This window comes from Ceratosolen solmsi, unplaced genomic scaffold (genome assembly GCF_000503995.2).
Source record: "Ceratosolen solmsi marchali unplaced genomic scaffold, CerSol_1.0 scaffold93, whole genome shotgun sequence".
Taxonomy (NCBI): Eukaryota; Metazoa; Arthropoda; class Insecta; order Hymenoptera; family Agaonidae; genus Ceratosolen; species Ceratosolen solmsi.
Window position 1 is genome coordinate 434,798 of NW_011948453.1, and position 144,179 is coordinate 578,976.

Here is a 144,179-nt window from a genome sequence, read left to right on the forward strand (position 1 = left end):
ACAGTAAATATTAGATTACAATAAAACAAGAAATAATTTTAAATCAACAGACTCAATAATAATAATTGGGCGATCTACGTATCATTTATATATATTTGAAGCTGGTAAATAAATTTCAAATCATTATAGAATAAATGATATTTATAAAAAAAAACTTTCTGATCTATTTCCTTTATATATTAATATCAACATATATAAATTGACAAGATAATTATTCGGAAATAATGACAATTAATAAATATACTTTTATAAATTTAAGTATTGCTAACAAATTTTTGATACCTTGTTTATAATCATAGGATACATACATGATATTATAATTTCTACGTTTTGTAAAACTTTTAAATGTTGTCTGTAATGAAATTATGAAGTTGTAATGATTTTTGTAATTATGTAAAATTTAGCTATGTATTATTTAAAAAATCCTAACTAATAATATTGTTCATAAATATGAATTTCAATAATACTTAGAAATATTAAAAAATAAATCTTATAAATTTTAGAAAATAAATCTAATTACAAATTTTTTATTTTAATATTTTATTGTAACTTTTGGTATTAATTATATATATTTAAATCATGTAATAACATGTTAAATAAATAAATGCAAGTATAATCATATTAAAAGTTTTAATTTAAATATATATTCAATACTTTATTAATGTGTTTTATGTATTAAAAAATTTTACTCTTAATATGTGTATATATCTATAATTTATATAATCTAATAATATAATATAAATTATATTAACTAAATAGGTATATTAATAAAAAAATAAGGCTTTTAATGATATAATCGATGATAATTATAATTTATTCAAATCATATCACTTCCTTACCAGGTCATAACACGTTGTTTTATGTACTCGGCTGAAGGAAAAGTAAGAGATTGCTGTGGTGAAACAAAAAGAATCATTTTATCATCCACACTACGCTCTTCAATTATGAGCGCAGGTCGCGCTGTATCATATAAAATCATCAGTATATTTGTTATAATACCAATGATCATGCCGATTTCTAAACCAAATGACAAGCAGCTTAGTAAAGTCGCTAATAGCACTAATAGATCAAATTCTGTGACGTAATAAATATAAAATATTACTTTATAATTTTGAAATAATTAAGATCTTATTAATTTATTTATAGGGTTTTTTTATTTAATTTTATTATCATTCATTTTATTTATAAAAAAACGCTTTGTACATTATTATTCATAAAAACTTATATTTATTAATTATTTTCAATTATGATATATATAATCAATTTCATCATCTTTTTAAATAATATATTATAAAATATTCATTTACTGTATTTATAATAATTTTCTTAAGATTTTCTAAATACATTAAAAGCAAGATTTATACTTAATATATTTTTTAAGGAATTTGGATATGTAGAACAAGATATAGATTATCAAATATAATTTTACACGAATAATTATATTTCAAATATAAAAATTACAATTAGTTTAATACAATAATCCAATAAGATAATATTTACACACATTGATTTATAGAATTAGAATTTTGCTTGAAATTTTTTTTATTTATGTTAGAAAAATAGAAATAATATATATATATATAACAAGGAGAAATAATGTAAAAAATATTATAAAATGGTTCCATTTTTTCGTAGTGTATTATATGTGTGTGCTGCAATCATCGATAAACTGATAATAAACTAACAAATCTTTTTTTAATGCAAACTTAATTTGTAATACTGGTAGTAAGAACTTCAATAGATTAATTCAGAATGCAAAATTTAATTACATCTTATTTATTAATTTAATTCTTTATTACTCAATAATTAATGAGAATAGATATAATGTACATATTAAGTATATAGATATTAAGAATGCCTATTATACTTTTTATATACCTTAGTATACAGATATATACATACATACGAAAGTTAAAATTTATTTAAAAATTATTACATTCATACATTTACCTCATATTTTATAAATATGGAAATTTAAAAATGTGTATATTATAAAAGAATCAAATCTCTATTTATGATGTTTAAAAATAAATGTAATAAGTTGTTAAACATAACATTGTTATAGTTTATTTTAATACAAATATTTTATTACATAAAAGTAATTGAAATTTATTTATATATGTAGTATTATATAATAAAATACTAATAAAGTTAGTTGAATAAAATGGAATCAACTTATATATAGTTTATTTACATAGTTTTAACTTACTCTTATTTTGCCAAAGTAATCGAAGAATCCTTATTTCAAGCATATAGTACATTGCAACAATTATAACAGAAGCTAAAGTAGCTTTAGGAATAAAATTAAAGGCTTTAGTTAGAAAACTGCATACAAAAAGTACAAAACATCCAGTTATAAGCCCACCCATTGGAGTTTGAACACCTGATATATTGTTTATGGCTGAACGAGTAAAACTTCCTGCAATAGGCATGGAGCGTACAAAACTACTAAACAAATTGCATAGACCAACAGCTATCATCTCTTGATTTGCATCAACTGTTTTACCTTTTGCTATACACAAAGTCTTATGTTTTATATTACATTTGAATATAAACAAATATAAAAGAATTCAAACATTTTTAAAACTTCTATTGAGCTTGAATTACATATATAGAATAATTTCCCCGTATTTTATACAAAGTATAAAAAATAGATTATCAAATATAATATTAAGATAAAAATATATTTAAAAAGAACATGTTTTGTTATTAAGAATTTTTTATATCTATAATTAAGTCATTAAAAATAAAATAATTAAAAATTAAGTTATTTCAGTATTCTGAATAAGCCGTTTTATTTCTAAGAGTTATGTAATTTCATAAATAATTAAAATAAAAATATTATGTTGAGGCATACTCATAAAATTTACAACTCTAAATTCATTGATTTATTGATAAATCTACATTTCTTAATTCTTAAAAATATTCTTTTTGTATTTTAATGTATGTTAATATTAAAAGTTAATTAAATAACAGTAAAATTATAATTACTGAGCAATATTAAAAAATAGTCATTTTTTTATTGATAATATTATTAAACCAAATATAAGAAACATTCATTAACATTATCATATATGTTGATTATAAGAATTTCAACAAAGCATATTTAAATTAATTTAAAGACAATAATAAATTATAAATTATTAATTTTATTTACCTACTACTATATTAATTTCTAAAATTAACTGTATAAATAAAATTTACATTTATCACTTTTTACTATTAAGAACAAATTTTTAATGTTAATCATACTATCTTTAATTGTTTTATTTATATATAATACAAAAAAGATTATTGTTGTACACAATTTTATTAATTTTATATATACATATATACAATAATTATATACAAGATTAATAATACAATAAATATATCTATTTATATTATATACTGAAAAATAATAATAAAAAAAATTATATTTACCAAATGCTTTAGCAATGACAATGCTTTCAAGAAAAGCAATCAACGGTGCAGATATAATACTACTTCCGAGTATATTGATTATATCTAGCAAATTATATGTATCATTGTAATATCTGGTAAAAATTGGTGGTAATGCAAGTATAGGCAAACCTTCTTTTACCATCCCTATAAATTTAAACGGCTTAAATCCGTATAATGAAAGGCAGTACGTCAGAAACATACCGATTATTACAACGATTGCATTTTGCGCTAAGCATAGAAGCCACATACATTTTTGTAAACAATTACCAAGTCTATTTCCTGGAAAATTCTATATATATAACAATTTATTAATCAATTATTTAGTCAAAATATCAGTGAAATTAATAACAAGCAATAGATAATAAAAATTTTAATAAGACATTAATTATATAAGAATAACACCGGCATATAAAATTAGATTAACGATTCGTGTACCTTACTTATGGAAGGAAAAGATTTAATTAATTAGGAATAACAAAACTGAATTCTAAAATTAGTTAATGTTTCATTATTCTTCTTGTAAATAAAATGATCGATTTTCATAATTATAAACAAAATATATATATATATAAATTACAAAGCGTAAAATATTCAATTGTAAAATTGTTTTGAATAATAATGACCCGAATATGAAAGTTACTGGTCAATATGTTGGTTTGACCTTGTAATATTATTCAATCAATGAGGTATTGAAACAGATGATTTATCTAATAACTATTTAATAATTTAATAATATCACAAAATGTATAAGTAATTCAATAATTTAGCATATTATTTAACTTTAAAAATATAAAAATTTAAAATTCATACTTTTAAAACTATAAGAATTATAATCGAGAAAGTTCCCAACAAAGCATCATAAAGTCGAATTTCATTAAAATTTTTAACAAATGTCTTGATAGTCTTAATAAAGGATTCATTATGTCCACTTATGCCTAACAAGTCGTTAATCTGAGATGTTCCTATTATAATAGCCGCAGCATTGGTAAAGCCGCAAATTACAGGCATACTTATAAAATTCACTAAAAAACCAAGGTGTAATAGACCCATCGTAGTTATCAAGCATCCGGTAAAAAATGTTAGTAATACCTGTATATTAATTAACATAATGTATCTAATAATATATGATATTTAATAACTGATATCGATTGGTTTAAAGTAATGAAAATAATGTAGTAATATATACTTACTGCAAAATCATCACCATACTTTAAAACAAAAATCCGTGTGAGCAAACCCATTATTGCTGTTGGACCTACTGTTACATAACTTGTACTACCAAAAATTAAGTATACAAAACATCCCATAAAGCTACTATATAATCCATGCTGCAAACATTTATATTAAAATTACAAACAATAGAATATTTAAATAACTTTGCATTATTATAATATACAAATAAATAATCTATAATATATTTAATTTATAAAAATAAAGGTCTAATAATTAAATTCGAGATAAAATAGCAATTCTGCACTGTACTTAGATCAACCTCTTTACAAGTAATTGTAAGCTTTATAATTTAAAATGCAGTATTGTTAAATATTATTTAAACTTGAAGTAATGTTTTTTTTTGACATGGACATTAAAGTAATTTTCTTTAAAAATAATAAAACGAAAAAAATTACTAATGGGAAAATATAAAAAAGAAAAAAATGTTGATGAAATAATAGTGGCATTCTAATAAATACTAAACAAAGAATATAATTATAATGATTGAGGAAAGTTTTTTCGAATTATAATTTACATAATGTCTAAAGACAGTCTTGAAACAAACAAATAATAATATTCAGATAGTCAACTACAAAAGTAATAAATTTAAAATTAAGCATAAAAATAAGTTGAACATAGATAAATTAACTACATCATTGTGATCATTAATTAAACATTGGTAATTAAAAGTAAATAATTAGTAAATGTACATGTAGTACATGTAATTAAAAACTGTGTTTTAAGTTTTTATAATTCGACGCTTCACTTTATTGAAAGACGGTAGTTCGGAGTAGCATATGTAACCCTAAGTATCTTGAATAAAATTTTACGATATGTCAGCAAGTACAATGTAAAAACTTTTTTAAACAAACGTCATAAAAAAATTATAAATATTTATTATTCATATTACATTTTTTCATTACACAAGAATAATTTATTAACGTGAAAAAAATAAATTAGATTTTATTTGATACTGTTACGGATTGAAAAGTTGAAAAGCGGAATACAAATGTGGGAGAGGTATGAGCGCGCGATTGAGTTGTATAAAAAAAAAAAAACAATAGCCAACGAACTTTCCAGGCTATGCCCTATTGACATCACGACCAATATCGTCATAGCAACAAGCACCGGCGCTTAAGGACTAGCGCGATAATTTTTAAGGGCTGCGCTTCACGCGCAGCAGTCATTGTCTCAGTCTAATCTAGTAACAATTACGCAATCATTATAACGAGCGCACTATTCAATCTTCAAGCTTTTCTATACAGTCATCGCTCATTATAGCAGTACACATACGTAATGCTCAACTAGTAAGCAATCTAACAAGCCAATAGTGACGCCACATTATCAAAATCCTAGTGCTAACATAAATCAAGAGTGAAAATATCAAAATCATACTACACATATTAACGGATCACACCGACGACTAAGGCAGCAGAAAAACGGTCCCCTTAAAAAGTTTCGATACGACAGAAGCAGCTCTTACGCATTTACACTAAAGCAGCAGCGACCCACTTTCGCTTAGACGACTTCGGTACAACAGCGGCGGCTCTCACGCATACTACGACTACATCGACTCCTCACACCACGGAAAGGATACACCCTTCAGCACGTAACACAATTGAAGAAACTTCCCCTATTTTATTCACTCACACCTTCATTCATACACTTCATGATCATTAATTATTTATTATATTAAATAAAAGGAAAGACAAGAAACATTATAAGAAGTATTGAATTAATTGCATTGCCCCTTCCATTTGCCAGCAACACCTCCACCCACCATCAAAGGGAGGTTTTTAGTCTGATCCCAGACAGATACATTCTATTATTTTTATAAGCAATATATTTCATTAAATTATTTTTTATTAAGTATACTTATAAATATTATTTTTAGGACTTTTTTAAATAATAAAACATTTTGTTTCGAACGGTTAGGTAAATTAAAGAAACTAAACACCGAAATATTAAATAGTTTCATTTTATATTATTTGTTTTAAATTACCAGCCATGTAAATAATTACTGAAATAAAAATCTTTTATTTATTTTAAATTTTTTGTATTAAAGAGAAAGTACATTATTAAAATTATCTAAATATGTAATAAATAATGTTGAAACGTTATAAATTAGCTATGTGTACTTAACACATTAATACTGAAATAAAAATACCTAATATAATAAAATTAATACTTGGTAATAATCTGTATATTTATACAGAAGCATCAATTTCTTAGTAGTATATATATTAGTTTTCATAAAATATTTAACAACGTGCTTATATAGAGTTGTCAAGTATTTCAAAATATTAATCATTATCCCATGAAATAAAACAATTTTTATAGCACTTACATCGTTATTTGTATTTTAATTATTTAAATTTAATACATACATGTGGTGGTAATCCAGCAACAACAGCGTAGGCGATTCCTTGCGGTACAACAGTAAGACCAACTGTTATTCCTGCAAGAGTATCTTGCAGAAATTTAATCCACGAATATTGAGGAAGCCAAATCGTTATGGGAATCCTGTGATACAGGAATTCTTTGATACCTCGATACTTTAATCGGTATCTCATTTTACTTTCCATTTTATACATATAATTACATAAATACATATAATTAGACAATACATATTTACATAAAAAAATAAAAATTGAAAATATAAAAGTAAAATAACAAAATATATTACCAATGAATTGAATAATAATAAAATAATTTCTTATAAATTTCCTATTTTTCTGTATTATATTATGTATTATTTTTCTATAATTTTTAGGAGAAGCTATAAGATTAATTATAATATCAATTTCTAATAATTACATTGAAACAAAATTACCATTATTGAATTATATTAATATCGTATTTCTTGTAAATTTAATTATATTACAAACTAAATTTAATCAAGTATAAATTTTTATTTACGATAAATTTATATTAACGTAATATTAAAATCGGTAATTTTATTGAAAAGCAATGATTTAGCATTAATGTTTAAATCTATTTCATCACTTTTACAAATGAAAAAAATTAACAAATTAATACATTCTATGAAATAAAATTAAAAAATATTACTATAATTTATTGTAGTTATGTAATGGAGCAGGGCAGTCCATACTAAACCTAATGAATTGATCAATTTAAGCTACTAAACTATTTTTGGAGTATAAATCTGTATATGTACATATAATTGGTTTTGTTATGTTCTATATTATTTAGTACAAAAATTTTAGTTTTAATTGACAATATGTTTATCAAATCTTGTTTCCTTTGAAAAAAAATATTTTTTCCTTTCATTTACTGATAAGATAGTTCACAATTTTTTTACGTATCTAATGCCTTTTAATTAAAAATGATGTTTAGAATACATTCAGCTTTTATTAAAATACCGTCGGAGATTAATTGCTACGTATTATTCGAACATAGACATTTTCATAACTATATCAATTCCTGATTTTGTTGACAGTCTTACAGATAGTATAATAGTATTGTTCGTCCGTATCTTATAATTCATCAACTTACAAAATGTACTTATTTTTTATAAATGCTTATATATTTTACAATGACTATTTTTGACATTAATATCCATTCTTGTAATTTTATTGGGAACAATGAAAAGTAGTCAATAATATAAAATCTAAATAAATTATTACGATCAACACTTCACTATACATCGCAAATTATTAGTAAGTAATAACTTGTTCCTAAGATTATAAAAGCAATCATATTCACCATGATTTACTAATAACTTTGTTAATTGTTATCAATTTTATTACAAGATTGTAATTTCCTGTTGATTTTTTTGATCTTCCTAATCTCTATTAATTGATGATTGAAAATATCTTGGATGATATTCGTTACATTAATCATTGTATGTATTTATATAAGCTACTATTATCATATTAACATTAATAAATTAATCTAACATAATGGAAATATTTTATTTATACAATATTTATAAATATTTATACAATTTGTATCATTTAAAAATTCTCATATAACCTAACATTTATATTATACATACTAACCTAAATGAATAACAAGTACCTGCTTGCTATGTATAATAACGTTACACTTTATAATTTTACATAATTGATGATATAAATCTTTATAGCTAACAATGAAAATAGCTAAAAATAATTATTTTCTTAATCTTTGAGGATATATGTACTAAATAACGATATTGTTAAACGAAATTAAGTATGCTTGTATATTTTTTAAAAGTATATATTATATATATTATATACTATAATAGATATTAATGATAATCCTGCAATTAGATCATTTTAGATTGATAAAATAACTATTATTATTTTTTAAAAAAAAGATTTTTTACAAAGTTAATAAATATAAAATAAGATAATAAGTAATGCTAAACTATGAATAAATCGAAGTTATTATTAGAATATAAAGATGTTTCCTATATACCGTGTAACACATTTTGCAAAGAAATTTCTTGGTCTACTCTTCAATACATCTTCCTGCTAATAAAATATTTCATAATTTTAATTATATAAATCTATTTTAATATAAAAATTATGTAAAAGAATTTAGAGCGGGAAGAAGTTACATTTCCATTTATTCATCTTAAACTTTATTTCATTAGAAAATTAATTTAGATAGATATAATTAAATATATTATATTATGACATATTTATAACTTACTATATTTTGATTAATAACTTTTAATTTAATATTTTAAATATTAATTTATTGACTTAAATTACACCAGTATATACTATATTTCACACAGTAATAATAATTTCATTATATAAGTATTACTTTCATGTGATTCTTTATTTTTCAAAGTTTGAAGTTAAAATACATGAAATCCATTTAGTAACATTCATATTTATTCAAATTAGTAGCAATAAATAAGATAAAGAAAGATAAAATATAGATAACATTAAAATTTGAACGTAATAATTTTAATTATATCAAAATGTTATCTAAACATGCTTAAACAAAATAATATCTTATTTTTAAAGCTGAATAAAAAGTAATAAATAATAAATAATTTAATAAATAATAAATTGTCAACTCACTGAACAAAACTCGGTTCTTTTTGAAGTACTTTAGAATTAATGAATATTATAATCATAAATTAAATTTAAATAAGAAGGCGCGTATTAAATTGTTGTCTTTACTTAGAATACAATCTTAACTAAAGTGGGAGTTCGCGTATTTTTTTTCAGAATATAGTTACTTCTGGCACACACTACTATTTAGTAATAGTGCTATAATCCAAATTCAAACTTCTGTTACATAAAATATTAAGAATTGTAATAGAAAGATTCACTTATTCAAAATGAGTTAATCTAAAATGAGAACAAGCATAGTTAAATATATTCATTTAATCCGCTTATACTACAGTAATTTATATAATTACATGATTATTAAACTTAAAATAAGTTCAAAATTAAAATTTTTTTTTATAAAAATATGAAATATCATATATTATTTAATAAGAAAAATTACTGGGTTATGAAGAATAATCTGTGAATGTAAAAATTGTTTAATTTTGATTATATTAATGACTAATTTATTAATTGAATACAAAATGTTATTAAAACAAAAAATATTTATACAATTCATTTTAATTATATTATCTAATTTAGAATATAATCAATATATTAAAATTAATTATATATAATTAAAAAATATTAAAATTAATGATATTTAACTAAAAAATAATAAAATTAATAATAGTTAATTGAAAAATATTGAAATACTAAAAATATTTAATAACATAATAAATTTAATTTAGATATATTTATTTATACAAACTAATTGAATATGTATGCATATATTTCTGTTAAATTCACCATAATAAAATATTTTCGCTAAACCAAATTTAAAATATTATATTATTTTATTAAATAACAATTTTCATAAATAATAAAAAAAAATTTAATATATTGATCTTTATTTATATTAATACCTAAAACTAGACAAGTCTTGATATCTTAATTATACACTCTTGTATACTATCTGAACTGTATTTGTCTTAATTTTCATTGAAATTAAAGGTAATATCATATATTAAATAACGTTTTAGATTACATCATTTTTCATAGATATTTATTTTAACGAATAAAAAATAACAATTGTTATTCAATTCCTAAATTTTAATATTTATTAATTCATATTCTAATTATTATTTATGAATATTTTGATAAATCTATTCGCATACAATCTTGTATATATTCCTGTAAATATAAATATATCTATTAACACTTCATTCTAACATTAAAAATTCTAATATTAAAATAATGATTAATCTTGTAATATGTAAAAGTATTATATTACTTTATGGTGGACATAAATAGTATTTATGATAATTTAAAAAACACACTACAAAAATAAGTAAACCATGATGGTTAATAAGAAAATGTTTGAAAAAATGCTTGAATTTCTTATATAAAATATGAAGATAGGTTTATTTATACTATAAGTTTTTCTAAGAAGTAATTAATACTCTAATTTTAAAAACTAAAATTAACTATTTTTATGTTTAATATTCTACCGAGTTTCCCATTTCTGTATATAGACTATTAATTTAAACAATAACAATTGTATATAATTAATAGCAGGCGAAATGATAATTGCATTAATTAAAAAAAAATTATTTATTATAACCATATCTACTTAAAACTACAATTTAAATGGTCATGAAAAACTGACGATTATATTAATATTTCTATATTTTTAATTTCTATTATGGCATAAATTTATTAATGTTTATAAATATTTTTAATTAATTATATATATTTTATGTTATTACATTTATTAATGCAGAACATTAAAAGAATGAATTAATTTCATAAGTATATGCAAAAGTTAAAAATATATTTATAAATAAAATAATTAATATATAATTAGATATAAGAAAAAATTAATATTTCATTTATTTCCGATACAAATAGAATTTTAATGACAAAAAGAAAATTTATAATGAATTAAAAATTATTAACTTTTTGTTAATTTGGTGAAATAATGAATATGAAATGGGAATAAATTAATGAAGAGAGAAAAAAAATTTAATTCTCTATACCCTGGAAAAATCAAATTAAAATACCTAAGTAAAATAGTAATTATTACTCGGGTAATTATAAATTGTAAGCAATTGATATTATTATAATAAAAAACTTCACATATTTATTTGTTATCCAATTATATGTCCATTTATTTATTAAAATAACAAAAGTATCAAAATTAATTTATTAAGTTATAAAATTTAGTAGAAATGAATTATCAATGTTAATATTATTATTGTATTTAAATAGATCTAATCATAAATCTGTAGATGTGTATTTAAGCTAATGTTATGATTTAAAACAACGATTAGATATAAATGAATAAATTGATAACATTTACATACTCGATAAATTTAATTATAAATCGAATGAATCTGAAGCTTTACTATGCAGATTACTATTATATATTTGTAATAAAAATCAAACACATTTATATACGAGAAAGTTAAATAAATTGATTATTAAATATAATTAAATAAGTATATTGCAGAGAATTAATTTATAGCAAATCAACAGAAATTATAAGAAAATATTTCTATAATTCTTCTGTTACTCCGATAATATTATCAACTAAAAATTTTTAAACAAAAAATTATGTTATTGTTAATATGATAATAAAATATAATTTCATTTTAAATCTGATATTTTGTTTAAAATGTTTCAATTTATTCAGAATGTATGAATCACTTGATCTTTCAATTCCTAAATCGCCGAAAAGTGTTTTTAAGGATTATATATGTATTAGTTAAAATATATTAAATATTTTAGCATTTTATTTTATTAAGAGGCAAGTAAGCTATTATCATGGTAGATCAAAATATTGTTTGAATAAATTTTTGAACAAATGAAATGTAGGTAAAATTTTAAATAAAGTATCTTTAACCTCTCAACCTTTTTGCAATAACTGTAATTGTTTTTAATCACAATTTAATATTTTTATTTCTTATTAAATTATTAAATTAATTATTCATAATTTCAAAATGAGGTAATAGATATGGACACTGTATACAAAACATAAAGTAAATTTTTAAATTAAAAAAACCTATGGCACTATATTGTATTTACATCTTTTTGCATTTAAAGGGTTCAAAATTATTATATAAAAATAAAAATGGAAGGAAATAATAAAATATTTTCTGAATATTCATTTTTTCTAATTTAACTAAAGTTTTGAATTATTATTAAATTTTAATATTAAATATTAAACGACGAAAATATTTGTAATTATACACATAATATTTCTGTATTGTAATATAGATTATTTTATATTTGTAATTTCATCTATTTGAATTGTTAAAATGAATGAATAAAATCTTACTTTTTTTTTAATATAAAGCTCCTATTTCTTATATCTTGAGCAAAATACTCTTGAATTTATAGTTAAATTACCACATCAATAAGTCCACATAATCTTTGAATAGAATATTAAAGTGTAAGTAAATCAAACAATAACTGAAACATAAAAATGAAAAGTTTTATTTATAACGAGGTATTGTCTAGAATTACTACCTCATCTCAGTGTTAAGAAGTCACAATACAAGTTCTACTAACATTTATGAATATATAATATTTTCGTATCATTTCGTTATCTGCTTTACTTAATTGAAATTTTCGCTTATGACTGTACAAAGATAATATTCTTAAGAACAATGTCTATTAGATTTATTACTTGACAAATAAATTAAGTTAATGATACATTTCTTATTGGTATCAACTATGCGAATGATTGTTCAATCTTCTATTAGATCTTAAAAATAAATAATTATTTCATATTAATCCAGAACATAATGTTTCTCAATATAGAAAATATTTTCAGTAGCCATATTCGATATTTTTTATGTTTCAAGAAGTTTTAATGAAATTCATAATTAAGCAATATATTAATTTTTGTATTAATAAATGAAGGATGTTGAATATTTATGAATTTCTCAGTTTATAATTATTGTTTATACATGTTATAAATCAATATAAAATTATAATGAACATTTTTTATAAATATTATTTACGCTTAATTTTATATACATCCAATTTTTAATATTTAATTAGTACAGTTCCATGTACTACAAATATTTCATTTTATAATTAATTATATTTAAAAATATGAAAGTATTTTAAATTGGAAACTGTTCATAAATATATTAGAATGCTACAAATTATTCATAATTCTAAATAGTCTAATTTTTCAGTTTAACAATTTAAATATTAAAAAAATGAGATAATTGTATAAATATTACTATAAATTCGTATTTCATAATGCAAAATTATCACTAATTTTACATTTGATACTAAATCATTATTAATGGCAAGAACATTAGTGTAATTATTATATAAATAATTTGATTTAACAATAGAAATAATATTAATTCTAAAATCTGAATAAAATAATTTTATTTCGATAATTATTTAAATATTCGATATACACACAATTGATTATAAATATTACTATAAACTTATTATGCATTTAGATTGTGAAATGTATTATTATAATATTTTCATTTCTTATGTATATTTCACTGTGAAAAATACTGTACTTATATACTTTGTTATTCAAATAACATAATATAAAAATAATGAAGCTATAATATATAGACTACTTAATATATACATAAATAGATTATTTGATACATGTGTAAATAAGTAATATTAATAAAATTAACAAAAATTTTTCTTAATTTATTTAAAAATTTATAGTATGTAAATTTTACATGATAATGTTTTTTTGTAAATTATTCATAATTAAAGTATAAATATTAAATTTCCATTTTTGCGTATTGTCAATATTTTTAAAGGAATTGAACTTTAGTTTTAAGTATTTTAACCTCTACATTACCATTGAACATAAAAATATGAATGGAATGAAATCAAAAAGACACCTATGTTACAAACACAAATTTTATAAAATTTTATTATAAAAATTATGGATAGTACGTATCGATATTATCGATAGTTGTATTTCATCTACCCTGAAAATAAATAGTGCTTAAAATATCTGTCTAAAATTTCTAGTAGAATTTCATTCCTGTATTTATGCGTTATATCTACGTATGATAGAAAGTTAATAAAAAAATTTTTTTAAGGAAAGCAAAAAAAATTAATGTTATATCAACCTGTATATTTATATATATCTATATATATATATATATACATTTTAATTTGTCATCTAACCATCTAACCTAAAACGTAAATAGTAAATCCTATTGTTCTAAATTACTTCCTGCTCAAAATATTAATTAATTTTAAATTATTGCAATTAAAGATCTAATATTTTGTATAGTATGTCATAAATAAATATCTCAAAATTACATTATTTTAAAATTGTAACTTTCACGATAATGGTAATAAAAATTAAATTATCAAATTAATGCTTTAAAAAAATTTGTAGTCTATTAATCTTAGCAATTATTGTTTATAATAAATATTTACCTAATAACTAAATTGTTTAACAATAATAATATCACTACATTAAGACTAACTTTTAATTTTACAGATTTCATTCAGTTAACAAACATAAATTTTTGTTTATGCTATAATTATTTAAATAAAATAAAATATAAACGATAATTTTGTATTAATTATTCATAAAATTAATTTCATATATACCTAATACAATTTTAATTAATCTCATCATAATCTGTATATGTTGTTACTTTATTAGTTAGATCATTAATTTCTATATATTTCGTTGTTCAATCAATCTTATGCAATAGTAATTTTCACAACTGTATAAATAATTTATAATATGTAAAAAACTTATCATTAAAAAAATTGTTTTACACAATAATTTTTAAATTAAATCATAAATTCTGTATAACATATTTGATTTATATTAAGATTTAGAGTTGTTTCATATTGAAATTTGCAATCATACATTATTTATAGCATACAGTATAATTTAATAATATTTTAAACAAGAAATTTGAATTAATTTTATATTTGTATATTAATTAGATAAAAATAACAAATTTTTGTTCAATTTTCTCATACTTTTTCAATTATAGTAATAAATAAAATTACAAGTGGAAATTGTTCATACGGTATTTTATGTTATTTAGCAGAAAAAAATTATATGATCATAATTTAAAATATTTTAAATAATATTTTATGTAAAATGTTACAATGTCCCATATTTATTATAAAATCTTAACTAATAAATTTTAATATTAGTTTCGAAATATTTTAAGCTTTATTTTTGTTTTCTGAACTTGCAAAATCTACTGTACGTTATGGCTGTTACAATTTTTAAGTGAAACAAAAAATACGAAAAAAATCCGACGAGGATGGGATTCGAACCCACGCGTGCAGAGCACATTGGATTAGCAGTCCAACGCCTTAACCACTCGGCCACCTCGTCAACCTAATACTTGAAGTTGTTAATTCAAGTTTTGGATGTATAAATATGAACTATATAGTTAATAAAATTAATTTTCTAATATAATACATCAAAATTCGTTATGTCACTGTAAACAAATTATAAAAAGACTAATAGTTCAAATGAATATACATCAATACTTTTCAGTATCATATATAACACTAATTGTAACTAACATATTTTATAAAAAAATTTCTAGAAACTATTCTTAAATTTAAACAATTAAAAACAGATTTATAAATGTATTTTTTAAAAATAATAATTTCAAAATTATTTAAGAAATCTATTATTATTTAATTGTAAAGGATATTTTATTAAAATTATATTTTATATGTTATATTTATTATATGTGTAGTGATATAAAACAATTTTTATGAAAAAATAATTGAATTTACTATGGATTTCTTCTAATTATTAATAGCAATAATTGAATTAAATAATCTTACATAAATAAAAGAAAATTGCAATAAAATTGTAAATTGTTCAAAACAAGATTATTTGATATGCTACTTTATAAATACTTTTTTGTACTGAAAATACATTTATTTATAAATTATAAATTTATTTAATAAGCTATTTAAATTATAAGTGCCATTTAGAATTTAACATAAATCGTTATCACTTGCATAATTTATTAATAACTTTAATAGTAGTATATCTTACTATATTTTTGTATAATGGCATATAATATTGTTTTTTATCGTAAGTTCAAATTATTATCAATATTATCATTAAAACAAGCGTCCTTTTCAATTGATTAGAGATATATTATATAAATATAGTAATTACTTCTTATACTTAGGTATTATGTTAATTAGGATAAATGAAAAAAGCTTGCATGTTTAGATTAATTGATATAAGTTATGTACTTGCAATGACGTACTTTTATTTTTATATATAGTTGCTGTCTATGGATTTTGCATGTTTTTCTTTAAATATTATTAGCTGTTGCATATTATAATAGAAGTATTGTATTTTTATAAAATTTGATATCATTATTGAGATAACATATTATACGATTGCTAATTTAATTACAATTATGAATATTATTAATAAGTTAACTATTAGTAGTATTATAAATAGTAATATAATAAATATTTAGTAATATAATTAATTTAAATTAGTAATATAATAAATAATTAGTAATATAATAAATACTGTAAAGGAAGTTTTTATAATCTGCTTTAATATCTCTAGTATTTAAATGTATTATTTACATATGAAGCAATGATCTATATTCTATAATATTTAGGATAAATAGTAGTGCACATCATTTACGGCTACATTTAAATTTCACAATAGTAAAATTAAATATTGTTTAAATAAATTCATATTTGAATCTTATCGCTGTCATTAATTGCTATTCTTTCTTTATTCAAAAAATAAGATTGCAATAGTAAACTCCTCGAAAGCAATTGTAACAAAAGTAAAATTTGATATCACTTAATCACTCGAAGACATTGTTTCACCAAAATAAACAAAGGGTGTATTTAAAGCCAAATATTTGTGAACATCAATAAATATTTTATATTTTCTAAAATCCTTATTTAAACTTTTACAGTTAATTAAGTTCCTAATTATTCAACGAAACAGAAATTTTTAAATTGGAACTCAAATATATTCTTTTCAAAGATCTTAATATGCAAACAGTGAATTAAATTCTATTATAGTACAATTAAAGATTCGTATGAAATAGGTAAATCATACCTTTTCAATTTATTTTGATAGTAAAAGGACTTTTAATAAGTAAATATTAAATATAAGTAATACACGTAAAACAGAATTTTTAATTTAATATTTGCAGTAAATTGAAGGTCACATAATTTAATTATTTTTAATCATTTTGTTTGAAATAGTAGGACTATGGAAAACCCAAGTCGTTTCGAAATTATGAAAAAGAAGTCATAAAGATATAAGGAAAACCCACATCGTTTGATATCTGGAAAAAGGGTATCACAGGCAATCATTGCAAATACGGCATACAACGTATACGCTGTCAAATCTAACTACAATGTAGCTCGGATAGTGAAGCAAGAACGCGTCAACAAGTCCCCCCCCCCCTGGTGGGGATGCAAGTAAGATCGTTTCTGCTTACAAAGAACGACAAATATCAAGGATGAAAACATAAATAGTAAAGACCAAGAATTAAGAGGCAAAGGCATGTCGTATCCAACTCATAAGTGCAAATTACACACTTAGCAGTGCCAAGAAAAGGAAAAGGGAACAAGGAAACAGTGGTGCACAGAGCACAACACAAAGTAAAGCCTATAAGCTGCCGCACGAGGCAAAGCCTGCAGACTAAAAGTTCCATTCCTTAATAATAATTATTATATACAATACGTTTTACCAGGCAAAGAACTTTAGAGCGACAAACGCACACAATTTTCAGAAGTACAAGGGATAAGTTTAGTTCCCACAAGACAGACCTACAAGGCGCCGTACGCGGCAATTGCTGCAAACCAAGATGAAATGCCACAAAGAGCACACCTGCAGAGCCTACAAGGTAAGCAATAAACTAATAACTAAGCAACACTCAAGCTGCCACTGCGTGCCACTACACAAAGAAGCGCTGGAATTTATGACCTCGCACTGCTTCGTGTACAGTTATACCACCACGCGCACCACATAAAGAGGACCAGGGGATTTACAACCTTCTACCTATACACCTATACCTATACACCACGTGGCAGCCATAGAAGAACAGCATGATAGAAAAGATTCCATCAGCAGCTTAGAATCATTATATTTATTCCATTTAAACGTTAAAGCCTTTACCTAAGAAAGCCTTACAATTTATCCGCATAGCAACTAAAGAAGATTCTCAAACTGACTAAAGCTCATTTCCCGAGAATTTGACAGAATTTCCCAGAATTATAAACTCTAAATGTACGAAATCATATATAAGGAACAACACACGACGAAGCAAACCAGTCTTGTTGAGTAAGTCAAAGTGAAATAGTGCAAGTCACATAGTAAAGTTCTATACGTCTGGCTACGGGAATCTGTGAAAGGTATATTCATTTGTTTATATTATTATTTGCTGGTTAACTAGCAGTGCGGCTTCCGCAACTTGACTATTTTCAGAACGCATTGAGGGCGTCGGTATAATCTGGCATCAACAGCAAAGTATTTATACCATTTAACATTATTGCGGCACAGCGTCGACATTATCGGTCAGGCCTCTGCAACTTGATTCTTATCAGAATGCGGAAGACGGCGCCGATATTGACTAAATAGTCCACACAATTCGTATCGCCAATGAGAGCGCCCATGGCCACGCGTCTCTCGCGATTTTTCCTCCGGTAATTACTGTTAAGTTTCGCTAGTAAAATAAGGCGCATACAGTATAAATAGACCAGTCTTACCTTGTATACCCGGACGACGCCCTGAAGTTTTTCTGCCAATTATCAGAATCCCGACAAACTTAACAATTCTTACACCGACCAGTAACACTAATGATCTATTGTAACATTACCTTAAATAAACATCTTTAAAAACCAATTGCGGTATACTGAATTGATACATTAACCTCCCCCCCTTGCCAAGCAATTTACATTTAATAACAATATTTTAAATGTTTATTCGAAACATTTTAGTAGTAATTATTCAAGTAGCAATTATGCAAGTAGTAATTATGCAAGATACACATAGAACGTTATTCTACTTATTTTAATATAAATTTATAAAAATAATTTGAAGATTTCTTAATATATATTTTATAAATCAAATTAATTTATACAAACATATATTTTATTCGTTACATAAATATTATTTTATTAATTAATTATATTAATAACATAATGTGCCATTGTATAAAACCAATTACATAAATTATGAAAGTAAGAAATTGTATTTAGTATATATATTAAGTATGAATATTATAAAAAAGCATTATAAACAATTACAAAAAAATTAATAATAAATATTTACAATATTTATAAAAGCTACCTTTTTAAATATTAATAATATTATTTATATATTTCTTTAAATGTAAGTACATTAATGTAGTATAATGTAATAATTTGTTCGTACTAATTTAAAATAATTATTAAAGTAATTCTTTTATTATGATGTAATTTCTGAAAATTTTTATTTATATATATAGAACCATACACTTGTATAAATTAATTTTTTAATATTTTTTACTTATTTTTATGTCTGTATAATCATTTTTGCGTTTAGAAGCATGTGAGTATATATATAATTTCATTGAGTCCATTCGTCATAGCATCGTTTTTTGCGAATATTACACTTTAAACTCGAAAATGAACAATTCCTGTGGTCTATACACATACAATAAAATGAATTTGATATAATAGCTTTGCATCACAGTAAATTAAATTTATGTAGTAGATCAATCGTATTACTTATACATAATATTCATACATTAATGAACTATTACATATTTATTTTTATTTAATATCGAGAAATAGAATATAATTACACCTGCGAACACAAAGCATAATATTATATTTATATATAGAAGCTTAACTTTTTATTTTTACACATAAAGTATAATACACTCAAATATTTTTACAATTAATTTATTTTCAATACAATGTTTACATAAAATTATTTACAATATAAATATCATTTTTAAAATATATAATTTAAGATACCTTTATAATTCTATATGTATGTAGGTATATCAGAACAATTTATATCATGTTTTCCAAAAAATTTCTGGAATTTATACAATTATATATTTTGTTGATTATTAAAAAAGAAACTGAAAACATATTTCTATGATGTTTTATCACATTGTACAAAATAAATTGCGTTATAATTTTATTTAATCTATTGATTGTTACAACTAACATAAAGTAATTTTGCTATGGAAGACAGGCCATTTTCATATATATGAATAATATTTTTCTTTAATGCAGTTATAGATCCATTCATATAGAATATGTCATTAACCTACAATGAATATGATTCTTATGAGTTGATAAAAAATACTAAGAAATATTTTAAGTATGTTGTTAACAGACTCATTTATTTTCTTTGGAATAAAATCAAGTGCTTTATATAAATATACTAATAAGAAAATATACGAGTAATACGATTCAATTTAAACTTCTATAATTAAAGTATTAATTGTTTAAATATAAATAAAATAAGCAATAACTGTTCCTTACTTAAAAGATTTCTTTATATTATGTTCGAAAGCGTTTGACTTCTTGGCTTGAACCGCCAATGTTTCGATAGCTTTAATTTACTATAATTTTATATTTAGAATTCTAGGAAAGCAAGCTTTAGAAGGTTGAAGAATTCCAACCGGCACTGCTATGCAGAGACTAGATAAACATTACAGGACGTTCGCAAGCAAAGGCTTTAGAATAATCAAGAAATTTCGGAATCAACGTTTAAGATTTCGCGAGCTAGTTCGATTATAATTTTCCGAGAATTGAAATTCTTGGAAAGTGTTCCAATTCTGAACAAGATTTTTATATTAAAAAAATTCTGTTTAAAACTATTTTTGTGATAACTACACAAATTATGATAATGCTTTTGATAAGATTTTAACTATTTATTCAGGATTGGAGCACTTCACAAGAAATTTAAGTTTCCTAAATTTATAATCGTTATAGCTTGCAAGATCGTAAACATTGGCTCCGAAATTTCTCGATGATTTTAAAGCCTTTGCTTGCGAACATCCTGTAATGTTTATCTAGTTCCCGCACAGCAATGTCGTTTGAATTCTACAAAATTTGTAGAACCTTGTTTTCCTACAATTCTGGAACATTCTAGAGGTTGGATCCTGGCTACATGCAAGACTTTCGGCATAGCAACACCTTTGTATTGTTGCCAGCTAAGTAATCTGCCGTGCGCATATTTAAAGGACGCACGCGACAATGCTAGCTCATTCTTAGTGAAATTCTCTCAGTCTCGCCTGGCACGGACCACGGTTTACCTTAGCAGCACCACTATGGAATAGTCTATATATCTCAACAGAGCCGCCACGAAACGACTAAGACTTCAGTTTCCTTTTGTAGGCTCACTGTAAGTTTCGCAATCAATCAGTTATCAATTATTACTCTACACAGCAACTAAACGCCGCCTTATACCAGTCAGTCAGTTTTATAATGTATACGCACATAATTCTACCAGACTTTGTAGTAATAAGCCAGTAAGCCAACAGTGAAACCATTATCGTTCATAATCATTTATGTACGCCATAGCTAAGCAGTCAAAAGTGCTAATTATATTTCAAGAGTGAATATTAAATAAGCGCACCACCAACGCAATCACCACAGAATTAGGTAAGAAAATGAATTTCTGTGAATTTAATCGAAAGAGAAACCAAATATTGAAAGCACGTATACGCCAGCCTCGTACGGTACTGAATATGAGAATCCACCAGCCGCAATATGTATTATATGATGGCAAAGCATCAGCGAACGGCTGAAGATGTATGAACTGAGAAACCACGCTATACTACAAGGTGCCTTACACTCTTCCCATTCTGATCTCCGGACGAGGCGCTACGCCTTCTGCATGCGTCTCCTGCAAGACTACAGTTTTCCCATTCTGATCTACGGCGCTCTGCGCCTTCTGCATGCGAATTCTGCAAGTGCCAACTGCAAGGGATCCGCTGCGGTATTAATTCAATATACTATCATCAAGAGGTGACTCGTACCTAAAGCACCATGCGTGGCTTTATACAAGAAGTGCCAAGGTTTTACGCCATTGCGTTTCTCAGTGTAGCAATTCCACCAAGAAGACCTGGAGATCTACGACTCAAACCTTGACTTGCAGTATACACTAATTATAAGTGGTACAAAATCCATGGCTTTATCTTGCGCTATTACTGATCATTTTTGTTCAGTTTTCATTTCAAATCGTTTGCAAAGTCATAAATCGAATCCTGTATGACAAATTCTTTATAATCATATTTTTTCTTGTATTTCACAGATGTAATGTACTTTGTAATAATCATGTAAAAATATTATCAACGTTTTGCTTATAATTACTTTTACGAATGTTAAAATTAGCTCTATTTTTTCACATTGAGAAAAGCGTAACAAATCAATCATATATACATAAAAAAAATTTGGTCGATTTATATTACATTAAATTGTATTTAATTTTTCTTTAAATTTTTATTTTATTTTGGTTAATATTAAAAATTCGAAAAAAATCATTATATATTATAATATATTATATTCATAAATCTTTAACCTCTAACAACAGTTTTCCAAATGTTTATTGAACATTAGTCAAATAAATATCTATATAAGGTGTTAATCGAAGTTTGTAGGTTACTATTTTCAATTTTCTTTTTTATATTTTTTTTTCAGTAATTACATTAAGATCGTATATTCAATCACACATTCAGAAATTATAGATACTCAAATGTTTAAATAATAAGATGGTTTTGTGTTTATAAAAAACAAATTAAAAAAACAAGCTTCTTTAGTGATAATATTAATAAAAAGCTTTTCATTAAAGATACAAAAAAGCAACAGCATTATTAAACAAATTTAACATGCGATGGCTTAATGAAGAAGTTATTATATATATATTATTGAAGATTGAAGTACCCAGCAATGAGAATTTATTACTTTGTTTAATATATGATTCCATAAAATTTAAATTAATTGTAATTCGCAATATTGAATATTGAATTTGCTACGAAAATTCTCGGTGAACCGTATCCGCATAGCGACAAAGGAAAATTCTCGAACCTACTAAAGCTGGCTTTCCGAGAATTTGACAGAATTTCCAAGAATTATAAACTCTAAATGTACGAAATCATATATAAGGAGCAACACACGACGAAGCAAATAAGTCTTATTGAGTAAATCACAGTGAAATAGTGCAAGTCACATAGTAAAGTTCTATACGTCTGTCTACGGGAATCCGTGCAAGGTATACTTATTTGTTTACATTATTTATTATTAATTGCTGACTAGCTATCGGTGCGTCCTTCACAACTTAATTCTTGTCAGACCCCATTGAGGGCGACGGTATAATCTGGCATCACCAGCAAACTATTTATATCGTTTATCATTTCTGTGGCACAGCGCCGACACTATCGATCAGACCTCTGCAACTTGATTCTTATCAGACCGCGCAAGAGGGCACCGATACTGTTAGATAATCTTCTCACTAATCATCGACGATGAGAGCGCTTATGGCTTCGAGACTCTTGCGATTCTCTCCCCCATAAAAAACAATTAAGCATGCCCAGTAAACCAGCCCAATTGTTGCCTTTCAATCCCGGAAGACGTTCTATAGTTTATGGCCAACTGCTGGAATCACGACGAACTCAACGATTCTCACAACGACTGGTAAAAACAATCATTCTGGTGGCTAGAATTCCAAACACACACACACACACACACACACACATATATATATATATATATATTTATTTATTTATTTATTTATCGATTTCTTTCATATACCATAATAGCGAATTCAAAATTATTTGAGTTATCAATTTAATTTAAAAATGTCTAAATTACTATAAGATAAATCTCTGTAATTTAATATGCAATCTAATACAAAAGATGAATTCTGTAATTATTTATTTTTTATTCTTAGATAGTTAAAAAAATATTTTTAAAGAATACTTAAGCAAGCTTTCCGATATGCTTTGCATGTAGCATGTAATGAGTAATATATTTATTCTGTACATAATTTATGTCTATCTGTTGTATATTTATTTTATGAAGTTTTTATCATATAATATTAAAATATATATTCTTTCACTTTCATTTAGTAATGAATGAGTTAATTAATATTTTATCTATAATTTATAATTGAGCAAATTCAGTACCCATACATTTTTTTATAATTTTATAATGAGACTTGAATATAAAATTTTAGTCTTTATGTACATTATTATTTGTATACTTTTCTTATTTTAGTTTAACTATTTTTGTCCATTTCTGTTATTTATAATAAATAATTTTTTCAGCTAAATCAATTTCTCATGGAAAATTAATTTCAAATACTTAATACCAAAATTAAATCAATTAATGAACGCTAAAGAGTTTATGATAAATTTTAAGATGATAATATTAAACAGTTACTTTGAGTTTTTAATCAAAATAAATATTCTTTCAACTACTAATAAAGGGAAGTAATACAAATTTCGATGATCAATTTTTTTTTTAAATATTAAAATAATAATTACACCTAAAAATGATAAAATTAATAAAATTTGTTATTTTAATTATTATATTTATTATTAAATTATAAAAATCGTTGAAAATTTACATCACCATTTTATTAAATGAATTATATTTTATAATATAGTTACAGATGTAATTGTCGAGCGCCATTGGAAGGTTTTGCTACATAGAAACTGGGGATTCCTGAATATCTGAAAGAAAATAATTCGTTTTATGAAATGAATTATAAAAAATTATAAAAAATGAATTCGTAGATTTGATCTACAATATTGTTAATCATTTTTATTTAGGATGTTTACATTAAAAAATAAAAATTTTAACATAATACTTTAATAATTTATAATAAGGAGTTTTACATAATAAAATTTAATACAAGTATTAATAAATGTTTTAGATTGTAAAAAACTGCATAAATTTTCAAATCTCTAAATCACTATAAATTTATAATTCATAAATTGGAGGACGCAACGTTTATATTGATATTATTTATAAAATGATGAAGGAACATAGTTTTAATGCTCTCTCAATTTTCCAATCGAAAAACTATTTCATCATTTTCTTTTCATTTGACGATGTTTTAATGTATCTTCACAAATTGTGATGACTTTATGTATTACACGTTTTTGGCATGTTATTTAATGTATCCTATATAGCTAGTGATAATTTTTTATGTATTTTCTTGCATTTGTCAGAGTAGAATTTGGGTAACTGTAATTCTATATAATGTATTTTCTATATTCGAACAAATTTGCAATTACCTCAGGTAAATGATGTTCTATTTAATCATAGCTGTTGCGGCCACTTTCAAGCTCATTGATTCTTTAATAACTTTAGAAGTATATTGATTTCATTTATTTATTGATATCAGAATAATTTTCGCCATCATTTTTTAAATTATTTACATTTACGTTGTAATCTTACTAATTTAAACAAGATCATTTACTGACTAACGTGAATTAAAAAGCTAATTATTAATTTGCTTCGCGAAAAAAAATTATGAAATACAATGTAACGTTAACTTTTATAAAAATTTGGATTTTCTATATAGATATTTATATCTCAGACTTGTTCAATTTAAACAATTTAACGTTGTTTAATCATTTAAACGAATTGATTACTTATGAGCACACATTTTAGAAAAATATAAAACTTTATCTAAATAATATCGGTTTACAGGCCTTTTTTAATGAACAAATAAAAAAATTATATTTAAATAAAATTAAAATTAAAAAAAAATTAAAAAATTAAAAAATAAAAATAAAAACAAATAAAAAACTATTTACCCCATAAATTGAATAAATAATGTAGAAATGCATTCGAGATCGATCGTTTAATTGTAAATTGTAATCCTTTAATCACTCTCAATATAGATACATAAACTATTAATTTAAGTATACTAAGCATCATATATAAATATCATAATTAAAGTGATTAATATTTCATTGTTAAAATTAACTATATTTGCTAATATTATATCCATTAATTATTTCATATAAAAGACATGTTACCTATATTTACATATAGACACTATCGGTCAGACCTCTGCAACTTGATTCTTATCAGACCGCTAAAGAAGGCACCGACACTAACCAGTGGTCTCCGCCAAATTCTCATTACATTCGCGGCCCCATCTACACTATCGGTTAGGCTCTTGCAACTTGATTCTTATCAGACCGCTAAAGAGGGCGCCGATACTGACTGGTGGTCCCCGCAAAATTATTACTGTGGCACAGCGATAATATTATCGTTCACACCGCAACGAGTTGGTTCTGATCAAACTACAAAAGAGGGCGTCGATAATCCGTAATAATCCCCACTACCTTCACGAGCCGAATCACGCTCCGTAAAATCTATCGCCGAACAACGTGCCGTAAATTTTATTGCCGAATTAGTCGTCAAGAAAGTCGCAGGCCGACAGGGCTCTCTGGAAAACTAATGCCGAATCAATTATCTAATGATTCTCGAACCGGACAGATTCCTTTAAACTTAGAGACTAAAGCACGTGCCCAGTACTCCCAATTCACCCTTTAGACTTGCACTCCCGGACGACGTTCTACAGTTCATTGTCAACTGCCTAATCACTAGGAACTCAACAATTCTCATTATAATCAGTAACACCAACACCACTGTAACAACTGCTTAAATAAAGGTCACTAAAACCAATTGTGTTTACTCTGAATTGATGCATTAACCTCCCCATTTTTAAACCGGTGATACGGTCTAATCCACCCACCGTGATCTGTGATCATACTAGTGGTTGGAATTCCAAACATTTGAAATATGCAATACGTAAAAATGTAATTATGAAATATTTTAGCAACCAAATAAATAATGATATACGTGTTCACTATTATTAAACACCAATATAACATTATATATATGAATATTGTATTAAAAATTTTTTACTTCTTTGAAAGAAAAATATTAGAATTTTATATAAATAAATAATTAATATACTTTTATATAATTATATAATTAATAATAAAATAAATAATATAAATAAATAAATATTTAAGTAATATAAATAAATACTTTTTGTACCTACTTATAACTGCATTTTTCTTTATTTACCTTTCCTAAAAAAATTAACATTACTAGAACTTCTAGAATTCAATTTTATATTTACTTAAATAATAAAAATTTAAAGAACAATTCTGAAATATAGAAACATTTAAAATACTAGAAAAATTCATTAAAAATTTGAAAAGTGTAATAAGTACAAACTTTTTCTGTATCGTAGCAATTAAGTTATCGACCGCATTCTTTTTTACCAAAGTTATTGTACATCCACCAAAGCCTGCACCAGTTAAGCGACTACCCAATACACCGTCCACACTACGGGATATCATCACTAGATTATCAAGCTCTTTTGAGGAGACTTCATACTCCTCGCGCAGAGAGTCGTGGCTTTCATTCATTAACTCGCCGAATCTAATGAAGTTATTATTTTCAAGGCAAGTTGCAGCTTCGATTGTTCTCTGAATTTCCGTAATCACGTGTCGTGCTCTTTTTATCATAATGTCGGATACATTTTTGTTCTTCAATGCTAAGCATAAAAACCACTGATTGCATTGTGCTTAAGAAATTTATTATGTATTAATTCATATAAAAACTAAAATTTTTAAAATTATTTGTATATTGATTCAATTTTTTTTTTAAATTATTTGTATGTACATTAAAGTTTTTAATTACTTCAAATTAAATTAACGAATTATAAATATGTTTTCATTTCATGTAAATGCGTTAAAAACCATAGAATTATTGTTTTGAATTTAACATTATAGTTTATTAATACTGTTAAAATTTAGTTTAAAGAAACATTATTATAAATTCATTTTTAGAATAACCATATAAAAATTAGATTTTTTAATAACTTTATTCATTCAATTATTTCTAATTAATTTTTTTTTTGTATATTATAAAAATTATATATTTGTATTATGCACAATCATTATTACTAAAATATTACTTGTTTAAATACATAAAAATATAAATTTATAAAAAATAAAAAAATATAAAATTAGAAATAAAATGAAATATTAACAAAATAAATTTTTATTCCAACTCGATCTTTCCTAAAAAATAGCAACTAAATATTTATATTTATTTCTAAGTTAATTTTAATTTTTATTGTTAAAATGTATTTAATTTATGTATAAAAGAAATAATACATTTTCCGCAAAATATTATTCAGATATTTTAAACCTACTTTCAATGTCCCTGATATTAGCCTCTCTAAGGCTTGTTTTATTCAAGACCTTAGCTGCTGCATAACAACTAGTACGGCGCTCGTGGTATGCGCTTAATGTAAGTTTATGCGATGTATTGGAATTGGTGATAATAAAAATGTAATTATCCATTTGACTCATGGGAATTTGCTTAGTTATAAAATCACGACAATCTAATAAAAGTGCGTGCCCCTCTAGACCCATTATAGAAATAAATTGATCCATAATTCCACATGGTACCCCTGCAAATTCATGTTCAGCTCGTTGGCATGCTAAAACCTGTAATTATATGTATATCTGAATGTATTTTATTAAAAAATATAATGTACTATCTTATTTTATGACTATAAATAATAAGTCGATGTATATATTATATTTAAAAAAAAAAGAATTATTTTTTACCCAAAATAAGTTAAAAATAAGGGCTAAATTATTCAAATAAATATGTATACAGATAGGTACATGTACATATTTTTATAGAATCACTGAAATATTATAAGGCAAGAACTACCTTTAAACATTTTCAAACAACGAATCAAGTTCGTTCACAATTCAAGTTAAATTTTATTCTCTTTGTGATTCCGAGAATATCTCGAATATTATAATTTCTGGGAAATCCCTAACTGTTATAATTTCTGGGAAAACCACAACCATTATAATTTTATAAAAATCCATCTATCGTTGGACATCCGGAAAAAAGCCATTGCATCCGAAAAAAGTGCACAATCGCTTCCATTATAGTCAGCACAAACTAGGCTATCGCATAGATATTTAAGCAAACACGACGAGAATCTCTCCCTGTCTTAGCAAGGCTGCAATGGAACAAGCTCTCTCTCTTAGTGAGGACGCAAAGAAAGAAGCAGGCTTTCTTAGCAGGGATACCACAGAAGGAACACACTTTCAGTTTCGTGTGCGTATTGAACAAGATAACCGGCAGTGAAAAGGTGTTGGAAGAATAAATCAACGGCGCAGTGATAACGTATAATTCAGTTCTAGAAATATTCAAGCGAGATGGTAGCAACTTTCACGACTAAAGGATGACTCTGACCCTCGTGGTAGCAGGGAGAGATCAGCAAGTTTCACTTCCACGAGTCGGTGCAAGAAAACATTACTAAATGCAACACCAAGGTATCGGACAAATTCTTTGAACTTACACATAACATGACATCAAGGAGGAGACCAGCAATCGGGTAACCACCACGTAGCACTACACTAAAAGGTGTCCAGATATTTACGACCTCTCACTTCTCCGTGTAGTAATCCAGCACAAAGTGCACCACGTCAAGAGGATCCGGAGATTTATGACCTCCTACCTCTATATGTATTGCATGCTAACACCACGTGACAACAACCAAGGAACGGCAAGATCTCAACGATTCTCATAGTCACCATAGAATCATTATAGTGTAGTTGTAAATAAAACGCAATAAACAAGCACGAAAAGCAGATGTGTTGAATTGAATTGATGTGCTACCCCTTCCACTTATTCACACTTTTTCCCACCAGGAAACTGGTGGACATTGTCTAATTTCTAAACATATTCAAATAGTAGTAATATAGGCTTAAGTTCATTAGAAAAACGTTGTGATGATAAATGAATTTATGAAAACATACTTTGATAAATTTCTAATCTGCAACCACGTTGTGTACATTACGTAATACGTATTAAATTATCACATAACCAAAGGTCCTAAATAATTAAATTTATTCAAAGAATCTATAGTATATTCATTTAGATTATGGTTTTCTTGCGTAAGATACAATTTGGTATACATTTTTATCATTGCTAATAGCATTAAGATATAATGCGGTTGCTTTCAAAACTCCTATTGAAGATGACAAAAATTATGGTATACAATATACTCTTCAAGATTTATAATCACCTTTCGTTTATTGAGAAATACTTAATTTATCTTGGAAGAAAGTATTTTCTGTTCTATCACCTCTTTTTTCATGAAGAACACTGTCATCCATTGTTAATTGAATGCTAATGTTCATATAAATTGTTTTATAGTGTAAATATTGTAGCGTATATATTCAATATTTGATAATTATTTTCATTAAAATTTATTTTAAGAGAGACATTAGTACATTCGATCATTATTATTGGCTGCGTTAAATATTATAATAAAATAGTAAATTTATATATTAAAAAAAAATCTAGAAAAAACATGGTTAATATATATATATATATATATATATATATATATATATTACATATGTATAAAATGCAAGTTAATGTTTATATATGTATATACACATTTTAGTATAACATTATAATAATTAATAGTTACATATACTTAAATTACTATATAATTTTCTTAATTTTAAATTATTTATAAAGCAATTTTATGATTAATTTACATATTATATGATCAATATTAAATATCGACTGTTTCATTTAGATTGTTAAGTAGAATTTAATATATATATATATATACGCATGCACTTTACTTATATTATTAACTACATACTTTATCTTTTGGTTTAATCGAAATGTCCTTAGTTATAGATTCCAAAAATGTATACGTTGCAACCTCAAGTGCAGCGGAACTACTAAGTCCAGCACCAATCGGGATCGTAGATACAATTACAGCATTAAATCCTATTAGAGGGGCTATAAAATATAAAACTTTATAATATGAAATCATAGTTCTTAATGTAACCTATTAATTTAACCGAACATGATTTATAATTAATTTATTTATAATTAACTAGTACAGAAAAAGTATCACTACCATAGAACTAAGTTTAAAAAATTAGTGATAAATAATCAAAATATTCGAGAATAAAATTAAGTATTTAAAATCATTATATTACAAATTTTCTTATAACAGCAATTACAAAAAAGCTACAAATTTAAAGGACTAATGATAACTAATCGTAGGTGTTTAATGTTTATTCAATCAATAATTGATAAACCATAATTTTTAAATGAATTTAATAATACAAATATTAACATAAACGAAATATTCAAAGATATAAATCTTTATTAATATAAATGATATAGCGACATAATGAATAAAATAAAATATACATATTACGTTTAAAATTCGCTAAGCATCCTTTAACATAATTGGACCATTTTGGATCTCCTGCTTTTAATGCTGCATGGTTACTGCAATCAAATTCACATATTTTTTCATCTCCAATAGCTTCACTCATTGAAATAATCTTGCACCTTTTCATATTATTTGGTTTTCCAACAATCATTGTGATTAATGGTAACGCCTATGACAATAATTGACTTACGGATTAAACTTGTAATTTTAAAATAAAGAGAAATCTATTAAGCTATGTATACAATTAAAAAATATTTGAACGCCGAGTGAAAGCTATAAAGGATTGAGTATAACAAATTAATTGTATTACCTTTTTTTTTAATTAAATAAATATGTGACAAAATTATTAATACATTTTAATTTCTTTTTTGTATGAAAAAGTGTGTTGTCAAATTATAATTCTATTCATTTCACAGATAATTAATTATCCCAAAAAAATATTGTGTCAAATAATATTTATTTTTTTCAGAGAATCAATTATTTCTTTTTTCATTTCAGGATCAAAGTTTAATGAAATAAATGAAGACTTGAAATAAAAAGCAATAAAGAATAATCTTTTCCAGTATAAAAATAGTGGGACAGTAGGTATTATTTTTTATAATACTTTTCATTTTAAACTACTCAATTTGTAATTTAAGCAGAAGCAGATTTCTATTTATATCAAATTAAACTGTAATAATTAGTTAAATCGTTTTCTACGTTAAAATTCGTAGTTACTTTTCCAGCTTTACATATCATATTATTAAAGTTTGTAAACTATATTAATATCTTTATTTCTTCTACTATAAATATCGAAGAGATTAATATGTAGAATTTATAAATATTTACGGATATTATTCCACATTTATAAACCAATAATATTAATAATACTCATAAAAACGGTATGTTCTACTTGTTGTTATTTTATTTTAAGCCCATTTCTATAGTATAATCGTGATATTCACTACTTTTTAATGCAGTTCGGTTTGTCAATATGCAAATTACTTCCTAAGGAAAACATAAATTTACACAATTGACTAAATCATTACGTTTTAAACGATTAGGATTCCTCATAGAATATGCTCTCTGTTATTTTGAGATATGCCAAGAATAATATGAATATCTTAATGAATCAGATAGCTAAATACAAGTATATATCAAATTACATCACTTCATTATCTTCTATTACTATGTTATTTGACGTATAAATTTGCTGAGTTTAAAGTATCATTATAGATACATAATTTGCACAAGATAACAAATATAGATTACAAAGATAAACTAAAATTATTCCAATCACTAAAGCAAGATGATTAACACCATATAAAACTATAACTTCTATGTCTTATAATTTGTATGTTTCAAATATTAATTCTCCTTCACTTAAAATATTATATACTAGCTCAATCTCGCAATTACATCACCAATTTATATCTCTCTTACAACGAATAATATTAATTTCAATGTCATGGATTCCAATGTTTCAACTGAAATATTTGAAATAAATGTTTTACTTTTAATAATTAAAGGTTTGCTAAAGAAAAAGGATGTTGCGAAGATTCCATATTCAGGGTAGATTATAATGTCCAAATAACTAAGTTGATGATAAGGGGCGTAATATTTTAAGATAACAGTCTTAAGTGAGAAATTTAACTTTAACGACTATTATAAATAACAAGTCTTAACATCCAACGGCCAGAAAATCATTTCTTAAAGTCATTCATTGATTTTGTATACTATTTTAATCATTCAGCTTATACTTAGTAATATTTACCAAATTATTATTTTTTATACTAATTTAAGAATCATTACAGTCTTTTATAAGTATAAGTACAAAGAACCTCATTTCTTATACCTCATGAATCAGTATATATAATAACCAAGAATAGAAAATTTTCAATTTCTATAATAATTCAGTGATCTGCTCATTACTTTTCTATCTTCATTAAAAGTATCTTTATATAATCAAGTTTATCTACAGTTTCCCAGAGTGATTTCCATTAGCCGTAAATAAAATGGTTAAACTTATTTTATTTACTGAAAATACATTTGTATTATATTTACCAATTTAATAGTATTTAATTGGAGAATTTATGAATAAAGCAATAATTAACATATATTATTTTTTATCTTTTCTCATTTTATTTTTCTGATTATATTCTTCAATATATCTACATTCTATTAAAGAATACTCTTTGTTCGAGATTGCGAGACCTTTTTCAATGCAATAAAACATCTGGCAAAACAACATCATTAAATTTTCGTTAGTCTCTGAAAAATTCATGTTCGTTTCATATCAAGCTAGAGTGTCATTAAACTTATTACACTCGATCATAAAATTTGAAAAAAACTCTCTCACGGGCGTCGGTGACACGAAAAGGTCGGTACATCTAGAAAACCCCTTAAATTAGTCGTGCTATTTATTTCGCATTACCAATGCGTTCATTGTTTGGCGCATTAATGACCTGGCTGTTTACTGGCACGAACGCGTCGAGTCTGTTTATGCTAGAACAATTGAAAGTGCCAGATGTACGCAAACTATTGACCATAAAAACATTTCCTAAAATTCACTATAACCCAAAACCCCGCACGTGCGACACCGGGAAATCGGTGTACGTGCGCATACGGCACCTTAAGACAATGCGTAGATTGTTCTCATGTACGCCGAATCTTGCCTATCGCACTAGCCAATCGACAGCGCTCCCAGACGACCTCCCAAATCGTTAATTCCCAGAGAAGAGAGACACGACCAATAGTAGACCCCCCCTTTTAGACACTTTCCCAATATTAGCATTTTCAAGCCTAAACCCGGAAGGAAGTGGAAATAAAGGCGTGCATGATCAATCATGCTGCCCAGAAGTCGTGCTCTAATTGGACACAAGAAAAGGAAAGGGATCTCTAGCAGAACCTCGTTCAGTGGGTTATTTAAGAAAGACAAGTACAATATTCAAACACTTATTCTCATGAAAAATCAAGACTTATTCTCACTCTCGCCCCATGATGTTCTCATGAAGAAGAAGAATCATTACGCAGACAAGAACTGTAGTATTCGTTTCAGAGCACGAAGCAGTCATAAATTCTCAAGTGGCAATATTCAAGAAGTGACGATAGCTTTATAACCTATCCCATTTCTCAGTGTAATTTACCATCAAGGCCATTACGTCTCGAGGATCAGAACTTCGCAACCTTCTGGTTCTCCAACGGCAGTGCACCTCAACGCCACATTCATTATTGAGAATAGTAAAGGTTCATTTATAACCTCTCCAAGAATAATAATCCCTATATTGGAAAGTAAATGGAATAAGAAATAAGAAATACACGTGCATTTAGTGAATCAGTGCATTAACCATCCCACTTGCCCACGCATTCTCCCACACAACATCTAGTGGTTTTTTTAGTTAATTCTAAACACCCTTTTTTCGAGTAGAAGTATTACTAAACAGTTTAAGACATATTCTCTTAAACCAATACATAAAATTAAAGAAATTACAAAAAAACTTTTACAAATTTTATTTCTATAAATACCTTTGGAACAGTAATAATTAAATATAAGTATTATTTGCATATTATATAAGGATTTATTCATAAGAATACTTTTGCAAAATTCAATACATTTTAAATTACGAAATTATTAGGGTTTAAATACGACTTTACTTTTTAATTATTTAATATATGTTATTAACATTGTTTATTCATTTAATTATTATATGTATAAATATATTCCTTATATCTTTGAAATGTAAGAAAAATATTAATAGAAGATTTTTCAAAAATTAAAACTTCAATAAAAAAAACATTGGATAAAGTTAATAATGATAATTTAAATTTTTCAGAACTATTGTTATATAATTAAAAACTATTTTTATATAATTGTAATAGCTATAATAATTCTATTTATGTTTTTATTTTACATTTACCTAAACAATCATTTATTTCAATCCAAAGGTAACTTATGACATTAATTACCATATAATTATCAAATTATTATTCATTGTTGCAGTAGTTTGATATTGTGGGATCATAAAATATATTAGATTTTTGAGCATTCAAAATTGAAATTAATTCATTATAAAAATTTAATATCCAAATTTATTTAGTTTAATAATTCCTAATTTTATAAATATTACTTTTGGAAAATTAATATATAATAAAATAATCAATATAATATAAAATTACAAATGATTTACTTACTAAATATACTATGATGTAGTTAATTAAATATATTAATATGTACATTTAAATATATCATAAATTTTAATATTTCCATCATTTGATATATTATTTTGAGTATTAAAAATAAATTAACTTTTTTTTAAATATTATCAAAAAGAATCAAAACATAATATAAACTTATAAGTACAATATATTTATGAATAAGAATATCTAATAACAAATATTTTATTGTATGCTCTAAAAAAAGTGGTCATTTTCATTATAATATTTACCATAGGTAACACAAAACCATCGTTGTAATCAGTGTGTTCACCGATTAAATTCACACGTCCTGGAGCATAAACACATACAGTTGCATTTTCACTGAATTGTTCCATAAAATTTAGTAATGCTGTGTGTTTTAATTCATTTACATCAGGATAATTCATAGCCATTTTATGAGTTTTTTTATACAGCCTTAAAAAAAATTTAATTAAAATTAAACATTAATATAGTTTATACATATATTTTTAATTAAGTATATATATTAATATACTATATAAAATGATTGATTAAAAATTTAATCTTTTAATTTATTAATAAATTGCATTAAAAATAATATTTTACTTAAATTGAATATATTCCAAATTAATAACAATATGACTTTCAAAGTGATATGTATTGTGATTTATAAAATAATAAGAACACCCTTCTTTTCAAATACAAAATATAGAGATTATATAAAATAATAAATATTTAACTAATTATTCAAATTATATATTAATTATAAATGTTTTTTTATTTCAGGTTTGGTAGAATTCGAAAAAAACTATTAAAGATATTAGAATATTACATACAATATTAGAATTTATATCAATTTTATTTCCGTACACAAAAAATTGTAGTAATTATTATTCCAAATAATTGAATATTGATGTTACTTGTAGAAAAAAAGAATAAATTTTCAATCATATAACAATTTGTCACACTACGTTCATAACTATCATTTATTACACTACCAAGGTTTCTGTATGTACGTACATAAGCATTTCAGTTACTTTCAATAGTATAGTATATTATAGATAAGTCTTTTCTCTATTATCAGTTAGAAATATGTTCTCAAAAATTTGTGTCAATAATTTTATATATACTTATACCATTTTAATAATTATTTTAATTTTTATTTTATAAAATTTGTATATTTTATCCAAGAGTATTTAGGTTAGGATATATTTACGAAAATGTTGCTATTATAAACTCATTAAAATCTACCATTTATTTAGAATTTCAAATGTCAATTACTCGATTCAATATTCAATTTATAGCTTTGGGTATTCAAATGTTTGATAACATGGTATACGTTATAAAATGGGAAATGATAAAAACATTTATCAAATATGTTTTAATTAGCCTTCATTCATTTGAACATTCTTATATTTTTGTAGCCTTGTTAATAATGGAATATTTATAAAAAAAAGTTACGTTGATAGTAAATTTAAAAAATAACTGGTTACTCCTTTATGTTTTTATAAGTCTTGATTGTTTAATTTGATAATTATTACTATTGATAATTATTAAAAATTGTTTTTATTTTTGTCACAAATATCTGTTTTCTAATTTATTTACAATGTATATTAGAGAATGTAATAATTTATTATATTGATGTAATAATGTATCAAAGAATTATATAATTTTTATTAGATACTCTTCGAAAATTTATATAATATGGTAGGGATTTTACTAATGATAATGAAGAACTTTTTTTATGTTGATGTTGAAATGTCTTCAAAAGTATTTTCAGAAATGTTTTATTATATATAAATAATATTGATATATCAAACCTTTCAGAACTATGAAAATACATGGAAAACAAAATATTTAAATTTAATAATAAATTTAGATATTAATTAAAGTAATTTCTAAAAATAATTTATTTTAGCTCATTAGCTTTTTATACATTTGTAGTAAAAAATAAATAAGCAAATTAGAAAGTTTCAAATACATGTGGTAAATTAAGGTTTTCAATAAAAACATGTTTAAATTGGATTTATCTATATAGTCTTATTGGTTATAAATATTATATCAACAAATCATTCAAAGTTCAATCAATTGTAAATTTTTATATATTCTGTTTATGAATCAATATATTTAATGATAAATGATACTGTTTTAACAATATTCGTTTTATTTTTTTTTCTATATTCAATATATCAAACTATACACTTTAAAAATGTTTATTTTTATTAAATTTTAGTTAAGAAGTTATTTTACTAATATATAAAACAGATTATATAATTATGACATCAATCACATAATTCAAAGCATTTATAATAATCAATATAATTTGAAACTATTGTAATATTTATAATTATTTTTTCTTAAATAAAATATATATTTTTAACATATTTTTGGTAAAATTAATTAATTAGAAATCATAATTATTAATTTAATAATATTTTTATTTTACAATTTATAATTACTTGAAATAGGAAAGAACATTTGTACCATTTGATTATTACAGAATAGGGAGTTTTCTTGGGAATCAAATTTGTGGAGAAATATTGTACACTATTTTATTATAAATTAAAATTTTTAATTTTAAATTATATTTAAGAAATTTTAATTTCATGGACAATACTCCAACAAAAGTCCAATTATGGCATTTGTAACTTTTAGATTACTCGCCATATCTTGAATGCTAAGAATTTAATTTTTAATAATTTATAATTTATTCTTTCTGAATAAAATGATTAAATTTTTACATAAAATGATTCATTGTATAATATACAAGAGGTTAAATGTTAATTATAAAAATTAAAAAAATTTTATAGTTATAGATATATTTATGTAATAGCACTAGCAAACTAATATATTTGCATGTTTTATTATAATTAAATGTAATATTTTTAATTTGAAATTTTATTAATAAAGAATAATTTAAAAGAAACTATTATCTATTAGTTTAATTATTTAGAATTAATTGTTAGATAACAAATCATAGTCGTTTATAAAATAATAGAAATTGTAATAATGTAAACATATAAATTGTAATTGATCATTAATTTTGAAGTACCTATGATACACAATGATAGTAAAATGCAAATAATTCTACTAAGCCTTGATCAAGATTTTTATTGCATTCACTTTGAAGTTTAGAATTTCATGGCATTATAAATTACTATAACAATCATTAATTAATTATTAATTAGTAATAAATCCAAATATTAGAAATATATATTTATATGTTAATAAGAGTTTTATTTGATTTAATATTTTAAAGTATTCTATTTGAAATTACGAAGTAAAAAATGATCTATATTGTTATTAAAAAAAATTATATTTATTCATTTAAATTCAACTTTATTCATGTAAATATTGATTTCGTAATTGACATACAAAATAAATAGAAAATGCATAAATGTATCTCGCTATATATATATATATATATATATAAATTTATGCATTTTTTATTAATTTTTTTATCATTGGTATAAAATTATATTTGAAATAAAAGGTGGAAATGACATTTTTTGAATTACAAACATTTTTAGTTAAATATTTAAAAAAGTAATACAATAATATTATGTAGACATTATTTATATATATTCATTATTTATCGGTCATTGTTTATATTAAAATTTGTATATACATTATTATATTTTTTATATTTTATTGTTAAATTTATTGTTATACTTGGTTATTTATTAATATTACGCCATGAATTTATTTTGTATAGTAATAATTAAAAAGGCAATTTCATTGTAATTAAGACAATTATAAAAAATCATTTATGTGTAAATAGAAGTATCAATAGATAGTTGTCAATCATGAAAAATTAAATTTATACAATATATTCATTCAGTTTTAAAAGCATATATGTTATTTTTACACATATTAAACTACTTTCTAAATAAATAATTTTGAGAAAACGAATCTAATTTTTTGTTTTTTATAAAAAATACGATATAATTACTATTTAGTATAGTTAAATTACATATTTTGCGTACAAATTATTTATATAATCTTTTATGCATTATTTAAATAAAATTGTTAATTTTGTTAGGTTTAATTCAATCATTAACAATTTGTATTAAGCATATTTAATGAAAAATACTTTAAGTCCACAATTTAAATAGTTTAATCAAATTCTTTTATATAATTTTAAATATATTTACAAATAAAATAAAATTAAGAATTTTTAATACGATATTTTTTATTATAAATTATATGTATTCATACGCGCATGCATGCGTGTACGCGCGCGTGCGTGCAGTTTATAGAAAAAGGAATTGTATTTACATTTGTGATTTGTATTTTCAAACTGTACAAAGTATGCTGTGATATTATTATAAACATGATGTATAGTTATTCAATAACATAAATTTATAGGAATAATTGTATATAGTACTATATTTGTGTTACGATTATGCAAATAAATTTACGTGGAATTGTGAGAGAATCATAGGGAAAACTAATCAAATTAGAATAGTATACGAATAACCACGAGATGGCTACACCTGTACGCTATATATTAAGTTTGCTGCAAAGAACGAGAGAATTATGATATTGGATACATATTTGATACACATATTAAAAATAGATACATACTCTCTCTAAATTTAAAAGGCCAGGAGTGTTATGTTAACCTTATCATCTTCTGATTATACTGTTTTCGTAACATCCCGCATTATACATATTGGTTATGAAAGATTATAATTGTTATAATTAAAAAAATTTTAATTTATAATTATATAAAATATTTCCAATTTTAAATTATGATTAGTATAGTTTTAATAATAATCCAATGGTATTTAATAGTTATTCCATTAATTACAAATTTTACTGTTACATTATAGGAATCATATAAAATAAATAATAATTATAAACAGATTAAAATAATACTAACTATAAAAAACTAAATAATTTATGTAAATATTGAAAAAATACATCTGCATAATAATAACATATTTAAAATAAACTTTTAAGTGTATTTTTCATCTTTTAGTTGATAAATATTATTAGTCAAAGTTGCTCAAGGTCAACAAGAAACGCTTGAATCTTACATTTTATAAATCTGTGTGCCGATTACACTTTGCAATATATTCGATCTTCTTATGTTGTGTATCGTCATAGTCCTCACCCACCGTTAAATAGTTAACTTAATCTGTTTATTTGTGATTGCTTTCTCATTCTCTTTATTTATGCATGTTCTCTTTGATCTTTTATCTTCCATGCTTCCGTAATATTTATCAATTTGTATATGTACTAAAAGTATGGCTTACATTTTACTTCATTCTCATTATCTCCTTTATTATTTTTATCGTTAAATCATTTGATTTATTTTTTTTTCACACTATGTTACAATTATCTCCATAAATTCAATTTTTTTATTATATTTTTCTTGATTTGTGTTATGCTTTTTTCATTCTTTTTTTATCTTATTTTTTCTCTTTGTAAAATAAAATCATCACGAATTGAGTGAGTGTCGCCACTGGCCATCGCGGCAAGAGAAAGATAGAAAGAGCGTGACTGTGTCACTCTTTGGCCGCTGGCGGACTTCCGCAGGCCTCTTCGACGACGACGTCGAAGACGGGGTTGACGGGGAAAAAGGTAAACAGATAAGGTGAGGGCAGCGTGCATATATACGTTTATAAAAGAATAGTATTGTGAAAGTAGAACAAGAAATAGATGGTAAGCAAAAGTGAAGACGAGCCCTAAGTTCGTAGATAAGGGCCGGCGAAATATTTCCATCTCGATATATTTTTATCGAAAAGAAAGAATAAAATAGTATATTCATATATTACTATTCGGGATTAAGCTATGTTTCTAATAAATAATAATAATTATTATTAGTATTATTATGGCCGCTAACGGAACAACGATCATTAATACAAATACGACTACGAGTACCACGGCAACATCGATGTTGATGCCGATGACAACTATTAATAATTCAGGCACTAGCTCAGAGAAGCAGTACTTTTACGAGGATGTTGTTTATCGAGTCGACAAGCGTGGTAATGTTGAGTTCGGTATCGTCATGGAAAACGATGATCAAGAGTTATCCGATGAAAGTAGCAGCAATGAAGACAGCCCTAAGCGAAAGAAGGGTGAAATCCGTGTCGTGTGGCATCCATCCGGAGTTGAGGAGCTTGTCAATTCAAAGAAGGCAAATTTTTAAAACATATATATATATATATATATTTTTTTATTTCTATCACTTTTCTATCTTTATTTAAATTAACTTAACATTTTTATTATAATATGTTTTTGATAGGATATTTAGTTGATTCAGTAGGCAAACAAATGGTCTAACCTTTAAAGGTTCTGTTGTGACCTAATGTATACAGTAGTATAATTGTATACATAGATTGTCATTATTTAATATTATTGAAAGGTTGATTGGTTTGTTTTGAAATTTTATTGATATCCATTTTATTTCTATTTATATAAAATATTTGAATGTATTTTAAATTTATTAAATTTATTGATGCTTTTAATTAATTGTATAATATTTTTATATAAGTATTTTTAATTTGATATGCTATTTAATATTGTTTTATATTCTGATTTATTTTTTTTTACTATATTAGTTTATTTTTTTATTTATTAAATATATAGATTATTGATAGATAATTTTTAATTTATAAATATATTTTAATTTTATCTTTGTATTATTAATTTTTTTTTAATTATCATTAAATATGATTCTATAACAAATCAGTGAGTAATTCAATAAATTATTTATAAGAATACACGTTTTCTTATTGTAGATTCATCTAGCTGATAGAACTTTGATGCCAGGCGATGTTGTTAGACGCATGATCAAAGGTAAAGATACACAAAGAGGTTATTGTCGAGATATTGAGTTAACTGCTTGTGTTCAAGTTATTGGTACTAAACAAGTATTAACGAATATTAAAAGTGAAAATCTTGTACCACTTGAGGTAAATTCAGACATTTATTAAATTAATTCTTAATGTATGCAACTATTTATATGATGAATAAGGATAAATTTTTTTTAGGAATTTGCTTCAGATATAGCGGTCTGCATGGATTCTTGGGTGGGTGGAATCAGAATGGTTCATTTTAAATTGTGGCTGGCCACTCCTGATGGTTCTAGATGTGTTATTAATGAAATAGATGCTAGAGGCTTAGAACATTTTGAAGAAAAACGAGAAACAGTAAGAAAATGTTATAATTAATTTATTGAGATATAATAACTACATATTGATTAAAATTAAATAATTTTCAAGTAGTTATACGATTATTGTTGTACACAATATCAATTTAATAAATTTTGTAGGATAATGATTTTCCTCATTCATCTGAATTCTATCCTGGTCAGAGTTTATGGGGTCCTGTACATTGTCTTGAAGAAGCACAGTGGATACAATGTACAAAAGAGATGAAAGCTAAACGAAAATCTAAACCACAGCGAATAACAAAAGTGATTGTTGAAAAAGTTGAAACTGATTGGGTAGGTGTACATTGGCAATGTAAAACGTATTCTAGAGATGGTGCTTGGATAGACCAAGCACACCCTAAATTTGTTGTAGAGGGTGAAGATTTAAAAAAACTGAAATTGCTTAATGTTTTTGAGCCATCAACACTACAAGTAGGTGATAGAAATTTTTATGTAATCAAAGGTGATGAGAGTGTTATAACACGTGAACAATGGCGGAAACAACAAAGAGAAAATTTTCAAGTTCCTAAACATAGCCCAAGAAAAACACGCAACATTAATATGTCAAAAATAGCTGTTGAAGCGAAAATAAAGAAAGATAGGGGAATTGATAAATTGCGTGAAAATTCGAAAGAAGAACGTAAAATCAGTATTGAGAATAAAACATATTGTGGAAAAGATGTAATAAGCAACAATTTATTGCTTCCTATTCAAAATCAAAATATTGAAAGCTCAGATGATTGGGATACTGAAAACACGGATTCTCAAAGTGATTCTGCATCGGTAAAATAAGACGTATATTCAATAAGTAAATCTTGATTTCGAATTTGATTACTAAGCTAAATCTTGCATTTTATAGGTATCAAGTGGTTGTTCTAGTTTATCATCAATGGGAAAGAAGAAAAAAGGTCCAGCACTAATGACAAAAGTTCTTAAAAAACGCAAACTGTGTAAAGCTCGAAAAAGAATTCCTCCTCCTCCATTAGTACCTGGAACAAAAATTGTTGTAGAAACTCTTTCTACAAATACCAAAGCAAATGTTGTTTGGCAAGATGGTTCTGTCGAATTTGGTATATAAAATATTCATTTTTACTTAAAAATTTGTATTTCATTTTTCTAGTTTATAGATGAAATTTCATTCTTGAATACATTTCTGTTTTATTATATTTTATTTCTATATTTTTTGAGCTAGTTATATTAAATGATTATTATTAAATAATATTGTATAATATATAGTATAAAATTTTAATTTTAGGTATACCATCCATTCAGCTGTATCCAATTCACCATTTAGATGATAAAGAGTTTTTTCCCGGTGATTTTGTTATTGATCAAAATGAAGAATCAAGAATGTATGGAGTAGTGCAAAGTGTTGATCATCAAGGAAGAACTGCTACAATAAAGTGGTTTAAAACTTACACATCTAGTCAAAGTCCTCAGTAAGTGTAATTTTTATCTATGAATAACATTTAATAAAGAAGTTATAAATAAACAAGTTATTTTGTGCATCTACAATTTTTATTTTTTAATTTTATTATTTCATATGTAAAAATATAATCATTCTTTATACATTCATTACCCTAAAATTTCTCTTTTGTTAATTATAATTAAATTTAAAGTTTTTTCAAGTATAGAGTATGTATAAATATATTTATATTTAATACAAATTAAGATATTTTTAATACTAAAGTTTAAGAAAAATTAAATAAAAACAAATATTCTTAATATTTGAAAATGATTATAAGAAGAGTAAATTAAATAACACAATTGTAAATAATAATTTATTTGAAAAATGGAAATTTAAACAAATTGTAATTGGAAAAATTTATAAATATAAATTATAATTAATAATTGAAAACGCTTGTAACATATAATAATATTTTTACTTAATTTTATATTAAATATAAAACAAAGTTAATATATATTAGTTAGAAAGCAACTTAAAGTTGTTTTTGCTCATTTAAATTCAAAGAATTGAAGCATTAATTATAGTTACTAATATTTACAGACCGACATTTTTAGAAGAGCGCGAAGTAAGCGTTTATGATCTGAAAGACCATCCAGACTTTCAGTATAGGCCAGGCACTCTAGTCATTCGTATAGCAAATTTTGAAGGTGAGGATGCGAGATGTACTGCTGGTCAAGTTCTTGATAACTATCCAGAGGGTCATGTTAAAGTCTGGTGGGTTGATGGTCACGTGAGTATGTGTTGGCCGCAAGATTTATATAAGGTAGGCGAGTATGATAGCGACGAAGGTGAATTATGGGACGATGTTTCTTCGGATGCTTCTTGGGAGACAGAACTTGAAGACTGTTTCATCGCAGATAATGATGGAAATACTGAGCAGACTGAAAATATAAAACCAAAGCTAGCCGCACATATTGAAAAGGCAAGAATTGCTATGTCAAGATTAGAAGAGATTTTTACACAGAATCCAGCATTACAAACAACTGAAGTTATGAGAAGACTACTAGAGGTTTATAAAGATTGTCGGTACATGGATAGGCTGATGGGTACTTCTTTTTTTCACGAAAGTCATTTTCAAGGACTTTTGGAAAGAGTTAGGGAGCGAGGAAGGGCTAATGTGGCCCAGAGAATGGTTGATCAGGTATGTTTTGTGCAATATAAGATTTTTTTTAACATTTAATTATTATATACTTACAACTTGTAATTTGGTAAATTAAATATTAACATTTCAATAAATGGCTGGTCTATGATAATAAAAACAATTATAGAATATTAGTTAAATTATTAATCTATAATATTTTTTTTTTATTATATTTTTAAATTGTATAAAAAAATTAAGAAATATTGTACTATAAAAATAACTATATTATTTTTCAATAGGTACGAAATTTACTATTTTATTGTAAAAATAAAATGTACTTAAAAAATTTGTTAGCTCACTTATTTACTTTGCATTATAATATTTAAAAAAAAAGTTTGGATTTTTTTCAAAATATAAGTAGGAAGAGAATTAAATATTTATTTTGTAGGTAAATAGACTCTTTACTCATACTGAAAATGGACTGGAAAGAAATTCAGAACACATTGAATCCAAAAGTCAAGATGTCCAAATAAATAGTGTTAGCAACTCTTTAGATAAATCGATATCTGAAAAAATAAGTCTAATATTTACAGAGGAAGTTGTATTAGATGGCGAAGAAAATAAAAAAGATTTGAAAACCAGTGAACTAAACAAGGAAAATCAATTTTTTATCCACTTAAATCTAAATCCTGAAGATTCTGGATCATTTTCTGCTGAACACTCAAAAAAAGAATCTGGATCAAGTGAATCAAGTGGAGAATTTCTGCTAAGTGAGGATGTTAATAATGGAGAAAAATCTGCTCTAGATATTCAACAGACTCCATCTCTTTCTGAAAATATAGATAACATTCACATCAGATCGTCACATGTATGTGTTAAACTTTGCAATCTCATCAAAGCACAATTGGGTAATAAAAGAAATTTTTATTCTTAACATGTTTACTAACATATTTTAAAATATATTTAAACTTTAATTGAATATTAAATAGGACATTTTTGTTGACTTTCAAAAATTGTTGGTACAGTAAAGAAATAAATATTTATTTTTAAATTCATTTATATATATTATGCAATTTTATACCTTCCTAGTTTAATTTTCATTGGAGGAAAATCTTAAGAAAAAGTAAGGATTTAGTATCTTTCTCATGAAAACAAATATCCTATATATACTAACAAATATTGTATTTACTACCAATATAATTTAAATATTATTTTATTTTTTAAAATAATGATAGTAAATTTTATTTTATACTATAAATTATAAGCGCTTATAATTTTTGCAAAACATAAAATTTCTCTATTTTTAATATTACCATCATATTAATTTGAAAATACATTATATAAAATAAATAATTAAAAAATTAAAAATTTGTATGTAATTACTTATTATGTAAATAAAAGGCTTGTTTTTAGTATTCCATTATTTCCAAAATATAATATAATTAGTTTATTCATAACTTTTAACGAGATAAATTTTTCGCTGTTTGTTAGAATTAACTTAAAATGTACATGTAAAAGAAACTAAACTTCTAAAAATTGTAGAACATTAAATTTTAAATTCTACTGTTTATGATTAAACAATATTCAGAAATAAAAATCAAATTATTGTATATATTAGAATATAATTTTCTTTGGCGTTTATGTATTGTAATTAATAATAAATATTTCTATTATATAAGTATTAAGAAATTGCATTTAATGATATAAAATTTTTGAAGCAATATTTTGAAATTTATTTTTTAATAAATTGAATATACTGAATCAATTGGAAATATTTCCTACTTTATTTATTCAATTGATATTCATTTTATTTAACAATCAACTTGTATATATTTCTATATATTTTTCTTCCAATTTTTAAATACTATTATAATTTACTAAATACAGAATAGTAAATTGAGAATTTTTCAAGAAGTTTGTTACCATATATTTATAAATGCAAAAAATTATTTTCTAATAAATATTAGGAAGAATCTTACTTTTAAAGTATATCTTATTTTCAAATGTTTTTTAAAAATTATTAAAACAATTACAGTGTTAGCACATGCTGAAGTATCTAAAAGATTTGGACTTTCAAAAATGTCCTTATCCGATGCAGCTAAAACTTCATCTCCTAATAAAAAACTGAAAAAAGAGGATGATAAAAAGATTGATTTACTATCTGACTCAGAACCATTAATAGAGATTCCACCACCAGTATATACCGAAGGTGAAGGTTTTTCAATAGAAGAGACAGCTCCAGATAGTCACAAATTCAAGCTCACTATGTTTCAACCAACTGATCGTGTTAATTTTTTTCGTACTGTTTCAAAGGAATTAAAATTACTAAGAAGTTCTCTACCGTCTGGTATATGGGTTAAAGGATTCGAGGATCGAATGGATTTATACTCTGTCATGCTTCGTGGTCCTGAAAAAACACCCTATGAAGATGGACTCTTTCTTTTTGATTTTCAATTGTCGGCTGATTATCCAGCAGCTCCTCCTTTATGCCATTACATTTCATATTGTAGCGATAGATTAAATCCGAATCTTTATGAAGATGGCAAAGTGTGTGTAAGTTTATTAGGAACATGGGCAGGGCGAGGAACAGAAGTATGGACAAATGCATCAACGCTACTTCAAGTCATAGTTTCTATTCAGGTATATTAAAAAATAAAATTAAAGAAGAATTATTTAAATTTAAATATAACATTTAAATATTCATAAAATAATAAAACACGTCTTTTAATCTAAATTTACTGTTTTTTATATTATTTTTACATATATATTATATATCTATTATTATAAGAAATCTTTGTATTATTTCAATAAATTTGTATTATAAATACAAATGAATGCAATATAAAAAATGCTTTCATCTTCAGGGTTTGATTCTTGTAGCAGAGCCATATTTTAATGAGGCTGGCTTTGAGAAACAAAAAGGATCCCAACAAGGCTGTGAAAATTCAAGAATGTACAATGAAATGGTTGTTTTAAAACTTGTACAGTCCCAATCGAAACTGCTACAATATCCACCACCAGTTTTTAAAGATATAATTATAGAACATTTCAATAGACATTTTGAGAAATTATTACAAAGATTAGAGCTATGGATGGAGATTTCTGAACAACATAATAATCATCATCCACTATCGCCAGTGAATCCAACTATGTTTAAAGAAATTGCTTCACGTGGTAAATGTTTTAATTACAATTAATATATTTTTTTTCTATTTAGATTCAGAATTATTTTATAATTTGATATTGTAACTTGATCTTAAAGTTTGATATAAAGGAAAAATATAATTTAAAATACAAAATAAAATGTTATACATTTTATATTATACAAAATATTGATAAAGTATAATTATTAAGTAAAGATGTAATTTAATTCATGTTAACAAATTATTGAAGATTAGCAGTTTTCGTTATTGTTAAATTAGACAAATTATCAATAAGAGAATATTTTGGTCCTTTTATATGCTTATCTATTATTAATATAAGAAATCTATATATATATTGTAAAAATATACAATAATAAAATTTAAAGAAACAAAATTAAGTCTTATCAAAATAATAGTTCAACAAATCTTTAGTAATTCTAATAAGAAATGTTTATTATGTATAATATATAATATAATACTTATATAATACTCAAACAGATCTACAGAAAATTTTAAAACTGGTTAATTGGGAAAAATTATCTATTTATAAAAATAACTGTTATAATTACAGATAACCAGATTTTACCAGAGTTTCCTTTGATACCAGCATCTAAGGGGTTCTGCATTACATTAAAAAATACCATGGTGAACTTTAAGCGAACTCTTGTACATGAAGGAATTATCAAATGTCCACAAGGAACGCTAATATCTTCTGGTGCTTCTCAAGAATTGATTAATCGAACAAAGGTTTTAATTGATGAAAATGTTTCAACAATAACAAATTCACTATCTCAAAAGAACTTTGAGAGTGAATCGACTTCGGAAACAACAATATTAGAATCCTCTGCGAATTTTAATGCTCTCCACCCAAATGAAACGAAGAGAGATAGTCTGGATCATAATATCAGCTAGCCACAAGGTAAACTTAAATGTTTAGTTTACAAGAATAATTACATTTCGTAATACATAAGTATTTAATCTTATTAAAATGTCATATATCAAAATATATAAATAATTAAGATAACATTTACGAAATTAAATAAAAAGCACATTTATAGTATCTATTTATTTAGCATTAAAATTAAAATTAAAAGGCATACTATATTATAATACTCAATTGTATTGATGAATGCCATGCTGTCATAGACGACTTTCAACAAATTGAAGCAGTAAAGCGATCTATCATTATTGTATGTTTAGAAAACATTAAATCGGTTATAAATGTATAAATATCTGCCTCAAAGTTTAGTTTCTTTAAAAATAGTTGAAGATTTATATTCATTAATGTTTTATGTATCAATATTTAACGAATGATATGCAACATATTACAGATATTGATTTTCTAAAAACTTAATATTTTTAAGAGTATTCTAGTTAATTTTTATCTTAACAGATTGTTTTCAAATTTCTTTTAATTTTTTTTATTTTGAAATTTTGAAATTTTCTTTATTTTGAAAATTATTTCAATATATGCATGTAGTTTTATTGAAATTATTTTTTAACCTATTTATTATTATACTTCAGCACTGTATTACTATATATAATATTCTATTATTATTCTGCTAAAAAAGAAATATCTTTAAAAAATTTTATTCAAAGAAGTTGTGTATCTCATATTTTAAATATATGATTAATATATAATATTAATATTCAAAAATACAATTGATTTTTGTGCAAAATTTATTTGAAAATCTGTAAAATAAAAAATATGTTAATTGAAATTTTAACAATCCTATTATGAAATAAATTAGCTCGAATATTTCTTTCCAATTTTTTATCAATTTGGAGAAGATATAGAAAGTAAAATTTTTATTTGTTTCTTTTGTCTTGATATACTACATAACAATGGGAGACTGCTATAAATTAATTCGCTCTTAGTGACTAAAAAACAGCAACTTTTGAATAATTACTTCTTTCATGTACTTAACTTGCCATTTATTTTATTTACATAACCTACTTTCATATAAATATTGAATCAACAAATAATATTCATATAGTACTTATAGTAAATTCCTTATTTCTGTTATGGATAAGGTCATTTGGGTTAGTTATTCATATTATGTGGAGATAAATGCTTAAATATCAGAAAAAATGAAAGCTAATTAAAACAGAAATATTTAAACAAATATAAATATAAGAAATTACAAATAAAGAAATAAAATTTTTCATAATAATTTACTTTGAGATGCCTTTATTATTATTTACTTATTTATCTAAAAGTAAGTTTTATATTACAACCACTCGTAATTGTAAAGTAATATACAAGTGAATTTAGAGTTCCTATAAAATTAAAATTAAAAAACCTTGGTGTCCAATTTCTACAAAATATGGTAAGAAAAATTGATATTATCAGATAAGGTTCTAAAATTCTAAATTAAAAAGTTACTATAAAGATTTAATCATCATATATTAGCCAAAAATTATACAATTATTTCCAAAACGCCATCAAAATTGAAATGTTTATTTTGAATATAATAATATCATTGTTCTTCAAAATCAGCTAAAGCTGTTCTTGAATATTATTAATTTTTTCTATGGGTACAGATATTATATCTAATTAGATTTTATATTTGATCAAAAACATTTTGCATATCGACCTTCATTGCGGATGTATGAAATCAAAAGTATAAATCGAAATGAGTTTTTGTATAGCAGTGTGTTGACACTGTCAAATTATTATCAAATATAGTAATTAAACAATTCAGATAATAGTGTAATATTTAGTTTCAGCTTCTATTTGTTGTTTTATAAACATATATTTTGTTTATTATGAGAATTTTTAAAAAGAAACAATTATTTCAGGTCAACTAACAATTAATAACTATTCAGGATAAACATTTCTATTTAGAGATAAAATAATCTCTAAGCTTTACATACAAGGATAAAAAGAATACATTAATAACTTCTAGAAACTTTTGAGGCAGATTTTTAATAATATATCATTTTTGTAATTGCGATTTAAAGAATTAAATTTTTAATATAAATAAATAAAAATAAATTCAAATGTTAAAACGGAAAATGTAAAGCGATTTGAGTGATAAAATTTTTTTTGATAATATATATTTAATATAACACTAATAATTACATAGTGATTGAAAAAAAAATTATTGTAGCTGAGAATTTTGGTTTTAAATGTTATGCAATTTTATTTTATAATTTGAATATTTTTTCAAACTTATTAATTAAGTGTACAATTTTTTATATTTAAGTTTGAATAAGCTATCTCAAATAAATGTTCTGAATTTCAAAACTAACATTTTTATTTATAAAACAACGTTAAATATTAATTATCCAACTTTATGTAATTCAATGTACTTAATTATTTATATTAGAAAAGTAGTAAAAGTACTGAATACTTCGAATTTTTTTTTAATGTATCACTCAAAGTCAAAGACTGTCACGTTCAAGAAACTATTGATGTTAAAGTTCGTAGAATAGTAAGGAAAACATTATTATTATATTATTACAAACTAAAGTGCATTTTAAAATGACTATAAATTCTTTTAAATAACAAATCTTGAGTTATTCCAGATAATTATTAGACAAGTTCATTTCAAGTCAAAGTTTCTGTGCATTAACATAAAAAATACCAAAAAATTCAACATATATTTATTTATTATAATAGTATCAGAAAGTATTATAATAATAATACTAATAATCAATCAGATATTGAAGATTGTTGAAAGTTTAACTATTGCTAGAATTATTCGTTGAAGATTGAATAAAATTACATTGAAAACAATAAATTATAATGAATTGTTAAATATTTTTTTATTTAATTATCTATTACTAAGATTAATAATTGTTCATAAAAGAAGAAAAATATTGGCTTTAATAATTTTACCAAGTATAAAGAATATCTACTTATAACGAAAAAAATATGTATGATAAATAGTAATATCATGTGTTTTAGATTGTACATCAATTAAGTTTTATTTACTAATTCTTTATTTCTTTGAGATATTATATTGCAAATTATTAGTTTGCAAACTGTAATTTGAGTTTGAGTAACTATGGAATACTTGTCTTATAACAAAATATATATTATAGCTTCTTCGAAACTAATTTAACTGTTTTTTATCTATAACATATTTAGATATATTAGTAGTTTATATTAATTATTTAAGTAATAAAATCATTAGATTATATAATATAGTTTTTCTAACAATCCTATTTTTTTACATTTTTATTCTTAATTAATGGTTTTATTTTGTTGGTTAAAATTTTTTTTATAATATAAAATTTATCCTAAATTAATTTCTTTATTTATTAATTTTTTAATCAACTTTATAGAATTATATTTTTGAACCATTGCTTATCATCTTAAATCCTTCGAAAAAACATTAATTATATTAAATGTTTTTAAATTCCTCATTTCTATACAAATAATTATACACTTTGAAAGTAATTTTTTCGATTTTAAGTTTTTTTTATAAAATATATTTTGTAGACTTTCATTTCTTTCATTCATTAGTTTTTGTAATCGTAAAACGAAAAACACGATGATCAATTATAAAATTAGTAGGAATTTCTAATTATATACATTTGGTTGTGTAAAAACAAGTAAGTACATATAGTCAGATTATTTATACGTTATAATCGGTAGTATTAATAAACAAAATTGTATTCAAACCAATCGATAATCATTGAATATTTTTAAATTACGTGTTATTACTTAAATGTTGATTTTTGTCGTATGATTGCATGTGTCAATAAAAGCAATAATTGTTAAATTGTAAGATTTCTTTTTTTTAAATTGTCAATAAGTTTTAAAAATAGATAATAAAAAATATGTTAGAAGAGTATTAAATTAATATTTAATTGTATAAGAATAAAAGTAATAATGTTCAATTTATTTAGTTTATAAGCTATCCAATTGAAAATTTATTTTCAGTATATAGAGGAATTAGTAACTCAATTCACAATCTATAAGTACTTCTATTTATATAAATATATAAATATAATATTAATGTAGTCGAGAATAGGCTTCTACTGGTAGATATAAGCTAGAAGGAAAAATATACAGAACAATATATAGATAATACAGAATACTAAACAGCAAAATATAAAGAATTATATCTTTATTATAATAGTTTAGTAATTAAGTATTTTAGTAATTACAATATTTATGTGCTAATGATATCAACTCACACTAATTATGCTAAGGTTATATAAATTAAATACTTATTTTTGCTTAAATTATAATTACAATGATTAATTAAAGACATGTTTCAATATGTGTATATTTATAAGTATATTTTGTTTCTCTTTGATTTTTCCTTCTTTTTGACTCAACTTCAATCAGAAGCTAATTAATTGTAAAAACATTCTGGTTATTATGATTCATTGTAGAATTACTTGAAGATAGTATTTTTAAAAAACTAACTATAAACCTAGTTAATAAAATTGACAGAAGAAATTTAATATAATTGAATATTAAAAGTGTTTGGAGCTTGTTATAAAGCCAAAAGAAATATTAAAATTTTCTAATAGTTTTTATCATTACTGAAGAAAATTACTCTAATATTATCACACAATCATGTAAATTTTCATTACACAAAATTAGTAAAATATAAATGTTATATAACGAATGAATTAATGAAGTAATATTTTATTTAAAAAACAGAACGCTTAAATAAAAATCTTGATAGTTACTGTTACTGAAGTATTCTTAGTAAATGAGTGGGAAAACTTTATTTTTAAAATAGTACAGTTGAATTCATTTTGAATTCAATTCTATTATTTCTATTATATAATGATTTATGTCTAGAAAGCAAACAATATTTGTAAATGATCAACCGCGCTTTGAGAGCTCAATGACTTTTGTAGATTAGCTGAAAGTTTCAACGTAAAAAATTTAATTACTACATGTTACGATAAATACTTTATTATTTATTTTATTCTTAGGTATTTGTATTATATGAAAAAATATTCATAATAAATGCTATTACTTCGCGATAAGCTATTATTAAGTTTGTATCATGAGTGAATTAGCGAAAACGGTAATTTAAATTCATTAATACTTCAATTGTAATTTGTGGTAATATTTTAAAGGGAAATATATAAATAATTATCTCAGTGATTATGGAGATATATTTTTGAATTTATTTTCCATATGATCAAATTAAATTTTTTTTTAATTAGAAATTATTTAATTATTTATTAATTATATAAACTCATTAAAATTCTTTATTAAAGCATAATCTAAAACAAATTAAACTCCTTAAATTATTTTGTAATTCCCTAAAGTATATAATTATACTTCTAAAAAAAGTAGTATAATTATTTTAACACTTATTTTAATATGTATTAGCATTAAAACTTATTTTAATTCATATTAGGACAAAAAATGTATTTTTACATCTGTTCTTAATTAAGTGGTCAATCGTATCAGTTGCAAGATGACATATTAAAAAAAACCATACTTAATAACATCGATTTATCAATAAATAAACATGTTAATGTTTAGTAGTATGTTGGTAACAAATTTGTTCATGAAATAGATATTAATATTAAGTTTAGAAACTTTTTCCTAAAAGTTGACCTTTTTATTGGTTTAAATGTTTCTATAAATCATTATACATTATTATAAAAAAAAGGAATTGGAGTGAATGATATTGATAAAGTAAAGGAAAGGGGAGAGAGAATATAAAGTACCAGATAACTAAAAAAATACACAAAAACATGATTATAAGGGTGTGAATGAAAAAAAAACTTAGAAAAGACAAAAGGACAAAATGCTGTTATATTTAAAATATTTGTACATATATTAGCTTTTTATATTTATCTTACTATTGCATTTTATCTTTGGTAATAATTGCAACATAAAATATAAGAATAAATAAGTGATAGTTATATCAAATAAATTTTTGTATCATTCGACTACATTGATATTAAATATTATATGATTAACTGTTATTTTATTTTATTGTTTTTATTATTAGTTTTTATAAATAAAAATTTTTATGTTCAAATATATAATTTTATTTTTTTTTGTACAGGTATCCTACTTCCCCTGAAACCCCAGTCCACTGAACTACTCGTCATTGAAAATTGTTTGTAATATATTAACGTATATTCTAAATTTCTGAACTTTATTTTAATTTAGATTAAAATAACAATATATGGAATCTTTTTTATTTAAAATACAAAATTGTATATTATTTGTTGCACGTTAAGAAGATACAATAAAGAATATTTTTTTAAATATATTAATTTGAATTATTAATCTACCATACTAAAAGATAATTAATATGTAATAACAATCAGAAATTTATTATAAATTTTGAATTCTCATTTATTTCACACATAAAGTTATTATAATTTATTTAATTAAAATTTAAAGACAATATAAAAATACTATAATTATTTTTTAAATGTGGAGTAAATGAATTAGTAATCAAGTAAAAATAAAAGGATCGAGTGTTAGTGACTTCAAAATGATTTTATTTTATAGACACAATAATTTTATAAACTATGGAATTTGTCAGTATTATTAAAAAATTAATAATCTTAAATGTTAATATTTGATGCGAATATGCCTGTACTATATTTTTAAGAATATGCACTTTGCAAAATAAACATTATTATTTATCGTTAACTATTTCAATCTAATACGAATTTTTAAGATGAATTCAAGAAATATTTTCTAAATATATACTTGAAAGAATATATTATTTTTATATTTTAAATAGTTCGATAATTATTTTAATTTTACCTTTTTAAAAAATTAACATTTTGATATTTCACTACAATAATTCATTACAGATTTTTTACCATATAAAGCTTTTTCATATTATAAAAAACTAAAATTAACTTTTTAATATGTAATTATGAAGTACTATAGGCAATTTAGTAAAAAATAAATTGCTATAACGATCTTTTACTATGTAGCAACGTCAAAGAAAATATCTAGATGTGTCATATGAGATAAGATTTGTAATATAATACCTGTTATCTTAAAGAAGCCTTATCTGTTGGTTGTGGAATCACAAAACACTTGGGCAAGATAAGACTCGCCCAGTTCAGTTATACCAGTGATTACCAGGTGTTTAGCCTAGCTTGTAAGTGAACTTAAAAATTAAAAATGAGTTCTAGAAATATTCTATATTATTTAGCCATTGGATTTTGTAAGTATTTTTATAATAGAATCTGTTTAAAATTCCATTTTTAATTTGATATTTTACGTGTTTTTCGAATCAATTCAATTTTGGAGATTAAAATGTAAGCACTATAGAAATTTTTATATAAACAATCATGTAAATACTATTTATTCATATTATAAATATTAGGGTCTTGAAGGAGTACAAAAAATTAATATTAACACTACTAAAACATGAATTTTGTTTAAATAAAATTGTTTCTGTAATAAAATATAGTACTTTGAATTTATATAATTACCAATTTATTAAAAATTTAATTGCATATATTTTATCAATAAATTTATCTAATAAAATAATAAAATATATTTTTATAGTAATTATTGGAATTTTCTTAAATGAAAGCGAAGCTAGACGAAAAATTTTACGAGGACGTAAAAATATAACGCGAAGATATTATAGTGAGTAACATTTGATAAAAGAATAAATTTACATAAAAATATAATTAGAAATATTATGTAAACTATTCTTTTTTTAGACGGTACAGCAATTCCAGCATGGTCTATTGCTATGATTTCAGGCTTGAGTATGTTAATAATAGGTGGTGGACTATATCTTATTCTTAAGAAATTAATGATTGACTCAATTGAAATAAATGAAGCATCTTCATATCAGCCTGCAATGCAAGATGACGTATAAATGATTTTTTAAATTAAAAATAATAGGCTTAAATAATATATATTTTATAATTAGAATTGTAAATTATTTATTTCTGAATTCATTCAAATTGATAACAAAATATAATGTATTTTTTATGTATACAAACATATTTGTTGCATTTATTATTTTTCAATTTTAATAGATATTAATTCATATTAAATAGCGATTTCAGTTATACAGATACAGGCAATTAATAACATAATCACATCCATTTTATTTTATTTTTATTTGATGATAAAATAAATTTTTAATTCGTAAGCGACAGGGTATGTAAAAATTAACAGTATTCAGTTACGTTACAATAGAACTGTTTAATGTCATATTATGAAGAAGAAAATGTCCCTTTACATTTATGCAAATCAATAAAAAATGAATTTAAAATTTGTAGTATTAAAATTCTCTACGATGATACTTGTCTGAATCGAAATATGATGTAACTACAACACGATTATTAAACTTTCGACCCGTTAAAGTTTGCTGAGCTTTTTGACAGTCGAGAACACTATTAAATTCCACAAATACCTAAAAAAAAATTTCGTCACATTATAAAAATACAATTAATATTTCATTAAATTATATTTTTTAATACATTTTTTCAGTAATTCACTGCAGTCACAATAAAAATTATACTAACCTTTCCGCATCCTGGCACATCGACACCTTCAATAGGTCTTGGTATTTCTACAGATCGGACAACTCCATACTTATTGCATTCTTCTTTAATATCTTCAAGAATATCCTCATATTCTTCTTCTTCCATTAATTCTTCTGGTGTAACCATATTTAATAAACATAATACCTAAAAAATATATATTTTTAATATTAGCCAATACATTTATAAAGTCAGTACTTATTTAAAGCCCTTTAAATTATATTAATACTATCACAAATTAGATATCAAATTTAAAAATTCTAATATTTATTAAAGCTTTCAAATTGCTATTATTTATTTATATAAGATTTTTAGAGTAATTACATATATGTTATTTATTTTTACAAACAAATAACGAAAATTATCGTTAATTAAGAAAAACGTTTAATTTTGTCAATATTAAATATACTACTCTCTTTTAAAAAAAAACTAATAAATAAGCATCAATAAAATGATTTAATTACTTCAGTCGCAGGCCCACTTGTTCCCACCATGGATAATCCTGGCACTTGGATTTGCACAGGTGCTTGTGTACCAATCATTGGATTCTTTGCTCCAACACTTGCACGTTGAACAATTAATTTCTTATCTCCAAGTTGCATACCATTGAGACCAGCAATCGCTTGATCAGTCATAGATACATCGACATACTCGCAGAATGCATAACCTTTGGACAAACCTGTTGCAGAGTCCTTAACAAGATTGAATGCACGAAGTTGTCCAAAGCTCATCAATAGCTCCTTTACCTGTACATTATATTTGATCAATTTTAATACTAAATTTATATTAAATAGCGTAATTACACCGAGATGAGAGTTTACTTAAAATCAAGTATACGTGAGATATCTATTTAATTGGTATTTTAAAAAATTTATAAACATTTACTATTTTATAATAATTATATTTTTTAAAGTTTCACATCATAAAACATTTCATTGTATTTATTTTATATATTATTTATTTATAAATGTAAATATTTAAGTGCTATAAATATAACTGGAATACAAAACTTAATATCTTATAAGGTATGTTTTAGTTAATATTATATTTCTTAAGAAGATAAATTTAACATTAAGTATCAATGATATTTCACATATCCTTTACAAGATTAATTATATAATCAATTATTAATAAATATGTATGTATATATAGTGAAATAAAAAGTTTGGTTTTATTAAGTTATTCCAATAATCTTAATTAGTTATTTTTATAGTTGCATAAATACATCTAGCAATTTGAAAATAACTACAAGTTTTTAATTGAATAATAATTTTTTTATACGCGTTGAGGGATGTATTTGAGTTATTTGATAAATCCATTAAATTAATATCAATTCTACAATAATAAGTAATAATTTTGAAACAAATTAAAAACTTATTTATAACTTAATTTATATGTACAGTTTCATTAGGCTTTTTTATCTCTTCTGTTGTATTTAATAATAATATATAATCAATTATTAATAATATTTTAATTTAATATACCATATTTCCTATAAGTAAAAAATTTAAATATTTTATTTTATTTTTAAGCAATAAAGCATTTTATGTTTATATTTTGTATATATGCTTATCGATAAAAATTTTTTTGACTATGAATTCAATTAAGTTAATAACAAACACTTTTCTTAAATTTTTTTACCTATTTTTTACTTAACAATTATTAAACATGAATATTGTTTATATGCAAAGAATTATATACTACCATGAAAAAATCTTTTATCACAAAGTCATGATTTTTTAAAATTATATGTTAAAACTATTCATTAATCTTATAAAATCAAGTTATCTATATTAATTTTTTAACTTTTGTAATATTAAAATAATTTATCATTTATCTTTTGAATATAACCTTTCATATTTTTATTTCAATATTTAATAAAATAGTGATTAAAACATTTAATTGATAAAAGAACGTAATTTTTTTACTCTAATTAGTTTTTACTTTAACTTTAAAATACGATTTATTGATAAAGTTTATAATTGAATAGTTATAAATTTAAATTTATCAAACAATCCGTACATACATATATGTATACACACACACACACACATATATATATATATATATATATATATACAAGACGATTATGTATATACATTTATCTATACAATTCATTATCAATGAAATAAAAATTAAATACTGAATTTCACGCTTTATACTCCATATATTTATTAACTGTATAAATAAATTCTTTTCTCAGTGTGACTGCGTCACTGCCTTGGACCGGAAATCAAAATGAAACCAAGTTTAACATCATGTTATATATAAAAGCTGTATAAAATATTGAAACAGGTTTAAATTACTGTAAGTTTTTCCTAGCTTATTTTTCGTCAGTATCCTATTTTCATTATATAATTTTCTTAAATTCGCGTTTTAATAATTATCCAAGTAAATAAGAAATTTAAACATGAGTTTAATATTTTCCTCTATTATCAAGCTGTATATACTCATTTCGCTATGTACAAATGTACTAAGTTCCCTTTATTAGAAGTCACAAAATTATCACTTAATAATACTTACGAACCCACTATGATAGTCTTAGATCCTGAAAACTCTTTCATACGATAAGTAATAGCAGGTTGCTTAAAAATAATATATAAAAAAAAATTTTTTAATATATTTTAGCAACTTGCCCTTATCGATGAATTAATCATATATACATATATGTACCGCTCTAACGCTATAATAAACGTCTTAACTCACGCAAATCTGAAGATCTCGTCTCCCAAAACGAAAGAGCTGCAAAATCGGTACATTTGTCTTTTTCGTTTTTAATTTCTTCCCCAAGCGAGGAAAGGTGAGAGAATGAGTTTAAGTACTTGCCTCGAGGGACTGCATAAGCCTCTCTCCAGGCAGTGTGGATTTTTGTCATGTTCAGTAGTAGTAGTGGTAGTAGTGGTAGAAGTAGTGGTAAGCAAATGCTTTTGATCGGCGCGACCCTAAGCTAAGAAATTGGGAGAAAGGGAATACTGATACATAATTTATTTATTTGTTTCAAACAAAACAAACGATTTAACGCGAAACTTTTCTTTGTCTTTTACTTGTTTATAATTTATCACTGATAATTCGTTTATCTTGAAAATAGTTTTCTCTTGGAAACACTTTCTCTCTGTGAATTTATTGAAACCGGACTTTTTGTTTGTTTGATTTCTCATTCGCGTAACCCTGTAAAGGTGAATGATAAGAAGGTAATCTCGAAAACGGAGCCTGAAAAAGTAAGCCTGGAAAGAAAACAGCTGCAAAAAGGGAAATACATTCTGTCTCTCTCGGTGTTCCTAGAAATTTCTTTTTTTAATTTAAAAACCTGAAACAGACTGTCGTGTCTCGCAGTTTTACCTAAATAAAAATACATTGTTGTATGCATTCTCTCGGTTTCCCTTGTTTGCTCTCCAGCAGCAGGTACGACATTTCCAAAAACAGTGCGGAGTTCCATTCAACTCGCTCAACTTTTTATGAAATTGTAGAGGAGGAGAGGAAAACTCGCGCTGTCCGAGAATGAATCATACTTTTTGCCTGTAAAACACAAACCCGCTCTCCCGTTTCATACGTGTTTCGGTTTGTACCATTTCCTCTTTTTATCCTAAAAAAGCGTGTAACTAATTTATAGAAGAGATCAGAACAACTTGGATCGAATTATTTTGTATGAATGTTACTTTCATATTGTTTCTTATTAAGGATAACTAATTTAAAATATGCACAAATAGTAACATAATATCTTTAGTCAATTACAAATAAGTACACTATGAAATTCGAAGCTAAGTTAATAAATAATAAATATTAAAAAAATTTGATAATAAATGAACTAAACTTAACCCTCGTGTTGAATGAAAAAATGTGTTATATTGCTTCAATAACGTTTTTAAATTTAATTTAAAAATATTCATTTTAAAGTGGTAATAAAAAATTATAATATATTTAATTTTTCAATTTTCATTGAAAAGTTATTATAAATTATTAAACTAAAAACTATTTAGTATAAATTTATGAATTCGTAATTATATTTTATGGATTATATTAATTATATAAAATTTACTATCCAAATTTATACTAATCTCTTCTATATTCATCGTAAGATTTTTATATGTATTTTTCACGATGTCGGTCGAATCCACGATGAGCCTAGAAAAGGCTGAAAAAGAACTTTCTCTTCATTGTCAATGCTCCGCGTCGTATATTAAAGCTGTAACGTCTCTAAACCGTGTTCATGGTGTTAATGACACAATAAATTTTTTTTTTATTAATAAGAATCATAACAAAATTTTTATCTTTTAATTTATTTAAAAGTATAAATTAATATAAATTTATGTCTATCTGATTAATTTATCAAAAGTTAATACTATATATAAATGTTATTAATATTATATTTACTGAAATTGAAAATATTTTTATTTAATTATAAAAAATCAATGATTTTACAAATTTTATTTTAAAGCGTGTGTATATTGCAATGTTCGAATAAAATTTTTTTATTAAAAATATAAATTAGCTATAAAATTAGTCTAAACCGATATTATAGTTACAAAAATAACTAAAAAAATAATATATCTTATTTCAAAATGATTTTAATAACAAAAACTGGAATTTACATTTTTTTATAATATACAAAATATTAATACGAGCGCGTATTTGATATATTAAATAATTGAATAAATTAAAATGTATTCAAAAGAACACCATGAATATCGTTTGTAGCAACTACGTCCCTGTATTAGTACCTTCCGTAATCGATTAATAATCGCGAAATTAGAATTTCAGAATATAAACGTTTCGATTCTTTAATCTAGCTGAGCTGTGTCCTATTCGACGCTGGAATCTGATGAAAACTGATACATACCTCCATGAACATTGAGCTTTAGCAGCTTCGTGGATGAAAGTCAGCGAGCTAAATAGCTAAATACTTATGGGTTTTTTTGTGGTAGAAAGGTCATATTTTTGGTTTAGAAAATGGTCTAAGCCATAAAAGTATTGTAGCAAGTCAATTGCTGATGAGCACTACCATAATTGTAATTTTTATGTTACAAAAACGCTATTCTCTCATATTTTGATGCAGCTTCGCTCGCAACATTTGAAGGGCACTCATAAAGCGAGCGAAATGCGCGTCAATGAACAAAAATTGCGTTCAAAGAAGTACCATAAAAGAAAATAAAAATAATAAATATTGCATACATACCTGCTCTTCATTCAAGTAGTTTGGTAAACCACCAATAAAGATCTTGTGGGGTGAATCTGGAAACAAAATCGAAATTTTAATTAGAAACGTAAAACAAATTTCATTGTCACAAAGTATGATACAAATAAAATTTTCACTGAAATTGCACTATAAAAGAAATATTTAAAATTTCATGTAATATTGATTTCAATCTAAATTTTGTGTAAAAAATATATTTATGTTATTTTAATAAATGGATTTACATTTATAATTTATTTCACCTTAATTGTAAGTTTTAAAAGAAAAATATTTAAAAATATTTGAATAGAATAAATTACAATTCTTTTTGTAATTAACAAAAAAATAGAATAAGAATTTGAATTTAATACACTATTTTTTGTTATACTGTTTCTTATTTAAATGTTAATTGTAGAAAAAATATAAAAAAGGAAAAATTTAATAACCAAATATTTTTTTAAAGTATGTTTTACACATACCAGGAACCGTACCTGGAACATTCATACTAGGATTATCTGTCATTCCAGGCATTGGTTGATAATCATGTGGTCTTCTAATTTTCAAATTTTGTCCTTTGAAATTAATACCATCAAATGCCATTGCTTGTGTTGTTTCATCTATTGATCGAAACTGAAGAAAATACATTTTTTTTAGTTCATTTAGTTTACATTAGTATTAATAAATTCTAGTATGATAAGTTACCTCTAGAAAAGCAAAATTTTTATCAAGATTTATTTGACATGCTAGTACTGGATTTCCAGCTGCTTGAGCTAAACCAGAGAGATGCATTTGTTGATTAAAAAATTCCATCATTTCCTCTTCAGTTATTCCAAAAGGTATATTCCCAACGTATAATCTCCTTGCTTGACGTGTAATTGTACTCCCTACAACAGGTACTGCAGCTTGTGGTGTGTCAGCTACAATATTAGCAGGAATTTGACCAGCAGCTTGCATAGCTTTATACTAAAATAATTATAATTATACATCACAGTATTAAGATTATGTGCGAAAAAGATTTTTAATCATATACCTGTAAGGGAGTAATATGCTCAAATCCTGGTGGTGGTACATCCCAATAGAGAGAAGGTTTTCGTCTTCTTGAATTACGACTTCTTTTAGGTGAACCACTTCTCTTGCGATCTCTAGATCTACGTTCCTTACTTCGTGATCGTGAGCGTTTTCTACGTTCTCTACTTCGTGATCTGTGCCTTCTGTCTCGATCTCTGTCCCCACGATCCCTATCCCTATCTCTATCTCCACGATCTCTATCTCTATCTCTATCTCTATCTTTATCACGATCTCTATCTCTATCTCCACGTTCTTGTCGCTCACGATCTATGAAAGACAGCGTTTAATAAATGTAATTAATACCTTAAAAATATATTTCTTTATGCATAAATAAATTTTAAATAAATTTTTAATCATTACTAGATAAGTAATCATTATACCAAAGAAACATTACCTTATTTTATAAGGTATATTAAAATTTCAAATACTTTTCATATTTATTTATTTAAAGTCTAATAAAATTAGGTCATAAGGTATTAATTAGGTATTTAATTTTTTATTTAGAATTTTGACTAGATAAAAAAAAAACTTATTTGGAAATGAATGTTTTATTTTTACTGAAACAGTAAATATAATGAAATAACACAAGATTTTGTATAAATACAGATACTTAAAATATAAAATATTAATTAATAAATTAATATTAGCATTGATATAACAGAGATTTAAATGAATTAATTTTATAAAAGATTAACAAAATATTGAACACAAATTTTATAATCACAGAAAAAATTGTATATTTTTTAAAAATTTACATGTTTTAAATCCAATATAATCAAATGGTATAAAGTAAATAAATATATTAAAATTTTTTTTTGCTCAATAATTTTTAGTATTTTTACATATGCTTATGTTAAATTTATTTGTATAAATATTGTTATATTTTCTATAATGCACATACATATATACATATTTAAAAAATCAATGTAATATACAAAGTTTCGTTTATTTAGTTTTATTTAAGAAATATAAACCATACCAATTGCTAGTCTAAAATAAAAATCATAATTATATTATTGTTTATAATAATCATACATGTAACAATAAAAAAATTATTAAAATAAAAATTGAATCTATTACTCCATGAAGAAATTTATGTAATTTTGTAAAGAATAGGAAATAATAAAAGATATAAATTTTATAAATATTTAATATATCTGCAAATGATACACGTTTATAACAAATTAAATATTAAAAAGAATATATTAAATTAGAATATATTATAATTAAATATAAAAATAGTTTGAAACACAACTAAAAATATTTTAAGTTAGAAATATCTATTTCCCATTATATAGAAAAACTAATCAACGAGAAAAGTCAATTCATTGAATTATGAAAATTAAGAGATTAAAATTATTTTTTATACGGAATATATTAAATTATAAATTTATAATAGGACATTCTACATGCAAAAAATTAAAATATGCAGATAGAAAAAAGTATAAATTAAAAATATATTTAGAACAATAAAATTAGATATTAATTCATCATAAAAATATAGAAAGTCGATAGTTTATAAAAATTATTAATAATAAATTAATGCAGCACAATAGTTTAAAATGCAATCTTATTTTACATATACTAATATTAATGTTCAAATACCAGGTAAGTTAGAAAACAAAATAATAACTCAATTATTATTATAGCTATATAAGATTCTAAAAATAAAACGGGATCAAAGATTAATATAAAATCATATAATACCAAATTATATTTGTCTTTAAGGTTATTGTTCAGTGTAAAATGAAATCAAACTAAATATGAAAAATGAAAAATAGTCTATTTATTTTATATCAGGAATATATTACAAATTAATTGTAATATATAAACGAGAGAACGCGGCCATCATTGTTAAAAATTTATTCTTGCGGTGTATGCATGTCGAAAAAATAGGAGACGCAACGGAATATTTATCCAAGATTCAGTCTTTCAATCTGCTTACCTCCATTAAAGTCTTCTCCCATTTTCAACGTGCTAGAATTTACAGTTATTCTAAATAAAAAATTATTTTTTAATATTTAAATATAATTTAAAAGAAAAAATTATTATACTATAAAATATTCTTTGAAAGTTTTCAAGTGCAAATATAAACGAACGTCAATATAGAAATGACGCACAATCGCGAAATGGAAAATTTCAGGAAAGCAAATTATGCACAAGTTAACGTACAAATAGAAGAAATAGAATTACAAACGCTAACCATGCAAGACCAGGTTGAACAACTTAACGTTTGAATAAAATGGCGATACAATATAGCTTTTCAAATTATTGACCATAAATTTTTTAATAATAAAGTAACACTCATAAAATAAAATTTATAATTAGATATATAATACTATAATATAAATAGGAAAATGAAATATATTATATCAAATTATTGTATAAAAATGAAATCTTAATTCAATTTAAATTTAATTAAATTAAATTTTTAAAGAAATTAAATTTAATCGACTATTTTCCAGGCGTTAAATATATAAGTTATAGTTTCTTAATAGATTAAAATAAAAAATTTAATAAAACAAATGAAATTAAATTGCAATTTATTATAATTGACAATCAAAGCAACGATTAAACTTTCTATTCTATACAAAAATATATTATCTTCGATTTATTGATTAATATATAATGATAAATTATGATGAAGCATACATTTTCGAAAAATTTGTCAATATTTTTATTGATAAATTCTGAAATTTAAATATATTTTTATTTTGTATTTTAAGACATTACATATGACAAAATAATTATAAGTAAATTGTTACGGTAGTGAATTACAATTATTATTTACAATGAATTGTATTTTCAAGATTTCTATTATTTCCTTATTCCTACAAAATTCGGCTCTTCTATTATCCCAAATAATATAAACTTATTTTTCTATAAATAAAATACTATATTAATTATTTTACTTTCAAAAACTCTATTTTATAAAGTTTTATTAAAAGTTGTATTCTAATGTATTTTATGGTTCTGAAGAATTTTTAAGTTCAGTTCTAAAGTATCTATTTCTCTATTGCATGGTCTTCCTATTTGTAACTAATTATATATAATTGAAAGAATTATTTATTATTTAACACATAAAAATTCCAATTATTAATAATAAAATAGTTATACCACAATTTTATAAAAATTAATTTGAGATACAAAAGAAAATTTATAGATATTTATATATATATAGAATAAATTTTTCCAGAATATCCCAACAATTATTAACAATAATACAATATTACTGAATATATGATTAATTAAAATATTCATGTAAAATTTATTTGAAACAAAAACTAATATGATACAAATGTTAAAAATGCTTTTAAAAATAATTAGTTTTCTTTAAAAGCTTCAAGAAAGATTTAAAAATATGTTTAATTTAACAGAAAGAATTATAATCCATTATAAAATACTAAAAAAAAAGAAATGCATCATATTAAACACAATCTCCTTAAGAAAAAAATAAAGATATTTATTTTTAAAAAATTTTTTAGTAAACTAAAAATTTTTCTCAGAAAATATGTTGTATTATAATGAATTAAAGTAAACTTAAAACAATATACATACTATTATAATTTTATAATTTAAAAATTTATGATATAAAATATGTTTATTATTAAAATGTGAAATAATATATATTTATAAATAAGGTAAGGAAATATAATGAATAAATTTATCTAAATGAAAGGAATTTATGTGAAATAAAATGGTACATAACCAAGACAATTTTATATGCTATGAAAAATGATGGAATATAGTGATTGCATTGACAAATTATTACTGACAGTAACAATTATATGAATAATATGAATCATATGAATAATAATTAATTTATATATTTCATTATGTATATATAGAAGAAAAAATTGTTTTATATTTTTTGTAAAATCTATACAAACCAAGTTGAATATGCTATGCAGAAATGAAATTTTTTATAGTGGATATGATCTTTAAAATACAAATTTTTATTATATATATATTTAATTATTCTAAAAATTTATTTCGTAGTAATATTTTGTATTTTTGCAAAGGCGTATATTTTATTGTCAAAATATATTAAACAATTTTTCTTTTTTTTTCATTAAAAAAAAATTTTGTAAAATAAATATATTTTGAATATTCTTCTCATTTATTAATTTGCTTGTTTTACCAAGTGTAATGTAACCTTTAGCAAAGTCAGCCTTTATTTATGAAATCTTCATTTTGTTATCTAACTTGTGGATATACCTGAGAAAACCCCAGTTTTTTCTATTGATAAGTATTCCTTATACCGAAATACAGAAACGGAAAGTAACTCTTTCTAATCAATAGCGTTACTTTGTCATTGGTGGCCAAACTACATGATGACTGAATATTATGAATGGATCTGATATTTATTTAAAATTTTGTATTATAATAATATATTTAACTAGTTTTTTTTATATACAATTTTTTTTAGCTTATTTATTTATTTCAAGCATAACTTTAAAGTTTCAAAAATTTAAATAATATATTATAGGTATCTTTTAATTTGTTTAATGTCAATATATTAAATAAAATTAATGTTTTCAAACTTTATACAGTTCTTTATTGACTATATTATTAATATTAAATTTAATTTAGACTCTTTAATCAATACAATATTTATTATAGTATTTTTATAAATGGAGCTGTATGAGAAGGAATAATATAAGAAATGTTTAATTTTATAAAGAATCATGGTTATATTTAAATTTAGTTACTATATATTTGAAAATTGAAGAGGATTCTTATGATGCTTAATAATTATATTTAGAAAATAGACAAAGGTAAATAAATATAATAATTTTATATTTTATAAAATTATTATAAATACTTAAATTATAATGTTATTACTAATATATATATCTTAGATGCTAATATATATTATATTGCTATATTATTTTAATTCTATAATTTTATAATAATTACTTATCAATATTCAACTATTTATTTCACAAAACAAAAAATGATGTATTTTTTATAATGATTCGGATTATATAATTACAATGAATAGGATATGAAAAGAAAATTCTATTAATAAAATTGCCAGTTAATATTGAGATATATATATTTTAACAATTACAGGAATTTTATAAAATGTTAATTGTTTTAATTATATTTGAATGCATTTAAGAAACTACAATTAATTTTTAGTGTTATGATAATTCTTTGAAATCTTATAAAATCTGATTTCAATTTAGTCTGAAATACTATATATTATGTTCTCTGTATCTTAAAATTAGAAAATTCATTTTTCTAATTAAATAAATTAAATATATTTGTAGAGAATTATACGTTTGTTTGTATATTATATAATTTATTTATATTTTAATTATGTGAAGAAATATGTGCGTATTATATTTAACAAACCAAATTTATACATCTCCAAAAACAAATATTGTTGAAAAATATAAAGTTAATGACTTTTTCTTAAGATAAAATTCACAAAAGACTATCTAAATTTGAAGAATTGTCAAAATGGTTATTATAACAAAAGAATAAAAATGAATTAAATTGTCTTTTAATATGTTTGAAAGATAATTGATAGCTTAAAGATTACAAATTAAATTTTGTATATTTAAAACTATTTTGTATATGTATATTATTTATCATTTTTATGTAATAAAGTACAGACATAGATATATTTTGATATATTTATTGATTGGTATGTCTAATGCTAGTTTAGAAAATTTATATGTTGAGATTGGTATTATTTTAGATAGTGAATATTTGGTGAGGCAATAAAAGCTTCTTCATTAAGCTTATTTTATCAGAAATAAATTTTATTTATCATAACTATGGACTAAAATTTATTTGATTCAAGTTTTAAATTATTATAAAAAGATGTAAAAGAAGATATTGATACAGTACTGTATTAATAACTTCTGTATGTATCAATTAAAAAAAAATTACAGTTTAATATTTTACATTAATTATTAAATTTAATATTAAATTTATTTTCTATATTAAAAATATACAATTGCCTTCCTAAAAATATTTTTTAATTATTTGCTTTTATACATTTAATATACAATGATAATTTAATTATTTAATGATATTTAATAATATTTAAAGATGGTATATATTCATTATAAATTTTATTTCTTATTAATAAATTAACATTGTAATACGATTGCTTATTTAGTTCTACTATATTTTTGTTATAAAATGAGTTTTAACAAATACATTAAATTTATGTCTTAATAAATTTATATTTATAGATGATAATTAATTCTTTCAAGGTATGAAGTATAGTAAATTATTAACAACTCCTTTATACCAAAAGTCTTAAATATTCAATTAAATAATAATTGGATCAAATGGATATTTATAGTAGTACAAAATGGTTGATTGATTTTAAGGTTTTATTAGGTATTATGAAGTGGTACTATAAGTATTAATGGGCATAAATATGAAACATAAGATTTGTATTAATTAAATTTATTTATTAATTACATTTATATATTAAATTATGATCCAATTGTTACACAGATATTTTTTAAGATTTCTGCTGTATAATATGAAATATCTATCGTAGTTATATTTGTCCTTATTATAATATCAAGTAATATAATACATTTCTTCGTTTAAAATAAAGATTTTATACTTTTTCTAAATACATTTAATTTTTTTATTTATACACACATATACATACATATATTATTCAACTGAATTGACACAGTAGCTCAATTTAAGATATGTAATATATTTGTATTTATATAATAATAACAATATATTTTAAAAAAATAATATTGATACATAATTAAGAAATTTAATTTAATTTTATTTTAATTTAACCAGAAATTTTTATGTTAATTAATAATTGCTTGTTCAATTCTTAACAAGAATAAGATTCAGGTAAGTAATTTACTATATGTATAAACGTTGAATTTGTAACAAATGTTATTAGTCTAGTGGATAACGAAAATATATAATTGATTTTACATGTATTGTAAAATGTATGTAAAATCAATAATGACTAAATGAAGTAAAATTGAATATCGTAGTATAAGAATTGCATATAATTATTTTTCATAATTATACGAAAATATATTACAATTATTGTGGAAATTAAATTTTCGGAAGATTAAAAAAATATTAAGTGTATTTCATATTCTTATAGAACATCGTAATCAATTTTAAATTATTCAAATCATATTAATAATAATAATCGTATGTAAGTGAATTAAAAAGATTATTTAAATATTTTTTGGTTATGTTTACAAAACTTTTTAAATAAAACTAATAGTTAATATTATCCTGTCTGTATTTTATAACAAAAATAGACAATTAGTTATTCTTTTAATATAAATATAAGATATATAATTGCATTTCATTTTCTAACGTTTAACTCAATGATAATACGGATATTTCTTTATATATTAATGGTCTAGTAGCTATAACTACACTCGAAATTTGGCAGTTTGATGGGGCTGTATGGTGATGAAAATAATGATTAAATAATATAGGATAAATAAAAAAATCAGAGTAGATGTAAATTATTAAATGTTACTTATTATTTTTAAACTGACCATTTTGAATGTAAAATATTGTGATAGCCAATAGTATTTAGAATTTATATATATAATTTTATATTTAATTTTTTTTGTCTATGGTTTATAAATCATGGGAAAAGATTTTTTTTTAATTTTGTTTTGCATACGACTAAATTTGACTTGTTACTTTGGTATATAAGTAATTGTAGGCATATAAAGATTCACTGGAAGTTAATTATACAAAATATTGATTTATACATTATACATAATATGTTTAATAAAAATTATACACGAAAATTGTAGTGTAAAATTACATTAATTCACTATTAATATTCAAAAATTAATATAAGAATATTTTTATCTTTTTAAGTCTTAAATATGCGGTAATAAGATTTAAATTTTTTTTTATTATACATAAAATGTAACTTTATATTTTAAATTGTAAAATAACGTTAAATAAAATATTGGTAATTAAACATTATCCATCAGAGCCCTTAGTTATTAAATAAATGTTGTTAGATAAAAAATTTAATTGAATAAGACGTCAGAACTGGTAATTATTATAGTTGTTTAGTTCTAAGCTGAATTATTTTTTATTATTAATATATCTAATATTAATGTATGTTAATATTATAGATTTATGAAAAAAATGATTATTTTTCCATCTGCTAAAAATAGATGGTGATATTCAAAATTTATTAAAATTATAAATTTGAAATATAATGTTTTTTGTTAAAATTAAAATAAGTATGAATATTCTAGAAATTAATTTTTAAAGTAATATTGAAATATCAAATATCAAAATAATTAACCATAATAATTTAGAGAAAAACGTTGTACTGTATTTAGTTAGGAAAGAATAGTGTAATATAGTAGTTATGTAATATAATATAGTAGTTATGTAATTTGAAATCGTATATGCTTACGAATATCAAAAATTTGTTTATTCAATACACTTAAATTCTTAAACATAATTGTTATGATAATATTAAAGCTGCAATAAAAAAAAGATACATAAAAAGTTGATAAAAAATGAACAATATAGAAATTAAATATTAAAATTTTATCATAAAGTTAGGATATAATACATTGTTAATAATAAAACTTATTTGTAGTTGATAATAATTTTTGATAAAAAAATGTTGCACGATAATCTATTAAAAAAATCTGCAGTGTATTTTGAAATTAAATCTATATAATTTATGTACATATAATGGAATCTATTAAATTTAAAATGAAATCGGTTTTCATATACACAATATATCATACGATAAAGTAATTAAAATGCAATAACTAAAATATCGAAGTAGACCATTGAAGATATTTTTTGATAAAATAAAAGCTGAAAACCCGAATAATATATTATACAATTCATTAAATATTAAAAATTTAATATTTGATAGAGCAGCACTGATTTTTTATTGAATTATTCAAGTATTTTCATATTTATATATATATATATTAAAAAAAATGTAAAAGCCTGAAAATGAATATTTTAATATTTGATTAAATGTTATTCTTTTTAAATATTATATAATTTATAATGAATTATAAATAAATTGTATTAAACTAATTAATTATAAATTTTTTTTACAATCTTCATAAAAAAGGTTTAAATAATGTTTTCTACCACTTATATTTAACGTTTATAAAAATCTCATAAAATAAATAATACTTTGTGTAAAAAATTTTGTCTAAAATAATAATTTGTGAAATATTAAGTATTTCATGTATTTCAATTATACAAAGGTTTTTTATGAGCTGTAAATATAATTATAAAAAGTAAACGTCATCATGGATAGCGATTAAGTCATTAACATGATTTATTCGAAAAATTTCAGAAAGATTAGTTCTTTCGAAATTCTTTTATAATTTCTTAAATCGTTAGTAATAGAAGTTAAGTATTAAAGATTATTGAGTAAAAAGTTTTAAAGAATTAATGAAAGGTGTTATTTTATTATTATTTTTATACATTTTTACAACTTTTTACTGATAATTTGTGAAAGTTATAAATAGCTTTTTTGTTATAATAAAGTAATAAATATTTATATTTAATACATATTTTTTATTTTAATGTTCATTTAGTAGTTATTGTATTTTTTCTTAAGAAAAACAGAACTAAAAATTATTTTATTAAGTAATTTATGTAAATTATTAAACTATTTTGATTATGTATTATTATGTAAATTATATAAATTATTTTGATAATATTTTTCATTTATGTAATTGAACATAAAATAAGTAAAAAAAAAGTGCGTCTGCAAATCTCCAATTTCTGTAAGTGATACCTAGGGTTCAATGTGTTGCGATAGGACTTCACAGTCAAGTCCCTTACCTTTGTACGATATTTCTTTTCATTCTGGATTTGACTTGCCATTTCATGCTGGTGTCTTATTTCTTTCGTAAATTTTAAGCTGCATCATGGAAGCCCCATCATAGCCGCTGTCACACGCACAAGAGTCTTATGTCTAATCTTGTGCAGTGGCCAGCAGCTGCACTGAGGTCCATTACTTTTTGTAATTTTTTTACATATATTATACAATGACTTTTATTCATAATGATTTTGCATTTGAATAATGATTGTATTATAAACATATTATTGTATTATTGTAAATATCCAGAATTAATTTATTATAATATTAATATTTTAAATATAAAAACTAAATTGAACTCTATTTTTATTTATCTTAATCAATATAATAAAAAATGTATTTAGTAAAACCAGTGTTTCATAATTATATACACTTTATTTTTAGAAATGTGTAGAGTATAAATTTATTGATGTTAAAATAGAATAAGCTGAAATGCGTATTTAATATTACTTCAATATTAGAAGAATAGTATTAGTAAATATAATTAGTTAAAATATATTTGAGAATATTAAATTTGTAAAAAATGTAAGAGTTTGTTTAATTGCATAATATATAAAACATATAATATGCATATAAAATAAATTAATTTTTAAAATAAATGTTATACTATTCTTAATTTAAAAAAATATATAAATATATTATATAAAATATAAATATATAAAATGGCCTTATATATTGAAAAGTAAGTTGAAATAAATCAGTATAGATTTTTTTTTCTGCTGTTTTTTTAGAGTTTATGAATATTTTACTTATATCAAATTTTTTGAAAGAAAAATAAAAGTAAAATAAAGTTCTATACGTTTTATTCTCCCGAGGCATTTTAATTTATTTTATATATTTTATTGAATTAAGATGAAATATATTGGTTATTCTAATAATTTGTTATTGAATTTAGCTTGTGATGCAATGGTTATTTGTAATATTTATGTTTTTCTTTATTCTATAAAGAAAATTATTATTCTAATTATAATAAAGAAATTTTATAAATTCTGTAAAACTGTAAAAGAAATTTCATTATATAATATAATATATTTATAACCATGATCATTTGTAAACATTTCTATCTGGAAAGTATAACAAATATTTCAAATATACTTAAAAATATGAAAATAAAATTTGTTTCTACATTAACATTTATTTATTTACTTTTTCTCTATCAGCAAATATATATAGCTTATTATAGAGCTTGTAATGATACTTTAGGCACAATGTGGAGCACATCTGTGGCAGCTTCTACCTTTGTTACTACTTCCTTGATACAGCAATCGAAAAACTTTCTTGAATGAACATTCCGCTCTATGCAATTTATATGTAGTCGCCACCTAACGTATGTTCAATAGGTGAATGTATTCATTGGTATTGATTTTTTGCGCCACTAATAAAAATCTTCGGTTCGCGAGTTTAAATTTTCAAATCGTATATATTGACAAATTTTTTTAATATTTTTCAAACCAATCCATTATTTCTGGTTAAAAAATATTTTATCTACTATTATCATAATGATTACACTTATGATCTGAATTGAAAGATATAGGTATTATAAATTAGGTTTACCCTTTTATTTATCTTTACGTTGATATTGAAATTAATGAACTTCGTAGGAAGATGATGAAATAAATACTTTAAATATGTATTTTAATTAAAAAAATCATAATTTATTAACTTTTGCATGATGAATAAAACTGATTAAAATTCAATGTAAATCGACGGCAACGTTAAATATATATATATTATGTAATTCTGTAATCTTTTTTAGTAAATTACTGATATTTTAAATAGACAGTTTTAACAAACCTAAGTATAAATAATAAACTATTAAGATTTTTGTTCGATATGATTATTTGTAAAATATATATGCTTTTAAAATACAAAGTTCATTTCTGGATGAGATTTATTATTTTTAGCTGAAATGTCAAAATATAATATTATAGACTAATAGATTTTTATATTTATACATATGATACAATCTTTTAAAAATATATTCTAAAAATTGTAAATATTAGTCTTTTAATATTTTATAATCATAAATTATATTTATTATTTTTAAAATTAATAAATAATTGTATTCATAGAATTATATATTAAATAATTTTGTGTTGAAATTCAAACGTAAATAAAGTAAAATTAATAAGATGTTAAAATCCCACTTGTTTTGCAATCCTTTTACTGTGCATCAAAATACATTCGAAAATACGCATTTGTAAAAGGTCTAATATAAATTGTTATATAACTATATGTATTTCATTATCCATAAATACAATTATATTTAATTTCTATTCATAAAACTTTTTAACGAAAAGCTTTCTAATTTATTATCTAAATAATGATTACCTAGGACAATGAAATTGTATATTATTTGAATAAAACTGTAAAAATTAATAAAAAAATATATAAACATTTCAAATATTCAATTTTTTAAAATAAATTGTAACTATTCCTGTATCAAATTATTATTGTATTAATATTTTCATAGAGCATCAAAATAGACGTTAGTGTTTTATCTATTTAAAATTATATTAAAAACACTTATGTACTATTTACAGGTGTATAAATAAATTTTATTAAGAATCTTAGCTTTCTAATAATCATGAATATAAATAATATAAAAATAAAATTTTTGCAATAAATAAATAATAGTATATTGTAAATTATTAATAGTTCTCTGTCAATATCTGGTTAGTTTTCTAAACTTTAAATAAATTAAAGTAACCAAACAAGAATTTTAAATATAGTTGATATAGAATTTAATGTAAAATATAAAGAACAATGAAATAAAAAATCCATAGAGTAAATATCGAATTTCATTATTCCATTTTATTAAATATAACAATTTATGTGAAACATGAAGGTATATTTTTGATTTGATTATAATTGTATGATTATAATTATAATTATATAATTAACTATAATTGTATGATTATGATTATAATTATAATGAATGCTTACTATTTAAATTAAAGTATTTTAAATGTAAGTTATAGATTACATATTTTAATTTTAGTTTGAAATGTATTAGTTCTAATAAAAATAATATTTTTTATACGATCTAATATAAAATTTAATTAATTTGAATTTATGACATTATATTGATGTCTACGTGTATAAATAAATAAAATGTTTTGATATATGTAATTTTATATGCATAAAAATTATAAAATTTCAAATTTTTTAATAAATAATATAATGTATTGAAAATTATTAAAATAGCAAATGATTAAGTGAAATAGTAGCATTTTTCTAGACTAATATATTGAAGATCGTATCAGTCTATTAAATATAAGTTTATATGACTTACCAAAATAAAAAATTAATATTTAATTTTGCAATAATACTTTTATTTCCTATTAATAGGTAATTGTCATATTTTTTTAAAATAAAATAGATTCAAATTCAATTTTTAACATTTTAAATACTTTGATTTAAGATCCAGATATTTCTACACTTACGATACAAATTCTTGTGAGCCGTGCAATCTAAATTTGAGACAACTGAATTATTTCGATATAATTGATTGTTTCAATGTTTCGCACAATATATTAATAGAAGACACACACCCACTATTTAATCGGTATTTGATCGCGACTCACCTGTAGCTGAAGATATCTACTTTTTTTATTTATATGTTTTATTGTTAAACATTATTTTGAATAATTATTCGTATATTATTGTAGTTAATTTTTAACAAATTTTTGTTCAACTAATGAATTCTTATACATTATATTTAAATTTATACAGTTATACATGTTTTGTTTTAAAACAAAAAATCATGTTTATTACAATGTTAAATTATCATAATAGATACGTATTTTAATAAACGAATTTGAATGATTTAATATATATCATACATATGAATTTATTAAGTAAAGTTACCTGTGAAATTGCATTTAATATAATTCGACTTAGCTTCACAGTAAATTTTTTGACTATGCGCTTTATATCAATTACATAATATATTTTTAATAATTTATAGATTTATGTAATGTAAATACTACTTAAATAATATTCGAAAGAAGAATTTTTAATTAATAACGAAATGTTATTTATTCAGCATATTAAACGTATTAATAAAATTAAATGTAATTGTAAAACAATACAATCTTTTAATCTTTAATATATTATAAAAATATATAGATTGTATAAAGTTATAATCAATCCCCATTTTTTAATTATAATATATGATTGAAAGTAAAAATTTATAAAGCATTATTATAATAAACACTTTATAAATCATTCCTTCACTTTGTTATCCTGAAATGATATGAAGTTTTATTTTTTGGCAGATAAAAAATTAAGTGTGTATTTTTAAAGTAATTAACATTATTGAGATACTTTGCGTTAACTAATATAACTAATAATACTTTGTATTCTAATGATTATATATCTAATGATAGAAAAGTGCGATCACGAACCTCTTATTTCAAATAATAATTTAGTTTATTTAATTATGTCACTGACTGAACAAGAATTACATGAGTTTTTATAATTTTATTAACCTCTACACAATACTCTTACATTTGTACACTTAAAAATAATCTTCATGAATCCATTTTTAAGATAACTTAAAACTGAAAAATGAAACATGTATGCTTATATATTCGGTTGTTAAATGAAAAGAACACATATCAAACAGACTCTGTAGTAAAACTACCGGCTCTGTAACGCAACTGTACCGTCTTATATACTGGTGCTAACCCACGTGGTTAGCGTTAATCCGCCAGCCAATGGTGCGGTGTCATGAGAAACGACACAGCGCAATCCAATCACTGTAAATGACTGTTATACGAACGCCTACAGAGGCATGTGTAGATTTATAATGCGAAGTATAAATTCAAGATTTTCTTCCTGTTTTTGTGTGTTACAGATTCGTTTCTTAATTATTTAAAAGTAGTGGTAAATTTTTATTATGTTACTACTAATTTTTTTATGTTTCTGTTAATTTTATTAGGTAAATTGCTGGGTAATAATATTTATTGTATTATATAATAATATATATAAAAGATGATTGTATTATTAGTTGAGCTATAATTCTTTTTATCCATATTAATTGTAAGGTGAAAAATCAATATATAGATTATAACTGTATTTTCTTTACATTTATAATCTAGCTAGATATTTATTTAAAAAGTAAATCTATTTATATTCATTATTAATAATGATTGCATTAAAGTATATAAATATTATATAATGATTATATTCATGAATATTAAAATGAGAATATCATAGTATATATTAATATTAGTTTTTTTACAAATATTGAGAATATCAATAACATTAATTTTAAAAATAATATTTTTTCAATTAATAAAAGTAAATTAAACATATTTAATTATCTTTTTATACGTATGCACGTATAAAACTTTTATATTAACTTTTTTTTTTGTACCAAAAACGAATTGTTTAAAATTAAAATTTCTTAAAATCAGTACTAATATTTAATCATTTTAATTCAATATGTAAGTATTAATATTTATTTTAATTCGAGAAAATATAAAAGTTTTTTTATTTTTATTTAAAAATTACAATTAATTTAACATTAGATTATTGGATTGAAATATTGAATAAATCAACTAGGAAGTTTTTTTAAACAATAAAACAACCAATGTACGTATATTCTTAATAGTTGGACGTAATAAATTAAAATATGCAAAGTATCGATTAACATAATTATGTAAGAAGTATATATTAATACATATGTAGAAAAAATGAAAAATAATTTTATAAATATTAAGTCTTAATTCGTTTTTTCAAAAAGACTAATTATTTTAATATATATTTCTTAAGCGTGTATATAACAATTTTTTTCTTGAAATTCTATTAATAAAGTATTTATATTTGACACTTGTTTAAATAACTTGACAAATTATTTGTATATTTTATATAAAAATAAGAAAAAATTTGATTCTGTAGATTAAGAAGTTCTTTTTATTATACCAATGTTTACATATATAATTGTGGATTAATTGATTTAATACTGTATAAAATATTTATTTATTTACTTTATTTTATTTATTAAACTATATATTTATCTATTAATTAATTAAATTTTTTAATTACTTTAATGTATCAAAAAAATTCAGTCAAAAAAGTTTGAATATAAAGAGATAATATTCATACTTTTAAAAGATATGTATAGATATGAAAGTCTATAAAGATTTTTACACATTTACAATAACATAGCAGTTCTTATTAAGGTGGGGGTGTAAGTAATAGACTAGAATAAGTCTTAGTATTTCAGTAGGGCAACTAACGTTCCAGTTAAATTATTTTAATCCTTTAAAATACAAAATCTGCTTAAAATTACTTAAATATTTTTACATATTGAATATAATTACGAGTAGATAAGAATATAATTATCGAATATAACTCTTTACATTAATATTTCAATAAATCGAATATTTTCATATTTCTCCACTTATGTACTCTATATACTTTTCCATAAATGTTTCCACATCAACAAATATATATTGTAGGTTTTATTCCTCATACTTTTTTTAACTTTTCAATTTTTATACAGTAGTTTCAATAATAATATAAATATATGAATATTATTTTATAATCAATTTAAATATTAAATATTACTTTTTAAATATGATAACAGTATTTATCAAAAATAATTTAAAGTCGTTGGAATTAAGAATTTTATTAGATTGGAATGGTTGAAACTCAAAAGCCAGTGAAATAGTTATTGTAATAATATATTTTTTTGAACATTATGAACTAATAAAATACTTAGATAAAAATTATTAATTTGAAAAAATGGCAATGACAAAAATTATAATAAAATAAGTTCAAGTAGTAGATATTATGTACATATATTAAAGGATACATATCATGATTTATGGATAAAATTTATTGTAATTGACTTATTATACATCTTTGAATATTTTCTGATTTATTAATATTTAAATTTGTTATTATATGTCAATATATTATGTTACTTTTAAATTCTCCTATAAATTATCTTCAAAGCGTCTATAAAGATATAAATTTATATTTATATTTATATTTATAAAAATATAAGCAAGTTTATAAAATTATTTGTAACATAAAAATATACAATGTAGTGGAGTGTTTAATTTTAATTTAGCAACTAAAGAGCAGCTTTGACTTCATAAAAAGAAATATATTTTATAGTAATATTATAGCTGGTCGATATATATTTATAATAGGTACGTTGGTGCAGATTAACCTATAATATCTAGCTAAACATAATGCAGTTAACCTGCTATGGATTCCCGAATATAGGGAATCCGGAGCAATGAAAAGATAGACAGGCGAGTTAAAATAAAGTCTAAGTGACTGCAAGAAAAATATGACACAATAAAAATCCTCTTTCAAAAATAAAGCTATGTGGGAGCAATTCTCAAATAATTCATTAAATAAATAATTACAGGGGAAAGAACTGCATAAATCAAATATTACGAGGAAAGCAATTATTCTTTTAATTTAAAACAACAATAAAATATATAAACGAGATAAATTTAATATTGCTGATAAACTGGTTAACAGGATACCATTTAATCAATTATTAAGAAATTAAGAAACATAATAAGTAAAAAAAGCAAATGCTATGGATTGAATATCCGATAAGCGGAATACTTCTTTGCTGATGATTAATTATCGGCAATCTTTATTTGAATTCGCAAAGAATTAAAAAGAGAATTATATTTTGGTTCTTTTGATATAATTTAATTTCATCTATCATATTATTGAAGTTTTCAATAAATAATTGTGATACTAGTAAGTGATGTAAAGCTATTAACAAAAAGAACGTTAGTTCAGGTGTTTCATAAGAAATTTATATAAATTGCAATAATTATTGTTTATAGATTATTTAATATTTGTTAGTTTTAATGGAAATATAAAATAAAATTATTTCATTAAATTTTGAATACAATCTTAAAAATAATAAATTGTACTTAGATAATTAAGGATCGATATGCAATACTTTTTAGTATCCTGTGTTTATTTAATATTAGTAATTAAGTTTTCTGAAAAACTTGCGTACAAAATAAACTTAAATTGTGACTTGTTGATAAAAAATATTATATATTAAAATCAATTTTTGTTTTTAATTTATCTGCTTCCTTAGGAGAAGATATGAGAAATAAAAAATTAAGGCTTTCATTTATACATAATATATTTTTATAAATTTGAATTTTTTAGTTACATGATTTTTCGTAAATTTATGAATTATATCATAATAGATATTATTAAATTTGGTAATAAAACTTAGTTTTATAAAAAAATACAAATTTTCATTTGTATGAACATTTTTCAATGTTATTAAATTAAAAACATTTTTTTCAATTTCTTCAACTTATTAAAATAAACACTAATGTTAGACTATTTTTTTTTCAATCATACAGTTTATCATCTTATTTAATGATATTCATGAAAGAGATGAGTCTTCGAAACTGCCAAACAGCGAACTGGACGAATATTACTTATCTAATTCGTGAAAGAAAGGAACTATATGTTTTCTTAAATATTATGATTCTGCACGAGAATGACTCAAATATCAGGAATAGAAACAAGTACTATACTCTAATTTCGATTTTCTGTTACTCACTGCATTAAATTATGTGTATTATACAATGTAGTTTAAGAGATTAGTTTTTACTCTTATGTTTTATTTATGTTCTAAAATATTTTTTTCATGCATTCAATTGGAATATATAGCACTGGGAATTGCGATATTTATAACGATAAATGTGCTTTCAATTATGTTGGTAAATTTTTGGACATGGAAATATGCGAGTGGAAGTTATCGTAATTGAATGCAAAAATATTATTTCACAAATACTTTTCCATCAAGTATAGTTTCAAAAGTCATACTTTCGTTAAATATTGTAATTCAATTTTGAATATAAACAAAACTAAATAAAAAAATTTTAATCTCCTGTTTTTTCTTTTTCTAAATAATTATTTACATGCACTGACAAAACATCCACTTTATATATATATATATATATATATAGCAATGCATTTAATAAATAATTAAGAATTATAAAGTAAATTTTATAATACTTATGATTCCTAATTTTATATAAATATGTATTTAAATAAATATGTTGAAGACCTCAATAGAATGATGTAAGTTAAATACATAACATTTTTATAATAATTCGTAACTACTTTATTAACAGTTTACAAATTGAGAATTCGACAACAATTGCAGAAAAATAAAAATTTATAGTTATATACTATGAAGAGTATAACAATGTTAAGTTAGAAATTAAAAAAAATTATGACATGCGAAGAAGAACATATTGCAATATCAAAATATAATATCATTGTTATTTCAATAAATCCTACGAATAAAAATAGCAAAATAAAGAATTGAGGTTAACTGTAAAATTTATAGGCAAAGTCTCTCAAAGTGTATACATACGTAAAATTTAACAATGTGATGTAAAAATAATTGCATATGTATAATTCTTATATCATTTATGTAAATAAAATCATAAAATAGATCAAAATACTATTGAAATGTGTAAAAAAATTAACTCTAAAAAAAATAGATGGTATTGAGGTGATATAATAAATTGTAGTGAATAAAATTGTAATGTAAGCATTTGTTTAATTTTCTGATGAAAAGTTTAAGAAAATGGATATGTCCTCAATGGATCTCAGACTCAAAATGTTTTTTATTTATTTGTCCCTGCTTTATCCGGTAGAGTAATATTAGTCAAGTAAGCTCTTCGGCGGCACTTAACAGGATTCAGCTTAGTCTTTTCTATCCGAGGCTTCTCCCCTATCATCATAGTCTGTCTGCCTGCAACTGTGTATTTACTACTGCACTGGTCCGACTTAATTGTATCTGTCACTACTTATAATTTATTTAATGACATAAGTAAATAAAACGTCTTTATAATTTCATATTTATCTTTAAACTATTTAGATTCTGAAGATTATGCTATAGTGTGAAATTAATTTTATAATGACAACAAATTTAGATATTTTTAAAATTAACTACAATAACATATTAAAATAATTATTATCTTAAATTTTTTCGTTTTCGGTTTATTCTAAGTCTGGAAAAAATGAAAAAACCTATTACTATGTCGATACATACATTACAATTTCTGCTTTAAAATATAAATAAATCGTGATATTATGAAAATACAAACGCTTTAAAATTATTAATCTTTTAAGAATTAAGTGAAATAATTTTATTTGTAATATAATTAAATAAGTTTACTTTCCTTATATATATATATATATTATATTTAGATAGAAAATAATAAAAATTTATAATTATATATATATTTACATTTATTTATAATTAATAATAAGTAATACCTAACATTTAATTGACTTTATTTGAGACTCTAATTATATGATTTTACGAAAATTGAACGTTTTATCTATATTATAACTTATAAAATAAATACATATTTTGTTTTTGGTTCTAAATATAATTACTTATTTACAAGACAAATTTTATTAAATACAAAATGGAAAATATCAAAATTTTAATATATATATAAATGTAATTAACAAACTGTATTTTTTAAAAATATAATTTATAATAATGTTTGACATAAATTACTAATATATGAATGAACTATTGTTGCATAAATTTTTTTGAAATTTCTTTTATAAAAGCTAGTAAATGCTGCTCTTCAAGATGAATAAATTTTAGTAATAGTTAATAGTCAAATAAAAAAAATGATTTCATTAAATAATAAAAAAATCAATTTAAATATTACTTAATCAGAAAAAATATATAAATTTATTTTAATTCACTCAATAGATTAATTTTTATAATCAATAATATTTAAAAAATTGACTTATATACAAATTTTACACTTTTAGCTTGTTCTCATTTCTTTTAAATAATATATTAAATTAATCATTCCTGTGATATATTTAAATTGCAGAATGTATTTAAAATATTTTCATAAAAATACTTAGAAAATACAATTAACAAAAAATAAATTTATCAATTTACATTAGTACTAATTATAATAATAATTAGTAATAATAAATATTTTAATAGAATTTTTAGAATATTTATATAAATGATATAAATTTATGAATAAACAATGTAGTAACTATACTTACGAAGTAGGTAAATTTCATATTGTGCTGCATATTTAAGATGAGAAGTTTTTTTTAAGGAATCCAGTGCATGAGAAATCTTTGATAGATAATATTGAATCATTGGTTATACAGACAACCAGCTTAAGTTTTTGTCATATTTCATATCGCAAATCTGTAGTGAAATAAGACAGAAACATAAGACGGCTTGCCTATTTCAATTTTTCTTCTGTCTTGTTTTTCCGTATCTTAGATTGTTGAACAATGATAATAGTATATATATTTGTGCGTGTACAAGTTATGTTGTTGATTCTTCTCTCTTCTTTTCATTATCTAATTTTTCTTGAAAGTGATAAAAAATTTCTGATATTATATAAATAAGAATTTTGTAACATTCTGAAATTTTATATGAAAATAAAAATATTTTATCTTTGTATTAAATAGTATTAATTGTAAATACATTATACAATATTATATTATGTACATTATATTATATTATCATTTATTGTAATCAGTATATTTCACATCTTTATATGAAATAGTAGTTCTTATTAGTATGATAGGTAAGTGTACCGGTCGTTACATATTTTTTGTCGATCGTGTACCGACAAAGAGGGGAGGGAAGGTGCATAAGAAGCCCTTGTACTGCCTTTGGTAAACTGGATTAATCACAACCGGCCTCAGAGAAGCCAAGTAGAACGCATTGGCGTGGGTATAACACTACCTAGCCTAGATTATAATAATATCATGTTATAAATTGATTTTTGCTCAATTATTATTATCTATTAAACTGTAACACATTTTGGTATTTTATGGATTAATTTCATATTTTATTTTGTAATGTATGGACTGTAAATTGATTACATTTGGTAAAATGTAACCGATAAATATATAATAAATGAAATAAACGCAAATTATTGAAATGAGTTTTAAAGAATACGAGAATACTAATATTAGTAGGTTGAATTAATTTTATAAAGTGGTTATTAATGAAAAATGGTATGATATGCAATTATATATATACTAAATTGGATTTAATAATGGCATTTTATCACCCTTTTTCATATTTGCCATGTAAATACTTTTCTTTTATTCTTTTTGTCTTTTTTCTGATTAGTTATTCTTATTAAGTAACACTTATTAATTATAGTGATATGTAATTAGGTAACAATCAACTCATAAATACTATTTTTGACATAAAATATCCGGAAAATAAAATATACAAATCACTTGCTCGTTTAGAAATGTTAATTTATTGTGTTATTCACCTATATGAGTATTATAACGTTTAAATTGCACATGATAATATATTATATAAAAACAATTTTCTTATTAAGAGAAAAATTTGAATATATTTTTAGTTTTTATCTTAATTTATATTTAATTATAACTTAATCTATATTTAATATATTTTTACCAAGTTAATTACAACATTTTGATATAACAAGTATACATTTTAAGATTTTACTTCTTATATATGTATAAATTATTATATTATTTTAATATAAAACATATGATTATATCTATAAATTATTTATTACATAAATAAATTTTATAAATTTAAACATATTCAAATTAAAAAGAAATTTGTGTAATTTTTTTTCATAATCTATAGAATTTGTAAATTAAAAATTCCCTTAATATCTAAAAATTCACTAATTCAATTATTTATAAATTGGAGAAATTATATAATTTTTTGTAAATTAATTAATTATATTTTTTTTTATAAACTGTTTGTTTAAACTAAATTTCTATAGTGATAAAACTTTCGTGCTTATATGTAATTTTGATTACAATATTACTGCTAGAAATTGGCTTATAGTCTTAAATCTATATTTATGATAAAACACCAATTTATACACTTTTAAATACGGCTAAGATATCAAAAGTTACGTATATTTATTAAAAGCTAAAATATTTCTTAATGTCTTCTTTAGTTTTCATTTATACAATTTATATTATTATTTGTATGCGTAAATATAACATAATTACGCATTAAATAAAAATGTACATTTTTAGATATTAAACGAAAAGATTAACAAGATAAGATAAATATAAGAAACTATGGAATGAAATACGTTCTAAAGTTATTTACATTCATTCGTGTTTGAGATTTTTTTAAAAATAGTGCTGCACTAATGTATCAGTAATGATAATGAACTTATTAAGATTAAGAATTCATCCAATTTTGTGACGTTTAAACTCTCATAGTGAGATACTACACTCATCTCTCTCTCTCTCCCCTCCCCCCTCTTTATATATTTGTACTTATTACCACCAACACATCCGCTAAAAGAAATATAAATATTGCTTTTTATGAAGAAACTATAACTCACGCGTACTTCTGTCTACAAATATCTTTATATATGTGAGTATATCTTTTATTATTTGATATTTTTTAATGATCTATATATAATATATGATCATTTTGGTAATATAAAAAATTATATTTTCAAAGATGAAATATTAATGTTTTACAATGCATTTAATATTGACTTTAACTTGATATCAATAACAGCAAAAGAACAAATATAATATCATTTGATATTTTCTATCAATACATCTTTTTTTATAGGAAAAAAAATTTATATTGAGTTTTTAAATCAATTATTTAGAAATACTCTTATTTTTAGGATTCTTGTATTTTACAAATAAGGTGCCTAGATTAATGTACATCTTCATTAGTACGAACGCATTATAATAAATTAAATTTCATTTTTGAAAGCGAAAAAAAAATTAAAGCTATAACAAAAAATTATTCTCCATTATGCATTTTATTTTTTATATGCAAAATATGAATTCCAAATTTCAATGTATATCTTTACTAAATATTAAAGTATTTAAATTCTCATACATGTAAAGAAATAATACTAATATTGAAATATTATTTATATTTTAAAACTTGTTTAATTTAAAAAACCTGAATATTACTTTTAATTCAAAAGTATATCCAAAGTATATTTTTATTGAATATGCATACATATTTTACAATATATTATTTACAATTTCTTAATTTTTTGATATTAGAAGAATTTTTGTTATTTGCATAGTTATAATATAACCTTCGAAAAAAAATTTTTATTAAATACTGCAAAAGTTTTATACGGCAAGATACATACACAAAAATTATAACTATATAATATACATAATATAATAACGGACTTTATTGCAATTATGGTAAGCACATCTCGGTTTATAGACAATCAAGTAAATAGGGGGTTTCGACATTCGACATTCGTGCAAGCAAGCATCTTAAGTTTTGATTTCTTATAGCAGAAAATGTTTTATTAACAGATATTTCATTAAAAAATGTCAAAACAACGAAAAATATCATTGACGAATTCTATATGTACTAATTAAAGATTTTTTAGAATTTAAATCCTAATTTTTTATTCATATTTACTCTTTAATATATTCCTATTATATATTTGCTACTAATAAACATTTTTCTTGCTTAATAATGATATGAATCATATTTTTATTTTATTTTAATAAATAAACAAGAAATAGAAAAAATTCTATATATAATATTTAACGGTTTTTATCTTACTCCTAAGTGAACCGAATATATAGTATTTTATAGTATATTTCTTTCAGATACTTAATGTATTCAATTATAATAATTCTAAAAACCAGTGTTTAAAAAGTAATTATATATGTTTGAAATATTAATATTATCAATCTAAATTTTACTACTATTTTTATTAAATTTTTAAAATAATTATAATTGATTTACTAATTTTATAATTCTTTATATCTAGGAGACCAATTAATTCGCTTTGTATAAAATACATTTATTTAAAAATAATTTTACAAGAGAACAAGACAATACATAAACAAATAAATAAAAGTATTATAGTTGTACAATAAAATATGTTTTAAGCCTACTTTTAAATATTCAAAATACACATTGTAAAAGAATACGAATAAATAAAAATCATAAATAGTTCATCACAAAGCTCAGCATTCAAAATTTGTATTTTATTCAAGGCTGATGTCAATAACCAATATATATATATATATATATATATATATATATATATATAGTCTATGATTTGTAATATTAATAAGATATAATAGATAAATAGAAATGTAAACAAGTGAATATCATATATAATATAATATTATTTATTTAATATGCATATAAGTATTTAATTATATTACTCATTAGAAATGAGAATTTATTTCGTCATAAAAATACCAATTTATACTAAATCAGGAATTATTTTATTGTTTTAATCAAATCATTATGAAATAGGTAATATTGTTTTAAATTACTGGCTAATTAATTAAATTTTCTGAATAATATCTCATTTTTTATATGATACTGCTATTATTATAATTTATACTGAAAATGGTTATTAACAAAAATTTTTTTTATAAACTTAGTATAATATCTATTATTATATTTCCTAGTATTAATTAATTTTTTATTATTGATATTTATTATATTTTATGAAAAAATTAATCAAAACTATAAAAATGTAACATTTTATGCCTGATAATAAGTGTTTTAAAAATAATTTCATAACATTATAAATTTAAATACAAGATTTCAAAAGTATAAAAAAATAAAATTATTTTACATAATTTATTAATAAATAATCATTTTGAATGAGAAATAATATGTCGATGGTAATAAATGTATTCTATTTTTGAGAGAAAATAAAACATCGTAGAAATATATTATTATAAAAAATTATTTCCTGTTTGCATATAATAGAATATGAAATTATAATGGTTGGATTACTTTATAATATTAAAAGGAAGATATTTTCAAAGTAAGATAATAATAATTTGTTCGAACTGTATGAAATGTAATTTAGGAAAGAAATATTGTATTTTTATTTAACTCTTTGTATACATTATTAGAAATATAAAATTTGTCTATTTTTTAAATTTCTTGAAGTGAATTTTAAAAATTGTTATTTTAAAAGTATAAAAGATTTTTACTAATAAGAAGATGATAAACCATGAAGTAGAGATAAATTAAGAAGTTATTAATATTATATTAAACTAGATAAAGAAATACAAAATTTTAAATAAATTTAAAAATTGCACGAGACAAATGTGGGGTTATGTATGGTAGTAGGAGAAAAGGTTGTAAAAATTAAGAAATTATCAGTGCCGGTAATGAAGATATTCTGTTCATGCGAAAAATATGAATGATATTTCTTAATATATATATATTATATAAAAAATAGTACAACGGAATAATAACATTAGAAATTTAGGACAAAATTTAGAATACCAAACAAGAGAAATTAATAATAATTAAGAACTATAAAAATAAGAGTCAACAAAAAGGTCTTTCTACTCGTTCTAACCTAGATTTCATTTTCGAATTTTATGTTTTTATCATTGCATATTTTTTTTCTATCTGTTATTATTTTTAAATATCATATATCTTACATATTATAATTAATTGTATCACTAACTTAATATACTAAATGTGTCCATAAATTTATAATAAGAATAATGGATAAGAATAATAAGAATAATATATGGATATTTATTACCAACAAAAATAATTGAAAAGTTCAGTCAAGTAAGTAGAATTTATTAAAAGTAAAAGATAGTATACAAACCAACAATGAAATTAACAGATATTTTTAAAAGATTAGAGTTTTTTTATAAAAATGTATGTAAGTTTAGTATGGAAGTTTATGAAAAGTATTTAAAATGAAAGGTAACGTTATGATATGTTTAATAATAGTTTAAAATATTAAATTCACAAAATTGGGAGAAGAAGAAACAGCATTCAAAGCGAATTAAAACTAAAACAAACACAGATTTATAGTAGGTAAAAGAGTGGCGATAAAAAGAAGACGTTTATAGATAAATTTATATATCAAATTTTTAAACAAAAATATTTATCACTGAGAACATAAATCCATAAAAATCCCAGGGTAATATGTATTCATATCGTAACAAAAATCATTGATGATTATTGCTTTTAATGTAATATATGTAAAATCAAATCCTAATGAATTATATATTATTTTACTTTGTAATCTATTCTACAAATAATTAATGTATTTCTTACTTTCTAAAAGTTTTTATTTTTGTTTTTTTATCGATTAAGCACTACATATTGATTGATAAGACATAAATGGATGTAATCTTTACATGATATTAAAACTGTATCTGTTTTAATATTATTGATATATATTTAGTTTTTTTTAACTGTAATCAATATTACTTATTTAGAAACTTTAATATTGGTATAATTATAGTTTTAAAATAGCAAAGAGGAAATCTGAATATTTAGCCAATAATATATTTATAAAATAAATAAATTTATAAACTTTATAATATAAAAATAAAATCATAAATTATCTTATATAAAAATTGATCAATATTTAGTAAATAATAATAGTAAATACATAATGGTTAAAAAATGATCATTTATAATAATCTTTAATTCATTGATTTTCATTTTTTAAAATAGCACACACACTATTATTAAATAGTATTAAATAGTGTTTTTTAAAAAATAATTAATAATTTTTAATTATCTTTAAATTAGTTTAGTATTTGATAACTTATGTAGAAACTTATAATAAATTGTAGAATCATTAAATTTATGGTCAAAATGTCATTAATAACTGTGTTAATTCCTCGAATTACTGTAGAAATATTAACCATATGTAATTCATATTTAATTAAAAATCTGTTTAAATTGATTATCATAGAAATATAATTAATCTTATCTCTAGAAATGTGAATATATTGTTTTTTAAAAAAAAGTTATTAAATATTGATTTTTTATGTTTTGACATATTATAAATTTATTTATATAATTTATAATACACTTTTATACTTTAATGCCACGTAATTTAACGTAGAACAAAGACTCTTAATGATTTTTTAAAAATATCTTTAAATTATAAAGATAAGTTTCTAAATAGTTACAAAGTAATATATCGCAATAAGTACCATAAATTTTTAAGTATCATTTAATAAGTACCATAAACTTTTAATAATGAATTTGTAGCATAAAAATAAATTTACTTGCATACTTATTTGTTCGTTCAAATATTAATTTATGTAGTTTTTATATTTATGAAGGCAAATAATTATTTATACGTTGCATTATAGTAGTATTATACAAAAACTGATTTTTTAATATAAAAGATAATACAAAAAATTACTATTTTTTAATATTAAATTTTTTAATATTGATGGTATACTTGAGCTAGAAAATGTTTGTATAGATTGTTTTATTGACTTTAAATATTATTTAAATTGCAACAGTAAAAATATTAGTGTATGTAAATAAAATTATTTCGTATTATTATTTGGACTTTTATTTTTTTTTTTTTGTTGAATAGTTGGTAATGTCAGGATGAGTAATGAAAAGAATATAAATCATGCATTGTAAATAATATTATTATTTTTTTTAAGTAACAAAATTATTCTTCTAACGTTTTAAAGATCATTTTATACAAAATATTTTTCATTTATCATATTAAATTATCATAATAAAGTGAATATAGTACTTAATATGAAATTTAAGTAAAATTACATGTTATTTTAAATATATGTAACATAGTTTTATATAATTTGAAAAATTCAATTAACAAATATGTCTATAATTATTACTATAAGTTATATTTCAAGACCTTTACATAAAATTACGTTTAATGGAATAAATTATATTTTAAAACTAAATTATGTCAAAATGAATTTAACTTACCATAGTTATTGTTGATTTGGTTTCATGTATATAGTATTTAATAAAAACTTGGAATATTATCAAATTCTTTGTAATAATTACTAGACAACAATTAATTACAAAAACGATTAAATATATATAAGTATTTAGATTAAAAATGAATCAACGAACAAACTTAATGCTTATTTTTTAAATAATTTACATTTAAAAATATACAGGTTCTGATCTTAATTAGACACTTGTATTTCATACTTTGATTACGCGTTTTAGAAAGTTAGATGTATTACTAATAAACTGTATATATGGCGATGGGGGTATGCTTTCTATTTTTATTTAGTGCAATAACGAACTTTAGTTTCATTTTACTTACACATGAATATTATAAATAAATAAAATTAATTTTTCAACAATAATTTACTTAATTTGAAGACAGATTTATAGTTTTATTAAAATATCATAAAAACAATTTTATACTTTTGTTTAATGTTCTAATAAAAAATAACATTAAATTATTTACCGAAATAAAACCTTGTTTTCTATGTAGCAGTTTAAAATAGATATGTTTAAATAAGATTATTGAAATCATATTGTATTGTATTTAAATTTTGTTATTTATCATAAATTGAGATAAAATGAATTTTTAATTTTGAAATAATAATTGAAAAAATATAAATATTTTTAAATACTTGTGGCTGAAAAATATTAAGCCGAATGTTTTGTATATATCATAAACTGTAAATTGAGAAATTTAATATTTGCACTTGGGACATAGTTTTGTAATATATATATAATTAAGTTATAAACGAAAAAATTCATTTTATACAAAAAATGTATATAAAGAAGGAATAGATACTAGATAAACAATTAATGATGGAAGAGTGATAATTGTTGAACTAGCGTCGCGTGTCCTCAGTAGTCGAGGACGAACTGGAGTCAGGCAAAAGGCTGACAGAACTCGAGGAGTTTCTACTGTGCTTCGCGGGAGACCGAGGTTAGAGTTAGTGAATGGAACGGAACTGTCAGCCGATTGGCCCGTCGACCGATGGCGTCATCGGACTGCATATTTGATATATCCTACACCACGTGTCCATTTCATGAGAGGTGGTACTTTGCCTAATACTCTCTACAAATATACATGTATTTATAAATGCATGCACCCAATTGTTATTAAAAATAACTAATTTCTATTATTGGATTTACATGTCCTTTTCGTGTATTTTTATAGTTTACCGATTATTTATATTGGTTATAAATTGCGCATTATTGATAAATGGATTATTATTTGATAATTCTTGAAAGATTGTATTCTATTTTCATGTGTAGATATTTATTAATTTATTGAATAAATATAATTTTAAATTAAAAAAAAGGTTTTATAATTTAAATATAGAAGCAAGGTAATATTTTATAATATTCGGTTGTTAAACTTTAATAACCAAGTTGAAGTATATAAATAATACGTATATTGTCAATAAATTTGGATAATTCATTCCTAGCGATTATTTAATCAATTTGAATGAGTATTAGAAAAAGCTACATTATAAAAGACTATAATTTTATTTAAAAGTAAGGGATTAGAACAAAAACATTGATAGTTTATACACAAATAATTTAATAGTAGTTTATACGTTTGGTTATGGCTGTAAAATTAAAATATATATTGAGTTCGAAATTTATTTATTGTCTTTAACTCTTCTCCTCTTCACCTGTTTTTTAATGTCTCAGGCACATAGTTTTAAGTGACCTTAGAAAGCTATACTATATGTAGATCGGGCGCGTTAAGAAAGTTAACGACCTTCTTGTAAATGAAATACTCATCATCTACTGCATTTTAGTGAATGAAAAAATCAAATATATGATCTTTCATTTCAATAATATTTTGTAGTTTCTGCAACGTTTTTCATTTTTTTCCTTTTCCAGTCAAGAAACTATTTGCGGAACCTTTTATTTTTAATATTTAGAATAATATAAAATTAAGGTTGAATTAATGGTTGTAGCATTGCTTATTAACATTATTTTGTTTATTTACTATACTATTATTATCTGTATTATATTATCTATATTATTAGCTATATTAACATTCATCGAAAGCATTGAATATCATAAAAATCTGTTTCTGGCATAATTTATGAAAATTTGTAGTTTATTAACATTTAATTTCATTCATTTTATTAGAACAATATAAGACATTTTTAAAGTACAGATTAATACATTTGAACATATTTTTACTAGTCCAATTTAGATTAAAACAGTCTATATAAATTATTTGATATAAATTTTGCAAGCATTTTAGTTAAATATTTAATATTCATATTTATGTTAAAGCAATAATTAATATAATATTTATCGAATAAAAGTTTCTTAAATATTGTTGAATATTTTATTATGTCACTGAATATCATAAATTATATTTTCCAATAATTTAATACATATTGTAAGTACAATATTAAATGGTAGTATATTTATTAAGTGTTTAAATTTTGCCATTCTTTGAAAAAATATAAATATATATTTTTCTGAATACGTGATAATAAATTGATTAATCACCTTGAATTATAAATATATACTTTAAGTAATCGATTCTTTTATTTTAAAATATTAGGATTAAAGATTTCGATTTGATGAATTAAAATTACTTTGTTATAATATTACTTTTTATTATTATATTAATTTTATTATTAATATATTAAGTACAATTATGGTTTATTATAGTTATTATTATTTCAAATAAAAAATTTATATAAATATAAATAACTACTGTCACAATTGATATCGACAGTAATTTTTAAATTTTTATATGTGCAACTTTTAATAAGATTGCTGATATAATCTTAAGAACATAACAAAATTGTAAGTGATTGGTATAGAAATATTTAAATATATGCCAGAGAAAAATTTTATTATGAATGCCTCTCAAATTATAGATGATTGATTTTTTCAACAAAAATATCTGATCAGAGTACAAAAGAGATTATCAATATATTAATATAATTATCTTATTAATTAATAACATTAATTTGGTTCGTTCAAAAGATAAAATTTCTCCACGATATCTGGAAGTTCACTTAATCGTAATATGAAGGTTAAAATATTCGAACTATTTAATAACTATTTAACAAATAGTCGCACCATAATCCAAATTAATTTACGATTTTCCCACACAGAAAAATGTAAAGATCCAACAACTTCTTATTGGCTTAGTTTACGTCTACTTGATCAATAATAGAGTAAAATATGTCATTAGATTATTAACAAAAATATGTATACATTTATAAAACTACCAAAGCTATAAATATTGTAATTGTATAAATGGGCGATGCTTTTTTTAATCACTGTACTACATCAATTATACTTGTACATAGATTAGTAATTCGATTTTTAAGTTATCAATTATAACTTTGATCTCTTGATATATGTGCTATAATTTCACTTAGACTTATAACTTGTAAAGTAGTTTATAATTCAGAAATCACAATCTCAGATGATGTCTACTTTTTATATAATAATTTATCGCAATGATTAATATATAATATTATTAATATACAAAATTATTCAATACTTTTAAACTATAATTACTTAGATAATTTTTTTCTTCAGTAATAAGTCGCAAGTCATAAGTTTTGCTTATTCAAATATTTTGTACATATTAAATAATTTGATGATTTGTACAGATATTATTGCGTTATTTATAGTCATAAATTGCTTAAAATATGTAATTATGTAAATCTATATATATATATTTAAATTATTAATTATTACGTCACATTATATATATTCAGACATGTCTTTAAATTAGTATATTATATTAAATATAATAAGTACATTATAATAAAATTAAATAAATATGTTTATGAATTTTTTGTCACAAATTATTTTTTATATGCTAGGATCGGTTTATTTTTTGCAAATTATGCATTAGCTTTAATGTGTCTATATTTGCATGTGTTTCTAGGTATTTACTATAGTGTTTGTTAAAGTATCTATATATTTTTTATACAATAGTTTAATTTGCTTAGAGTAAACACAAGCATGTAGATTGATGCATAGTTTACAATTAGCTTACATAGATAAATGTAAATATATACAGATAATTAAGTATATTAAGTGAAGTTGTGATTTACGATGTATAAATTTAAAGTAGTAGCTATAAATATATGTTTTAGCTATAATAAATATATATAATAGCTAGAAATATATGTATTTTTATGTACCAAGTTCTGTGTATCAATAAAATGTAAAAGAAACTATTACTTTTTATAAACATTTATTAAAATAATTAAATTACAATTAATAATTAAATAATTAAATCATATTACAACAAACTACGTTATATGTCATAGTGTGGTATTGATTATGAATTTTTATATATATAATTATTATTTCCTATTCGATTAAATAAAAATTAAAATAGTAATAAAATTATTAAGATAAATACAATTTGACACTTGGTAGATGCAAGTATTAGTTAATATAATAATTATAAAACTAGTTATAAATGAGTTTAGTTTAAAATTAAACCGTTGCTAGTATAATTTATTTGGTACTTTTTTCGAAATTACTTAAATACAAGGAAAATAATGTAAAAAATGGAAAGCAAAAGTGCAACGCATTTAAGCAGATTGATATGACAATCAATTTTTCTACCTTGAAACGAAAGGGAGAATAGGGAAGATCGAACATTTTCCTTTCTAAAAATTAGGTCACTGTTTCGTCAGCACGGAATATCCATTCATAACATGTATCAACTATTCTTTCGCTAATGAATTCTCAAGTGCTGATTCGTATTTCTCTCACCTATAAACAATATTATATAATTTTTATAAGATATTTAACAAAATAAATATTGAAAAACTAAAATGATAAAATATTTCAACTAATATGAAATTTAATTTAAATTATTTTCATGAATTTAATTACGACATTAAAGCAACAATATTGTCAATTTATTTCATCTTGTTAAAATACTTTTGACGTATCAATATTAACATTGCTGCATTTCATAAAACAATTGTTTTTATTAATTTTATATTTGTTAACATTAAAAAAAAATAATGCTTCAAACATTAAACATCTTTTAAGTAACATCTTTTTTATATTGTTTAATACAATTTTTTTGTAAAAGCTGATTAATCCTTAAATACAAAATATATAAATAGTATTTTAATATACTTTGATATTATTTTATTTTGATACTAAATTATATAATCTCTACGACTATAAGTGTATATTAAATAGGTAGTAATTTTAATAAATGAATTTAAAATATGTGGAATCATTCACGATTAAGAAAATACCTTAAACTTATACTTATGATAATGGTAGTTATCAAAGCATTAATATTATATGCATATAATAAATAATTTCATTTCATTCTATACTAATTGACTTCCTTACAACTTTAGTTCCTTTCAACCTGATATGAACCTGTTGAATGATATGAATCTAACATTTTTTCTTCTATTATTACTTTTAAATATCTATTTTATTTAAAAATTAATAATTTAATAAGTTAGAATATTATAAGATAAATAAATAATACCCTATGGCTATTAAAGATTTGAATTTAAATATTAAATTATGTGACATATTGAGATCAAATGTTAAGAAACAAACGTTAAGATGTATAACATTAAAAATCAACTAGAAGAACGTAAAGGATTTATTTTTATTATGTATATATTCTATAACTATAATTAAATTCTTATTTTATTTTATTAAAATAAAGTATAACGAAAATTAATTTTCATGGTCAAATAAATTTCTAACTTAATCGCTTATTCGACGTTATAATATCAACGGTAAAAGTGTACAAAATACTTTGACCCTACGACCCAGATTGAGAATACTTATGACGTCAGATTTAACGTCATTACCCGGATGAATCTGGGTTATATGCGAAAGTAGTACCAGTAACTAGGTTGCAGGATATGCAGAAAGAGTAAATATATAAAAGGGTGGGAAGCTAAGAGTTAGAAGAGGAATTTTATATAATTAAAAATAATAATATATCAAACAGAATTTTTAAATAAATTTTATTATTCTTAAATAACTTTTATTCTATTTCTTTTCTCTGGCTCGAATGATTTTTATCCTTATAACTTATATTTTTAAGAATATGAATTATTATAAAATAATTGATTAGCAAATGAAGTAAATCATAAGTCATTTAATAACAAAAAGGTTATTTTATAAGTTCTATGATTAATATGCAGATTAGTTTATAGCATTTGCATAAATATCTGTAGAACTATAATCTTAAAATATTGAAAAAGATTAGATAATTCTCTCATTTTTTTATATATCTATATACTTTATAATTAAGTATTTTTTAAATTTTATTCTATATTTATTTAAAAATTTGTAAAAGACGATATTTATTAACATATATTTATATATGTGAAAATTATGTTCTTCTTTCAAATTTTTTGGATATCTTACTTTTTATAAAAAATGTACATTTTTATTTTTACATGAGATTTTAATGATATTTTCTATATACTTATTAAAATATAGAAGTATAATTATTAATGAATTGTTGAAAGTTATTTATGAATATATACATAATATTAACTTTTTCTGAACATTCATAAAAAAATTTGTAACTTAATTTTTACTTTATAATTACGGTATATCACTTATCGTGTGCATATATCTCCATGGATACGAAAGACGACATATTATGTTAGCTTAAGATTGAAAGAACATAATCGAAATTATCATATATTTTAATATATTAAAATTTTATACGATTATATAAAATTGTTATTTTTTTAAATAAAACCTGGTCATTTTTAATAGCCTTTATAATTATAATTAATGAAAACAGATATTCTAGATAATACACGTACACGAAAAAACGCTCTTTTGGAATTTAAATAATTTTTATTCAATCTGAATAATATTCAGATTTTTAGATAAAAAATTATATGAAAAGAAAATAATGGAAACTTATAAATTCCATATCAACAAAAATATATTACAATTTTTTATATATTATACTTGCCATCCAATTAGAATATAAAATAAGAATAAACTTTTAAATATTAACTTTTTATACTAAACATAGTAACTAAATACTTTTTCCATTTAAATGACAGATATTTCATGTAAATTTAGAGAAATTAATAATTTAAAAAAATTAATTATTGAGTATTATAATTGTATATATTGTATTATATTGTAAGTACTATAATATAATATACTATAATTAAGTATAATTATAGTATATTTTATTTATTATGCGTTTAAGAATTAAAATTTTATTTACTATTCAGTAGTATTAAATTGTCGTAATTCGTCAATATTAACGAAAAGAAATTCAGAATATTACTCTATCAATACCATAGCTTTGTTATGAGCATATGTATATATATATATATGAAGGGGTAATATTGCAAGTACAACAGAAAGGTAGTTAACCTCGTATCCATGTTGCTAGGACAACCGCTCACGCTTGTGACGTCACGGGACAAACTCTTGGTTTTATGGGTGACCCACATTCCAAAAATAGAAATTGACTCAACCCACATTAGTGCTATTATATTATACTTTTCCTCCTTTTATATTACCAAACAAACTTTGAATTTGAAAAAAAACTTATCACGTAGGAAACCCTTTGATGATCAATTACCCTTCAATGATAATTATAATTAATGAATACTAATCATGACGATGATTTTTTAATGAAGCAAATTATAGTTACATACCCCTTTAATTGGTAAATTGTATAAGAACATTGGTAATTTAGAACAAACATAAGATTTCTATTTATAACAACATTTTGTCACATTTATTATTGGAACAAATTAAGCTAAATGTATGTATTTCTTGTAATAAAATATTGTTGTAAATATTAATTAATAATATAACTTTTCAGAAACCGAAATTTTATCAACCTTTTCATTAGTATCATAAAATTAAATCATTAGTAAAAATTAACATATTGTACTAAAAAATTAAAATAATTAAAATTTTAAATTACTAATAGATCATATAAAATACTAATATATTTTTATAGATTAGTTATTTATATTTAAAGTTATTGTAAATAATTGTTTCTAAAAAAAATATATTACGTCATGTCTGGTCGTATATTTTGTCTAATTGATATATTTTTATAGTTCTATGATATGGATAAAATCCTAGCTCTAAATTATACTAATTGAATACTGACTAATGATAATATTGATTGCAATATTTTTTATAATCGATCGAATTTAATAAATAATTTAGGAATCTAGTCGCCATCTAAAAAGTACAATGAATAAACTTTTTAGATTTTTTTTTAATTTATCATTAGAAGATATTATAGAAAGCTGTTTTATCAAAATCTTAACGTTGCTTATCATATGTTGTACTACATAATCGTATCTAATGATTTGCATGTATTGCCGAAAATCTCGAATTATAATTTATTCTTATATAATTTGACGTGAAATATGACTTTCTATCTTTCTCCACATAAGTGTAAGTATTTAAATATTAAGTATAAATTATATTTAAAATATAAATAATAATAATAATTATAATAATAATAATAATAATAATAATAACAATAATAATAATAAAATTAAATATTAACAGATAGTATTAAAATTTCGAATAAATTATCATTATTTAAAATTATATAAAAAATGATAGTAATACGTTAAGAGAATCTTATAAAATGCTATACATGTATCAAATTTCCATAAGTTTACATTATATATTTTATTATTTAATTTAAATTAAAAAATTTTTTCTAATTCGGAAATTGTAATATTTAAAAATTCTTGCATACTTAGTGAAAATACGTATTATAAAGAAACGTATTAAATTTCAACAAATTTTCAATGTAAATACTATTACAGAAATATATGGATAAAATTAATTAATTCAAATATATTTCTATGATAATTATTGTCATCCTTATTTTATAAGTTATAAAATCTAAGTATTGTTAAATGTATTGATAAAAAAGAAAAAATGTAACATTTAGTAGAAAATATTAAACATTAAAAAAACTGTATAATATAATTATATAATATGTTATATTATATATATTATTATAACATATAATTATATTATATATAATTATATGTTATAATATGTTATAATGTATAATATGTAAAAAACTGTATAATATAATTATATAATATGTTTATAATATACATTAATAAAATAAGGATATTTAAGGAGATCATTTAGTAATTAAAAAAAAATATTTTTTTTACATAAATAATGAAAAATCTTATGAAAATTTTATTCAATAAACATATACCTTAATTTATTCGAAAATGTTTATGTGGAGTTCAAATATAAATAAAGAATATTTTGAGGAACTAGAAAAAAAAATTATAATTAGATATATTTGAAAATATTAATGCATAATTTACATTGGTAAATATTTGTAAAAATTTGTATAAGAATTTAAGTTTCTGATTAAAGTTACGTTATTAAAATGAAGAGATAGAATTGTTTTTTAAACATTGCGTTTACAAATTTTAATAGTGTAAAGAATTTCTGTTTAAATTATTTCTATTTTTATTCATTAATTATTTCTATTTAAAGAGTATATTATTTAATACTGTAAAAATCAAATTTATTTCACTTTCCATATACGAATTAAACTATTTTAATAATTTGAAATAAACAGAATATTTCTCTACACATTATAATATATAATTTTGAAAATTCTAGTTTAAATGTTAATGCTTAATGAATAATTTAAATTGTCTAAATAATTTGAAATTTATTTATCATTTGAAGCTTGTATATACAATGTTTAGTTATTTAAAATTTAATGTTTAATCGTTTCAATATTCTTAAAATAATTTTTTTTTGGTCTTAATATGTCAAAATATTTTATCTATTATTTTGAAATAAAAATGAAATAGACTATTTTTTTAAATTTTAATTAATTTATGAACATCTGTATTTAAAATTTTTTAATAAAGACATACATAATTAATATTATATATTAAATAGTAAGTAGTTAAATAGAGATTCTTATCTATTTAAATAATTATAATTTTTAATTCTGTACTTTTTATGAATTTTATTTATACTACATGTAAGTATAATTATGACTACGAGCTATTCTCTTTAAATTTATATATATTATTAAGTATGAATTGTTTTAATATAAAATATAATATTATTAATCATATATTTGTATACCTTATACAATAATTATAATTATTTATTGATGATTTTTATTGCGTAAGCATCAATAGTTATGAAAAATGCTAATAAATAATTAATAAAATAATTAATATGATGGTTAATATTCTACAATATTTCTATTGTATATTCTAATATATATTATTGCTTTATTAAGTAGTTTTGGTTATTTATATTAATTTCACTTTTTAAAATTATAATATAGGTCAATTTTTGTATAATAACGATTTTAATTATTATACTTTTATATCGAAAAAATATTTGAAATGAAAGTTTTAAAAATATAGATTCATGTAATAATAACTATCAATGCATCTACAAATATATAAAATTAGTTAAGGGTTCCTATTGAAATTTTGTGTTTCAATAACTTAGTCAAATTTTATTTTTATATCCCTTAAATATAACATAAATTTATCTTATTAATAGTAGGAATAAGTTTGATGATCCCTATGATGTTTTTCCTTAATGATTATTGAAATTCAAATATTAGTCATTAGTAAATTGATATATAAATTACTTATGTTTTAATAAAGATGCAAATCTTGATGTGATATATTATGAAAATACATTTGAATATATTTTAATAATATTTCATTCTGTATAACTACTGATAATTGCATACATGATAATATTAACATCGTTTTAATATTTTAAAGAAACTCAAGTTTTTATTAGTATAATAAATAAATTTATATATTATTCTTATAGATGGTATCAAACATTATCATAGAAAAACTTTTCCTTCTTTAATTTCAATAGATATATTTAAATATCAATATTTGACGTTTATTAATTAATAAAATATCATTAATTTTTATAAGATTTTATTATATATCTTCTATATTAAAATAACACAGTTTTGAAAAATATTTTATTGTCTCATACCCCTTTTTATGAGATGAACATTATATATGTATATATGTATATTTTTAAGTAAGCGAGCATGCGTACGTGCATATTTGCATGGATATTAATAAGGATGGGTATGGATGAGTGGGTGTATCATATTTTATGGCTCATGCTTAGCTTCCATTTCTTTTAAACCGTACTGTTTTCAGATTAGTTATTTTAAAACGAATGAAAGAGCAAAGCATAGCTGGTTAGTTCGCTGTTGCGCCTAAAAACGTCCTGACCAATCATCCAAGCTCTTGATTCTGTCTTACTTTACCACCTCTCTCGTTTTCTCTTTCTCTCTTTTTCAGTCTCTCTCTATATTTCGGTCTCCTTATTATTTTTTTATTTGTACCCGACGACGACTAAACGACTTCTCTTACGTCGTGACTTTTACACAGTCAGCTGCAGACGGTTCCGTTGAGTAGTCACAAGCAGTTAAATCTTTCGATATATAATAAAAGTAAGTAAAAGTATTATATAGCAAAAAAAATTTATATATGCAAATAAATAAATAAATAAGTAAATATATATATATATATATATATATATATATATTTACTTATTTATATATATTTAAATATATATATGTATATAATATTACTTTTTTTATGAAACCATTTCATTATTCATAATATTATTGTTACTAATTATTTAATGTAGTTTAGAAATTCAATATTTCTATAATAATTTCTCTTGTACTTATTTAGAATTATGTAATAAGATATTTTAAATCATTAGCATTCTAATAATATTATAATCAATATAAGTAATAGAAACAAATGAAAATATTTAATTTATTAAAATTTAATAGAAATTTTAAAAAATTAAAAATCTTACACATAATACAAATTTCACATAATATCAGAATTAAACCTTTTTATTAATATATCTTGAAATATACATATTTATTTTATAATATTTTGTTCTGAGCTACAAAATCTTTTGTTATTATTAAAAGTAAAAGGATATTCATTTTATGATTAATATATATTTTTGAATGCATTACGATTTCTAATTGTTAACATGTATTTTATTATCATGTTTATTATGAAGAATATAATTTTTATATTATATAAATCTATAATATTGTTAATTTTAGAAAAATTTATATTTCGGTTTTTAGAAAATTACAGAATGATTTATGTTTAGTTATAATAGGAAAGTTTTTTATTCATCGATGCTACTTTTTAGTACATTATATCAATAATTTATATATATATATATAATATTTAATTTATTATTAATTATAATAATTTAAAAAATAACGATTATAAATTATATTATTATCAGGAGTTATTTTTTATATGACCATATTTTATGTCATTTGTAATATTTCTCAAAATTCTGTGGTGGATTTCAACTATTTATAATAAAAAAAACCTTGGGTCATTTTATTGATGTGATTAAATTAAAATAAATATAATTACTGAATATAAATAAGTGGAAACACGTATATAAAATAATATTTGAAAATTAAGTAAAGGAAGATAAATTATTCATAATATTTAGAATGTTTGAAATAATTAATTTTTATAATTTGCAGACGATTACTTCTTAAAAATAATACTGAAATACAACTAATTTAAAAATATATATAATATTTATGTAGAATAAATAAATATATATTATATTTTATTTATAATATTAGTCTATTTATAATAATAGTATTATAAAAGAATTCTTTTAATAATTTTGAAAATTACATTGTATACGTTGATATATATATATATATATATACATATTTATTGAAAATATATTTGCAAATTTATTCGTGTGTATTTACAGGTTGGATGTCAGTGTAGATAGCACAATGCACAAATATTATAATATTTTCATAATTTTCTATTATTGAAAATATTTTTTTAAATTATAACAAATCTAAATTTCACAAAAGGGAAACCAATTAATGGATTCCAGAACAATCAAGTATATCCCTAAATTTTAATATATCTTCTATTTAAAAGAATAAAATAATACTGATAATAATTATTTAGAATAAATATTTCGAATTTAATATATCGTTTTCAATGATATAAAAATTTAACATAATATGTAATATATTATTTCATAAAATCAATATTATTTATATTTGAAAAAATTTTATAATATTTTAATATTTCTATTTGTCATCAGAAAATTAGTAAATATTAAAATGTAAAATTGATATTAAAATTAATTTTAATAAAACACTTGTAGGTTGTATCATATAAATTTTTATTATTGAGAACAGTTATAAATTGTATTATCAAATACTGTATACTAGTGTATACTATTATTATTATTATATAATAATATAATATATTATAATATATATATTATAATATATTATATATTATATATTATATATTATATATTATATATTATATAGATTATACTATAAACATTAATATGTTTATATTTTAATTAACTGAAACTTTTAAAAATAAAGCCACTTTAACATTAAAATGAAAATTATAAATAATATTATTAATTATATTTAAAAATATAATTTTTTTATAATAGTAAGAGAATTTAAATTCAAATTTGGAAAAACAACTATTTTACTTTAAAAATCTTAAAATAGTAATCATATTAGAATTTCTTTTATTTATCTTCTTTTAACCACGTATAATTTTTATTATATCTTTAGATAAAAATATAGTTATCAAAAAATTAAATACTTAAATTGTAGATGGCAATATTTCATTATGGTCTAAATCAACAACATTTATTTTGTTCAGATTGGTGTTCTATTTAATTTACTATTTAAGCAAATGTGATCATGATTTCTAATATATATATATATATATATATATATATTTATCTACATATATTTTAGTAGTATTTTATTATAAAAAAAAGTTTAAAATAAAATAACTTAATTTTTCAATTAATTTTTCTGTATTTCCCTAACATCAGAGCCACCTCGTGTCCGTTGCCATTATTACGGTAGATCAAAATAACTTTCGAGGCCCTTGGCTTCCATATTTAGCGAACATACCGTTCGGTTTTGCTTTCATCATTATAAATAAAAATATCATATAAAGTAGTTTTACTTGTACAATGTAATTGTTTGACTATTTATACATTCATATTTATTTCAAACAGAAAATGGTGATAAAATTTAAATATCTTTATTTTTTAATTCATATAAAAATTTGTCTACAATTGTGTATCAATAATGTTTTATATAATATAATAAATATAATGTATTGTAAAAACTTATAAATGTATTCAAAATTTATTTATAATTTTAAGTCAAATTGTTCTACAATTTTATTTTTAACTTATTTGATATTTTATCAATTATATTATATATTTATTTCATAAACTTACTTTTACATTGTCGTTAATTTCAAAATTAATAATGAAGAATTTATGATAGTATATATAAAATGTAAAGAATAAATAAATTCATTAATAAATTAAGAGAAAATTATAAAAATATTTATTTGATTTGTAGATTTAATACTTTTTTAGATAAAATGTAAATAACATATAACTTAATTTTACGCAATCTCGAAAGTGACACATACTCTATAATATATTTTTCATTGTCTAATTAAAGTTCTTCAACCAAAGTATTTCTACTTAGATGCTATTTTTTTAAAATGCAATTAAATGCATACCACTTTTATTCTGTTTAATTATTGACAAATCGTTGCGGCTAAAATTATGTGCATTTATCATTCAACTCCATATATAATGAAAATTGTATAACTGCTGATATTCCGACAGAATATTTCGAGTTTGATAAAACCATAAGGATTTGTCTAGAAGCAAATTTATATATTTGATCAAATTGAGTTCTTAACTTTTTATATAGATACTAAGTTATACATTGAGTTTAGAAAAACTCAAAAGCCACACAATTAGATTTTAATATATATAATACATATAATATAATTGTAAAAAATATATAATATAAATATATATATATGTAATTATTTATAAATTAATTGTTATTTATATATGAACCAATTAATGATCTTCATATAACCCTTTGTTTTTTATCTTCTTATTCACATTCTTACTTTCTCTTCCCATTTTCGATTCTTTTTTATTATCTAATACTCCTCACTCTTCTGTACTTTTATTTATACAAATTCGAAAGTGGTTATCCAATATCCTTAATTGTATAAATTGCCTCTATTATCTTATTACTATTTACTAATGATAGAATTTCAATTATCAAAAAAATCTTTATGAAAATAATGAAAACTATTATTCACATTTAAAATTTCCACTATTTGAATTTAAAAATGATAAATAAAATTGAAAAAATGTTATTTTTTATTCAAATAAATTTGGAACGTTAACATAATCATACAGTTGAAGGAATATGATTTATAAGAAAAATTGTATATCTGTATATAATAAAATTAAAAATAAAAAAATTTGTTTTTACAACATAACTAAATACTAACATAATTTTTAATTTATATATAAATTTTAAATTTATAAAATAAAGTGCAATTTAATAATAAATATATTTATTAACTTTTTAAGGACAGTTTTATAATATTTTAAAAATAATTCATAAAATATATTTTTATTGTGATGTATAAATAGAATTTACTAAATTTGTAATAAGTGAAATAAGTAAGTGAATTTATATTTATTTCATCAAATTCTTTCAAATGCATAATAAAATTAATTTTCAATATTGTAATATGTATTATTCTTATTGATTATATAAAGTATAGTTATTTGAGTGTATATTTTTACTATGTTTTTTTATTAAGATATTTATTACTTATTTATATAACTAAATTTATAAATTTAATTAAAATGAACACATCTAAAATTCATAAATAAATGAAAAAATATTATGTTAGTATTTAATTATATTATTAAAACAATTTTTTTACTTTTAATTGAAAAACTTCTGCAGAACATATTGGAACTGCTTCAAAGTCAAAGAAATTCTATTCTTAGTTTCAATCTAAACTATATGATTTTGCAACTGTTTAAGTTTAAAAATATTTATATATGTTTTATTAATAACATATACTGTTCTACATACTCTTTCAGGATGTAATGTAACTAAAAAGATTAAATAAAAAGATTAAATATTTAATAATATATTAAGATTTCAGAAAAAAAAGAATGAATCAAAATAATAGAATTTTTAGGTCAATGACACCGATTCTACGGAATTTCTACTTACATATATTATTCTATTTACTTCACAATTAGTTAAAAATAATATGTATAAATGAATTTTGAGAATAATGTAAATAAATAACAAAATATTATAAATAAAATAATAGAAATTAGGACAATGGAAAAGTTAACAAATAATAAGAGAATCAGGGATGGTGTTAAATATTAAATGAATTGAAATAATGATGAAATATTCATTGAACATAATAATGTCGTTATAAGTTAACAAGTAAATTATACTTTAGTTTGACAATGTACATAATGTATATATGGTATATCTGTTTATAATTTCTATGAATCATTGTCTCGTTTAATATAAAAGTTTCCTTGATACTCTAATTATTTCATTTTCATTCTTTAATATTATTTAGAATTTTTAATATTTGTTTTTAATTGAAATAATAGTTTTAAATAATTAAGATATGTTAGTGAAAAATATAATAGTATGGAAAATCATTAATTTAGTTTGTTTAAATTTTAATATTCTATCGGTATATTTTATCCTTTACCCTTATTCTCTCTTTCTCCTTTTTTCTTCATTATTCATTTCATTACGTATACACTCATTGTGAAAAAACCTAAAGTAATAAAGTAATTAATATTATCTTCAATTAATTAGTATTTTTATAATAGTAGCAAATTATACGTTTAATAATCCAAATATTACATATTTGTCATAATGTGTGAATATTTAGAAAAAGATTTTTTATCACAATGTTGATTGAGTTAAATATTTTATAATTTATTTTATCGTTGTTTCTCATATAGTACAATATGTTCCAAAATATATCTAAAATATAAATGTACAGACATTTTATATTCCTTTATTCAAAGAAAAGTTCTACGATATCATACCGAATTCTGTTATTGAACAAAAATTTTGTAATTCATTCAATTTTTTTTCTGTAACATAATTTACTAAACATAGTAGATATGGAAATAAATAAATTATTTAGGAATAAATTTGTCATTGAACGTATATGAAATGTATTCATTCATATGTACATATTTTTTACATTGGGTATATTAAAATTAAAAGTAAAATGTGCTTTGAAAATCAAAAATATTTAAAATTTTATTTGGATAATTTTTCTTATTAAATATTTGCAATAATTCATATATAATAATATTATAATTCAATAAAATATTTTTATCATTTTCGTTTTAATTGTATGAAAAGTGATTTAATATTTATGTTTATAATATAAATATAAATACTGATTTTTCATAATCAATTAATAATTTATTTGATTACAATAATACTAGCTCTGAACTACTATTTCAGTAATAAAAAACGATATTATTTTTGTACTGGTATTTGAAAACTAAAAATTATTTGATATATTCCATTAAAAAATTATTCCATTATTATTGAAATTGTTTGATGCAAGTAATTTGAAATGAAATGTAAATAACTTCTGATATAATTTAATTTTATTATGTCATAGTAGAAAAATAAATTCATATAACAAATTTATTATTTTATTTCTTCTTTTATAGAAACATTTTAAAAAGGTTAGTTTTTGTTATTAAATTATTATTTATTTGATGGGATAATAAAAGATGTTAGTTCAATTTTAAAAGCAGTATATAATATATAAATATATAAATATATATATATATATATATATATATATATCTAATAGTATTTTCATATAAATCTAATAGTATTATTATAAGAAATACATTGATTGTTGACTATAAACATATTTTCCATTGAAATTATAAAACTGGAGTAAAGTGATACGGATACGAAAATGGTGATCGTTGTAACCAAATTTGGCTCGGACGAGTAAGAAGAGGAAAAGAAACATATACGTAGATGACTATTTTTGAACGATTCGAATGCTTTAACCATGTTATCGCGCTAATGAATAGTTATGTATATATTGTTAAAATTTCGCAATTTCCATATTTGATGTTTCTGAATTCCACTATGAACTATTTAACGTAAATTGTTTTATTTTATTTTATATAATTATGTAGATACAGCTGTTAAATTTTCATTCAGTTTAACCAAGTTTACGTTATCAAATAGATTAATTTCTTAATAGTGAAAAATAAGTTTTATAAAATATAAATATTCAATGTAATTCAATGTAATGTACAAAATAAAATTAATCTTATCGCTAGATTATATATAACTATATTTGCAATTGTGTATAAATAATTACGTTTAGTACATTCTTCCTTTTATTAGTGTACTGAATTTTCATGTATTACTATAATATCATTATTCTTTCAATTAGAATATGTTCATTAGAATATTTTCAGAATATGTTATAAATTTCTAAATAATTCGTAGTAAACATGATACATAAAGTAAAGGTAATAAATATAATGGTATTTAAAAAAAGTTTCAAATATTTAAACATTAAATTATCGTATATCAATTATGAAAATATTGTATAGAGTGATACCAAAAGTTATATTGGTATTTAAACATAATATTGATATTGATACACATATAAGAATATATTACAGTGATTATTCAATTTGTAATAAATTTGTAATCAATAATTTGAGATTTTAAACAAATTTAAGATGCTTTGTAATACATTTCTACAGGCAATATTTTTATATTTTAGGGATCAATCACTAACAACTAGATTCAAAGATGGCTGACGATGAGGTTAGGTATGTATCAAATAGGAAGATTTATTAAAATTCGTATACTATTATTCGTAATTACAAACAACTATTAAAACAACTAATATTATATTATATTTAAATTGTTTTAAATTTTTAATAACTGTTAAAAGCTTTAAGAATTGAAAATATTTTTCTACAAAATCCTGAGAATTACTTTAATTAGTATTTTAAAACGAAACATAACAAAAGTACTAAAAAAATAATTTTTTATTTTATCAAAATAAATAATACAGCATTAAATTTAAAAATTGGAACATATAAAATTTAATTAAACGTATCTTTGGAATATCTTATTCATACATGCCAAAAGGTTTACAAGCAAACGGTGAAAATTTGACTAAAATATTCAGTCATGATGGGACTATTTTTTCATAAATTACTAACTCAAATAAGTATCAGTTTTTAACTAACATTTAAATTTCTTTCCATTTTCTTTATATAAATAACATTCGTTATAAAAACTGTAATTATATATAAATTACAAAATATATACTTTCCATTGATTATTTAACTTATTATTTTAAGAAATATTGATTTTTTAGATCTTTATAAATAGAAATTTATTACTTTTTAATATAATTTTTTGTTTTGTTAATTCATGTTTATAAAATTATTAACATTAATGTTTTTTATTTATAATGCATGGTATATATTTTTTTAAGCATTTGCAATGAAAATTGAGAATTATTAAAAATCCATATAAAATTAATAATAAAACAATTACTACATTATATTTCGTGACAATTAGTTTTCATAGCTAACTGAAATCCACTTTACTAGATAAATGATGGAGAAATTTCTTTTTATTTACAAAATAATAATATACATAATGTATACCAATATTTTATTTTCTATAAGTATAATATTTTATTTAATCTGAGATTACATATTTTGTAAAGTGTATTATTAATAAAAAATCGTAAATAATAGTATATTTTGCCATAATGCTAGTATATTATAATTGAATTGTAAAAATGTTGTCCAGTATACAGAACAGAAATTATATGTTTAAATAAATTAATATTTTTATGCTACTATAATTATTCAATATTAAATGAATACATAGAATATAAATAAATTAATGTATTAAACAAAAAAAATCTTTTAAATATATTGTATCAATTTCAAAGGCAAGAATTATTTTCTGCTAATAATTACTATTTTATAAATAATTATTATTCAAATTTTTATTATTGTTCTACGCAAAATTTATTATTGAAGATTTTTAAAGAAATATATATATATATGCGCATTTATACAAAAGTAATTTTTAAAATTTTATTTGTTACATATTCCCGTTTCAAATTGATGTTTCATCTTCATGTGCTGAAAACACTTATTTTATCTTCATATTTTAATGAAAAATCAACAACGCAAATTGAAAATATTTAATGAATTAATTTTTCTATGGAAATTGAAATGCTGAATACGTACAGTATTTAAATTATTCAAAGGTATGGTATATCTGCAGTTTTAGTTTTCCTGGTGTATTGATAGTTTGAACATACTCTTTATACTTTCAATTATATTTCTATATATAAATGTATAGAAACTGTGCTTTCCTATGTGTACAAATTAAAACATGGCATCTGATATTTTTGGAAATTTACAGAACGTAGGAATACGGAATTATCTACATTAATTGAAAATGATATTTAAATAAATCTTATGTTTTCAATGGTTAAATTTGAACAAAAAAGTTAATTTATATGATATTTTTATATTGATTTACTTCCATTTTTATGTTATCTATTAGAAATTTGTTCTGTTGAATATGTTTTTCCAGATTTTTCAATATGATGACCAAATCGTATCGATTGCAAATTTTAAATGTTCATAGAAGAGCATATTAAAAACGACTGCGAATCACTCAATATTTTATTTCTTTTTTCGCATGCAAACATACGCACATATATTGTGCAGTTCATTGGTTTATGTGCTTTTATAATTCCTGATGGTGAAAAATCTATTTCTATAAAATTATTCACTTGTATTTTTGAATTTAAAATAAAACGGAAATGTGTAATAATATTGCCATTGTTGAATTCCATAATTAATATTTGTATATTATTTGTTTTATCTTTATTCGCAGCACATTTCATATTTTCAAAAATGTCAAATATATTGTACAATACATACAAATTTTAATAAATTTAAATAAATAATTTTTGTTAAATTTTTATATAAAGTATTTTAAAACAGATTTATTTTATTGTTCGTCATAATCATTATTTGTTACAATTATAATTCAACTATTTGATTTCAAACTAATACCTTTTTTAACATTTTATATATGTTTTATATTTTTTGTAAATTGACGAATTCTATTTTATTCATAAAAAATATAAAATAAAATGTCGATTAAAAATCTATGTGAAAATATTGAAATCGTTATTTTAAATATAGATAATTTATCAAATATAAATACATAATTATTTGAACTAAATGTTAAATGTATTATTATTTTTCAAATTAAAACTTGAAAACTTGTTAAATAATCTTATATAAGTTTTTTTATTATATTTAAAATATATATAACTAATTTATTTCAATTTTATAAAAAAATATTTTTTTATATACTTTTATCGATTGTTGAAATAAATATATTGCATATAATTAACATTAATATATATTTGTTGTTAAATATTCCATAAAAAATATTGTAAAATGTTGTTTATTCTATCTAACTATGATAACTTGATGATAATTATATATTAAGATCTTTAATCGTACTCAAAAATATTTATTATGTTATGATTGATAGTCTAGTGTTTTATAAATTAATCAAACCTCATTCAATTTCTATGTATAATATAAAATATAAAATAATATATTCATTAATAAAAATACAATACAAAGAATAATTTAAAGTTATTTATATGTAAAAGTAATCACTGAAACTATTTTAAATTTTTCATTATATTTTTAGTTATTCGCTTATATTTACATAATAATCAATTTTCGGTAATAAAAAAAATGACGTGAAATGTACACAATTTGAATTTGAATTAAGGTAAATAAAGACTATTGAATTATACATAAGTAATGTTTTTATATTAATGGATAAAATCCATATAAAAAAGGAAGGGAAAAAGCTGTAAAAATACTCTGTAGATTACGAGGGTTCGTAGAAATAACAAAACAATTAATACTCAACACTACCTCAGGGATTCAGTGGTAAAGTAGATACTCTACCTACTCATACGTTTTTATATATGCAGCTGCATGTCTATAACCTATAAACTAAATTTAGTTCCTTGATTTTTTTAGAAATACAAACGCTTATTATTTAGTTAATATGCATGTATCTTTATATCATTTTAATATTATGTGATTTCTTTTTATAAAACAATATTTTTCTCTCACAATGCATTCTGAATCTTATGTTGCAATAAATATTTTGTAATTATTAATTTCCATAGTAATTATTTTTATTACATATAATAATATTGAAATGCACTACATATTAAGAATATCTTTTTACTTTAAAAAATAAATTATTTAAAAAATTGCATTTAACATCTACAATTAAATAAAAAATTATTATTCTAAAATGTATAATTCTTTTATCTACACTATAAAAAGTCTTGTCTACGTAAAATAAAAATTTTATATTTTTTTATTTATTTTGTAAAAAATTTGGATAATGAATTTCAAATTATAATAATTAAAAAATAATGTAAAATTAATAACTTAAGTTTAACTATTAAAAATAATTTATAATTATGATTAATTTTTGTGATATTTTTATTTACAGAAAAAGCGTATCGAGGATGTACGTAAAAGGAAATATCGACATTTTTGGATAGATAAAGCTCTATTTTCATTATTAAATATTTATTTTCTATTAAAAATATTTTTAATATTTACTATTGTAAATTACAATATAATTTCAGCAAACTTTTCTACGTAATTTATAAATTCAGTGAACAATACTTTTTTATAAAAAGAACTTATATTTTGAAAATTTTCATTTTTATTATAATTATTTATAAATAATTATTTTTAATAAAATTGATGTTAATATCTCTTTAATCATTAATAATTTTCAATATTATGCCCATTTTACTTAGTTTATAATTTCATAAGTTTCGCAAAGTATAAATTAAAAACAAAATTTGGACACTAAATTTAGGAAAGAAAAAGGAAACAAGCGGAAACTGATAGAAAAAGAGCAGAAGTTCGTGCACGTCTCGAGGAGGCGAGCAAAGCTAAGAAAGCCAAAAAAGGGTTTATGACCCCTGATCGTAAAAAGAAGTTAAGAGTGAGTAAATGACCACATATTTTTTAAAAATAAACATGTATTTTACTACACATTTTGTTTTGTTATAATGCATACATAATATACGCTAACGGGTAAATTATAAATGTTAAGACTTTTACGTTAAAATAGAAAAATTATGCGAATAGTTCCAATAGAATATCTTTAAAAATGTGATCATCAAATTTAATCTGCCTTACATAAGTTCATATTATTAATTAACTCATACTAATAATTGAATTTAGCCCTTAAAATATAGTTAGTTAATTAAGAATTTTTTTTATTGGATAATTTTAAATAGTGAATTTGAATCTATGAATACTATTGCAACTATATATAGCACCCAATGGCTTATATGAGTCTTAATTTTTGTGCGATGAATTAATTTTTTATATAATTTATAAAAGAAAGTTACAGTAATTAAATTCAAAATTCATATTAAAATTGAATAACTTATAGATATATTCTTTAACAATAATAATATATTATCTAGTAAGGAAATAAAAATAAATTAAAATTTTCATATATATTATAGTATTAAGAATAATCAGATCTTTAAATATGAAAAGAATTTGATTAAATTTTATTATTTAACGTGAACGCGCTTAACTGTACTTTTTGGAAGATCATGAAAGTTTTAAAATTAAAAAAAATTGTTAATATTGTATGAATCATAATTTTATTTTATATTGTAAAAATTATCTTATCAGTAAATATGTGTATGTGTGTATGCGTGCCTTGTGTGAGTGTGTGTATATAATATTATCATAATTAAAATAATTAATTTTAAATAATTAAAATTAAATTAAAAAAAAAGTAAAATAATTAAAATAAATATTAAATTTAAAAATAAATTTTAACAAGTCTTTGGTTACATAAAAATAGATTACTAAAATAAAACAAATCACTAATTTATTTCTATATATTTTAGCTACTGTTGCGTAAAAAAGCTGCTGAAGAATTGAAAAAAGAACAGGAAAGAAAAGCAGCCGAAAGGAGACGCATTATCGAAGAACGTTGTGGAAAACCAAAGAACGTCGATGATGCTAATGAAGGTATTTTTCAATTAAAATTAATTAATTTATATATTTTTTAAATTGTTCTTGAGTATTTCATTGTCAAAATCATATAGTTTTCAATCAATTCAAATTAATTATTTATAACCTCCACTGACTGTACAACAAAATAAAAATTGTTAATTAGAACATAAAATCGGTTTCCATAATACTTGAATTTTACAATTGCAAACAATTTGAAGTTTCACAAAATAATAATTGTTACTGCCATAATACATTAATAATAAGTTTACAGATATATTACAGTAAAGTTTTTTACTGACAGTAGAAAATATTTTTCACTGAATCTTCTAATAATTTTTCTTTCCATTATAACAGATAATATAAACAGTAAGTAGTGAAATAGGGGTTTGTTTAACAATTATAATAATTCTTATATTTCATATACTTCGTAATTGAATTATGAATTGATATTCATAAATAAAATTTATTATATTATAACTTATATAAATATAGCAATTTATTAAAAAAAAACATTATTTGACATTAAAATATTAATTTGAATGTACAAAATATATAATAATTTTTTTATTACAATTTTTTTTACTTTATATTTGTTAGTATTATTTTATAAATCAATAGAACGGATAAATATATTTTTTATTAGTTATAGTTATTTGAATATGACCAAATTTAAATTGTTATTCAAATAATGAATTTTCTTTAATTATATTTAGAATCTTAAATACAATAAAGGTTGAGTTCTATAAGGCAATTTCCAGTAAAATATTCAATTATTATTGAATTTCTACAATATACTTTCTTATTTAGAAGTATGCAGTAAAACATTTCAATGATTAAGTATAATATTAAATTTATATTTATTTACATTTATCATTAACTATAATATTGGAATACATTTATTCTTCCATTAATAATTTGAAATAGATATTTATATAAATTACTTAGGTGGTCACATTTCTATTGAAATATATAATTATTTATTTTAGGTTATATATGAATAATGTTTTATCAATAATCACTTCTGTGTTAATTATAATTTTTTCATTTGATTGTCATTTCCTGCATATTTGAAAAATTTTCAATTCTAATTTAAAATTTAATAGTTTAATTAAAAACTGTAAAAAACGATATCTTTCGATGATCGCGCAGAGAGTATCAAACGGGTGCTGCGAGAGTACCATGATAGGATCACCAAATTGGAGGATAAGAAATTCGACATCGAGTATGTCGTGAAGAAGAAAGACTTTGAGGTATATTTTTGATGCCGCGCTTATTAAATATTGATCATTTTCTCTCTTTTTTCGATTATTTTCATTGTTCATTCTTATTCTTATAATCTTTTCGCACAAAGTTTGCATCAACTTTCGCACTATACAGTATAGTAATTATTAATCAGTAGAAATAATTGCCTATTTAATAATTTTCAAATTTATCTTAATGTTGCGAATTACGCACTTAAACACAAACAGCTTCCGCATTAAGAATTTTAACATAAGAATTTGATGATATCTTTCTTTTATTTCAAACTGTTTGTATATATTGGAAGATAAACTTATATAGGTAAAATTTAGATTCAAATTTAAATTCAAGTGTGATATAATTTAAATATTTGTACAAAAATATTCATAGAGAAAGATATATATTTTGACTTATTTAAAAATAATACAATTAATAACAAAAATTTTTTTCTTATTTAATGTTGAAAATTATTATCTACTAAGTAAGATAATATAGATAATTTTACAGAATTTTGTAATAAGTTGATTTTAATTTATATTTTATTAGAAAAATAAACAAGATACCATCTTTTAATTAGATTCAATATAAAAAATGAAGTATATTTAATTTTTTTATTTATACAAGATCGATTTTTACAAAAGTTGTAAATTGTATTAACACACGAAAGAAACTTAGAATAACTAAAAAATAGTTTAATGTAATAAATTTCATGTTGTGAGAATATTTTTTAATATTTTTTTTACTATAACTCTCTATTCACAGCCAAGGTTTTGTTTAAATTTGGATTTACGTAGTACTATCACTTTTTCGATTTTATATTATTTTAAATTGCTGGTATTTATTTTGAACTGAAATTTGAATAATATTTTTATATTTAATTTTACATATATGAAAATTCACTGTTTTTTTCATTTACTGAAAATCTAAAGTAGAAAGCCTTACTCTAATATTGGTTCAGTTCAACAATTGGAGTTTAGAAAATATTATTTGATTGTATTTTAACGTTATCTAGTTGAATTCTTTGCATATTAAATTATAAAATATATAATAAAACTAAAAATGCAAAATGATAAAAATGCTAATAAAAATTTTTGTATTTTATAACAATCAGTTATGCTTCTTCCTTAATTAAAAGTTTCACTGTGTAAAAGAAATGTCTTTACAGAAGCCTATTAATTGTAATTAAATATATTTTATATTCTAATTTAACATTTAGTGTTGCATCTTTGTAAGAACTAAAAGATTGAGTAAAAGAACTAAAACTATTGAGTAATATTAATAGTATATAAATAGTATATAAATATTATATAAAAAAATAGTAATACTAAATGTTCAAAAGACTTTTTTAACGTAATTTGTTATTAAAAAAGTTAAAGCTCCAAAAGTAATTAAAATCCTTATAAATTATAAAATATTTATATTTATTTTTTATTTTCAGTCCTTTCTTCTTTAAAGCTTTTTTATAAGCTTTTAATATTGAGAACCAAATTCTTATTTTTAATGTATGTCAGTTAAATAAATATCGTTTGTTAATAATGAATTCCATCAAATCTTTTAATTTAATTAACATTCTTATTAAGTAGACAATTAATATTGTTACTTCGTTTTTAATTTCACGAAGAAAATATAATAATATAATGTGTATTTCTGGTGATAATATATTGTTAATAAATTTTGTTAACAATTGGTTAAATAACAAATATAAAAGATTAACGAGTTTAGCCTTAAGAAATTAAAATTGTTATTTATAAATAAGTTAATTCTCTTATTTTTATTAAAACTGTTTTTTTTTTGCATAACCCAAATTATCACAAATTTTATAATTGAAACATTTTACAGTATACGTATAAGTATTTGTTGATTTGGTGATTGTAATCTTGATATTCCTTATTGTTAGAAGTACTTGAATTGAGCATTCATACATTAGTCGATATACACACACACACACACACATATATATATATATATATATATATATATATATATATATATATACACATTATGAAAATGTTATTTAATCTAAAAATTTGAATTTCTGATTTATAAATTAAAATTAGAATGAATGTCGATTAAAACTATTTAGTCTCTTAAACAATTTATAGGAAAAAAAATTATTTACTGTCATTTAAAAATTTGGATGCAAGTTTAATTATAAATCAATAAAATGTTATCGCAATTTTTTATAAATTTGTATATTTTGTTATATTAAAAATTTTGTAATAATTAAGTAGGTACAGTAATAATTTAATTTCTAATTATTTTCATATTTTTTAATGATGAATTATATTTAATGAAGAATTAATATTTTAAATACCGTTGGGCATAAATAAAGCACATTGTTTTATAAGCACCTAATTAAGTGCTCTAAACACTATTTATATACTACTTTAGAGGAAGAGAGAGAGAGAGAGAGAGAGAGAGAGAGAGAGAGAGATATTGAGCGAAAATCATAGTAAAAACAATAAAATCGTGGTTGAATTTTTCGTATATATTTAAAACTAGTAAATTATGTAACAAAACAATATATATTAAAAAAAGTAAGATATGTTTTCTTACTTTTGATGATATATCTTTATCATTTAAACAAGATGTTAAGTAAAAATATACACATATATTTATAGAAATTTGTTAAATATCTTTGGCGACTTGGAATTCATTTAATATTTCAATCAAATTTATCAGGTAATAAAAAATCTGATATGTTCTTCTTTTTGCTAAACTCCGAACGTTAACTTATTTACCATCCTTTACTTGAAATTTCTATTATTACAGTAACACTTGTAGCGAAAACAAATTTTCATACCTGTTTATTACAATCGATATTCAATATACTATAACAATTTATACATTAAGTGCTCTTTTCATTAGAAACGAATAGTCATTAATAAATAGTTAAGATATTTATTTATCTTGAAATAATAATAAGCCAGTATTTGTATCAAATAATGTCCTCTAGTATTTATTCTGTTTCGATTCAATTTCATTATGCCATTTAATTTATAATATTTAAAATATTGCTGTTCCTAAGTATTTATATATCTGTGTGTAGTATTATAGTATTATTCAAACTGAGAGCTTAGTATTTACATTTTGTAGTAAAATATTTGAAAAAATTTAGAATTATCATTATATTAAAAAAATATATATATCAAAGCAATCTAAATAGTTAGTAAAGTGAATATAATTTTCGACACAATTGATATTGATAATTAATATTGATAAATTAATATTGATAGAAAATATTGATGGAGGAACTTGAATTTCGTGAAATTTTTTTTCGTGAATTTTTATTTTTTAGCCGAGCTGCAGACGATTTGTTCGTCCTACTGGCAAAGAATGTACGATCTTGAAGGCGATAAGTTTGATCTTGAGCGGAAAAGTAGATTGAAAGATTTTGAGGTAATTAGTTATATGCAAGTGAAAAAATAAAAATAAACCAATATAAAAGTGAAACCTCAAACTTACACATGCATTTAAATTTTTTCCTAAAAAATTATTCAAAAGTTTTATTTGCAGAAATTGCGCTTTTTTACTTTCACCTAATTACGCGAATTTTAGAAGGATGCCAAGAGAATATACACGCACAATTTTACATTAAATATGATTAATTTTTATTAATAAATATATTTATTCTTAATTGTATTTTTACAATAATTTAATAATATTTAATAATTTTAAGATATATTGTAATTTATTGTACATAGATACATATTACAATATTTTTGTTTAAGTATAGTGAAATTAAAAAAAATCAATGGTGTATTTTTAAAGCAATAGTTGTTTATAATTTGTCGGCAAAAATAGGTCAAAGTGAATATAAAGCGCTTCTTTTCGCAACGGACGGAAGCAAAATAATAATGCAATTATGTGCGTTGGGAAAGGCATCCGTCCATGTGAAAATATGTTAAATTGCAATATTGCCAAACAAAACACAAGATCCTGTTTATAACCACGGGATTGTTAATTTTGTGATAAAACTTTTTTCGTTTTTATTTTAATGTTCTTTTTCTTACACCTTTTAGTTTTTTTTTCTTTCTATTTAATGTTAAATTTTTTGTTTCATTTTTATCGAAGTCTCCAGTAGTATGTAGTAGAAATATATAAATTATATTACCTTTTGACCAATTCCTAATTTTTTCCATTGATTTTCATTTGTCGTCCATTGGTGCACGTATATATTATATTTGATAAAATCGCAATTACTGCGCGCTTGATGCGCACGTATTTATCGTCCGTCGACGTCACTTACGCTGTCAAAATCATCGAAAGAGAGAATTTTAAAAGTATTCTTATTAAAATATTTATGTAAATTATTTTCGATAATGTTTTTCAAAAACATTTGTTAACGTAAAAAATATCTTTTTGATCACTTTTTACCTATTATAATCATAAATAATTAATTTTATTTGAAAATACTTCATAATATTTAATTATTAATGATTTTACTAAAAGTTTTAATAGGAATTATATTAAATTATATAAATATATTATCGAATTTTTTCAGGCGAGTGCTACATAATTTTTCATCCAATGTTTGAAAAAACGCATGGGTGTATTTAAAGATTATTTTATTGAAATTTTTAAGTAAAAATATATAAGAAGAATAAAGCTTTAGTTTGGTTTTTCTTCATATTCTTTGTAGCCGAATTGAAGCGGATTTGCACAGCGTATCATGAGCGCGTCTACGTTTGTGAGGGTCAGAAGTGGGATTTGGAGCGTGAAGTTCGGAAAAGGGACTATGAGGTACTATTGATAAATAAAGCAACGTGCATATATTTTAAGAAAATTAAAAAAGGGCATTTTAAACAAATACACCAGATTTTTTGCTATCGTCATTTCAAAACCAAAATTCCCCTTTTCTCTCATTATACTTTCACGCGGAGAGAAAATCTAGACGACCATAGCTGTTAATAACTGTATTTCATAGTCTAATAATAATATACTATGACATATTACTTTGTCAAATGTATAAAATGTATATATGTGCATTTTTTCCTTTTTATAAAGCTGTTTGAAGATCTGCTTTTGTTTTGATTTACTTTCAAATTTAGTCAAAACAGAAACTGATTGGAATTGAGTGTCAGACGTCCTGAATCATTGCGACTAATACAGTTACAAAATATTTTCTCGTGTATATAAAAAATTGGTAGTAATTATACAATTAATTTCTAATTTCAAACCAATTTATATTTATTTCAACATAGATAGTACAATATTTTAAATAACTTTATTTCTACTTAATTTTATATCAACTTTTTATAACTAATTAATTTGATGACCAAGAATAAAATATATAAAAATGAATCTTTCTTAAAAATTTAAATAAAATAATCGAAAATAACTATATTTAGTATTAAATGTGTAATATTAAAATAAAAAAATAAAATTGTTGAAAACCATACGATAAACTTTGTCAACTTTGCTACCAACAATTAATTTTTCAATACAATTATTTATATAATTAATAATTAAAATATGAAAATATTTACTGCTATTTTTTATCCGGACTGAAGTAAAGTTTTTCATTTTTTATTTCATCTCTTAATATTTCTTAATTTTTATCTACAATATATATGGACATAAAATATTTTATAATTTAATTTTAAAACAGTAAAGAAAAAACATATCAGTTATTTTATCGTATATTTATTAATATCATTTAAAAGTTTGAAAAATGCAAAAAAGTTTTGAAAAAGTTTTTAAGTTTTATTTTTTATTTAAAAAGTATGAATATGACTTCTAAATGTATAATTTTTTAAATTATATAAAATTTTTTAGGAATATTATAAATGTGAAGGAAAAATGCAAAGTTTAAGATCAATTTTACAATTACATAATTAAATCCAGATAAATTATTTATGCTGTTGCATAGATGAATTATCTTTTATTTTGTACACATATATAATTTAATTTTTTTTTTATATTGTTTTACTTTTTTTATATTTCTTATATTATTAATTTAAATCATGTGACAAATAATCAAAAATATATAATGATTTTAGTTATTTCATTGGTGGTGGAATAAGCTTATATAATAGTTTAATTTTGAAATTATTCGAAGTTGAAAAAAAAAAACAAATATTTTTTAACTATTCAATAAAAACAGTGATAAATGTTTTTGGAAATAACTTTGATATGTCATTTAAAGATTTGTAAAAATTTACATAATTAGTAGAAATAAAATAATTATAATCTCCGCTCTTTTTTCATATATATTTAATAATTATTTAGAACTATTTAGTAAATGCATTCTTGATAATATTTTCATTTATTAATTTTATATATTTTATTTATATAAAAATAAATTGCATTTTACTGAAAGGAAGGAAACATAATTGTTTTATTTAAAATTTCGCATAATTTTAAAATAAAATATAAAGAAAAAATTATTTTCGAGTGTAAATATGAAATTCAATATTTATATACGTATCTGAGCGCAAAAATCGCAAATAGTATAAATAAATAAAAAAAAATTATTATTCTAACATATATAATCTATTTATTAAATATTGAAGTTTTATATCATGTAAGGAAAATAGTTTTACTGTATTCGATAAAACTTGTAAAATATTCTATAAATGATTTGCAGATAGAATGGATGAATAAATATATTTGATATTGTAAATACTTTGTAATGACTATCTCTGAAATGTATTTTCAAATGTATATTAAATGAAAAATTCGACATGAAAATATTTTTTAAAATAATCCGCGTTTTAAACAACTACCTGATGAAAATAGAGGAATATAAAAAATGAGTTTGATAGTATTCATAGTTTCAGTATATTTATGAAATATATATGTATATATATATATATATATATATATATATATATATATATATGGCCAAATAACTGAAATTATCCGATTAAAATAATTAAGTGTGGCACTTCATACAATCGTTCCGATTTTATGAACTCATTTTAGATAATAAAAGGAAATCGTATTGTAAATAAGTATAATATAGTTATTGTGAATGTTTGATTACAATTTATTTATATAATTAAATTTGTTAATTTATTTAAAAAACATGTTACTATGATTTTACGTTAATTTATTTAAAACGATGAAACATTTTTTAAGGTCTTTAGTTACAAAAATTGAAAGGCATATATTAAATAATTAAAAAATTCATAATTATAGATAAAATTTTATCATTTTATACGATGAATACACTTAAGGCTCTCACAAAAATAGACGCAACTGTTCGTTGAGTATAGATTTTATAAAAGAATAACGCATTAAGAAGTGCCATGCTATGAAATTCTCTATTACCTCCATTCTCTAGAAGAATCTATTTCCTACAAAGTAAAATACGGATTTTTCTGTGGAATAAATATCTAAATTTAATAAATTTTAGTAGTAATAATTTATAGAATGATTATTATTACTCTCACCTGTGGGTAAACATATATTAAATCGTAAACATAAATTTTCGGTTATTCATTATGCAAAACAGCAATAAGTCTATAATTAGAAATTTATATCGTAAACATTTTCAATAAAATTAAATATTCAAATTGCTGTTTACATTTTATAAAAATTATATGAAGCTTATAAATTATAAATATCAGTCAATAATTATATAGCACTTCGATGTACTGTATAATAATTTTATAAATATATACATTTTAAGTTCTAAGATCGATTGTGCACCGATTTTAAATCAGAAATTTCATTTTTTATGTTCATTATTCGAATATAGATGATAAAATATTAAATAATTATTTGGAATTTAAACAAAATTTATTAGTCAATATAGTGTAGTGAAAAATATTTAAAAATTAATATCGTAAGGTATAAAAATTGCATTACTTATATGCATCTGAAATAACGTATTATAACATTGTTGAATTCAGAAACTCCTATAAAAAACAAGCTGTACTATACAGATTACAGGTCACGTTTTCATTTTTTATTAAACTTCGTCTAATTAAGTTTTTTAAAGTAAAATTTTAGTAAAATATAAATATTATTTGCTCTTTATTTATTAATAAAAGACAATATTGTTTCCTTTAATATAAATTGAAGAATATGCAGAGTATAAGAAAATTAATAATTGAAGAGAGTAAAAAAATGAAAGCATGTCTACACTTGACACATAATCTTAAAAAAAATCAATACTATTTACAGTCAGCTTGTTTTAATCATGACTGACTGGTAGAGCATTATTATTCACCAATGTCTCTTAGACGTTATTTTAGATAACGTTCATTCGTCCAAGAGTGTGAATTTATTATTGCATTTGGTTCCTTTTCTTTTATGTATAAAAAGTATTAATATTGAACTTTTTAATTAAACTTTTGATTGTATGATTTTTTTATATTAATGTAAATATGAAATCATTTTTATAAACAATAAATAAAATTCATTTTTTATTGTTAAGAATATAATATAATAATCAAAGCATTACCTTCATCATTTTTCAATTAATATTATTTATTCCCATCTATTTACGGATTTGTTTTATCAACGTAAGTATACGTTCGAGAGTTTTTATTCATGTTCTTTTTATCTTTTTTATTTGACCCTTCATTTGTCTGAATATATGTGTCTGAATGTTTTTACCTAGCTTATTGATTATTGTTTTAGCGATATATGATATATTGACAAATATGATATAATTATATAATTTTATCATATAAACTTACGTATATTTTACAGTATAAATCAAACTATTTTCCCTTTGAGCTTACTTTGTCTACTATAATGGCTCGTGTTTGTGTAGAATGTATTATAGTTTATAAATAATATTTATGACTGATTGTTTTACACTCAGGTTATAGAAAACATATCCATTACAAATTCTAAATTTCTATATTAGTTAGAATTATTATTCTATAACTAAAATTTCAATCTACTCATCTTCTTTTTTTACTAATTTATGATTTTTTTTAATTTTAATTTTCGGGCGCTTACTTATTATTTTTGTGCACAATAGAAAACGTTTGCTGTGTTTTATCTGATTTTGATTACTAATACAATTTTTTAAAATAAATGTATTGTTTGTTAAGCTACATAAAATTTATTTAATATATTGATATTATAATACATGACCTATATTTATTAAATTTTTTATAAAAAATTTAAGTTTGGTGTAAATTTAAATGAAAAATTCTTATTAAATTAATTCATTTTATAGTATAATTTTTTTCGTTTTTCTTCATACACATCTACAAAATATAATTTGAAATATATTTAACTAATTGTTGTTGTAAGATTATTAAATATTTATCATATTAACGTATTAGCATAATATAATTAAAAAATTTTAATTAATAGCTTTTTTTGGCTAGTTTAAAGGATAATAATATTTTAATATTATATTTCTTCATGAATATAGATTGCAGATTTGAACAGTCAAGTCAACGATCTTCGTGGCAAATTGTAAGTTTTATATATTTTTAAACTTTTCACTTATTTTGGTTTAATAGTGATACATTAGTTAAAAATGGTTTTAGACAAAATATAAAAATTAAATACAACTATTGTAATTATCTTATACTTTAAAAACTAATTTCTTTGATTTTTTAGTATTTTCAATTCGCAAATTTAAATTGAAAAAATTTCTTAAATTATTTTATTACAGGAAAATTAATTTTATTATATAAATTTTGTGATTTGTGATTTTTCATAATAATAAAAGATGTTGAAAATTTAATATTAATTTAAATTTAATATTACTTCATTTGGAAGTTGATATCAAGTATCCGCATTTGCTTATCAATAGTATATGTTGAATAAAAATTCAATAAAATCTAGAAACAACTGCATCTTTGAAGTTATTACATCGTATATTTTTATTTTTATCTATCCATAAAATCTTATTCGAATGCAGTATGAAGCCAACTCTGAAAAAGGTATCCAAGTATGAAAACAAGTTTGCCAAGTTGCAAAAGAAGGCAGCCGAATTCAATTTCCGTAATCAATTAAAACAGGTCAAGAAGAAAGAATTTACTCTCGAAGAGGAGGACAAGGAGGTAAGCAAATTAATTTTTAATGGGTTCATATATCACATTTGAAATAAAGTGAGGTAGTTTTTTCTCTGACATAGATCTCTCTGTTTCTCTCTTTCTTTCTCTCGCATAGTCACTTCTATCTCTTCATTTTTATGTTTATTACATTTTGCGCCATAATCTTATATAAATTTATTTATGAACATGATCAAAATTTAAATAAAAAAACTAGTCAATACCAATATTATTAAGATTTTTTTCTACTTACGGATAATTATTATTTATACGTTATAATAATTATATTGAATTTATATTTATTACGAATATTTATTTCGTTGTATATTAATCACTTACATATATCTCTTTGATTTTTAAAAAATTCTAATATTTCTATTTATATATTACAAATTTTTAATGTTTAATGAATGACTAAATAACTAAAATAGCATATATTATAAACAAATTAATGATATAAATAAGTGTGATACTTCATTTATTAAATTTTATTTATTAGTTATAAAATATAATTTAATCTGAACATAGGAATAAATTTTCAACGACAGAAGCATTTTTCTTGTTTTATCATTTCGATTGTATCTAAGATAATTCTAAAATGAATTTTTTTTTTAAACATTTGTAACTTATAAAATAATAAAATCCTGAATTAGATTATATATCACTAAGAATAAATAGAGTTCTTTTAAGTTGATTAGGCAATGTATTGTTCTCCACAACCCAAGAAATTCAAGAAGGCAGAGAGGTAAACGAAGAAGTAGATAACAAACAGCCTAAAATTATTAAAAATATTCATATTAAGAATAAATTAATTTTGAACAGAAAATTAATTAAATAAAATTTTATTACTATATATAAGTTAATTATTGTTCTTTCTAATAAATCAGAGAGATGATTTAACATTATTAAAATTATAATTAACTATTATTCTTAAAGCGAATTGTCAGTAATAAATTTAATTTTGCATCAAATTTTTTAGAATGTCAAGTTAATATTTATATTACAGGCATTTAATACATATTTATTTATTATAATCATATTTATTAATATTTCACACATTCAATTTTAAAAATTTATGATTTTTAATATGTTTAACTGAGGATATAAATTTTGCAGCCTTCGTGTATATGCCAGTCTGCCAGGATTTTTATTAATTTTGTCTATTTTTTGAAAACGATTTGTAATTTTGATTTCTTAATTTTCATATCATCTTACTTGTATTTTATTTTCTTCAAATATGATTTGATCAATCAAAAAAATTTTAACGCAAACAAAAATATTCCAATATATTGAACCTTTTTCTCTGACAAAGATGTCCAGATTATTTTGAAATTCATGAATTTTAATTTTAAAATTTAATTATTTTTTAAATTTGATATATGTTCTAATTTTCTTTTTTAATAAAAACTTGTATTTTTTAATCATATAATTCTTATTTTTATTTTAACATTATAAAGAGTTTATATACATACATACACACATGCATAATCTATACATACATACATGCATACACACATGCATAATCTATACATACATACATGCATACACAGATAGATTTTTTTTCTGTATGTAATATAATAAAAATAATGATAATTGTAAAAGAAAAAGTACGCTGAAAGGGTGAGACGTATTTTGTAATGCATTTGAACCACAGTATTATAATAGAATTGTAGCAGTGCTTAGTTCAATTGCATCTCTTATCTATTTCTCTAAACTATTTTTTTTATTCTTCAATTTAATTTTTAAAATTTTTTGTTACAGTTTAATAACTATATATCTTTATTAACTATATATAAATATAATAAATATATATAAACATAATAACTATATATACGTTATTTTTATTCAATCTTTTTATACAATTTTGTTTTTGATATTTTTTTGTATTTTTTGTTAATGTATTTAATAATTGAAAGAGCTGAAATAAAAAAAAAATTCAGAAATAATTCTTACAAAAGATACTAAAAACTGTTGAAATAAATATTTTTGTTTTTTCGATATATAACAGTTATTAATATTTCTTAATCAAAACTTTTTTTCTTATTGTTATAAAAATACCACTTTTCTTTTAAGTTTCAAATAATTTTTTAATAAAAAATTACAACTTTTAAAATTTGTATATGAAAAAATTAATAAATAATTGTTTGCCTATTTTTTATTGTTTATTTTTTCTTTACATGTTATCTTTATATGCATAATATAACAATATTAGAATCAAATTATATATCCATTTGTAGAATATATAACGATTTTTTAATTGACTTTCACAAATTTTCTTGTACAATAATAAATAATTTATTTATAGATTCAATTATTAAATGTATATAAGTAAATTCAATTAAAAATATATTTAAATAATATATTAAGTTTTTTCATTATTCATACTTTACGTTATTTAATGTCAATTAAAAGCATTTTAAGAAGCAATCTCATATAAAACGTAAGGATAAAAACGATTAATCTGTAAAATTGTAAAGTTCATTAAATAAAATATCCTTGAAGTATATTTGGAACACTAATACTGCTTAAGTCCTTAAAACGTCTAAATGTTGAAAAATCAAGAATTAATAAATTTCAAAATATTATATATTTGACAACCCCTTCTAATAATTAATTATACATATACGCTTGTTTTAAATCCTCGTGATTTTTATAATGCAATTTTTTCATTAAAAAATATTTTTAAAATATATTTATAAAATTGTTGATAAATATAAATTTAGTTATGTTAAATAGAAATATTACAATTTGTAATGATTTCCAATTTATGAATAATTTAATATTATTATGAAATTATTTGTTTCTTAATTCTTTATTACTGCATTTCATTATTATTTTACAACTTTTTTTATTAGATTAATTTATTTATACCGAATAATAAAGAGTAATGTATAAAAATATAATAAATAAACAAAATTTCAACAGACCAACAATAAAAAGTAATATTTAAATTTTGTTCACTTAGGATTATTATATTTATTAATTTATTAAATTATTCATTAAATATAAATGACATATTGATATTGATATTAAATTATTAAACTTATTTATATCAAATGTACATTTGGTTCGATTGTATTGTAAATAAATATTTTGAAAGGCTTTTAAAACTAGAACTAAAAATTTTAATTTTTATTTTTTATAAAAATATGAAATTCACATTCATTTGTTTTATATTTACAGAAGAAACCAGAATGGTCGAAAAAGGGCGAGGAGAAAAAGGTAAAGGAAGAGGAAGCAGTCGAAGCATGAAATTCCTACAACTTAAATATACCGTCAATATATCATTTCATTCAACACTTCAAAATTCAATGTTGATGCGATAATTAACTTTTTACTGCATACATCAATACTTTCATTTTTTATTTTGAAGGAGATTATCGCCGTTTGTAAAAATATTACATATGTTTTTATTTTACCCTATAATATAATGAATTTTTTTTGTTTTTTATAATTTATTTAAAAAATTATATTTTTTCTGATTTTTCTTTCCTTGATTTTTTGAATTCTATTGTGTTTTTGATTACCTTTTTTCCATATAACGATTATCCTCTCTTATTTTTTAATGTTTGAGAAAAATAAGAAAATCCAATGATTATAAAATAACAAATAATACCTAGTTGATATTTGGTTCAAGTTTTAGTCGAGACTGCGAGTCATCAAAGTGTAATAAGAAAATGATATTTATGTTGGATTGTAATTTTAATAGAATCAATTGATAACGAGCAATGCTTTGTGAAAATGTTGTTATTTCTAAATGTATTTTTATTATACTTATTTAAACATTGTATGGCATTATTGTACCTTTTATTTTTTCTTCACCAATTCCAATAATTATTTGCTTAATAAAATCTGTTTTGAAAATTATAATATTTTGAAAGTTTTAATAACAATTTTAGTTTATTTTGTTATATTGTATGTCATTGTAGGATTCTAAAAATCTCTATTCTGTTGTTGGCAAAGTTTTCTTAATAGTTGAACTAAAAATATATGTTTAAGACTTGTCTTTTGTTAAAATGTAATGAATACCGACGGCCTATTTTATATATATTACCTCCAGTACAACGTGACAAAAATTCAGGATAATATTAAAGGTTTCTATTTAGTAAGTAAAAATGAAATACAGAAAGAGCCTTTTTGACTAGATAGAAATTGCACCTTGAAATTGGCCTTACATATTTATATAGGTATATATAATTACCATCTTTGACTATGATCTCGTATCCAATGATCATATCGACCAATAATTTTATTGTACCTACTATGATATATTTACAAACATATTTTATTCTATTGTGGTTGGATGTAAGGATAACGAGCAAACACATTCATCCGTAAAAATATATATTTCATTATGAGCAAGAATAACCACTAAAGAAAATCTAAAATTGATAAAAAGTTATCGAATAATCTTTTATAATAATCAAATATATTTCAATCTAGATAAAAGATTTAATTTAGTTATTATACTGTATTATTTAGATCTCGAGCACAGGTACATTTAATATGAAAAATAAAAATCAACCAAGTTATAAAGAGTTTCCTCAGTTATTAGAAAAAATACAACTGTATTTAAGTGTAAATTAACGAAAATTAATATTATTAAAATTTTTATTTTTTAAATAATTGAGTATTCTAATTTTTTTAATAAATAATTATAAATGTATACATTTTTCTTTTTTCATTTAAATACTTATTCATATATTACTAAATGTAATAATTTTAATAATATAAAAGAATATTTTGTTTATAACATATAAAATTTTATTATCATTTAAATTTTATATTTTGAACTTTTATCTGGGAAATAAGTATATTTAAATATTATTCACAATTTGTTTTTTTTTTAATTATTTCCACATATTATTGAATATAAGTGTTGACATTTACATATATTTGCAAAATCATAAGAAAACTGATTTTTCAAATTTAAGTTTTTAAAATATTAATCATAGACACATATAAAAATTAGTTTAATTAATTTTATTAACATAAAATTAATATTATACATATACACTGAAACATAGGTTAAAACATAGATAAAATATAAAATAAAGTATTTGTAAATTAATAGTTTATTAATATTCAGAAATATTTATAACCTTTATTTTTGAAATATATTATAACGATTAATATTTCTAAATTTTATTAAAAGTTACATTTAATAGATAACAATTCTTTCTCTTTTAAACATTTAATCTCATATTCGTCTAATGGTAGGTCAATAGTAGGTATATTATAATACGTCATATTATAATTTTGGAAATAATTAAGATAATTATGATTACAGATACTATGAAAGAACGAGTATGGGAGATTTATGAAGGCCATTATAATTTAGCTGTGATATTTTTTATCGTAACTTTTACACAAATATCACATAATAACATGACTCTGTGATTCACTCCTTTTTTCTCATTCGCTCACTCTTTCATTGATTACTAAGATTTTCAAAGTCAACTCCTTGATGTATAATAATTATTATGAACCTTCAAATAGTTTTCCGTGAATGACCTAAAATTTCCTAACTACTATATTTATGTACATCTTTATGTGAAGTATTTCGCTTGAACCTAGCTGTAATTTATAAGATAACTTGTTCTTTTCTTTAATTTTACATTTCTGTATTTATTGTAATTTCTTATGGATATGTATAATAATCGTTTAAGCTGTTTTGAATAATTTTATATTGAAAATATAAATTATAAATAAATAAATAAATATATATATATATATATATATATTAGTTCAATTATTAATTATTTGAAGATAACATAATATTTAATAATTATAGAATTATGAGCATGATTTGGTTTATTTTCTATATAAAATTAACTAAAGTAAAATACAACTAAATAATAGAATTCTTACTTAATAATTTTTAATATTTTTTTTTTAAATTTAATTTTATCGTTCAATATAGATTATTGTATTAAACGAATCTTGTAAATATTTAAGCATAAATATTTGAGCCAACTGATTGATATTTGTATTTTTTTTTTAAGTTAATTGCAATGGCTTACACTTCATATGTTATGTGATAATAAGTCATGATTCGAAGGCGGATTTATAAGTCTAGCTAGTTTCAAAGTTATATTTTATATAAGTGTATATGATTTATATTTATTATTACCATATTTTATTTCTTTTACTATAAATAAAAATATATTCCTTTCCCTATAATATGTAATTAAAACTTTATGTTTATTACTTCATATTTCATTTACAGTTTTCATAAAATCTGAAATTAATGTTATATCTAATTGTCTAAGTAAGTACTGTAATATAACTGTTTTTAATTTCCTTTATAAATTAAGTTATAAATATCAAAACATCAAAACATCTAAATTGAATTTTTGTTTACATTTAACTTTATTTATTAATTATATGTATAGTTAATAAATAATTAATTATACTCGTTACTCAAAAAAGAAATATTGTATATGATAAAAAACAAGTATTACTGTAATTATGTAGGAGGAACCGGCAAGTGAAACTACATCTGAAGCTACATCTACAGAACCAACGCCATCTCCCATTTCAGCTATTGAAACACCAGAACCACCTTTCGTTGAGACAGGTACAATAAGATTTTATTTTTATTATATGAATACACAAAACAATTTGGTTGCATTAATTACTTTCATTTAATTAAATTTGGGATTTTTTTTAATTAAATTTTTTAATAAAAATAAATACTAATAAATGAAATATACTGTATTTATAACGGAATTACCTATGTTCATATTTACATTTAATTCCTTATATATTTACTTATAATTGCAAGCAAAATTATTTTTTCATTTCAGAGCCAGAACCTGAGCCAGAACCTGAACCAGAACCACCAAAAGGTAGATTCGACTTGACTTCAGTTCATACTATGTAACCTAATATAAAACTTACCTAAGTTTTTTATGTTTATTTTTGCGCGATGTATGTGTAAGGAATTTTCATTTTAACTTCAACAGTAATATTTTTAAGTAATTTTTATTTTTATCTTTTCATATAAATTATATATAAAATCGTCACTAGATTATATCATAGTAAATAATTTTATTAACTATAATTTTTGTATAATTATTTTATATATGTAATTTGATATTTCAACGTTGTTACGCATTGTTTTATTTGCTTTTAATTTGTTTGAGATTTTATTTATGTTAAAGTTTTATGTAAAATAAATTGCCTTGTATACATATTTAAATTTTTTTCATATTTTACATTATATTATATAAATAATCAAATAAATTTATAATTTATAATATTCCGTTATTTGAATATGTAATATTTTTATATTAGAAATTTTTTCTACTTCCATTTAAAAGAAATAATTAAATTTAAATTAAAAACTGTAATATTTTAAATTATTATTCATTTTAGAACATTCTAATTGCTTATACTAATTCAAATTGAATATGACACAATTAATTAATTTTCAATAGTCATTAATTAAATGATAAAATATATTCGTAAATCTGGGTCGATATAAGAAATTGATAAGTTTGTACCTAACATAATCAATATTATTACTTGACAGTAAAAATTTGTACCGTTCTACCGTCGTTGCTTAACAAATGTTTGATACTCCAATTTATAATAAAAGTGTTTATCATTATTTTGTTATGTTTAAGTATTTGTTATTTGTAACATTTATATAAATATATATATTGTATAATTTTTATTGAAGCATACCTTGAAATATTCCTATAATACTTCTATTATATATAATATCAATAAAAATTTCTGTAACTGAAACTTGTTTAAATTTAACTTAATTTTAATTAGACTATAATTTAGTATTCATTTATTATATATTATGCATGATAATTAAATATATTTTTATTTACTGCTTATTGATACGAAGAATGTATTTAAAATGTATAAGGTATTTTCAATATTAAATTAAATGTACGTATACAAAAATGCATACTACAATTAATTTTTTTCATTAAAGTTTATAATATTCATTAAACTAATAAAAATTTAATTAGTTTAAAGTAACTAAAACATTGTAATATATACTTTAAATAAGGACTCAAATAGAAGTTTTTAATTTTTTTGTCAGGTCATTGTTTAAATAAATTGCTTTATTTGTTTTGTTTTATTTATAATAAATAATGTTTTCAAATTAATTTTAAAAATTTTATTCAACCATATCTTTTCACAATTCATATATATATATATCTATTTTTAGTTATAATGAATTTTATTATTTTGTAATAATATATCAAATATATATTACAAATAAATCTAATCATATTTACTAAAATTAGAATGTATATTAACAATATTTCTTCTTTATTATACGAATATATTATTATTAATTATTTTTAATTAATATTATTTTTAATCATTTTAATGTTTACATATAAAAAAAAGACTGTTAATGAATACTGCTAAATAAAGTTGAAAATAAAGACTTTCAATAGTTAAAAATACTTCTTTATTATTTAAGTTTCAAAAAGATAGTTTATAATAATTAAAAATATTATACAAATTTCTATGTAATTGAAATAGTATTTATGAATATTTATTAATTTTACTAATTTTTATAGTTATAAATAAATGAAAAAATCAATAGAATAAATTAACATTATTGAGTATTCCTTAATATTAATAATAAATTAACATTAATAATTTAACTATTCCTTTGGTCACAAAGTGTAGCTTATACATGGAATTGTCTATCGACCGCATTTTTTTGTTTTTTGCTCAGCACATTGTTCTGCTTAAAAATCATCTGAATTCGAAAACTGTACTAGTATTTCAATAATCGAAAATGTTTATCATATAGTTTATGTTTTATACAAGTTATAGCTTCTTTATCTTATAAAGAAATCAATGGTACTGTAAAATACGAAATTTGATTAAATTTAATTTACAACCAAAATAATAAATATTGGATTAATTTAATATTAGTACTACATTGACAATATTATTTTGATTTTAAAGTTAATATATAAATATACTTATATTTATTATAAATATCTATTTTTTGGTTAATAAATTATTGAATGGAAACAAATTGTTCCATCATAGAAAATTATAATTTAAAGAATACTATAAACAAAATTAAATTAATATTTATAAAAATATACAATGCAATTAAAAATAATTTTTAATTCGTTCGTTCTATTATTGGTAACCTATCTTCACCCTAATTTTGTCACTTCCAATCACTAATTATATCCTTATTACATCATTCTTACCATTGCACAATTTAGTTGCTAGAGCTACATACACTTACGACCATTGTAGTGCGACTGTTCTAAGAAGAAAGATCTAAGATTTAATTAAAGTTGTGTTATAACATTTAATTGTTTTTTATCCCTGTTAAAATACATTTTCAAAATGACTATTACACTACCGATGACTGAAAATGATGAACGTAAGTATAAATTGATTCAAACTGTTTTTCGTAAATCATTGTTCTGTAGTAAATTTATATAATTGTATAAAAATAATTTGATATTTGAATATATATATATATTAAAATTTTTCATTTTGTTTGATAAATTTATAAAATTTGATTATATACTTATACAAAATAAGTATTGGTGAATAAACAAATATAACAAAAACTAATTCTATTCGGAAGTTTTTAAACTATTTTTTACTCTTTGTATAATTTTATCGATATTATTGATATTATTGGTTTCATTAACAAGTTAATAAAGTTAATAAAAATAAGTTGTATTTTGTATTTTCAGAGCCACCAGCACCAAATCCATTAAATGTACTAAATTTACTTCTTTCAAAATTGAAAGCTATGGAAACGTCCGAATCAACGGAAGAAATATCTGAAGTAGATGTAGAATTATGCAATAAGATTTACTATATTCTAAACCCAGGTGAAAATAATGAATGGTTTTATAAGAGTATTATATGAAAAACTATATTTATTGCATTGTTATATATTATCCAGGTGAAAATTCTGTTAAAAATGATTAATACCTTTATAAATTAAATAATATATGAAAATGATATTTAAAGCAGTTTTATATAAAAATGTTATTAATATGTAATTACTTGATATTCATTTCAGTAAGAATATTGTATTTTATTAAAATTGTTTCCATTTCATGTATAAAAATTAAATGCTTAATTAGCTATTTTTAATCGTTAGAATAATTGCAGTTCTTTTTTTAGTTGAAATCTGTTTTATAAAATTATTGAAAACGTCGGGTTTATTAGATATATTGTTGTTTTCACTATAGCCATAATTTGTTTAACTTTATATGCTTGCATTCTATAAGCGATCAACATTACGAAAAGTTTGTCACCTTCATAAGAGTGCCTGTAAAGCTATTTTAATGTACTTAAATAGTTGTATGTTTTATTTTTATTAGTGATCTCACTACACTATAGAAAATATTTGCAGCACTAAAGTTTTGCTTTTATATCTCTAAAAATACATGTATATTTATGTTTATAGTATTTTGTAAATGTTTACAAAGTTAATAGAAAATAGTTATTTTTATTTATGTTATCATATATAATTTTGTATATAAAATACTCACAATTTATTTATAATATATATTTAATTATTTTGTTGATATATAATTTGGTAACTACAATTGTTAAGTAGTTAAACTTTGTTTAATTAGTAACATTTTTTAAAATGAAGTAATAGTATCAGTGCAGTACTAGTTATATAGTTTATAATAATACTTACTTTTATTATAAATATATTTGCAACTATCTTATAATTTTTTAATTTAATATACCTTTATTATATTAATTTTGAAAGGAAACAATATTTTAATTTGAAAAAAATTTCTTTTTCATAAATTTTATCCTCATCATCTAATTTGGTCATAATTTTATCCTCATCATCTCATCATGCATTTGGTTATATATATTTAATCATTTAATAACTATTCATAGAAAATTTTCCAATAATATTAAACTTATAAATAAATAACATATCATCAGTAAAATACAATGACAAAACGAATAAAGTTATAATTGATAAAGTTATTTATCGTCAATTATTTATAAGTTAATGTAATTTTTTATTTAAAAATTAAAAATTAAAAAACAATTATTTTATTTTAATAAACAGATTGAATTCCTCGATTTATTTTTCATAGATGGTTTTATTAAAAATAATATTTTTAATATATTAAAATAAAACCATAATCATTGATTTTATTATGAAAAATATGAATTTATAAAATAATACATAATGATTTATGATATTATTGTTTATTTTGGTACTAATAATATTGTAAAAAATGTATATAAGTATTAATTTTTTGTTTTATATTTAAAGCTAGCATTAATACTCTTATTAAAATTTTTTAATAAAAATAAAATAAAATTTATTAATGTTTGATGCATTTAATTTTTTTTTAATTGCAAAATTATTAAATTAGTTTTAAAGTTATTTTAAAAGTCATATAAGTCATTTTTTAAAATAAAGTATAATACAAAAAAGAAGCGCTTTATATGTTTAATTAGTGTGTGAAAAAAGACTTTTAAATTTTGTATTATTTTTATTTAAATTATTTTAAAAGTGTTTTAGTGAACTTAGTTTGTTTTAGTGAAATTATAAAATATTACTTCATTTTTAATGTTATATTAAAATATTTTTAATTATCGTAGCGGCTGTTCCACCTCCTGAAGAACCGATATCTACTGATGATTTAGTAACAACAGATAGTGATACAATATTGCCTGAAGGATTTGAGACAGCACCTACGGAAGGAGCGCCGCCAGTTGAAGATGATGAAAATGCTACAGCTGACGGATTGACATCCGTTACAAATGCAACTGCTATTGATGCACTGCCAACAGAAGTACAATCGGTAGAAGCGCCACCAGCTGAGGTAACAATTCAAACTACACATGTGGAGCCTGTTATTGTGGAAGGTTAGCATTTTACTCAAATGCAACAAGTTATTTTATCAATAATAGAATAAAAATAATTTCCAATATAAATGATTGCTTACTTATTGAAAATTGATTATACCTACATCTTTCCTAACATTTTTAACAGAAACGTATACCATAAGAAAGAATATAATTGTTTATTATAATCATAATTTATGATATATTGTTAAAGTTTATTTAATAAATTAAAATTCAGATAAAATTTATTTTATTTGATCAGATGAAATTTATTTATTTTATAATGCTTATAAAAATTGTGTATCAATATTTTAATATATACAATATTAAACCATTGTGTTGTAAAAAAAATGATTGTAGTTCAATTCAAATAAATCATTTACAAAAATTATCAAATATATAAGTTTTCAGTATTCAATAAATATACAGTGTCTATTTTTCTATCAAAAGAAGAAACAAATTAATATATTATTTTTAATTTGTGAATTAGTCTGTTAAATATTGCAAATTCAGGTATATTATTCTAATTAAAAAAAAATTTAGGAATAAAATTTATTTATTGAAAGTGTACATATATCAAGCATTTCTTCATCTTTAATTTATAATTTTAAATAAAATACAGAGAAGTTTTGAAAATTAAGATAATTTGTAATATAGTACTATTGAATTATATATAAAGTATAATATATTAATAATTAAAAGTTTGGACATTTTTCATCATTTCTAAACAAGAATTATCATTTCCTGTTCTCAAAAAGAAGTTCTTACCAATATTGTATATTACCAATATATAGTACATTACTGTATTTACGAATATTTTATATAAATTTTTGTACATTCTAGATAAAAGGTTCAATTATTCTATGATAATGATAATTCTAGGATTGTATGATATAAAATAGTATTCGAAATCTTATAGAAAAGTATAAATATTTTTTATAAATTTAGTGTGCATTTATATATAAAGAAATAATTTATATAAAATAAATTATTTTGATTTATTTCTTATTTATTTTTTTAATTTATAGTTATAGCATAATTTTTCAGACATGATAGCTATGATACTTTTTCTGTTGTTTATAATGAAGTACTTATCGACCATTACAAATAATTGAGGCATATATTTTAATAATTTTGTAATTTAATATAAATTTCATAAATATATTCAATATATAAAGTTTAAGCATATACAAAATGAATCGAATTTAAGTTTTTTATATTAAGATATACAATTAGAATAAAGATAGTATGACAATATGAAAAACTTATGATATAATAATATTTTAACAATTCTTTATTGAAAGGCTGTAGAGATTTTATAGATCTAATTTTTATTTAGTATCAATTAATATATATATGATATAGTTAAGAGACCTATATTTAATTTAAATATAATGAAAAAATTCTAATTTGAAGAAATTTTTTCACATATGAATTATCTTTTCATTAGTAAATATAATCAATGTCTAACAAAGTTAAAAATTATTGATTTATTAAATGTAATCGTTTTCAGCTTATCTCTTTTGAAATATATACCATATCACTTTTCTGTTAATAATAAAAATTGATGAAAATAAAAGCATAGAATAAACTTATCGAAAATATATAAACTATTAAGAAAATATGCTATTTTGATATACCGAGTACAAAATGAACTTGTCAATAAGACGTAAATGGATATCAGAACACTTTTATTTCTGGTTCACATAAATATATTTTTACAGTTTCTATTGTAAATTGTTATTCTAATTTTGATTATAATACATATAATTCAAATGAATTTTAATAGTATAAACATCCAATGATATTAATTAATAATATCACTCAATAATATTTACTTGGTTTCTTAAATTATACATGTTATATAATAGTATCAAATATATTATATACTGTATTAAAATTTCAATTTTCAAAACAAATGTTAATTAAATATATATCTGTAAATTAATAAAAGAACTCTTATCTTATATTATATATTTGATGAAAATAGTTGTAGTAAATTCGAAAAATAGCAGAATAGAAATGTACATTCTTTGATTACCCATTTTTGAAAAGTCAATATTGAGTATTAGTAGAAAAATGAGTATTAAACCAATAATAATCATATAAATAAATATAAATATTATATATATATATATTATATATAGTTTAATGTAATAATTGATATATTATATAAAACAAAGACTTGAATTTGATAATTTATATTATAAAAATGAATATAGTTTTTAAACTGGCACATTTGAGCTGATTTTTATTTTTATTTATAACATAGTTTACAGTACTTTAAAATTGTTATCGTATTTATGTGTGATTAAAATTTTATATATTACAACTATGAATTTTCATTATAATAAATAACCAACAACTGTTATTTAAAAAATATATAATTCATTAGACAAGGTAAGCTTGTTTAACTTGATATGATAGTATTGGATTCTAACTTGATTAACTTGATTAATAACTAACGGATATAATTAATATAATTTAAAACAATTTAAAACGGATATAATTAATACTAACGGATTAACTTGATATGATAGAATTTGGACATTGTATAAGTTTTCCATTTTGTAAATAAATTTTTGAAATAACAAACCAAATTTATTCTTACACGTGTGATAGTTTAAACACTGTTACATCTCATTACAAAAGAATTTTTTAAATTTTCAATTAAAGGAAACCGTTAATAATTTTTTAGTAATTATAAAAATAATTGTAAATTTCTAAATCATACAATCAATAGAGACATTTGCATAATGAATTAAGAATTAAAGAGTAAGATCTTTAACATTTAATTAAAAAATAAATATAACTGCGTAAAAACTGCAAAATTATTTGTTACATTTTTTAGACATCTTGAACGCACAAATATAATATTCATTATATAATTGTATACAGAATCAAAATCGATGTATACTTATTAATTTCAATCCATAGAATATAATGTATTCTGAAGATCCTACAGTTGACATCAATTTACTTCTATAGTGAGTAGAGGAATAATTTACAGTACGTCTTTAGACGATGACTCCATTGCTTACTCTATCCATCTCTCTCTCTCTCTCTGCTTCTCTTATTCACTCACTCATTTTCTGACTTGCTTACTCTTTCTTTCTAATACCCACTAAACATAACCTTTATGCTTTACCTCACGACGCGCGTAGTAGTCACCACTTGACTCTTCTCGACCGTAGGTTCACGCCGGTTCTAATGAGAAGTATTTTTATCGTTAAATGTTTTATTTTTTATATATCATTAATAATTTTCAAATTGCAATCATTAAAGATTTCAGTTACATCATTTCTTTGTTTAGTTAATTTATTAATTTTATAAATAAAATTATAAGAAATACAAAATTTTGTTATGAAATTAAGATAGAGGGAAGAATTAAAATGTTTAACCATTAACACATTGTTTATTGTTAATATTATTGTGACATTATATGTAATTTAAAAAACAGAAATTATTTTTTACGAGTGTTATATATAAGTTTCATCTTTATTAAGTTTAAATTTTATTATAGTGTTTGTGTATCTTAATTATGATAGTGCTTATTAACTACATTTGTGCATTAGTAGTTTGAAGATCGTTATAGAGCAGAAATAAGTATCCATTAATTACTGTGCTAAATATTTAATAGTTTATTAAGGAAATTTAAAAATATCAAACA

At 21.5% G+C, this 144,179-nt stretch overlaps 6 protein-coding genes and 1 non-coding gene across 13 annotated transcripts in view; 3 read left to right on the forward strand and 4 right to left on the reverse strand.

Moving 5' to 3' along the window:
* The window catches only part of LOC105366692 (sodium-independent sulfate anion transporter), a gene marked incomplete at its 3' end in the record, with an annotated part of 13,429 nt that extends 219 nt beyond the window's left edge, over positions 1-13,210 (reverse strand). The window contains exons 1-7 of the mRNA XM_011505216.1: positions 13,007-13,210; positions 7,044-7,233; positions 4,635-4,772; positions 4,255-4,533; positions 3,424-3,733; positions 2,210-2,512; positions 840-1,074 (exon numbers count right to left, since the gene is read on the reverse strand). Of these exons, the coding sequence (XP_011503518.1) occupies positions 840-1,074; positions 2,210-2,512; positions 3,424-3,733; positions 4,255-4,533; positions 4,635-4,772; positions 7,044-7,229 (1,451 nt within the window). The remainder of the gene's footprint in view (positions 1-839; positions 1,075-2,209; positions 2,513-3,423; positions 3,734-4,254; positions 4,534-4,634; positions 4,773-7,043; positions 7,234-13,006) is intronic.
* A 2,746-nt stretch (positions 13,211-15,956) lies between these two features.
* TRNAS-GCU (transfer RNA serine (anticodon GCU)) lies at positions 15,957-16,038 on the reverse strand. The gene has a single exon. It is a non-coding gene; the product is annotated as a tRNA-Ser (tRNA).
* A 9,232-nt stretch (positions 16,039-25,270) lies between these two features.
* On the reverse strand, positions 25,271-37,008 carry LOC105366693 (galactokinase). The gene is made up of 7 exons (XM_011505217.1): positions 36,978-37,008; positions 36,414-36,597; positions 31,972-32,158; positions 31,402-31,544; positions 28,909-29,206; positions 27,924-28,275; positions 25,271-25,390 (listed from the first exon to the last, which is right to left on the reverse strand). Exons 2-7 carry the CDS (start codon positions 36,573-36,575, stop codon positions 25,324-25,326), a joined length of 1,209 nt encoding a protein of 402 aa, XP_011503519.1. The 5' UTR covers positions 36,576-36,597; positions 36,978-37,008; the 3' UTR covers positions 25,271-25,323.
* A 4,520-nt stretch (positions 37,009-41,528) lies between these two features.
* Positions 41,529-49,122, forward strand: LOC105366707 (E2/E3 hybrid ubiquitin-protein ligase UBE2O). The gene is made up of 12 exons (XM_011505240.1): positions 41,529-41,743; positions 41,974-42,289; positions 42,894-43,067; positions 43,146-43,304; positions 43,427-44,089; positions 44,166-44,376; positions 44,562-44,745; positions 45,315-45,915; positions 46,304-46,763; positions 47,891-48,495; positions 48,720-49,029; positions 49,118-49,122. Exons 2-12 carry the CDS (start codon positions 41,981-41,983, stop codon positions 49,120-49,122), a joined length of 3,681 nt encoding a protein of 1,226 aa, XP_011503542.1. The 5' UTR covers positions 41,529-41,743; positions 41,974-41,980.
* Positions 49,123-56,974: 7,852 nt separating this feature from the next.
* On the forward strand, positions 56,975-57,838 carry hoka (membrane protein hoka). The gene is made up of 3 exons (XM_011505218.1): positions 56,975-57,127; positions 57,475-57,558; positions 57,636-57,838. The coding sequence occupies exons 1-3, from the start codon at positions 57,085-57,087 to the stop codon at positions 57,794-57,796; spliced, it is 288 nt and encodes a 95-aa protein (XP_011503520.1). The 5' UTR covers positions 56,975-57,084; the 3' UTR covers positions 57,797-57,838.
* A 178-nt stretch (positions 57,839-58,016) lies between these two features.
* U2af50 (U2 small nuclear riboprotein auxiliary factor 50) lies at positions 58,017-66,853 on the reverse strand. Of its 2 annotated transcripts, none has more exons than XM_011505219.1 (8): positions 66,653-66,853; positions 64,670-64,974; positions 64,342-64,602; positions 64,119-64,269; positions 63,643-63,698; positions 58,934-59,215; positions 58,452-58,616; positions 58,017-58,339 (listed from the first exon to the last, which is right to left on the reverse strand). In XM_011505219.1, exons 1-8 carry the CDS (start codon positions 66,672-66,674, stop codon positions 58,208-58,210), a joined length of 1,374 nt encoding a protein of 457 aa, XP_011503521.1. In that variant the 5' UTR covers positions 66,675-66,853; the 3' UTR covers positions 58,017-58,207. The 2 variants fall into 2 exon arrangements, with proteins under 2 accessions (XP_011503521.1, XP_011503522.1); XM_011505220.1 differs by having other exon boundaries at positions 58,018-58,339; positions 64,131-64,269.
* Positions 66,854-104,644: 37,791 nt separating this feature from the next.
* Positions 104,645-140,599, forward strand: wupA (troponin wings up A). Of its 6 annotated transcripts, none has more exons than XM_011505223.1 (13): positions 104,645-104,808; positions 112,082-112,125; positions 115,903-115,920; positions 116,281-116,409; positions 117,338-117,461; positions 121,984-122,084; positions 128,029-128,072; positions 128,524-128,665; positions 131,840-131,878; positions 135,134-135,236; positions 135,466-135,507; positions 138,367-138,507; positions 140,264-140,599. In XM_011505223.1, exons 2-13 carry the CDS (start codon positions 112,111-112,113, stop codon positions 140,533-140,535), a joined length of 1,170 nt encoding a protein of 389 aa, XP_011503525.1. In that variant the 5' UTR covers positions 104,645-104,808; positions 112,082-112,110; the 3' UTR covers positions 140,536-140,599. The 6 variants fall into 6 exon arrangements, with proteins under 6 accessions (XP_011503525.1, XP_011503524.1, XP_011503528.1 ...); XM_011505222.1 differs by lacking the exon at positions 121,984-122,084 and adding an exon at positions 123,328-123,428; XM_011505221.1 differs by lacking the exon at positions 121,984-122,084 and adding an exon at positions 118,596-118,696 and having other exon boundaries at positions 104,665-104,808.
* The last annotated feature ends 3,580 nt before the right edge of the window (positions 140,600-144,179 follow it).

Bases quoted from the DNA above. Each gene is read 5' to 3' on its own strand.
- LOC105366693 (XM_011505217.1), bottom strand. From the start codon at position 36,575: ATGGCTATGAATTATCCTGATGTAAATGAATTAAAACACACAGCATTA. The intron at 32,159-36,413 runs GTAAATATTATA...TTATTGTCATAG, and splicing joins ATGGTTTTGTGTTACCTATG to GCGTTACCATTAATCACAAT. The intron at 25,391-27,923 runs GTTTGTACTTAT...ATTTTCTTTCAG, and splicing joins ATTGCTACGATACAGAAAAA to ATATTCAGGAATCCCCAGTT.
- LOC105366707 (XM_011505240.1), top strand. From the start codon at position 41,981: ATGGCCGCTAACGGAACAACGATCATTAATACAAATACGACTACGAGT. The intron at 44,090-44,165 runs GTAAAATAAGAC...TGCATTTTATAG, and splicing joins CTCAAAGTGATTCTGCATCG to GTATCAAGTGGTTGTTCTAG. The intron at 45,916-46,303 runs GTATGTTTTGTG...TTTATTTTGTAG, and splicing joins CCCAGAGAATGGTTGATCAG to GTAAATAGACTCTTTACTCA.
- hoka (XM_011505218.1), top strand. From the start codon at position 57,085: ATGAGTTCTAGAAATATTCTATATTATTTAGCCATTGGATTTT. The intron at 57,128-57,474 runs GTAAGTATTTTT...ATATTTTTATAG, and splicing joins TTATTTAGCCATTGGATTTT to TAATTATTGGAATTTTCTTA. The intron at 57,559-57,635 runs GTGAGTAACATT...TTCTTTTTTTAG, and splicing joins TATAACGCGAAGATATTATA to ACGGTACAGCAATTCCAGCA.
- U2af50 (XM_011505219.1), bottom strand. From the start codon at position 66,674: ATGGGAGAAGACTTTAATGGAG. The intron at 64,975-66,652 runs GTAAGCAGATTG...TGTCTTTCATAG, and splicing joins GGGAGAAGACTTTAATGGAG to ATCGTGAGCGACAAGAACGT. The intron at 64,603-64,669 runs GTATATGATTAA...TAATTATTTTAG, and splicing joins AGCATATTACTCCCTTACAG to TATAAAGCTATGCAAGCTGC.
- wupA (XM_011505223.1), top strand. The intron at 116,410-117,337 runs GTGAGTAAATGA...TATATATTTTAG, and splicing joins ATCGTAAAAAGAAGTTAAGA to CTACTGTTGCGTAAAAAAGC. The intron at 131,879-135,133 runs GTAAAGGAAGAG...GTAATTATGTAG, and splicing joins AAAAGGGCGAGGAGAAAAAG to GAGGAACCGGCAAGTGAAAC.